Source organism: Coptis chinensis, chromosome 8 (assembly GCF_015680905.1).
Source record: "Coptis chinensis isolate HL-2020 chromosome 8, ASM1568090v1, whole genome shotgun sequence".
Taxonomy (NCBI): Eukaryota; Viridiplantae; Streptophyta; class Magnoliopsida; order Ranunculales; family Ranunculaceae; genus Coptis; species Coptis chinensis.
Window position 1 is genome coordinate 92,035,220 of NC_141463.1, and position 140,405 is coordinate 92,175,624.

Below are 140,405 nucleotides of genomic sequence, written 5' to 3' on the forward strand. Positions count from 1 at the left end.
TTTGTATGTGTAGTGATTCTCCGGCGTATGCGGGTTTTAAACAAGTGAACCTAGTGATGTTTGAGATAATTATATTTCAAATATTCATTTTGTTATTGTTTAGAAATTCGGGCTGTGACACTCTGGGACCTAATATTGGTCATCACTCAAATCTACCACCACCACCACCACCACTGCCACCTCACAGCTCGATGCCTCAATAATCATTACCATTCAAAATTATTGCGGACTGGACTACATTATAATAGTGTGTCGATCAGTAAGCAAGAACCGAAATCAGATTTTTGTTCAAGTGTTGTTCAGACCATTTTTTTATTTATCATGTTGAATTTGGCTTGTATAATATGGTGGAGCAACGGAGCGTTGAATTGGGGGTTGGATCCCCTGACCCTTGTATCACTGGAACTTGAACCAATATGGGATAGACCGTAGACGTCATGTCAGTTCATCGAAAAATGTCTCTTTCTTGTACTCACTCTCCTTTTTATCGGTTTATGCTAATTTGTTTAGTGTTTTGTAATTGTGTGGTGACGCTATTACTTATACTGGAGCAGTAAAATTTAAACATTTGCGGGATAAGTTTGTTTCCATGGGAATTTTTCTCATATGAATCAAACACAACGTCTTGACTAGGCAAAGGAACTGAACTTCATAGTGATGAGTGTGAAGCAAGTACATTTGCACAAACTCGCATCAGCTGCTAACCATGTTATAGCTAATTACATGGAAGCTTGATGCTCCGTGACAATGCTACACAAGCGCACATACTGGAAATACCCCCACGTCCCCCACCATGCTCCTAATATAGCTGTACCACTTGTGATGGATTATTTCTGAAGCTCGATTACCCCCGTTCGTAGCAACTGGATATCCAACCATTCCTTTCTTCAGGTGTATGCAATACCTATAAATGAAGCTCAACTACAACTGCGCTGAAAGAGAGAATGGTTCAGACCCTAGAGGATAAGTAGTATGTCCAAGTATTTCAGATCCTGTTATCCTGGTCCTGCAGATAAAGTGTACCAAGTGCATGAGTCCCTGATCTGCTACAAAAACAACATTAATTACAGGAAACATCTTTTCCAGAATGAAAGATCCATCATCCATGTCGAACCGAATGATTTTGACTTTAAGGTGACTATTTAGTTAGTTCACCTTCGTTGGATCTTCATCTGTTCTTTTGAGTCCTACAGAGTCTTGTTACTTACTATAGCTTAATTCTACATTGATCAGAGGGGCAAGAAAGATAAGAAAAGTATCAGAACATAAAAAGATTAATTAGATTGCTGAACGAACAAGGAATCCAGAACTGGTTGCTCTTGTTGCCCTGTTGGTGAAATGACCCAAGAACAAACCCTTCAAACAGACTTAACTAAAGATGTGCTTGTAGAAATACATGCTTTCTCTAACAGATTTTAGCTAATAAATCTTTACAATCATCAGCTAAAATCGTACTTGCTATGCAAATAACATACCTGAATATTGATGGAATGATCAGCCCACATGAAAAGTACCAACATCACCATTCCTAATTGCAAGAGATATTTCATGAGCAACAGTCAAACATGAAGAAATCCAACCACAGAGAGCCACCCACACCATCTTACTCATCCAAAGTCTCATTCCCCATGGCATTACCATGTCCAGATTTAGCAAACTCTCACTCTCTTCTTGATCAAATCAGAAAAAATAAATAAGGCCAACACCAGAACTTCCTTGAAATTTGTTCCTTGTCAACAAAAGTTGGATAAAACTCAATGGTTATTTCAGAGTTTTCTTTTGGGAGGGACCACACATTCTAGATAGGATCAAAGTGGGACAGCAGCTGTAATTGGAACCTCAGAGAATTTAAGAAAGAATAGGGGTCAGAGGAGCAGCAGGTCTTTATATGGTATCAGACACACGAATAAAAGCAGATTCTGTACTGTTCCCTGTTTAAGCTTAAATCTGTTTAAGATTAAACAAGAATTTTTTTTTTTTAATCTGTTTTATATGAGATCAGTAAATCGCTAGGAGAGATCGATTTCTGATATCATCACCCAAAAATTTTACTGACTTTGCTAAACAATTTATTAAGCGTGCTTTGATTTTTCTATAAAAGAAATATCCCTTGTGTTAATATAAGGCGATAAATTGAAATTTGAAAGAATAGTCAAGAATTTTGAGATTACTAAAATGTTGACAAAGCCATAAGCTCACCAAGATTTCAAAACTTTCAACAAAATATCACTAGGTGAGAGTGTCCATCCCGACGAAAAAAACTAATCCCAATGCAAACGTGAATGACTGGGCCCGTGAAAACAAAGTGAATACTTTCTACTGCCACTTTATTTATATAAAAAATACTACTATTATTTTTTTTTTCTTCTACACCAGCAAAATTTTATTATACTAGCATTAAAAAGACACAAATCACAACTATCGTCCATCCATGGTAGGAGAAAACTATTATACTATCGTGGTGATTTCAAAAAACAATTAGTCCACACAAATCACAATTATTAGATATGTGATGAGAGATGCAAATGATCATTTCAAAAAACTAATTCATCCATCCATGGTAGGAGAAAACTATCGTCAGTTGCTAAAAAACTACTCCGTTTATGCAATGTGTGCTTGTATATATATTTTCTTTTGGGTTACTTTGGATTTGTTTAAACTATCTCACTAAATCACTAATCTAAAACACAAATCAACTAATGGAATATTGTACAATTAAATTTAACAATTACATATATACTAATTAGTTTTTAACAATTGATTTGAGATGCTAAAAGAAGCAAGAAAACGTAGGTGAATAATGGAAAAAATGGTTTAGCGGCAAAAAAAATGGAAAAGATGTGACTAATTCATTTTGGGGATCATAACTTGATTGCATATCTAAAGTTATTTTCGTCATTTCAAATTAAAATGAAAGAGAATTATAACCAAAGGTGAAATGGATATCCACGTATGTGTTGGTGTAATTTGTTGGTGGAGTCCTTGGTACGTATAGTGTTACTCCTCTAGTAGTCCCATGACTCCATCAATCCCATACCCAAAAGGGTGGCTCATTTTCCTCTCAATTTGTTTGTGGACAACCATTTAGAAGAGTACATGACTCGTATGGTTTTATGCCTGTTATCCATCTTTAAACATCCGTATGAAACATGAAATCTGCCTGAGTGACTGCCTATGGAATGGACTGTTTCTCTCTGTTCGCCCTTATATATTTTTACTTTCATTTTTTTAGTGCCTAGTTATACCTACTTTCATCTTTTGTACAAATTTTTGTGTTTGGGTGGAATCCGACTATTTCCGAACCATGGTAAATCTACACCTCCACACATGCTCTATGTATATGTCTTTAGGATTTTAGTCATTTTAGAACAAGTCTAATGGAGAGCTGTTAAATTGGGCTGTTAAAAGTGCTACATAGCGCCTAGTCAATTTTGGCTCCCCAAAATAAAAAAACCAATCTAATCGCGTTGTCTGTTTTGAAGTGCTAAACGATACGAGACGATATAGTTTTTACTGTCCGTTTATTATTTTTTGAATTTTTTTTTGGATGGATGGCACAGTTTCTGCCGTCCGTCGAAATTTAACACACGGATGACAAAAACTATATCGTCTGTCTCTCGAACTTATTATATAACAACGGTTACCAAAAGTCTTAATTTTGACTCTTTCCAAATTTAAGACCTTTTTAGTAACTCCATTAGATTGGCATTTTTATGGCCCATATAGCTCCCAATTGGACTTGCTCTTACACCCATAGCTCTTCCAAACCAATGAGTAAACAAATGACATTATCGCAAGTTTGAAAAAATAAAATTTGGTTGAGAACCCATGTCATTTTAACTCACGTGTTTAAAAAAATATATGGAAACAATAATAGCGACTGTGATAGCCCAGATAAACGAATGTCTTACAGCTTTTAGACATAGACATGTTGTCAACTTATCATATCATTCCCATTTACAACTTTCAATTATTTAGAGGTCAGCACGTGTGCAGTGTCCCAATCATACCTACCGGTGGCTGAATATATCCAAAATTGAAAGTAGGTCCCATTACCCACCTAGACGTTGACCCAAATTGACCGACTTTTCAAAAACATTCAAATCCTCAATTTTCCCGCCATATTTATTTCTCCAACCTTGAATCAATTTTCAGTCCACTCCTCATTTCTCTCTTTCTCTCTCTCTCTCGATGGCTCCCCCTTTCATTTTCCCGCCCAATCTCCAAACCCTAGAACAAGATCAAGAAGAAGAAAACAGTCATCATCTCCACGTCCAATCTCCCACCAACATCACATCTCTCCGATCTTCTCAACTCGACGATTTCGTCAAAAAAAAAAAAAAATTACTTCACTCCATTCAAATTTTATTTTTTTTTTTTTTTTATTCATTTATTTTGTTTGATTTTCAGGTGTTTCGTTTGAGTTATCAAACAAGGAATTTTCTACTGCATAGAAGACCAAGATATATTTGACCGTGTATATTCACTTACTAAAGATTTTACTAAACTACCAAAATCTTGTAAGTTTAATTTAGTCGAATGTTTACGGTCTAATTTCAGTGTTTTATTACCTAATGTTGATTCACTCGCTCGAGTTGCGTATGATAATGAGGATGAGGATGATGATGATGATGATTCTTCAATTATTGATCGAATTGCTTCATATCGTAATGCTTTCAAGATTTACACTTATTTTCTACTCACTATTGTTGTTGCCGAGGAATCTAATGGGCAAAGTGGGAATATTACAAAAGTTACTGGTACTACTACTAAGGTAATTGTTTTATTGGGATTTGTTTTCGTTTGTTTAAGATAGATTATGGTTTGGTTGAGATTGAGTTTTTTTTTGTGTGTTGTTAGGTGGGAAAGAGTAGAAAGAAGAATTCTATGAATTTATGGAATTGGGAGTTGCAAAGAGGGAGGATAGTTAATTTAGTGGCGAATTCACTTGATATTAATCTTTCATTGCTGTTTGGATCTTCTAAACCGGATGAGAATTATATGTCTTACATCTCAAAGTAAGTTTGTTTTTGCTTGTGCTATTTTGTTGTGTGTTTAGACTTTAGAGTGTAATGTATGGGATATGGTGTTTTGTAGGACTGCGTTTTCTATGTTTGAGAATCCAACAGTGTTGAAAGATTCCGATACGAAAGATGCTCTTTCTCGTATGATTGGTGCTTGTGCTACTAAGTACCATTGTTTGGAACAGTCTTGTGCTTCAGTTCTGCATTTGATTTACAAATTTGATTTTGTTGTTACCCATCTTGCTGAGGCTGTTGCCAAGGCGGAGGACAAGTATGCAGATGGTAGCTTGGCTATTGCCCTTATCAGACAAATTGGTCGGGCTAACCCGAAAGACTATGTTAAGGACACTGTTGGAGCAGAGAACGTGGGGCGTTTTCTTGTGGAGTTAGCTGACCGACTTCCGAAGGTAATGTCGACAAATGTAGGGGTCTTGATCGATCATTTTGGTGGAGAATCTTACAAGATAAGGAATGCTCTTGTTGGTGTGTTGGGGAAGTTGGTCTCTAAGGCTTTCAAGGACATTGAGGGCGATGTCAGTTCAAAATCTGTTCGGTTGCGGAACAAGCAAGCCATGTTGGAGATTTTGCTTGAGCGGTGCCGTGATGTTTCAGCATACACAAGGAGTCGAGTGCTTCAGGTGTGGGGTGAACTGTGTGAAGAACATGCCATTTCTATTGGCTTGTGGAATGAGGTTGCAAAGATAGCAGCTGGTAGGTTGGAGGATAAGAGTGCAATGGTGAGGAAATCTGCCTTGAATTTACTCATTGCAATGTTGCAGCATAATCCTTTTGGGCCACAGCTTCGCATTTCTTCTTTCAAGGCTACCTTGGAGAAATATCGGGAGAAGTTAAGTGAGCAGGAGCCGGCTGCATGTGTGGATGGCCACTTTGATGCAATGCTCCCTGACATTGTTACGTCTGAAGAAAACGGTAAAGGTGATCATAGAAGATCTGAAGGTGAGGTTGTGGAGGATCACGACATCAGTGATAGTTATTTGCCTCATGTGGAAGATGGAGCTACACAGAAAGATTCTTTAGTTGCAAACATTGGAAATTCTGAACAGAATAGGGCCTTGGTAGCATCACTTGAGGCAGGTCTGAGGTTCTCAGAGTGTTTATCAGACACGATGCCAACACTTGTTCAATTGATGGCTTCATCTTCTGCCACTGATGTTGAAAACACTATTCTCTTACTAATGAGGTGCAGACAGTTTGAAGTGGATGGCTCAGAAGCCTGTCTCCGTAAAATGTTGCCATTGGTATTGCTCCTGATTTTGGACCTTTCAACACTTTCTAAAAAACTGACATTTTCCAAAGATGAATGAATTTGTATATTTTAACTTTAATTGGCTGTCTGCAGTGACAGTATGAATGTTTGATTTGCACAGGTATTTTCACAGGACAAATCTGTTTCTGATGCTGTGGAGGATGCGTTCATCACAATATATATTAGGAAAAACGCTAATGATACAGCTAAAAAATTATTGGATCTAGCAATAGATTCAAATATTGGTGATCTTGCAGCTCTGGAGGTTATAGTTTCTGCTTTGGTATCCAAAGGCAACATTTCTACAAGCACGGTATGCTTATTTTTCTATTTATTTAATGAACATTTTTCTTCATACAAGTTACTTTTATTTATTTGCTTGGTAATTCATGTTGATTTAGGGAGTCAAATTTGCTAAGTTTGATAGTGTGGCCCTGTTATTAATTTGTGTAATGCCTATGCGCCGCTGGTTGAGTGTGTTCTAGTAAGCTGCCTTCTGCAGGTTGCCATCTGATCTTTAATGTTTCTTTATCTCTTTTCTATTTTCCTTTAATTCTTTTCTTGAGTTTTCTAGTGTATCGTCATTTTTATGTTTTTCTGTAGAGCCCTTGCCACAATCATTGTTTTGATTTAGTTATTATCCCCGCAATTTAGTGGTGTAAATGTGTAACACTTTTATGTTACCTGTGCATTTTACATTATACCTTTATAAGTAACCCATTTATGTTCGTAAAGATTGTATGCTTCTACTCACTGGTTGGTGCAATATCAAGATTTTTTAGAAATTATAAAAGTTGGAAGAAACATTCAAGCTAGTTCCGACTGTTTAATTTTGATGATGTGCTTTACGCCTTTACCTAGTCAAAATTTATAGTACGTCTCGCCATTTGCAGATATCAGCCTTGTGGGATTTCTTTACCTTTAAAGTCAATGGGGTGACGGCAGAGCAAAGCCGTGGGGCTTTGTCAGTCCTCTGCATGGCAGCAAAATCATCTACAGGGGTTTTCATTCTCACTTGCAGGACGTTATTGATATTGGTTTTGGTCATTGGGCAAAAGAGGAGCCACTCCTTGCTAGAACAGCTTGTATTGCCCTTCAAAACTTGTCTAAAGAAGAGAAGGATAATCTGATGGTTAGTTGCGGCAATCGGGTGTTTGGGATTTTACAAGATTTAATAACTGGTCTTTGGTTGCCGGGAAACATATGGTACGCTGCTGCTGAAAAAGCCATAAGTGTTGTATATGCGATACATCCAACTCCTGAATCCTTTGCTGCTGATGTTGTGAAAAGGTGTTTTGGATCTGTTTTTGAATGTATTGGAGGAGATGAGTTACCAAATGACATTGAGAGTGCTAGCACTAGCAGCAATTCCTCTCTGCAAATAGCGAAACTAAGTAGATATCTATTTGTTGTAAGCCATGTAGCACTTAACCAGTTGGTCTACATTGAATCATGTGTTAGAAAAATTAGAAAACAAAAAGAGAAGGAAGAGAAACCCGATGCTGATTCTGAGACTGTCCAAGATGATTGTGTGACAAAAGTTGACTCAACGATTAAGGTTAGACTGGGATGTTTCATGTGGTTTTGTTGATTGAACAAAGTGCTTTCACTTGAAATTTTTTGTGTGGTTCCATGTCTTTTGGTGAGGATATTGAGGCTTTAATGCTTTATGGTAGTCCAATCATTTCTTCTTCTTTGGAGGTTGCTTGCAGGAGGATGGAATAAATTCTGAGTTAGGTCTAGACGCATCTAAGGACGCAATACTTGATACTCTCTCTGAAAGATCAGAAAAAGAAATCGTTTCCGGTGCATCATCTGACAAGAACTTAATTGGGTTATGCACACCTTTTCTGTCAAAGCTTTGTAGCAATTTTGGTATTATGCAAAAGGTGATTCGTTTGTTCTCTTTTATTACCTTACACTGCTTTTGTGCCATATCAAATCCTTATCTTGTAGTAGGATAAACTTTGAGATTAGTTATTTCAACCAGAGATTTGTAACTGCAAACTGAACTGTTCTTATGTCTTTCTTTACCAGCATCCAGAACTACATGCTTCTGCTATGCTTGCATTATGTCGGTTTATGATTATTGATGCCGACTTTTGGTATGTCCATATCACATCTTTAGTAAGTAACTTCACAAACAGATGAGAGTACCTGAATACTAACTGAATGAGTTCTCAGTGAAGCAAACCTCCAGCTTCTTTTCACGATCGCTGAGAATGCAACATCAGAGACTGTCCGTTCCAACTGCACCATAGCTCTGGGTGACTTGGCTGTTCGGTTTCCTAATTTGTTAGAGCCCTGGACTGAAAACATGTACGCTCGATTGCGAGATCCTTCGATATCTGTCCGAAGAAATGCAGTTTTGGTGCTTTCTCATCTCATATTGAATGACATGATGAAGGTCTGACAGACAATTTGATCATTCTTTTTCTCTTCCTTTAAAGGATAATCTAGACTGAATTCTCAAAGTATTTCTTAATCAGGTGAAAGGCTATATAAATGAAATGGCTGTGCGGTTAGAAGATGAAGATGAGAGAATTTCGAGTCTTGCCAAACTCTTTTTCCACGAGTCGTCAAAGAGAGGTAATATATGACCATTTTTCATGTGGATTAGTTCTGATCATGGTACAAAACGCCGTGATATTGCAAAGTACTGAGTACTCTATTTTAGAACAGAAACAGAAAACACAAGCGTTGTAGTTTCATTGGACATTATTCAGGTCACAATTTGTATCAACTTTTCCAGGGATGAAATTTTAAAAAATTTGGCATTTTGTACTATGGTATTAATACATTGGTATGAGTGCATCCTAATGGGAGTCCGACAACTTTTTGCAGGTAGCAACCGGATTTATAATCTACTTCCAGATATTCTTAGTAGATTATCCAACCAAAACTTGAAGGAGGAGGTTTTCTGCAACATTATGCAGTTCTTGATAGGTTCAATCAAGAAGGTGGATATAGATCAATTAAGTTAAAGAAGCAAGAAAGTGATTTCTATAAAAAGCTGACCATGTGTTTTAATTTTGATCCAGGACAAACAAATGGAATCTTTGGTTGAAAAACTTTGCAATAGGTTTAGCGGAGTCTCAGGTATGTCTCTTTGGAGTTAATTATTGGTCCCTGATATCACCAATGTCCTCTTTCCTTTCGGGTTTTTGTGCGAGGCCAGACATATTTTGTTTTTAGAAAGTACAAGACCAAGCTTGTTAAGAAAGTTATTTCATTTGAGCATTACTCCTTAATTTTTGCCTTTGAACTCATTGCAGATATTAAACAGTGGCAAGATATATCCTATTGTCTGTCTTTACTGACATTCACTGAGAAGGGAATGAGAAAGCTTATGGATTCTTTCAAAATCTATGAGCATGTTCTGTGTGAGGTTTCTGTGATGGACAATTTCAAAAACATAATTAGCAAGGTACTAAAGTAGACTATTCATATTGTCAATGTTGCTTGTCACTGTGATTTACATCACATAGTTTATGTGAGGCTGCTTACTCAATTTTACTTTTTGATATAAATCAGGCTAAAAAGTTTGCAAAACCAGATTTGAAAGCTTGCATTGAGGAATTTGAGGAGAAGTTGAACAAGTTTCACATGGAGAAGAAAGAACAGGAGGCGACTGCTAGAAATGCTCAAGTGCACCAACAGAAAGTCAGTAGCTTGGAAGGGATTATGGAGAGCAAGGAAGACTGTGGAGAAGAAGATGCAGAAGCGCAGGCAGCTGAAGGTTGGTTTCTCAATTATGACATAAATAATAAATTACTTCTCGATATGACTTTTACTTATGATTTGATCCAAGCTGTGGGGTTTGCTTGAGTTGTGGCTAGTGTCATGACTTGTTTATGCCTCACAACCAACATTCTCTTCTTCCATTTCGCTTCTACTGTTGCTCTATGAGATGGTCTCCTATTCAGGAGAAACTGAGTAACGACGACTAATATTTTTGGTCTGGACGCTGTTCCCAGTACTGTCTTGATTTAGTATCTACTGATTTATTAGTTGATAGAAGGCCTTGTTCATATCTTCAATTCTTGTATTTGATGATATGGCAATTACCAAAACTGGGTGAGAAATTACACCAGGAAGGATGAGGGTGAATGTGTGGAAGGCTGGAAGGGCTTCCCTTATATCTGGATATTTTAAATGAATTACTACCACCTTAATGTCTGTGTAAGTTGATTGATCATAGTGTGATCATTCTTTTCGTTTTCTCAGAATTACGTTCTCCATTCATGTTTATGTTAATTTATTTTGTTCTGGTGTGGGTGGTAGGACGGGTTGCCTGTTGCTGTTACAAAAGCCGGCAATAGTGTTTAACCTTAGTATTTCATATGGAACAGTTGGTGAAGTAATTAACCCATCAATAGAGGTGGATACCTCCCAAGCTCGGAATTGTGAATCAGATGCAAGGTTCCTAGAGTCAGCAGAAAAATCTGGTGTTTCCAGTGTTTTGACAGAGTCGGATGATTTAGAGGTTCAATCACCGAAAACTTCTATGACAGGTGATTTTAAATCTTGTAGTTGGTAAAAAGCCACACTGTTCCCATTAATCATGATTTTGTTTGCAGGTGCATCTAAATCCAAATCCAAGATAATCTCTTCGACTGTCTCAACAGGTGGAAAGAAGAATGCTTCAACTAGAAGCAAAACCAAGGCAAATCAAAGGTAATTCTTTATTTTCAAGCCACCTTTGGATTTTCTTGATGGTTATACTTATACCTATTGCATGTTAAACTATTACATTATCACCTCACATACAATTTAGTGATGGTATGACGTTTGTTTTACAACTTTATCTGTTCTTATTTGAAGACCATTCTGTTTGATCGGTTGCAGTACTTATAAAACTATTAGCCACCCACAAAAGATGCCTCGACGCAGCTTTGCCTTTTCAACTGCAAATTTTACTGTGGGCTTTACTCACCTATTTTTGTGTTTACTACTTTTTCTGCTGATCTTACAAATTAAATGTCATAATGCAGAAAACAGTGGGGTTGAAGTCATGGAGTGATTCTCTGCCAATCTGTTTGGTGGTGCTAGAAGAAAGGGAAGACTTCTGTACTTTGGTTATGCAACAAGGTGTTGTGAAGTAAAGTGCTACCTACAATTATATTAAAATATATGATACAGCGTCATTATTTATATTTCTGAAAAAAAAAAAAAAAAATCACTCAAAATCAATTCGCTGAAGTGTGTTTTTCTTTTTCTTTTGCATGATTTTGAAGATTCCTTTACTTGGTTTGGTTATGTAACAGATGTTGATGAAGTAAAAGGGTTTGTGAGCGAGTGGGTGATGCGTGGCCCTCACCATGATTTGGGCCCGCGGTAGTGGGCAATATAGATAGTAGGCTCATAGGGAATTTTACTTCAACTTTGCAAGGCACAACACTCTGGACAAAAAAGGCTCCTTACTACCCTTTCATGTATTAAGAATCTCTACAGTTAAGCTAGACTGTTTTGAGCAGACAACCATCAATAAACTTCATACAGGAATCATTGATAAGTTTACTTAAAGAAAAATAATCACCAAAATGTAAGTTATTGCAGTATGTTGAAAAAAAATAGCTCTGTATATTTTACATCAAATATATTATAACTATTTAGTACTATGAATTTTTATTTTTTAAAAAAAATGGTATTTGATTTTTTTTTCTTGTCTATTACTCTATTAGTACTATGAACTTTCAATTTTTACGATTTGATATATTTATACATTTATCTTATCAAAATGTTCCTATCTATTTTTTATTTTTTTTATAATTTGTAACTAAATGTATTTTTTTTATCTACTTTTGCCACCACCTCCACCTGTGCCACTACTAACCAAAATTGTTTTTTTTATCTAAAAGGTGGGGTGGTAGGTGAAGAAGGTATATTATCACCATTGGATTTAGGAATTTATTTTATTGGAACGGGTTAAATGGCTATAGTAACTTACTTAAGTGATGGAGTAACAATTTGGAAATTAAAGATATAAGGACAATTTGGTTATCAGAAAATAGAAATTGAACATTGAGTACTAAATCGTAAGAAATTGGAAGTTTGTGGTATTGAGAAAAAAAAATAATTTGGATACAATTTAAGAAAAATAAAATAAAAGTTTGTGATACTAAATAATTAAAAACGCTATCTCCACTATCCTCTATCATGGATTTGCAATTAAAATAAACCTAAAGCAAAGTAGTTCAACAAGTTAGGCATTAAGTTAGTGGTCAAGGCAAACAGAGAGAGAGAGAAGGTCCACATCAATTTGGAAATTTGTATTGACTAATTTGTTCCATGGTTTAACTGTTTAAGGACTTCCAACTTCTACGGTTCTACCACAGCCATTATAACCACTGGTAGCTACCAGTTGCTATCAACTTCAGAGCTTTCAGGTGTTCCCACCCCATCTCCGTGCATTCCCTCCCCAGGATACTGTTGCACTACCAATACTGACACTGTTGCTAAAAAATCTGAAGATGCCAATAGGTCTCCTATTGCTCCCAACTCTGGACACTCACTCCAGTCAGTGAGGCCTTTAGTGAGCGGAGATACTGTGCCCTGCCCTCTGCCAACAATGTACAGATTGTGGATACTGTCCATGGTTCGAATTGCGGACACTGTTTCCTCTGCATGATTGACTACAATTTCTTTGTACACCACAGCCTCTTTACTCACATTCTTTAACCTAAACTCATTTATGAACTCATCATCTAGTTGCTTCTCTCTGTTATTATTGGTGTTCACAGTCAGATGGTTCGGTTCATTGGAATTTACAAGTGGTTCCACCACATCTTCTCCTGGTACAAATCGGATAACTGTTAAGTTTACACCTGAATGCCCTGCCATTCTCCACGCATATGATAGTGCTTCTCGGTCGTCTGGGCCTCCGAAATAGAGCATTGCAATATGATGGGTGATATGGCTCGATGCCACCCGGGAGGAGCCACCAAAGCCTCTGTCAATGAGAATGCCAACTGAGCAGGGTGCATTGGCCAAGACATTTTGGTTGACGGTGCGTAGGGATGGGTTAGTAACCTCCATGCCACCGTCGATAGTTTGCTGCTTGTGAAAGGGGACAACAATTAAGCTTATGGTCTTGTTGTCGGCAAGATTGCAGATATCCTCGTGCATGGTGGAGTAGGGGGAGACGGCAGTTAAGGGTTGAACGATGACATTTCCTGTATGTTGTGCATAGTTCTGGAAGGCGTTAATAATGTGCTCGGATTGGGCTTGAGTACGGTTGATAGCAGGATGACCAGATCTGTGGGCATTGTGGACTATGAGCATGGCGGAGGCACGACCGGTAAGTTCCACTAAGTGGAGTGTATATACGCAGATGGGGGACTTCTTGGTGGGATGTGAAGCCTCTAGGAGGTTGATTATGGTTGGTACATTGCGAGGAGTATGAACACACACCAATATCATTAGTTCTTTATCCTTCTTTGATCTTTGAATTGTTCTGTGCTTCTTTCCTGTGTAAGGCCTGGCAGGCCTGTAAATTGTTTTTAGGACGGGTACGGTGATGCCTGTCAGCACCACTGCAGTAATCACCATGATTGCAAACGCTTGTTCGTCAAGAACCTGCACTCGATCCATTGAAAAGGTAGGTATATATCTATGTGTTCTTACACAAACATACTTGTGCATGCGTACATCAGTGTTTTGCGGGTACACATCTATTAGCACATCCTTTTAGGCTATCACCTTGAGGTTCTAGCCTCAGGTATATTCTGAGGCTTACAAGTTACATCTTTTCTGGGTGAAATTGTAGCCTGAGCTAGCACCGAGGTGTAGTAAAAGTCCAATGTTTTAAAACGCTTGACCAGCTCATGACGGCGACTCCGTAAGCCTCAAGGTGTAAGGCGTAAACCTCAAGCATATTGAATTTTCTTAATTCTAAAAATTTCCTAATATGTAAGTATAAAGTTCTAAGTCGTACAAATTAAAAGTGAACAAACAAAAATCAATTAAGTGAAGTAAACTTTGTGATACATCATTATATACAACTATTTATTCATGAACTTGAGATTTATTTAGAGTTTCATATCATTAAGAGTTACCAATTATACTTTTTGCAAGACAAGGGGGAATACATAGATTGATTAAAGAAGGTTTACAAGTTAAAGTGCTTACAAAATGTTAAGGATGGGTTAGTTTGGACGTTTGGAATATCAATACTATTTATAGTATTTAAAGTTGATGTCTACTCACACTAAAAGTAAAATCCCCAAAAAAAAAAAATGATGGTCTAATTTTTTTTTACTAAGGCGTACGCTTCCATTGCATAAACGCCTTTAGGGCATTTTAGGCGCCTCGAGGCGTACACCTCAAAGACCTTTTAAAACAATGAGTAAAACTAAAAAATGGTTATAGGAGATTCAATTTTTTATTGTCTTCTTCCCTAAAATCCCGTCACACATCATAAGAAAGGTTACTTAAACAATCATCCACTAGTAAATTTTCTTTTCATGATCTTTTAGTATTCTCAAGTAGTTAGATAATTGGAATGCTTAAAGAATTTTCCCTGGGAGAGAGAGTAAGAGAGATACCTTCTGTTCCCTCCCCACATTAAGTATGATCACCTCGACTAGGCCTTTGGTGTTCATCAACATTCCCAGAGCGAGCCCTTCATGAAATGGCATCTCATAATAGAGGGCAACAAGGAGAGTGCCACCTATTTTGCCAACACAAGCTAGAAAGATAATTATCAATAGAATGACACAGGTTTTGGCATTCTTGATAGCTCGAAGATCAGTTCTGAGTCCATTTATGGCAAAGAACAGAGGGAGAAGCATCGTAGTTACAAAGTCCTCGAGCTTCTCTATAAGAGCAGTTCCAAGTGGTCCGTTGGGTATGATAAGGCCAAAGACAAAGGCACCAAAGACAGAATGTGTACCGATGGCATCAGTGAAGAAGGCACATATCATGACGCCAGTGAGGATGAGACAAATGTGGAAGTCATTAAAATTCTCTCCCTCTGGTGTGTTGCTTATCATCCATTGAATACCAGGACGGAGCACAAAGATGCAAAAACAGACAAAAGCACCGGCAGAGAGGACCATATAAATAGCAGACGAGGGGCTGGCTTTGGTTTCAGACAACGCTATCGCTAGAGCCAGGAGTACCCACGCACATAAGTCATTTATGATTGCAGCAGACATGGATATTCTCCCAACGTTGGTGTTTAATAGCTTGAGGTCAGCAAGGATGCGTGCAAGCACAGGGAAGGCTGTAACAGAAACAGCGATACCCAAGAAGAGGAGAAAGGAGTATTCGGTTATGGCTGCTGCATTTTTGAGAATGAAGCCAGTGAGGATACCTGTAAGGAACGGCAGAGCCATGCCCGCCAAAGCAACGACCATGGCTTCTCGACCCGTACGTTTAATCACATTAAGATCCATTTCTACTCCAACTAAGAACAAGAAGTAAAGGAGGCCAATATGTGCCACTGTCTCTAGCACCATGACACTCCTCATGGGAAATACTGCATTTGCAAACATCGTACTATAACCGATTCCAGATGGACCTAACAGCACTCCCCCCTGTCATGCATACACATCATTCTTTTAGAAACACAAACATGGATAGTGAAATCGCAACAACTAACAAAAGTACCTTGTTCCAAGAAAAATATCTAAGTTATAATCATGGATGTCTTTTGATCAAATTTCTCACTTCCTCCTACTTGATAAACATGTACCTTTTGTTCTGCTAAAAGTAATCAACATGCTCACTAGAACTAGAGTGACTGAAGATATGTCAACTTGTCCATGGAAGAAAAAATTAAAGTTGATTACCCCTCTTCGAACACTTGAATTTATTGTTTTTTCTGTTATATTATTATTGGTTTCAACTTTCAAGTTACCTACCTCTTCGATCTGTTCAGTGTTCTATTACACATCTCTGATCAAAATGGCTTAAGTGTCGCCATTGGAACAGATTAGAGTTTCAAATTTAATCATTAATCCAACAAGAAAAGTAAATTAAATCCATTTTAGTGGAAGTGCATAGCTTAACAAGAATAATAGGTTTAGATTCTTCTAACATAAGTTGTCGTCAAATCATTTGATAGTTGTGACACTCATTTTGAAAATAAATGAGACCAATTCACCCAAACCTATCCCGTGTTTCCATTTGTCTTTATAGACAGAGAAATTATCCAAATCATTTTGCCTCATTTTAGAACATAATACATGTAAACTGTTACTTACCAGGATCTCAGAGACGACTCTGGGTTGTTGCAACGGTTTGAGGATGAAAACTAGACTTCTGGTGGTAACAACGATAAGCATTGTTTGTACAATGAAGAGGGGTAGAGAGTAATCCAAGGGATTATCACCGTCCCACAATCCACTTGCAGTGATCATTCTAGGTGCATAACATACCACTGCACCATCCGATGCATTTGGGTGAAGACCAACTGCCTGCACCGAAGTCATATTTACACCTCTTTATTTGTTGCTATCTTTTCTTCTTTAACACTGTACGTAACCAATCTTACATTTAACTCTGTACGCAATCACTCTTACATGCATAAAGCCATCACCATGAACACCTTGAAATCTTTCACGTTCCCTAACAAACATAGTAGGAGAGAAAATTCAAATGGAGAAGTAGAAAGAACTACATAAGAAGAAAATAAAAAAAACAAAAACAAAAACAAAAAGAAGAAGATGGTACTTGCATTGCAAAAGGTAAAATGAGAGAGGAAGAATGGTTCAACGCACACTGTGGTTTTAGGTGGCCTAAAGATAAGGCAATGGAGCATAATAAGAGTCTCTTTTCTTCCGTTTCAGGTGGAGAGAAATAGATGAGATAATTCCTCATGGCAGTTAGACGTCTCATTTCCTTCGACCATTTCCTATAATTTGGCATTTTGACCCCTAAAATTGTACATTATCCAATTTCACTAGGAACTTCTATTATTTGTTTTCTCTAAAGGGTGAGCTTGTGCTTGTGCGATTTGGTGGTGTTGATATTTATAATTTGAAATTACAATTTACGTTCTTTTCATTTCAGAACATAGAAATTCCACACTGGACAGCAGTGCAAATACAGAAGAGCAGCATCTGATCCCAAGAAGAAAGAATGCACACCTTTAATAGTATATCATATATTGGTCTCAGTATCTGAGTCGTGTTGCATATTTTGTTACGAACATTCAAAAAGAATGCATCCTGAGACAACGCATCTCCTTAAGTTTAATGTCAAATCATTTACAGCCACATAAGTGGTGGGAATAAGGTTTTGTGCAGTTTCTTCATTAATTCTAGTGCTAAAGAAAAAGAAGTATAATTTGTAAAGAGCATAATTATCTGGAGACAATACAAATTATTGATAAGTCACAATCACAAACAAATGTAAAACAAATGTCTTCCATGAGATAAGTTGAGCCTTCAGATTGTTATATTGTGACAAAACATTCTCACCAAACTAAAGGAAAACTAATTGTATCTACCAAATTCATGACCATGGGGATGACATGTCCCAAAGACCGAGGTAACTTAAGAAACCAGAGAGTGAGAGTACAGGATATAGGCCGCGGTACTTGAGGCAGTAGTGGACGGTTAGCGGTTATGAACTGGAGAGGTGGAGATCGTGGAATCAGGAAGCGGTTAGCGGTTAAGGAGTATAAGAGACAGAGGATGAGAAGAGAAGAAGAAAAAAAAAAAAAAGAAACTGAGAGAGAGAGAAGAAAGAGGCTGTAAGATCAGAGGTTACATAGGGATTTCAAAGGTTGTAAAATCTGATTATATATTTTTAGCGGCCGTCGTGGGAAACACGAAAGTGACCTACGGTTTAGAGACAAGAAGAAAAGGGTTATAGGATGGCAACGATGACTAAGAAAGGGAGAGGGAGACCAAAAAAAGTGAGAGAGGGAATCGATGAGAGGAGAGGCTCGAGTGTGGAGTTGGAAGAAACACCGAGGAGGAAGTTCAAGACGCGGCACAGAGGCAACCGAGACTCTTGCAGGGAAGAAGTAGCGAGATTGAGGGAGGAGAATGAAGATCTTAGAAGAGAAAGGGAAACTACACAAAGAGGGGGGAGGGACTAGAGAGCCGAGAGAATAGCGAGATGGGGAACAGAGTGAGGAAGCCTCAAAGGCCAAGAGGTGATGATCACGGAGGGGGAGGGTCACGTTGGAGGTGATCCAGGCGATGATTGAAAAGGATAGAGAAATAAGCCGGACGGCGAAAAAGAAAGCCAAGGGGTGGTGAAGAAGGTAGTAGTCGGACTTAAAAACCGCTACCGGATTTCATTTGGAATTCGAGAGGTACCGCAGAAGAGGTTTCGCGAACCGGAGGTTCGAGCGATATGGCGGGAAAGGTGATCCCGCGGACCACTTTACACCATTTTAGGCGCCAGATGTGGCAAGAGAGTAAGTATGACGGAACTGCATGATGTTTCCCGCAAACGAAAGGGGAGCTTCGATTGGTATTACCGATTGACGCCCTAAATATAAAAAAGTTCGAGGATTTGGAGCGGGCATTTGTGGACCATTTCATTCATCGAAAGCGGAGAGTAGTGGACATCGCGGACCTCTTCAATGTCAAACAGAAACCGGCGAGAGGCCGAGGGAATTTTTGTAGGTTCAAGGAGGAGGCGTGAGGGTCGAGAATTTGGATGAGCACACCGCAGTAATAGCATTCCAAAGATGGGTTGAAGCAGGTACTAGAGTCCATGAATCATTGTCCAAAATCGAAGTCACGACGTTACATGCGTTGTATCCAAAGGTCGAGAAATACATACGATATGAGGATATCTGCGCAGAACCGCTAAGGAGCCTAGGAAGACGGAGAAATCGATGCATAGTGTAGACGTAACGACCCGAAAGACAGAGAGGAAAGGCTACGGCCCGTGAAGGGGATCTTACAGGAAGAGACACACACAAAGAGAGAGGTCGAGACATGGCGAGGAGAGACACTTTCGAGAGAAAACCATACCGCCGATATAGCGACAACTCCTTTGAACAAAACTTTAGAGGAGATATTGCCGTTAATCAAAGGGATGCATATTTTGAAGGTCCAGAAGCACGCCTAGAGAATTGGAAAGAAGCTTTTTTTGCGTATTACCACGGATCGAAACCACGGAACCAATGAGTGTTTAAAGCTTTGCGATGGGTGGTAGAGAATGATAGAAAAGGGGTTCCGAGAGAGTTCATCGTGGAGGCATAACGTCCGGTCAAAGAAGCGCCAGCCGTAAGCGAGGATCCTAGGAACCATTAATGTCATCTTGATTGGGAAACAGAGGGGAAGGAATGCTCACGGGACAAAGTCGGGAGGGCGTCAAACTTACAGCCAGATAAATGAGGTCTCGAAGCATTCGACCCGGTGCGCCAGGGGCCACGAGGAGGGGATGGTAGGATAGAATTCTCACCAAAGGATCTGGAAGCGGTAATCTCTCCCCACGAGGATGCGCTGGTGATAACAATTGCAGTGGGTAATTACATGGTGAAGAGGGTGTTAATAGATTGCGGAAGCTCAGTTGATTTGTTGTTTAGCGGTGCTATGGAGGAAATGAATATTGAGAAGAAACAATTGAAGCCTCCCCGGACCAATCTGTTTGGATTCAACGGTAGCATGACCGAACCCATAGGGGAACTGGAGCTACCAGTAACTGCAGGTCCGGTAACGGTGTTCACCCGTTTCATGGTCGTGGACTCCACATCGCAATTCAATGCCATCTTGGGAAGAAGATGGATTCACGAGATGAAGGCAATTCCATCCACCTACTATCAAGTGATCTGTTTCCCGACTAAGGGAGGAATGTACGAGATAAGAGGAGACCAAGCCGCGGCTCAAAGAATACACCAGGTGGTGGTTCGAGAGTTGATCCGCGCACCAGACAAGGGGGCGCGGAAAGAGGGCGGACACGAGGCGTAGCAATCACAGATCGCGGTAACGGTCCCAGAGTTGCCAGTGGGGGCAAAGACAATGGATGAGGTGGAGACGGTGGAGCGTAAAGTACTAGAGAGAGGGGCGGTGTCTATTGGGGCGATTTATCGGAGAGTTGGAAAGCAAAGTTGACCGCCTTGTTGATTGAGAACAACGATGTGTTCGCATGGTCCGTGGAGGATCTGGTGGGACTGGATCCAGAATTTGCTTGTCACAGGTTGTATATGAGAGAAGGGCCAAGCCCATCCGCCCAAAAAATGAGAGGCTTAAAGCCGCGGTATCTGCTTGAGGGATACAGGAGATACATAGGTTGAAAGCGGCGGGGATTATTCGTGAATGCAAATTCACGGAATGGCTCTCCAACATTGTCGCGGTTCCAAAAAAGAATGGGAAAGTAAGAATGTGTGTCGACTTCACGGATGTCAATTTACAATGTCCAAAAAGATTGTTACCCAATGCCGCGGATAAAGTTGGTGGATCGGTTCGGAGTTTAAGTTCTTCTCTTTCATGGACGATCTATGGGATACAATCGGTGTTCATGTATGAGTCGGACCAAGACAAAACCGCGTTTATAGTAGAGGGGGGAGTTTACTGTTATACCCGAATGCCTTTCGGCTTGAAGAACGCCGGGGCTACCTTTCAGAGGATAGGTGAGAAGATGTTTGAGAGCAAAATCAGAAGGGGAATAGAAATCTACATAGATGACATGGTAGAAAAGAGTATGACCGAGGAGGAACATCTGGAGGGATTGAAGGAGACGTTTGCAATATTACGGACATACAAGCTGATGTTGAACCCTGACAAATGCACCTTTGGGGTGACGTCGGGAAAGTTCTTGGGTTACATCGTCACATACCGCGGAATAGAAGCAAATCCGGACTAGATCAGGGCTTTGGTAGAGATGCAATCACCCCAGGATGTGAAAGAGGTCCAGAGGTTGGCAGGAAGAATCGCGGCTCTCAACAGATTCATTTCAAAATCCTCGGACAAGTGTAGACCCTGTACCTACTCTTGCGGAAAAACAACGGACTCCAATGGACCGAGGCGTGTGAAAAAGCTTTCCGAAGTTAAAGGTTTATTTGGGAAGAGTTCTATCTTGTCGCGACGGGGCAAGGAGAAAAACGTATCGTACTTGGGGTGTCGAGATGCACTAATCAACTCCGTGTTGATAAGGGTGGTGGACAAGCCGAGAGGCGGTGTATTTTGTGAGCAAAACCATGTTAGAGATGAGAAACCGGATATAGCGAGGAACGAAATTCGGCTTTCTGGCGTTGGTTTTCTCGGCTTTGAAACTAAAACCGTGCCGATGCTCACTTTCGGTAGTGGTGGTGACAAATTTACCACTCAAACAGCCCCAAAGCGGAAAAGTCGGGGAAGAATGTTGAAGTGGGGCGGTAGTCTTTGAGTTCATCGACATAAAGTACCCACGAGAAGCCTGAGCTATGGCAGAATTCTGGCAGAATTCCCAGCCGAGGAATACATGGGGAGAAGAAATGGTTATGGAAGCGAGAGGGCGATCCTAGTCATGACCCCATTCGACCCGCGGGATATGAAAGCGGGTGGAGGGTCTTTGTAGATGGATCCCAACCGACACGGAAGCGGGATCGGGGGTGGTGTTGGTTACACCGGAGAACAACCGATTAGAATTATCGATGAAGTTGGGGTTCGCGGCGAACAATGAATCGAGTATGAGGCGGTGATAGCGGGGTTGGAAATGGCGATCGATCGGGGTGAATGAATTGCGGTGTATTCAGATTCCAATTTGGTAATATGTCAAATGAAGCGGAGAGTTTGCGGCCGGTGCCCCGGGATGGCAAAATATTTAGAGGTATTACGGAGAAAGGCTAACAAGTTTACTCAGATCAAGTTAAGCCCACTGGGCGCGGTGAGAACCGACCGCCCGATCGTTAGCATATGTTCGCGGCGGTGCTACCGAAGAACCGAGGCCGGCCCGTCGAAATTAAGTCTTTCACGTCGAGGGTGAAACTATTTTGGGAGTCACCGAGAAAAGAGGCGGTGGGAGGAACCCATAAAAGAGTTTCCTTTGCGGGTCGAGATCGAGGACAAGCGGGAGAGAAAAGAATGGAACAGTGTCTCAAAGATACACTCGATAGATGGTGACTTATCTGACGCAATGTCGTGGACCGTTATTGAAATGTATTGGGCTTAAAAGCAAGTGAAGAGGTCTTGAGTGAGATTCATGAGGGGATTGTTGCGGTGGGGCGACGGCACATCGATTATTATCTCAAGGGTATTTTTGACCGCGCACATGGCGGGGCCTTGGCGGAGTATGCAAAAGAGGTGAGAAATGCCAAAGATTCTCGGCCGATACATGCTCCCGCCGAAGTCTTTGCATAAGGTATTCAGCCTTGGCCTTTCGCCATGTAAAATTTCGATATCGTTGGACCGGTCCCGCGGCGATGGCAAAGCGAAGGTTCGTGTTGGCGCGACGGATTATTTCACCAAATGGGTTGGGGTGGCGCCGCGGCGAGGTTAAGGAGGAGCAAGTCAAGAAATTCTGTGGGAAAATATAATTTGCCGATTTGGGCCCGCATACCATAATCCAGACAACGGTACTCAATTCATTGGGGGCAAAGTGCAGCGAATTCCTCCAAGCATTCAAGGTGAAGCAGGATTCTCAACTCCTTACAATCGGAGGGAATGGTCGGCGAGAATCCTCAACAAGACTATAATGGATAATTTGAAGAAGAAGTTAGAAGATCGAAGGGGCGTGGGCGGGGCGAGTTGAATCGGGTGCTATGGGCGTGCGAACAACACCACGAACTTCCACTCAAGAGTCGCCATTTGCCATGGCCTATGGAGTGGAGGCGGTGATTCCGTAGAGATGGTGGAGGCGACAACGAGAAACCGAGGCCGTAGAGGGAGGAGTCAATGAAGTTATTTTAGGCTGCCCGGACTGAACCTTCAGGAGGAGAAAAAGGAGGATATGGCGCATCAAGTTGGAAGAGTACCACGGAGATTGCGGAGGCAATATGACAAGAGGGTGAAACCACGGCAGTTCGGTGGGGGGACGCGTTACGAGAAGAAAAGTAACTTGACCACGAGAGAAAAGAAGAAGGACGGAAAGTTGGGGCCCAACTGGGAGGGCCATACACCGTAAGTGGTGAGAAGGAGGCGGGCCGGGACCTATCGATTCTGAGACTCACGAAGGGGGAGGACATCGTGAGACCTTGGAACATAAGAATGTTGAAGAAATTTTATGAGTGATGCTTTATGCAGTTTTATTTTAATTAAAGACAACCTCACGGAATGCGGAGATTCTCATCTAAGTGTATGATGATGTTATGTGTCGCCCATCTTTGTCATCGAATCGAGTGCAATCGAGACCAAAGAATTTGGCGGTGTAATGGCCGTGAACACTCAAACCAATGGGGGCAAACGAAGGCTGCCCCAAGCGGCCTCTGCGGCTGTAGAGGCGGCCGAGGGGCCGAGCCGCCCGTGGACGATGAGGTCAAAACCAACGGGGGCAAAGCGAAAGTGCCCCCAAAGAACCTCACACGGTGAGAGAGATAACGGAGGGACGAGCCGCCGTGGACGATGTCCGAAAACCAAGCTGGGGGGGCAAAACCGAGCCGCCCAAAGAGCCTCACTGGTGAGAGATAACGAGGGGACGAGCCGCTTGCGGGGACGAATAGGTCGAAACCAAGCTGAGGGGGCAAACTAAAAGGCGCCCCAAATAGCCCTACGGTGCCGAGAGGCGGTGAGATGGGAAGCCATCTGCGGATGCGGTGGTCCAGAAACAAATTTTGGGCGGACTGTGCGGCCCCAAAAATAAATTGTCACAGACAGCTAAGCATAATATAGTTGAGCAACTTGGAAAAACATTTTCCCACAAAAAATATCTGTAATACATCGAGATTGGCAAAGGTTTGAGCCCGCTGGGAACACCCAGAAATACGGGGCACGCATAATATCCAGAACACCAAGTAAAGAACAAGTATATTACAAAAGATATTGAGATATAAAACAAAGGGTTGAACTCCGATCACTGCTCCTCGGCGGGTGCGGGAGTAGAGGTGTCCTCGGGCATCTCTTTACAGGGTGAGCGCCCGGATATGTTCACTACCTCATCGGTGGCCACCGGGGCGATCTTAGGGCTCCTTTCGGATACCGGAGGAGGTAGCGGTGGATCGGGCGGCTTGGTCAAAGGCGAGGAGGCGGCGAGGGAAGAAGTCTCCCGGCGGTAAGCTTCGGCCATCGGCGCTTTCAGTTTTCTAGCGATTTTCTTTTACGCTAGAATCGCGGAAGCGGTCGAATTTACCGAGGGGACCCGGTCAAAAGGTGGTTTCGCTTGGCGGCCTCCATTCTTTGCCTTCTCACTAGTCGGTTTGCTGAAGGTCCGCTATTTCGACGGAGAGCCCCACGTGACCTTATTGTCGTTGTGTGTGCCTTTCGAGAGTCATCGCGTTCTTTCTCGGCTTGGCATATTTTGCCTTCGGTAGATCCGCCGCCCATGGATCTCCTGCTTCACCGTCTCCAGGGTGTCCAAGGTGTTAGTCAATCCCCGGATGACGTAGCCTATGTCCAGGCTCAGCTGAACACAGAGAGGAGTTAGAGGTGACACAAAGTAATGATGCAAGGTAAGAGAATCAAGATGAGACTCACCTTCTCCCACCCAGTGTAGATGGCAGCGCGGTGGGCAGCAAACGTTCCCGAGTCACCGTAGGCTTGATCTCGTGGAAGATGGGATGAGAAGAAACGAGAGGCGACCACGCGGCATTGTCTAAAAGCGGAGTCTCTAGTGGTGGTGAGGCGATCCCGGCCTTGAACTTCGGGATGCAGATTTCAGCCCAGCAGACGCGGGATCCTTACCATGGCGATGATGGGACCGGCGGCCGTGGGGCGCGGGCTCAAGGCGGCGGGGGGGCGAGGTGGGAGGTGTTTTGGTTCTACACCTCTTGGCGGGTGGCCTGCGGCGCGGTCGGTCTGCTCATCTTGTGGTCATTTGTCCCACAATTTGAGTTTGTTGACATCCATGTTGTTGCGGGTGGGCGGAGGGAGTCGGAGGCGCAAAAAAAAATCCTCCCCAATCGGCAAAAGGAAGAATATGAGCGGGGACACTTTGGGGTGGATTGTGCGGAGCGGCGGTAGAGGGTTTTTGGTCCGTCGGCTGGCCCGGCTCTAAGGGCCTCGGCTTGTGAATGAGAGATCTTTTGGTGTAGCCTCTTCTTAGTCTTGGGGGAGAAGGTTTGGGCAATCTCTCTTTAGGTGGAAGCGGACGATAGAAAGGGCCTTGATCACGGGCGAAGTCTTTGAGGGTTGGGTCGAGAAGGGCCGGAGTGGCTTTTTCGGGATCAATGCCTAGAAGGCATGGCGGTGGTCGTTTCCCGGATCGCGGAGTTCGAAAAGATTGCGGAGTAGACACCATTGTAAAGTTGTGAATGAGAATCGGGCCTCCAAACTGTGACAAAGAAAGTTAGCGGCAAGGTCAAAGGCGGAAGAAGAATGGATTTTGCTCGGATACACTTACGCTCCCGAGAAAGTGTAAGTGCCTTAGAAACCCTCGGAAGGGATGTCCCCGCCGAGAAAGTTCAGGACACATACAAAGGGTAATGGTGCCACACTTTATCGAGGTGGTGATGTGAAGAATGAAAGATTTCTTTAGGTGGACGACTACAAAAGGATTGATAGCCTACTGCCAAACTTGGTACTCTTTTTGATGAAGTAATGGGCAATGACATGTGAGGAGTTTGATCCGGGGAGAGTTGGTTTTGTTGTAAAAGTTGGCGTACATGACCGCCAAAATTGCCAATGCCTTGACATGGCGGAATGTTGAAGTGATTGCATACTTCTATGTCAAGCAAAGGCAAAGGGAACCTTAAGCCGGCGGCTACTATTTGCCCATCCGGAACGACCGAGGCCCCGGCGCGCGGTTCTACAAGATGGGGAAAATGAGTTATGCCACATGCTCTAACAAACACATCATGGGATGCCATAAAAGCGGCTTTGGCTGCGTCTAGGTTAGTCTGCGGTAGGATGATGAGGGGTGGGGAAGCTTAAACGATCTCCCAGAGGTAGAAGGGATAAGCGGTAGGGCTTGTCGGCGGAGGAGGTGGGAGAATCGATCCGTCGGCGATGGTGTTACTAGATATAGAGGGGTGGGGTCTCCGTCGTCGGATCGGACGGCGGAGGAGTTCGAGGACTCGAAGCGGACTCGAAAGTGGAACGAAAAGCTTTGATTTCCAAAATTCGATCAAGATAAAGATATCCACGGCTGGAGGGCGGGGAAAAAGATGAACGATGATCGAAACTAAATAAAAACCAAGAATGGAAAAAGGGAAGAGGAAGGAGAGCAAACCCGACCTTCAATTGCAAGCAAAGGAAAGAAAGCACAAAATGACGGAGACGGATGAGGTCGGAGAACATTTTGGAGGAAGATGCTAACAACAAGAAGCCGGAACAATTAGAAAAGGGAAGAGGAAGAAGAAGAAACGAGGTTAGAGAATGAAAGATGGAAGAATAATGGGAAAGATGAAGGGTTTGAGGGTTTGGCGGGGATTGAAGCATCGGGGGGTAACAAAGTAATTTTCCGGAGGGTACTATCAAAGGCCAAGAGAAATGGTCCGGAGGATGGGCCACGTGGATATCGAAGAAACGAGGGTCGAGGTTACGCGAGGTAATCATGGCGCGTCGCGAGGCATTGTCCGTTGAGAGATATGCGTGCCCGTTGAGAAGAAAGCAACGATATCATTAAGCAAAAGAAGGAGGGCCGCGGATCGATAAATTTGAGGATATCTCCGGACCCCAAACGAAGTTCTTCACGAGGTTCGGGGGCGAGAGGGCATTTGTATCTACCAAATTCATGACCATGGGGATGACATGTCCCAAAGACCGAGGTAACTTAAGAAACCGAAGAGAGTGAAGTCGGGATATAGGCAGCGGTACTTGAGGCGATGAGTGGGCGGTTAGCGGTTATGAACTGGAGAGGTGGAGATCGTGGATCGGGGAAGCGGTTAGCGGTTAAAAGTATAAGAGGCGAGGAGGAGATGAGAAGAAGAAAAAAAAAAAAAAAAGAAACCGAGAGAGAGAAGAAAAGAGGTAAGATCGAGGGAGGTTACATAGGGATTTCAAAGGTTGTAAAATCTGATTATACACTAATCGACTTCCCACAATGTATTAAGTTCCCAGCTCCCAAGAAAAGGCCAAAAACAGCGGCAGTTGCAACTGTGGTCAGCCCGATGCCTCTAATCTTCAGCAATCCTGGAAACTGCAGAATTTCAAACCAACAATTAACAGAAATACCTTTCTGCTGATTATAGAAACTGAATTGACCGCAAATAAAACGAATTATAAATGATGCAGATTCTAATAGGTTATTTTGTAGTATGTATTAAACTTAATATCAATATGCTACCAATTAGAAATGGGTGCAAAACAGTTATTTCCTTGTTCTTATTATTATTATTTTTTTATGAAGGAGCTTAACGGATGCAGCTATTTATGTTAAATACAGAAAGAGGTAAAACTAATATTTTCTACATGCCTATCTAAGAAGAGCAGTAATATCAAGCATAGTATAAAATATCAGGATATAACAAAATATCGATCTTTGATTTATGGATATGTATAGTAATATATCTTTTTTTTTTTGGGATATTTGACATTGTTTCATATGCAAATATCGTTGATATATCTAAAATATTGTAGATATTTCTTGATATATCATGATATATAATTTATATTTATTTGAAATATAATGATAAATATTAAATAAAATTATTATCTACACAAAATATCACCAAATATCTTCAAATATCACAATATATAATAAAATATTGATAATATCATAAATATCGTTGAAATATCATCGATATTTGCAGTTGTATATATTTTAAACATATCACAATATTTATGTATCTTTTGCTAAAATCTCAATATTTATCACGATATATCACGATATTTTGTATTATCCAATATATTCAACTAATTACACACTCCAACCAGTTACAAGCTCTTATTAAGCTTCAATTAGCCAAACAAACCAAACTATTACATCTCAACACATAAACCATGCATAAAACATCGTCATCATGTGATAATATATATATTGATTGAAGTATGTATTCAGTTACGGTGCAATATAAATTTTACAAAAAAATAAAATAAAATACCTTAATTTTAATAGCTTCATAAGTCCCAAAAACAGCACCTGCAAACAACACCAACAAAACAATGTTTCACACAAAAACAGAGATCTATATTAGTATTTGACCCCAGAAAAATAAAATTATACCTACAGCAGCACCACATGCAACATGTGTACCTACATGTTTCAAGTAATCATCCTCCATTACTCTTTCTTCTTCTTCTCCTTATTCTATTTAATTTACACGGGCCCCGTTTCTTTATAAATTTTAGGGAACTTGTTGCCCAACCCAAGGCCCAAAAATCTATCCATATTGTCAGTGGGTCCCACCTCAAAATCCTCTCTTTTTTGCCCGAATCTAAAAACTTGGATCACATGAAACCCTAAAAAAATTCCCAATTATGCAAAAAGAAGAATCTTTACAGCAAAACCACAAGCTATGTGGATTCTTACGCATCATTCTCTCATCAAATTCTCTTCATAATAACAACAATGTTTCACAATCTCTACCCTTTTCTACTTTATGTTACTTAAACAACACTGATGATGAATTAGCTTTTCGAACACAAGAAAATGTAGTCCTCTTTATGATTCATAATAACAGAAATGATCATTTGGAATTGGAAGAATTTGAGGAAGGTACTACTAGTGGTACAAATTTAGGGAAGAGGAAGGTTTTGGAAAGTGGGGTTTCGAAGAAGAAGAAGAAGAGAGGGAGATATGGAGTGGTTGATGAGAAAATGAGTGTGGTGCAACAACTATGGGATTTGAAAATCAACAAGTGTATTGAGATTGTTGCTAGACTTGTTTCTGTTTCGAGTCGTGGGAATGGGAATGGGAATGGGAATGGGAATGGGAATGTGAGAGTTGTTTTGTTGGTTGATGTTTATTTGCCGCTTGCTTTGTGGAGTGGGTGGCAGTTTCCTAAATCCAAGGCAATGGCTGCTTCTTCGTTGTTTAGGCATTTGAGGTATTGTGTGTGTGTTTTTTTCATTCTATAGTTGCATTTATTTAAGAGTATGAATGTGTTGGAAGATTACATTTGATGGATTTTAGGTAGTATGACAATGTCCCAATGTTTTGATAGTTGTATTGTTACGTTTATGCTGAATCTTATGATGAGGTAGTACTTCAATATGACGTATACAGAGATTTTGCTTTCACAATTCATGTCAGAGGACTTTTGAATCCTTGTGCTGCAATCTCATTTGGAGAACCTTTTGTTATCCAAAACATGGACGAGGTCACATGAAACTAGTGTTTTATAATGGAAAACCAAATAGACAACTAGTTTACCATTATACTGTTAACACCTTAAAAAAATGAAAAGATGATTTGGTTTTCTGTTACATTATACAATAGTGGTTTAAATTGTGTACATATTTGAGGACTTAGGATATGAGAAGGTTTCAAATCATCTTATATGGTATCCTAAGTGACATTGACACGGATACTGGGTGTCTGACATGGGACCTATATGTTGTAGGACACGGCTAATGAAAAAAGAAAACTATTACTTTTCTTTAGTTACACAACTAATTCTTGGGCTCAAGACCTTACTGAGTGGCTCCTCACAAATAAATAAATATGAAGGTGGCATATCATGGAATTGTAATTGTGTTAATAAATATTTTCTTAGTCTTTTTGGGTATAGAAGAAACCCTAATTTGAAATGGTATGCACAAGGCGACTCAGATTTTTTTAACAATATGCAGTGTCCATCAGGTCCATGTTACTTAGATGGTATCTTAAGGCGTGGAGACCATCAATTTAAGTACCATAAGTACGTGTATGCAAGTTTATAAAGCAGTAAGATCTCACATCTTGATGTTTTGAAATGTTAAAAATGGATCAGCCGATCAAATTATTTTTCTTTGTTATTTTCTTTTCAATATCCAAATTTGACACATTATCCAACATAGAGAACCTCCCACCCCACCCCCTTCCTTATGGTGTGAGACTGTAGTATTATGTCCCCTCATTAGATACTTGGTCACGTCTGCCCTCCTTACACCAGTGAGTAATGTGTTTCTGCAGTTGCAACTGGGATCAGAGAAAAGTGATACTGTCTAACAGTGAACAGTATTTTAAATTGATGCATGAAGATGATCAGAGCATATGGAACCATTCTGATTGTCACGTTCTTGAATGTAAAATTACATCACAATGTGACTGGATCTTGTAAGAAGAGGCTATTTGAACTTCATGAAATTTTTAAGAGTTTACCTGGTGTTGCGAAGGAGGGGAAATTCCTTTCGACAAGAATAAGACAAGAGGGCGTCTCTCTTAGTTCTGGCATTTGGGACCTTACAGATGATACACTGATGAATGTTCTAACTGCACTTGGCCCAATGGATTTATTTAGATTATCAGCCACTTGCCGCCATCTAAGGTCTTTGTCTGAATCTATCATGCCGTGCATGAAGCTTAAGCTATTTCCTCACCAGCAGGGAGCAGTTGACTGGATGATGAGACGGGAGCGAAATGCTGAAGTATTGGCACATCCTCTTTATATGGATTTTTCAACTGAGGACGGATTCAATTTTTTTATACACGCTGTTTCTGGTGAAGTAGTGACTGGGATTGCTCCAACCATTGTAGACTTTCAAGGGGGAATGTTCTGTGATGAACCTGGTTTAGGGAAGACTATTACAGCTCTTTCACTTATTCTGAAAACGCAAGGTGTGTTGGCTGACCCACCAGATGGAGTTGAAGTAATTTGGTGTACACATAATAATGATCAAAGATGTGGTTATTATGAGCTTAGTGCTGATAACTTCAACCCTGGTGATGTTATGCCGTCGTGGAAAAGATTCATGGCTCAGAATGAGAGGAGGGGACAACTTTGTTCTGATGAGTGTACTCCTGTTGCGAACCCAAACTCTCCTTCTTCAAACAGAGTAAGTTCATTGCGTAATAATTCATGTCCTAGTAAATTAGGAACTACTTCATCTACAACATCAGCATCACATGCCGCGAAACTTGTAACTCGATGCACAGGTAGCTTAAGTTGTGTTCCAAGAAATCTTCTTGGCTCTTATGAAGGAACTTCTGGATTTGCAATTGGAAAGAAGTTGAGAAAAAATGTGGGCAACAGGAGAAAAGGAAAAAAAGTGGTGAAATTTTCTTCAATATTTCCAAAAAGTTGCAAGAGGCCTAATAAGCGCGGTAGTGTTCAAGTTGAGTTAAATGAGAATTGGGTTCAATGTGATTCTTGTGGGAAGTGGCGAAAGCTTTTGGAGGGAACTGTACCTGATACCTCCACAGCTTGGTTTTGCACCATGAACACTGATCCATTTTGTCAGAGTTGTGCTGACCCCGAGGAATCTTGGGACTACAGAGGATCCATAACCAACTTACCAGGCTTCTATACCAAAGGAACACCTGAGGGTAATGAGAAGAATGTGTTGTTTTTCACAGGTGTGCTCAAAGAGAAGTACTTGTTAATGAACATGGAAACGATAAAGGCCTTAACTTGGTTGTCTAAACTGTCAGAGGACAAACTTCTGGAAATGGAAACAGTTGGTTTGACGCGTCCAGTCTTGGACATGTATTCCATTTCTTCTGGTCACACCCATCCATATCATAAGATATTTCAAGCATTCGGTCTCGTTAGGAAGGTTGAAAAGGGCACTGTGAGATGGTATTACCCACATACCCTTAAAGATCTGGCCTTTGACACCACTGCTCTTCAAATTGCTCTCACTAAGCCTATAGACTTATTCAGGTTATATTTATCGAGAGCAACTCTCATTGTTGTCCCAGCAAATCTAGTTGATCACTGGAGGACCCAGATTTTAAAGCACGTCAGACCTGGTCAGTTGCGTGTCTACGTCTGGACCGATCACAAAAAGCCCTCTGCTCACAGCCTGGCATGGGATTATGATATTGTGATAACCACCTTTAGCCGTTTGAGCGCAGAATGGGCACCTCGTAAGAGAAGTGTCTTCATGCAAGTGCACTGGCTAAGAATAATGCTAGATGAAGGACACACACTTGGTTCAAGTCTTAACTTGACAAATAAATTCCAAATGGCAACCTCCTTGACAGCATCAAATCGGTGGCTGTTAACTGGGACACCAGCACCCAATATTCCAAACAGTCAAGTTTCACATCTTCAGCCCTTACTCAAATTTCTTCATGAAGAAGCCTATGGGCAGAATCAGAAATCGTGGGAGGCTGGGATTCTCCGGCCCTTTGAGGCAGAGACTGAGGAAGGCCGTTCCCGGTTGTTACAGCTTCTTCAAAGGTGCATGATTAATGCTAGAAAGTCCGATCTGCAAACTATTCCTCCTTGCATCAGGAAGGTGGTCTTTGTTGATTTTATGGAAGAGCATGCTAGGAGTTACAATGAGTTAGTAGTTACTGTCCGGCGGAACATTTTAATGGCTGACTGGAACGATCCTTCGCATGTTGAGAGTATACTGAACCCTAAGCAGTGGAAGTTCCGAAGTACCTTAATTAGAAATGTAAGGTTATCATGTTGTGTGGCTGGACATATTAAAGTAGCTGAAGCTGGTGATGATATTCAGGAAACAATGGATGTTCTAGTGGAACAAGGTCTGGATCGTTTTTCTGAGGAGTATGTCTTCATAAAAATCTCTCTTCAGGATGGTGGGAATTGCTTCAGGTAAGAGTTGGCTCTAAGGTTTCTTCTATGGTATGCAAATTTATCCAGATCATGACTCTTTCTTTTTTTCTAGGTGCAAAGAGTGGTGTCGTTTGCCAGTCATAACACCATGCAGGCATCTTCTTTGTCTTGATTGTGTTGCGATGGATAGCGAGAAATGTGTTTTACCTGGCTGTGGGAACTTGTATGAAATGCAGTCTCCTGAAACTCTAGCTCGACCAGAAAATCCTAATCCAAAATGGCCTGTGCCCAAGGATCTTATTGAGTTACAACCCTCATATAAACAGGTTTGTCTGGTTTTTGGCGTTTTTTTTTATAAAAATAATGGCAAAGTTATCTGTTATTATTTCTCATATTACTTTCCTTTATTTGCAATAAATTCTATACAGGATGACTGGGATCCTGATTGGCATGCAACATCGAGCAGCAAGGTTGCTTATCTGGTTGAAAGATTGAAAAATATACAGGAGGCTAATACGAAGATGGATAGCTCGTTGAATGAAGTTGATGTTCTTGAACCTAGTGAAAAACTTATCTTACCTTCCCAAAATTATAAAACCACTCCGGAGAAAGTGATAATCTTTTCTCAGTTTCTTGAGCACATACATGTCATTGAGCAGCAGGTTGCTATTAAGTTTGGTGTTAAAGCTTATTATGAACTTTCCGTTACTGTTATGAGGTGAAGGTTATAATTTCTGTTTCTGTCGATCTAGTTAACAGGCTCTGGTATCAAATTTACTGGAATGTACAGTCCAATGCATTCTAGCAACAAGGTATGCATATAAATTCTCTACTTTTATTCCAATGTTTATTACACTGTGCTAATTGATCTCGCCTTTTTCAGATGAAGTCATTAATGACTTTCCAGCATGATGAAAACTGTATGGCCCTTTTGATGGATGGAAGTGCAGCACTGGGTCTGGATTTGAGTTTTGTTACCCATGTATTCCTGATGGAGCCTATATGGGATGGAAGGTACTCTTCAGAATGTATTTAGATAATTGCCTATGCCTCATCTCTGTGTTTTGTTTGGCTTTTGGAATCCTGCTTCTAGCGTTTTACCCCTTATCTGTGTGTGAGTGGTGCCAGAGGTGTGGGTGTAAATATTCCATTGCCATTATAGACTATTCTAGTAATCTCAGTCATTTGGTTGACAAGCCAGTGTTTTCTCGTAGTCTATACCATACTTCTGCTCAAATACTTCGCGCTACAACAAGTCAACAACCTAACTTGAGATTCTTCTAGTCTGCTCTCACTTCGATCTCCCATTTGTTTTTTGGACTATGAAACCTCTAGATATATTAAAGTAAGGTTGATAGCGTGTATGCTGCTCATTTTTCAGGGATAAAGTATGTGTTTTATTCACTTTTTGAAATAAATATCAGTTTCCCATCAGAACTAAAAATATCACTTTTTTTGAATTGCTTTTGTTGGTCAAACCTTTGATTGTCGTTGTGTACTATCCACTTTGCACATTCTGAAACCCTTTATTCAATTAGCACATACATTTTTTTTTCCTCGGTACCTGTTTTAGAAGCTAAGTTAATGATTAATGTTGAGATTATTCCACCACAATTTCTAGGTGTGTCCCACCTATGTTCTCTTCCCGAGTCTCCTCTCATATTCATAGAATTTGACCCTCTACATAAGTTTGAGCTTATGAAGAATTTTGCAATTTGTCAATTAACTAATATGTTCTGTTTGGTATAAATCAGCATGGAGGAACAAGTGATTAGTCGTGCTCATCGTATGGGTGCTACTCGTCCTGTTAATGTGGAAACTTTGGCAATGCGTGGTACCATTGAAGAGCAAATGTTAAAATTCTTAAAGGTAATGGTCTCCAACTCTCCAACTCTCCACTCTCCAGTAATTTAATTTTTCAACGCATTGTGGCAAAGTATTGGAAATTGTCGATCTTCATGTAGCAGATATGTTCATGAAACTCAAGTTGTTCACAAACAAACCAGAATAAACAATCAAATAATTTCATTTGGCATACTTAATTCATAATTTTGTACCTGTTGAAACTCTTGCTCAAAATCATTTCACCTGCTAATTCTAACATGGGCGTCTCAGTTCCAGAGTTATCTTCTTCAAGATGTAAATATTAGTCTGAATTGGAAGATGGATGAAATGTTAATATTATAAACCCCTCATATGCCCTAGTGACTGAAAAACATCTCGTTTTGGTGGTGGTTGTGATTATTCTGGATGTTTATACTTTCACTTTAACTACCGTGCTTTAGGATGCGGATGGGTGTAGACAAACCTTGAAAGAAGAGTTTAAAAAGATTGATCGTGAAGGGGCTCGGCCACATCGCACGTTGCATGATTTTTCTGAAAGCAATTATTTGGCTCAGCTTGGCTTTGTACGGACAAATTCGTTGCCATAATGGTACTTTTGTTAGTTGATTAACAATTTGGTAAGTACGTAAGGACTATTGCTTAACAATTTCACATAATCTTAGAATTCAGCTTTTGAATTGACAGTACATTGGTTTTTATCCCAAACTTCCTGGTTTCTGCAGATTAGGGTGTCATGTTTTGCTTCGGGCCTCCCAAGTATGTATTGGATCCGGCAAATGGAAGACAGAAACATACATTGTTACGTATTTTTTTTTTTCCCCCCCCTGCAAATAATTTATCAGCCACGCCGCTTGTATGAAATCGTCCTAGCCGAACCAATGTCACGTGAATAACTTGTTATTTTGTCACGACATTCATTTTTGTAACTAACTTTCACGTGTACTCAACTACTCACGTTATATAATATATATAATATTTTTTCCATTTTTTGTTTCACTCTTTAATTCATTATTACTTGTTAAAAATCAAATGTCAGGGTGGTGGGTGGTGATAGTATACTCTTCAAATTTGAAGAATTTGGTTCTAATCAATAGTATTGTATAACTCATAAATATCCATTAAATGGAAAAAAAAACCCAGATTTTAAATATTATCAATGTCGCGACGACAGAAAAAATAAAGCTTGGCGTGTGTGTGGCGTGTTTTAAGTTCCGTTAAAACAATGGCGTCAGGGCTTTTATTAACTAATAGCGAGTGGCGATTCAAACTCATTAATGATTACGGTAAAAGTTTTTTGATAAAATAAAAAATAAAATCCACGGTTTACACCCCCATATTAGTAGTGATGGTGGTAGTATACTCTTTAAATTTGTATGGTGTTGCAACATTACCAAATTCCATTAGCAAAAAAACAATCCGCGATATTACCAAATTACGCGAATTTAGAGTGTCATGTATAATTCAAAACAAACAAGCGACATTGTGGCGATTAAACGATTTAAAATAAATCGATTCTAAAAAAAAATGAAAAAAATTCACATAAAAATACTACTACCTAGAGATGCTCTAACAATACAAGCAATGATGTGGTTGAATTGGAAAGATTTCCAATAGTTTCGGAAGTTTAGACAAGTCTCCTATTGCCACGCTTCTCTACAATCAGGCAAACAGAAGAAAAATTTCCAAGATCTGAACACGTAGCAGAAGTCGTATAGTAAACCGACTCCGGTGTGCATCCGATTCGTCAAAATAACTACCACCTGTATTGTCCTTTTTCTTCTCCTTGAACGTTCAACCTTCAATACATACAACGCTACTCTCTCTCTCTCTCTCTCTGTGCAACAATGCAAGGTGGCCACTGTTTAATGGAAGAGCCCATCAGGCTCAATTCTGTTCTCACTTCTCCTAAACCTGTGAGCCACCTTTTTTTTTTTTTTTTCTTCTTCCTATTTTTAATAACTTGGATCAAATAAGACATTATAATGAAAAATGAGTTACACCATTTTTTTTTTGTTTACTAATGAGTTTTAAAACGTGCAGAGCTTTTTACCATCTTTGACTAAAATAGTTGGAACACTTGGGCCCAAATCACGATCTGTGGAAGTCCTTGAATCGTGTTTAAAGGCTGGGTTATCTGGTAATAATGTTATGTTTATTTCAATGTTGTAAATGTACAAGTTTTTAACGTGTTTAGCTGATATGTGGTGATGTTTTACTGGCCCAGTTGCAAGATTTGATTTTTCTTCATTGAATGACGATTACCACCAGGAGACTCTTGATAATTTGAGGAAAGCTTCTCAAAATGTTAACAAATTATGCGCTGTAAGTTCAGTCTAAAGCCATTCTAGTTAGTTAGGAATAACCTTGAAATGAGCTCTGCATGGTTTATGGTCTGACATACATGCGATTGTTTGTCATAATATATTACCAAGAGAAGTCATTAAATTGATGTCAAAGGGATTTAACGTTTACATTTTCAGGTTATGTTAGACACCAAGGGGCCAGAGCTTCAAGTTCTTAATAAGACTGGGCACCCAATTGAGCTGAAGGTTGATGATCATGTTACTATTACTTCAGATGTCTCTAAAGAACCATCGCCTGAGATCTTACCAGTTAATTATACTGGTCTTTCTGAGGTACATGTCATGTTCAACCCAACAGATTCTTGGGATAGGTCAAGTCTACTATTGTTGACATCCATCTTGTTTCTTTTTTGTATAGGATGCATTTTTTTTTCCAGTCAAAAACAGTTCTATTTAATGCATGCGAACTGTGAATTTATGTTCCCATTAGTTCATTGAATCTTTTCATCGGACGACTAAATTGTGGTAATCTAATGAGAAAACAAAGAAAATACAGTTAGATGACAACATATGCTAAGCATATTAAGTCCTATGCTATGTGTGCTCTGATATTTGTAGTTTATAGTTTACAAAACTTTTATCTCCAGTGAGAATGAAAGTGAGACGCTGGAGAGTTGATAAATAATATTATTTGTTTGCGTCCTTTGCTTCTTGTCTCTGGAGAAAACAAGAAACTTGGGCACTACAATTTGGGAAAACAAATATATAGAAATGAAAATATGGGAATTAAAGTCCTAGTTTCTTGAATGAGATGATGCTATTGCTAAAAGCGCATGGGTGTCTGCTTAGGAGGGGAATGTGTATTTATTCGTTGACATGTTGGAAATAGATAGATTGAAAGTCCAAGACTGCTTGATGGAGGTTGATAAGCCCTTGGATCTTTAAAGAGGATGGATTCTGTTGTTACCCACTTGGAAGTGTTTTAGGAGCTTTCCGACAAGTACCTTCTCTTAATGGTACCTTAAATCCATAATTGGTTGCTTGCAGCTTGTTTTGCTCAGGAACTGTATATCCACACTTCTAAGGGGGAACATTGCAACATGTACACTTTGCAAAGCTCTACGCGATTAAAACTTGTCAAAGATTGACTCATGGACCTAAGGACCTTACTTATAGATCATAAATTACATTACCATTGTGCCATTGTGGTTTGTATCTTGAAGTTTGAATGCATGTATGACAAAAATGAAACTACTGAATATTTGACATAGGGTGTCCATGTTTTCTGTATTCTTCACACTTCAGGCATGTCTAAGAGTTTTTTGTAAAATCCTTTGATTACTTTATATTTATATCAGTATTTTAGTTACACGCTTTTAGTATTCAATTCACCAACATGGTTATATGAAAAGCCAATTACATGTGAATTTAATCCACCTCTCCTTAATGTTTTTTCCCATTTAAGTAAAAGTTATTCTTTCTGCGGATATTAGGTAGTTAAAAGGGGTGATACAATTTTTCTTGGACAATATCTTTTCACGGGAAGTGAGACAACATCAGTATGGCTTGAGGTGAGGAGTCTTCATGATTTAGATATTGTCCTTATTCTTGTTTGTAAATTTTGTATGTTCATTGATTTGGTGATTCCCTTTTCTAGGTATTGGAGACGAATGGTTCAGATGTTAAATGTCTTGTGAAGAATAGTGCCACTCTTGCAGGCTTTATCTTCACCATGCATGTATCACAAGTCCACATAAATTTGCCAACTCTTACTGAATTTGACAAACAAGTAAGCTTTGATCCCATATATTTCTTGCTCATAAAATAATCTTATGGACTATTGAGATGAATATGAAAAGGAAACTAAGGCGCTTATGGCTTATCAAATTTCTTGCACATTGGCCTTTTGGTCAACACCGAAATAGCATGTCTTCGTACCTTCTTAACTTTGGAGCATCCAACTCAAAACCTATTGGCATTGAGTGAACATCCCTAGGAGCTGGTATACATTTGTGCAGGGCTTTAAATTCCCCATGTCGGATTATACTATATATCTTACCAATTATATCGCACGCCTCACGTTCCTATGTTTTGGTTGAGATTGAGTTCTAAGTTGAAATGGTTGTAATTTGAGCTTGAATATTGGTGAATCTTGGCTAGTATGGCATCTTCTGTTAAGATCTTACCTTCTTTAATTCCCTCCCCTCCCCCTTCTGTCTTGGTATAGAGAAAAAATCAGAAAACCGAAAGCCATCCCATTGAGGAAAGTTGAAGATTTGATATTGATGATATGGTTTCTTCAATTCTTCCTCTATATTTATTATTACATTTTCTGATATAGCAAACCAAGTTTGACTTCTTATGGTGTTTTTAAAGTACTAGTTTGACTCGAGAAAATCAGGGTAACTAGAAATGCTATATTTCTCATAGGTAGTTGGTGCTTTACACTTGTTTATCATGTTTTTTTAACGAGAGATATTGTCATGACAAACATCAATTTATTTCTTGGTTTCCCAAACTGTTGTAGGTGATTTCTACTTGGGGCTCACGTAACTACGTTGACTTTGTTTCCCTTTCATATACGCGCCATGTAGAAGATGTTCGAGAGGTGAGTTTATGTAAAGAATGCATATAATTCTAAAAATATTATATCAAATCCTGAGGTACTGCCTGCAAACTTAACCGTTTCGTGAAGTTCTGTGTATATATGTGATTACCTCCAACTATTAAGCCAGTCGTTTTCTTCCTTGCAGCTTAGAGCTTTCCTCAAAGAACAGAATCTTCATGAAACTCAAATATTTGCCAAGATTGAAAATGTAGAGGTGGGAAATGGATTTGATACGGACATATTAGTAGATGTTAACACATTCTAATAGTTTTTCATCATAGTACATCAGAAAACTACTATCTGATATTGTTTATATTTCACCAGGGGTGGAAGCATTTTGATGAGATCCTCCAAGAAGTGGATGGCGTTATCCTTTCTCGTGGGAATCTAGGGATAGACCTACCTCCAGAAAAGGTTATAGTGTTTGTATTAGAAAATAAATACCTTGTGTTCTCCAATTTTGGACAATCGATGCTAAATCTTTTAGTAAGGAAGTAGCCTGCTTAGATGGAAATAGCATTTCTCACAGTATTTATACCAATAGAACAAGTAATAGACTAATAACCATAGAAAAAAATATGTCGTGGATTTTCGCCAAGTATCGTGATGTCTGCCCATATTTCAGAAACTGATATCTGCTGAATTTTGATGAAATTTTGCAAGATACCACTATTGCGGCGACTCTGTACCAAAATTTGGGCTTGAAGGGTACTGGTTTTTGCCCTGATACGGATTTTGTAAGATGGAGTAATAGTATTATGAACCACCATAAAACAAGGAAAACTTTATCACTTGCTTTGCCATAGCCCAAAAACTGTGTTATAGGTCAATTTCAATTTGCTGTAATTTATCTACACAAATGATTAAGAGCTCCAAAAAAATGAATAAATAAATAAATAAAAGAGACTCAACAATAATATTCTCTGTGCGGCTTGAGTTCTAGTCACCAGTTTGTTTCTGATGATTGTGCCCCAATGGACCTCCATCTATTGCAGGTGTTTTTATTTCAGAAGGCTGCTGTTCATAGGTGCAACATGGCAGGGAAACCTGCCATCATTACTCGCGTAGTGGATAGTATGACCGACAACCTACGTCCAACTCGTGCAGAAGCTACTGATGTTGCAAATGCTGTCCTCGATGGTATGAAAAACTTCCACGTGAATTTCCAGTTGAATATATTTCTCTCTTTCCATTTGACTATATGTATCTGTATATTGCAGGGACGGACGGTATTTTATTAGGTGCGGAGACACTTCGGGGCCTCTATCCTGTTGAAGCAATAAAAACTGTGGGAAGAATTTGTGCTGAAGTGAGTAGTTCAAGTCTTCTGCTCAGACAAATTTAACATCTTTGCATTTTGATCTTAAGTAAAATCAGTTTCACTAATATCAAGAAAATGCAAAGATTTAGAAAATTTGATGTTCTGACTAATTGCTTGATATTTTCCTCCCATATTGTAGGCTGAACGGGTTTACAACCAACCTCTTCATTACAAGAGAGCTGTTAAGCACGTTATAGAACCAGACTCACGTGAAGAACCTGTTGCTGCATCAGCGGTAACAAGAACTTTAGCTAACATGGTTACAGGTCTATACTCTTTTAACATGTCTAATTGCTGTTTGTTTCTTTCTTTTACTTCCAAAGGTGCATGCTGCAAGTAAAGTGAAGGCAGCCGTCATAGTTGTGTTCACATCATCCGGGAGAGCAGCAAGGTATTCTTTTATGTGATGTCCCTTATTTAGTATTTGTTTCAGCAATTTTAAATGTGTGTTACTGCTAAGAGATTCAGGATGAATGTTTTAAATTTTGTATATTTTCTTTTCATAGATGGATTGCGAGATATCGACCTTCAGTGCCTGTAATCGCTATTGTTATACCGCGTCCTGGTTCGAAACTATCTGGTACTTCACAGGTATTAGTTTGTGTCTCCACTGAATGTTTCAATTAAGAACGTGAGGGAAATAAAATTGGAATTGATATTGATATGTTCTGAAAGCAAGAGCTCTACATCTTAAGCATCTCATCTGTTTTATAATATAATTCATCTGTTTGATTATAACAATAACTATGTATTTTTCATTTATTTGGATGGGTCAGGCTAGGCAATGCCTTGGTTTAAGAGGAATATACCCTATTTTGGCCGGTCCCAATGTGGTAAGCATCAATCTGTTCTTTGCCTTTTGTATTACACAGTGTTAGTTTATAATGGATCTCTTTACATCTCTTTTCAGGCCACTAGTGCAGATGGCTCCATTGAAGAAGCTGATTTGACATTTGCATTGGATCACAGTAAAGCAGTTGGTCTGGTTAAGCCTAATGATCGAATCGTTGTCTTTCAGAAGATAGGAGATTCAGCACTCGTTAAGATTGTTAACGTCGAAGACTGACTTCGAAATAGTTCATATTTTTGGTATTAAAATTTGCAGACTATCGGGGGAGACATTTAGAAGTTAATCCTTGAAGTTTATACGCAGCAGATTCTTCGGCACCACGATTTTGTGATGTAATTCTTATCTTACCACAGGACAGATCTATACTCCACGGAATTTTTTATATTTTTTATACGGATGCTCCTTGTTTTAAATGTAGGAAGAGAAGTCTCGTATCTGTTGATTGACTATGAGTTTTATGCGAGTTATGAAACTAAATAAGAATTGACCTGATGGCTCGCACTGTCTCAGGAGTCAGGATCAGTGTTACGAAACTTTAAGTATTGTTGCAATTTCATAGCTGTATTTCATCCTGAACTCAATACTTGAAAGAATAAAACTCAAGTTTTCTCTGCACTCTTCTGCTTCCTGCCGAGCTGATTCTGAATTTATAATGCTTATCCCTCAAATCTTGTGAGCAATGGGCAAGACATTTTTTTTTTTTTGTGTTTTATTTATTGGAGAATGTTTTTCCAGAAACCATTTTAATTTTTGGGCATCTTAGCCAGAAGCTCTTTTGTTTCCTGTTTTATAGATGGGAAAATATTGGGATATAAAATACTCGAGCATCCAAGTTCAATTGGACGAGTGAGAAGAATATTTAATATTTTCAGTGGATGAAAACAAAGATGTCTTGTGGAATGATTTTAGGAAATGGTCGTGTGCTTAAGATTCATGGGTAGAATGAAAGAACACAAAACTCATTCAGCATAACAAGTAGCAAGAAATAAGATGTCTTCTTGACTAATGCAAGTTCCTGAGCTGCATCCCCGTTTATTAAATGGTTTGCTCGTGCTGACCATTCCTCTTGAATGAAATTGTTTTCCCAGCCTAAACTAAACTTTTTTTCCTCGTGAGTTGAGATGAGTTAATCTTCAATATATCAATCCAACATATTGGGGAAACAAACTCTAGTCACTTGTGTTTCAGACATGCAGCAACCTAGTTACAAAGGAACTTTCCCACATTGAATATGATCAGACCTTTTTCTCCCTGAGCTCGGGAGAAAAGAGTGGGAACACACATGCAAACATCTGAACTCACTCAATGCAGGTTCATATCTCTTCATCCTGAAGATATGGAAGTACATGCTGGAACAAAATAGCGGGGAAACACACGCAAGCATCTACCTCACTTCCCAAGATTGCTTCATATCTCTTCATCCTCAAAGAGGTCTCGCTCAGGGTAGTCCCCAACCTGAAAGATAATTAAGCATGAGTTCATGACCAGCCTTCTAATATATGAAAGGTAATCAAAACAATATACCCTGACAGATACTAATAGTAGGCCAAATATCTATTTTGATATATTACGTAGGTAGGACAGCATAGGCAACATTTCAACCTCTTAACAAAGAGAAGTGCATAGCAACTCTTTCAGAAAAATTTACTAATGGAATTTAGAAAGAACAAAGTAATATACCAACCTTTATTTTGTCGGGTCTGACCATTGCACCATGAAGTGAAGGGCATTCAAAGTAGCGTTTTCCTTTCACCCTGTGACATATCGAGACAGTTCCACACCACCAAAAAAAGTATAATCCATGTCAGTAGCCAAGCAAATCTCAGTATGCAAACGTAGAACTTGAATAATGATACCAAAACCCTCACATTTGTAAATGAACACTGTCCTAAATCAAGGAATATGAAGCATGAAAAAGAAATAATATGTAGAAGCAGAGGCTGAATTATATGCTCTACAAATTTTCAGTGTTAGTATTTCTATTATTAATGAAAAAAAAAAACTATATTAAAGGAAAACCGCAGTATAAAAGACAAACAGAATATTATGTATTGACAATAACAGATAATGTTATCAAGGAAGCCGTACACCATAATCAAGTTGAAAGGAGAACCATCAAGAACAAATGAGAGAATAGTTCCTTAAAAAAGATATTAACAAATTTAAATCGAAAGGTTGCTTACAGGCCGTCGTGTTTCCCCATGGGTTCATCATATTGAACTCCAACCCAGAAACCAGGTGCAATGGTTTCTGCCTCACCAACATATCTAACGACACCCCTTTTCTCTCCCGGATCAACTTCACATCTATCTCCTACCTACATCAAGAAAGAGTGTCACTAAAAGTTGATTTATTTCCACATTACACGAAAAAAACATAAGGAGGTTCTCTTTTTCTGCGCATAATCAATACCTCCTTGAACATGATGAGAACTTTTGCATCAGTTGATATAATGGGAAAAAAACACATGGAGGGGGCAGAGGGCAGAGAGATGAGCAAAAATCAAGTTACCTTGATATTAGCACAGAGGTCTTCCACGTACTTGTCTGGTATCTGTATGAAAAGTTTCAGTCAACTTAAAGCACAGGTATTGCATCCCCACTAAACACACGCACGCGCATGACAAAAACATAAACAGATGCAGTCTCTCTGCATGCACTATAATGGGTAGTAGGATACAATTTAGTTCCACATAAGTTCAGAGTTGGGTTAATTCTAAAAAGGGAATGAACAAGTCTTGAAATGCTTACTTTGTTTTCAAGGACAGAAGGATTCTGAGATGCCATTTTTTCCTTGAACTTTCTGAAAGTACCTGAAACGTTCAGAATCAATTAGTTGCGGACATAAATTTCCAATGTAAATCTAGCCAAGAACCAAGCATATTAGTAGAAGTTATGCACACCTTCCTAATTAGGCTTAGACCGTTTCTAAATATTTGTTTTCAGAAGAGAATTCTAAAAAGATATACATTGTTGAGAAAATGTCTTACCACCTAGTTTATCATAAGCTTCTTCAGATATTGAATATTTCTCCACTAATGAAGTGTCTTCCAACCACCCACCAGAAGTTACTGATGAAGGGTCCAGATCGATGATATGCACTCGATACCTTCATCATATAAAAGAAAGGTCAACCAATGAATATGAATGCAAACTAGTTCATGAAGACTGACTCTGAAAACGAAGATGCCCCCATGTAACATTTAAATGAAAAGACAAAATTGTAAATGCAATAGCAAGATGATCTCAGTATAAAAAAGGCAGGCATAAAATCAACTACTAAACTGACCCGTCATGGGGTGAATAAAATCCAAGTGGTTTGAGATTGTCACTCAAATCCGAAACTTTAGCCCCGGCATCATCATAGAGCTCAAGGCACATTGAGTCGACAGAAGTACCAGTTTTTTTCCAAAGCTTGTCTTTTATAGATTCCACGGGCGCCTGGAAAGCAACATTCATAGTAATTCAAATGGTCTATGTCCAAAAGATAATTAGATAACATTGTATATATTGTACATAGAAAAGCATAGAAAGAAGGATGACCTGAAGTGAGAAGCGAACATCAGCAGAGAAAGTTTTGAGATTTGAATGAGTTACGCGGAGAAGAACTGAGTCGTCCACTGGAACGTTCTGTAAACGATTCGCCATTACTCACTCACCTTGAAGAAATTAAATTGTCTCTGGGCCAAGACTCGGGATTATATAGTAATAATAAGCCCAATGAATAAATGGGTATTGGGCCTTAACTTGGGAAAAGACTTGAGTTCATGGACCAGATTTGTTTGATCTAAGACACATTTGGTATTTTTGGTTTTTTAGATTTTTTGAAGACTTTTTGGGTAAAAATATTGATGTGGATACCAAACCCCCTCACCGCTGATAACTTTGGCCCTAAGCCAAGCCCCAAGTCCTTTTTCTCCTTAACTTGAATGAGTTTATGGTCCGATTTGTTTGATCTAACAACAGCTCCCCAACACTTTAGTGAGGGGGAAATTATTTGGAAAATCATAAACAAATTAACAATCTATGCGAATGATCTTGGATTTTAATTATGACTAACATTTCTGTACGCTCGATCGATGAGTGTTGAATTAAGCATAGCATTAAGAAATTAAATATCTCAACTATTTAATAGAAAAAGTTATTTCTTCAACTAAATATGTATGAATAAGATACCACAAGCCCACAACAAATCTAGTGTCCAAAACATTAATGATTGGGTTCCACTTTTAACTTTTATTGTTTCATTTGTGATGGAGGATAAACACGTAATTTCAGTAAGGACAATAAAGAAAACAAAATTAATGATACAATGAATTTACTGTTACACCTTCCTCTGTAATATTTAAATAAGGTAAATAAACACTCTGAAAATTATTAGATAAATAAGTTAGATAAATACTTGGAAAATTATTAGATAACATACGCTCGGAATTCCCCTCCTCTATAACAATGGTTCTCCTCCAATATCTAACCTTCTGGTCTCCTCTATGACCATGGTTCTCCTCCAATATCTAACGTTCTGGTTTGGTATGGTACGATAGTGTTTCTTCCAATTAACCAACCTCTTACTCTGTAATTCATATGAATGATGATAAGTGTTTCTTGTGAAATATTAATATGCAAAATATAGCCTACACCTGTTGTACCCGTACTCCAGTATCTGGCCCTTCTAATAACCAAGGGACTGAGGGTATATTGCCCCACAAAGTCTATAACTAAGGGACAAAATGACTGCGCACCTATACATCCCGTGTACACTAATATTAATAAACCTTGTTTGTCACAAAATGTACATTTCACATGAAAATTTTCAGTGGCTTAATCACATACAAGTGACAGCCTGAAATTCATTTGCTGAGCATGTGCCTCACGATGAATCCATGCTTAACTTTAGAAAGTGGCTGAAATCTGCAACTGCGAGTCCCACCTCGTGATGGGTGCAATTTGCAAACTTTACATGGGCCTAAGACAAGCCCAATAGGCTTTATGTACATGAATGCATTTCTTGTTGAGAAACTTGGACTGGAGCCCAATAAAGAAGTTTGCTTTATAGGAAAACCAATGACCAAAATGAAGTACTCAGATAGTCAGATCACCGTATTTATTGCAGATTTGTTTTTGTTCTGTCTTTACCTTAATAATCTAGGCCTTCTTCATTGTAATTCTATCTTGACCCTTAGGGTTAGTATCAATCACGTGAAATAGATCAATGAAATCTAATACCGATTCCGAACTCATGGTAAATTAGTAATGATCTAGGCCTTCTTCATTGTAATTCTATCTTGACCCTTAGGGTTAGTATCAATCACGTGAAATAGATCAATGAAATCTAATACCGATTCCGAACTCATGGTAAATTAGTAATGATGGCATGCGATTGGATAATGAAATAATTGATTCAATCCAGTAATGCGACCAAAACTCGTCCTAGCCAATGAACTTCAACTCCAAGTTAGGTTGGGTGCGGATTGAATATACAGTGCGAGTAGGTTGATATTTTGGTTGGAACTTAATCAGTCATAAACTCAACCCCCATCAGCTCTAGTAGCAGCTTGGGGCTCTTCATATTGATATCTTCTTTTGAAATGGACTGGCCATGCCAAAGTGAGCTTTAATCAATAAGGTATTCCAAAGAAGACATAGACCCGTTATCCCTTTTTCTATATACAATCAGACTTTTGACAAACGACATAGCAACTATTTTATTTCTCAGCCACTACTGTTTCCATTGGTAACGAACACGCAGGCACTCAACTAAAAGAGAAATAAGCACGCCTACAAGAAAAAGAGGGAACACAGAAGCAGATTGTTCCAACTGAACGTATGCTGAAAAACTTGCTCCCTAAAATAAGGAAAAACCACAGAAATGACGTCTCCAATCCTAAACACTGCAACACGCACAGCCCACTATCTCCTACATCTTTACTCCGTATATAACCATAAGCCCTCCAGTGTTCGAAGCTTCCTGCATTGCACCCAGCAGCATACAGTTGGGAAGCATGAGAAACTACAAGGACCAAATAAAAGGCAAGTAAGAGCATCTAAGAATTATAACATGATCCACAAAAGAAAATGTGGAAACAAATAGACAGACATTGAATATAGAAAACCTTCTACAATAAGACAGCATGATGAACCACAATCACAACAATAATAAGTGTGCAAATAAGCTAAGATATATGCAAGAGTTGTTTCCAGATACTGATACCATCAATACTGAAATACAAGGGAAATATAATATGCATAAACGTTACCCATTGTATCAAAAGATAGATAGTCATTCGCAACGTGCTAACTAAAATAATGGTCGCAGAAGCCAAAGATGTCAGATTGACATTGCTCAGACAGTTTGAATTTCTGCATCAACTTCTTGAATGATTCAACACGAGATGGAACCTCAGACAAACATAGCCAACTCCGGCCTGCTGAATACGTTGTCCACCTCATCCTCCAGAACAGGATAAGCAGCTACAAGTGCATCTTGTGCGCCAATATATAGTGAGTTGTAAATCTTCCAGTATACCTCCCTGACCTTTCTCGCTGGATGGAAAAGGCCCTGAAGACAGTAGTTCAAGATAGCAGCAGCACCCAAGGCCACCCTCATTCCTTCTATGGCTTCCATGACAGCATTAATAACGTGAGGTGATGTCTCGAATATGTTAGGCCAGACATAATTCAGCAAATGAACCAAGGCATCCTCACAGCCTAACCCAGCTACACCTAGGGCCATGTGCTTGACGGCAGAAGCTGCAGTCTGCCTATGAACCAAATCCCTATCCATCAAAGCGTCTTCGAGTAGAGGAGTAACAGCATAGATGTAGTCCTTTCCCATCTCACCTATGTACTCAAACAGAAAAGAGAGAGACTTCAAAACACCATTCTGAACATTAAGCTCTGGCACACGATACTCGTTCATCAAAGCTGGAAGCACTGTGAAAGGAGAGCATGTTTCTGCAACTATAGCAATGGCCACGGTTGTGCATACACGGTTCTGACGCTCTTGGACTTTAAGATTGTTCAACAAAGTTGCCAAAACATCCTGTGGCCCAATGGCCTTTGCAATGTATCCAAATGTGTTCACAGTTGCACGCCTGATTCCCTTTTTGTGGGCTTTCAGCATCTCTAGAAGCTCAAAACAGATTCTCATCCACTCCCTTGCAGGAACAAACTCAGCTCCTCGATCAGCAATTCTACCAACGAGATCAATACAGTTCTCCTGGACCTTCTCATGCCTGTTCTTAAGAATAGGTGTCAAGCGAGGAAGTAGATCCTTAATCGGCGGAGTCATTTTCGTCATACCAATGACATTAACAATCGCCTTCAAAGCTCCCAGAATGGAACCCAAGACCTCAGGATACTCTTCTCCCAAGTACTCATACAAGACAACTCCCAGATGACCCATCAGCTGTTCCTCTTGGCACTGCTTCATAACACCAGCAATCCTAGATATGAGATCGGCTGCTTGCTGCCTAACCTTTGCACTCTTATTGTTCAAGCGCCACTTGATGGTACCACAAATCTGTGGGAGATAAGGTTTAACTCTCTGCCCCAGAGCATTCACAACAGCACCAAACCCATTTAACATCACATTGGCATCATCACTGGTCTGCTCTTGGAAGGCATATAGAATTCCATCAACCAAAAGCTCTTCCAAACGGGAATCAATATCAGAGGCACCTAAGTTTACGACAACTTTCTCAATTGTTTCCATTACCATTCGTCTGTATGGTTCACTCTCATCTTTAAGATCCTCAACTATTCTATTCACAATATCAGCAACACCGGTTTTGTTTGCAATCTCCACAGTTGTTTCCACAAGCTGCTTATAGTTCCTTCGGTCCAACGCCATCCTTCTGACCCAGAAATTTTTGAAGAATTCCGGAAGAATATCGCTTCGAATGTAGCCAGCCTCAACTCCTTCTGTACTTACACATTGCTTCACCACCTTCAGTACAATCTTCTTCATTTCTTCATCTGGAGACTGAAACTCACGAATCAGAATGACCATCACTTCCTTAGTGTAATAACTGGCGTACATTGGTTCCATGAGAGGAATAATGAAACCAATCGCTTTCAAAAAGGCAGCCAAAACTTTCCCACGGTGCGACCTGATACCTTTCCACAGAGGCTTCAGTACAGAATCAAAACTCTCAATACCATAAGGAGCAGAGGCCTCAGCCAGGGCAGCCAAAGACAGGGCTGTGATGGTCCTCACCTTCTGGTTCTCATCATTGAGACCTTGTTCTATGATTTCAACTAGAGACCTCAGATGTGGAAGCACTGCACAACCAATTAAGATAGCAATCTGTTGCACGATCTTTATCCCAGTATGCCGAGCTTGCCAAGACTTCTTACTCTGACACACAGCTTTCAAGAATGGCAATAGTGCTGGAATACCCAAAGCAGAAGCAACTACACTAAATGCTCTTGCAGTTGTATTCCTGACATACTCATCAATGTTATCGATATCTGGTCGCATGGCAGCAATCATAGTAGCCAAGCCAGCAGCTTTACTAAGATTCGAGATAATCTCTCTTCCTTCAACACGAGCATAGTAATCTTCATCAATCAGCAAAGGCTCAATCACAACCAAAATCTTATGAACAAAGGGACGAACAAGTTCATCCAACTTATAAAGCACCCTATCAATCACCTTAACCAGAAGATGTCTCTCTTGATCTTCCAATGTAGGCTGCATGAGCAATGGCAAGATACAGTTGAAAAGTGGACCTGCACCGAACTCCCGAGCTTTATCAGTGAGCTGCCTCAATGCCGTTTTTCTCTGTGGAGGTGTCCCATTCTTAACCTTGAGCAGAAGTTTCATGATCTTCCTCTCTTTCTGTTTTTCTGGAGGCAACTCTTCCTCATCCTCTTCGTTCAATAAAGACCCAAAGTACTGATAATCTTCTGGCTTCATGAATGGCAAACCTCCAGGAGCTTCTTTTGGCACGTCAAACTGCTGGCCACGATTTTCTTCAGGGATCTGATACAGTGGGGTAGCCCCTGGAGTTGGGGTAGTAAGAAGTTTCCTTGCCGGAGTTCTGATTGGTTGGTAAGATGCCGGTGGATCCAAAATCTTGTACCCCTCCTGTGGAAACATCACATCCAGCTCTTCATCAGTCAATGGGCGGTTCCTATCTTCGATATCTTTCTCCCATCTCAATAAATTATACTGTTCAGGAGTCATTGCACCTCGAAGATTTATAGCTCCAGGAGTCGGAGTGGCAAGCTCTACCCCTCCAACTGGAGTCACACCAGGAGTGTATGATCCAGCAGGTGTGGCCCCAGGCATTGGAGTTGCACTCCCCATAGTAGCCGGTGTCTCATCCCACCTTGACCTCTGGCGTTTGGGAGTTGGAGTTGCGAGCCCCCCAAGCTTGGGTGTAGCATCCCATGTCATACCAGCAGGTGTATCCCCAGGAGTTGCCCCGGCAGCTGGAGTAGCATCTGCATCAACAACCCTTCCAGGGGTAGGTGTCTCATCCCATCTATTCCTTCTAGAAATTGAAGGAGTCGCATCAGCCACCCTACCAGGTGTAGGAGTCGCATCCCATCTGCCGATACCCGGTGTAGAATCAGGCATATCCCAATCAGAAGCCGGTGCAGAACTACTCTTTGCTTTCTTAGCACCACCATCATCAGCTTCCTGACTCTGATCCCATCTATTCCTTCTTTTCTGACCAGCTGGCACAGCACCATCATCCTTAACTCTCTCAGCACCACCACCACCTTCCTTCCTCTTCTCCTCTTCCTCTTTCTTCTTCTTCGCAACCTCTCTCAACAACTCTTCCTTCTCCCTCCTCAATGCCTCCTCTCTCATAACATCCACATAAGTCCTAACTGAAACATCCGGCGTCTTATCCCCCATAGCAAAAGCATCATTCCTATCAGGCGAAATAACCCTATTAAGTCTCCTCCGTCTATAATCATCTTCCCTGTCAATAATCTTCCCCGGTTTCCTAAACCCCAACTCAGCATCCTCATCCACACCATCACCACCACCTCTAGGTATTTCCTTCAAAACAGACTTGGGCGCAGTATACGAAGCCAATTTCCTAGCCACTTCAGATTCACCAGGATCAACAACCTCATCATCTTCATTAACAGGTATCGATTGCTCATACCCATCGTATCGATTATCCCCACGGCCATATAAATCAGTGTCGAATGTAACAGATGTAAGTGATGCTAATTGTTGTTCCATTTTCTTTCTCTCTTCTTGGGTCTTAGCTATTTCTGGGTCCATTTTTTTTTTTTTTTTTCACCCTACACTTAAAATTTCCAAAACAAAATAAAACACGGGAAAAAAAAAAATTTTAAAAAAAAAAGAAGCCCTAGATGTGAAATAGAGATGAAGTGAAAGGAGGTTTTAGTTAGAGAGTTACCTGGTGTTGGAAAGAGTTTGACTTTTTGTCTTGTGCGAAACGGGGCGTTTGCAGGTTGACTCCTTTTTTTTTTTTTTTTTTTTGAGTTTTGTGGAGAGAGAGTGAAATTGAGATGAAGGAAAAGAAAGGGTTTGTTTCTTTTGTATGCCGAAGAGAAAGGAGAGGGTTGGGGTAAAACCGACTTTATCATGGATACACTGTTCTCATTTTTGTACTATTTTCCTTTTTCTTTGGTGATATTGGGCACACCCATAAAAACACTCCCCACCCCCATAACTAACTTAAGTTTTACACAACATTTTTGTTCTTTGTTGGAACAATCGATAAAGGTTCTAACAAAAATAATGCATCCTAATCACAATTTTAGAAATAGAATTTTATTTATTATCAAAAACAAACAAAATAAACAAATAAACAAAGCCTTGTTAGCAATTCGCCGAATCATTCGCGAATCGAATTTTTGAAGAGCAAAACGTATAATACTTCCGAATGTTTGAAAGATTCGTAATAATTCGCGATTTTTTGTCTTGAAATGAATAATATGGATTTTGCCGAATTTTTCAAAAAAAATATATATCGGTTGTGTTTTTGTTATTTTTATGTACTTTAAGTTCTTCACTCTTACATTTTTTGTGATAAATTAATTCAAAAGCTTTGTTTTTATATTTTTTGGGCAATATTTAAATTGTCATGTCATATAGTGTGTATGTATTTTGAAATTTGAACGGTAATTTCAATCCAATAACAAATAAATTAAGGTACCTATGTGGACCATTCAATTGGTTTCAATATTTTTGTAGCTAAATTGTTTAGATATATTTGTTATGTTGTAAATAATGATAACTATTATTAATATTTTTTTTTGACTTCCAAATTTTTGCAACTAAACATTTAAAACACGTGTTAATTAAACACCGCATAATTGTCGTATTGTGAATTTTTGACCGAATATTTAACCGTACCATTTTTTTGAATCATTAAATAATTCTCAAATTATTCCCGTACCGAATTTTTGTCGTATCCCGAATTGCTAATAAGGAAACAAACAGGCTTGCCAATAATATATATATATATATATATATACGGTTTGTCTAGAGTGCCACCCTTATCTCACTCTCCTCTTGAACCGTCGGATCCACCTCAAGATCTCATGATCTAACACTTCAAATTCTAACCAATCAAGTGGGGGTAAAAACGTCTTTTCTTTCTCATTTTCTCAAAAAAAGAAAAAAAAAAACAGATCTACCAAAAAAACAGAGGGATCGACTAATCTGAGGGATCTACAAAAACAACCAACCTGACTTTGCTTTTGGAGTGTCGTTACACATCTCATCTTCTCAAAAACAAAAGAAAAAAAAACCAGATCTACAAATATAAATCAGTTCCTTAAGCTTTCCACCCCGGAATTGTTATTAAGGTTTGGTCGTGGATTTGTTTAGTACCGGTTATTAATCTTTGGTGTTGTGGTGGTATTCAAGCAAGAATACATATATTGCTTTGTCAGATTTGATTTCCATCTCGTGCGACTCTTCTTTTGCTGCATGCCTTCACTGGGTATGTGAACTTACTGGTCTAATTCACCACATCTAATTTAAGAAATGTTTTCCGTTTATGTTGTTAGGTTCTAAAAAGGTTATTTTTTGTTGCAGCGGTATATTTGGTGGCTCAGTACGCTCGCGTTGAAATCAAAAGGATAGAAGCGGTACTGATACTTCCTTTTTCTGATAGCATTTCATATATCTTTAACTTATATTAAACTGAACCTTATTCGTAATAAAATTAAACCAGTAATATTCTTTTTTGTTTTAAGAATGAAAATTTGCTTATGAAGTGGATGTGATTTAACTTGCATCTATGTCATATGACTAGAAGCAACAACTAATAACTGATAGAAATATTGGATTCGAGCATTTTGCTTACTGTATTATTTGGAAGATCCAAATGCAATATGACTAGAAGCAACAACTAACCTATCCAATATCCTTGAATACTCGACACCACCCCTATTTGTATTAGCTTTAGAGTCGTTTTAACTGCTGCAACTGTGCAGCTACTCTTATGCTTAGCAGTTCAAGGAGCTAAATGTGTTTAATTAGGTGTTGGTGCAAGTCCAGTTCAAGGAGCTAAATGTGTTTAATTAGGTGTTAGCATATTTGATGAACTCGCCGTGAAGTTCGGTGAAGTAGCACATTCGTGAACTCGCCGAAGTTCGTGAAGTAGCATATCCGGTGAACTCGGCCGGAGTTCGTAAAATTGAACTGAAAGCGTTAACTGCCGCGTTTTTAAACCTTATAGTGAGCTTGGTTAACGCTTGGTTCAACTATTTATGAACTTAGACAAGTAAACAAGTATGAATTGGGTATGAAACAAGTTTTGAACTCTGTCGCCGAGTTCTAAATTCTGTCGAGTTCGTGAACTCGCCGAAGTTTTGAATTCGGTCGAGTTCTAAATTCGTCGAGTTCGGTGAACTCGCCGAGTTTTAAATTTCGACGAGTTTTGAATTGTCGAGTTTTGAACTCTGCCGAAGTTCGGTGAATTTCGTCGAGTTTTGAACTCGTCGAGTTTTAAATTTCGTCGAAAGTTCTAAATTCTCGTCGAGTTCGTGAATTCTGTCGCCGAGTTTTGAACTCTGTCGAAGTTCTAAATTCTGTCGAGTTCGTGAAGTAGCATATTTGGTTAACTCGTCGAGTTTTTTGAACTCGTCATAGGAGTTGGTGAACTCGCCGAAGTTTCATGTTTAAGTTATTTACATTTTTTTAAGTACATTGGGATTTTTGATTTGTTTAAGTTATTTATATTTTTAATTTTTTCGATTTATAGAAATGGAGACAGAGACATCAATGTTATGTTTATCCAAGTTCAAAATAAATAAATCATTAAATCAAACAATGAAGTTATGAACTTATTGTCTCTCCTGTTGATATCACTAGATTTTTATTTGAGGCCATATCGACCGAGTATCGATTGCTTGATTCAAAATAAATATATAGCTCTGTTTCAGGTAACTGTTCTATCTTTCTATATATTTTTTTTATATATATGTTATGTTTGATTCAATTCTTTTGAATTCTAGACACCCATTTTGTACTTTCCCTCGTTGATATCACCCATTCTCGTTGATATCACCCATTCTTAAAATGAAGTTAAGAATGCATGAAAACCAAAATAAAGTCTGAACCTAGCTAGTGGTCATCCATCTAACACAAGTTTCACAAGATTTTCGAAAGTATAACAAAATTTATATTTTCGCAAGTATAGCAGATATATATAGATATCGTTCAGTAAGATCCACATCAAATGATATCAAGTTTTGCATTCACCAAACTCGGGAAGGATAAATCAGTTGATAATCAGAGAAGTGAAGTTAGACAAGCTTTTGTGACACCATTTAGAATGGTGTAATAGGAAGTTAATACAAGCACAAACTAAGAGAAAACAAAGAACTCACGCCCTATGGAAATCCACCAAAGGGATAAGAGTTGTGTTACTAGAACTCACCACTCTATAGAATCCACCAAAGAGATAAGAGTTGTTTCACCAAGAAGAACCACTTCTTCTCAATAAAAGTCCTATATCTTCATTCAAATACTGCTCTACTTCCATTACAAGTCTTAGAGAATTTATAGCTAAATACAAACTTAGGATCTTTAAGAGACAAGCATTAAAACTATTCCTGATTTTCTTCTAAGTTCAAAGTCAAACTTGAATCTGAACAGGACGTTTCTCCATACATAACACACACCACTAGAAAGCTCATGAAGTCTAGTTTCCAACCAAATTTACGGTTCGCAAAACAAAGGTTTCTAGAGAAAGTTATGATCATTTTGTCGTGATGTTGTCAAACCGATCGCCAATCCAAATTAGACTTATTTGGGCTATATCTTGGACTTTCGATTGAATGTTTCGTCATCACTTTGGCTTATCGCGAGGAGTCAATCCTGCTACTTGGGCGTACTTCCTTCTCAGGAACGGTGAATAAAGCTAGGTACTACGAGTACAACAAACCCTTATGTGAACTAATGACCAATTCATTGTGTCTGAATCAAGCCAAAGCGCCTCGCGGCTTTATATACAACCAATATACTTAGATGCTTATTGTGTTTCAGTTAACCGATCGGCACCAATACATAGTAAATCGAACACTTCAATGTCAGATAAACTCTCAAAGGTAACTAATAAGAAGTTACTACTCTTCAAATTCTCATCAGATTACTAGTTTATGGTACCGATCTCAGTCAACTAAATTAAATCTTTAAGTTGTACAAAGTCACAAACCTTATTCCAAAATATTTCTCAAAAAGCTAACCGAATCCAAAGTCTAAATCTTCCAACAAAGATGTGATCAAGAGAAATGTAGAAACGATACCAAATTCAACATAGAGTTCATACAGATCGGTCAAAGGTGAAAAGATGACAAGACACCACTTGAGCACTAATTCGACATCACATATATTATTTATTTGGGATATTTTCAGTAATGTAGGGTAGCATTCTAGCAAAGACCGACAGTTATATAGGTGGCATTCATGGCAGAGGAAGGATATCATAGAACAAAGATCCTTTTCACACACCAAATGTAAACACTCATTCTTTTATGTTAGTACATTATTAGTAAAGAAAACGTTTGTTAAGCAAAGTAGATTTAGGTAACTCACACATAGAGAACAAGAGAAATCCAATAGCAGATCCAACTAAGCAAACACCCCAAAAAATCTTATCCACACAATACAATCTTGATACATAATATCCCACTATTTAGCAACAAAGTGCAGAAAATTGAGTTTTCCAAAGTCGTAGCTAAATACACTAATTAATAGAAGAGTTATCCAGTTTCCTTTTTTTTCTCTTTTTTGTGTGTGTATGTGTATCACTAGATTTTTATTTGAGGCCATATCGACCGAGTATCGCTTGCTTGATTCAAAATAAATATATAGCTCGTTTCGTAACCGTTTCTATCTTTCTATCTTTTTTTTTTTTTTTTATATATATAATGTTATGTTTGATTCAATTTAGTTTTTGAGTTAGAGACTTAAGATCGAAAGTATCGACAGTTGTTCCCCTTTGATTAGGGGTGGTCATCGAATGAAAGCGAGCCAGTATTTGCATGCTCGATTCGATTCGCTCGTGAGTTTTCGAAGTCGAAGTTCGAGCGAGGTCAAACTCGACTTCGATTTGAATTATAATTAGCTCGAGCTCGACTCGACTCGACTCGCTTTTACAAAACGAAGCTCGAAAGTGAAGCTTCGACCGCCGAGCTCGAGACTCGTAGGTCATGAGCTTGCATCCGGAAACAAAGGGCATATATACTCAAAATTGTTGAATAAACCCCATTTTTGTATGATTTAAGTACAAAAATTCCAAAAACGTAACCAAGGTATGATTCTAAGTCACGTTAGAACTGGTGCTTACACCGGCAGCTTGTCGTTGCCTTTAAAGTTACTTAACTACAAGTAAAGAGAGAGTCCCGTGGAACTTGATGAGGATTATATTCGCTTTAGCTGGGTCTTGCGGAGACATACCAAAGATGCGGGATGAAAACAAAAGAGGGAAAGAGCTATCTTACTCGGTCGAAGCGCCAAGCCTTAGTAAAACAGTATGTGATTTGATCTCAACCTCGATCTCTATAGTTACTCATCACACTACAAAAGACCAATCTTTTGTTACTAATATTCGTAATCCGGGGACCACATCATTTATGTACGCCTCGCCAAGAAGGGGTACTACCGCTCACAACATCCCTCGCCGAGGGTAGGTGGTAGTTTGGCTTAGTTTTTTACCCCCAACCCGCACGAACTTATATCTAATTTAGGCAGGGGCGGGTAGGTGCGTAAAGTCGTCTTCGGGGACATGCTTTGTTGAAGACATCTCTATACCCATTCGGGGAGTGAAGGGCCTAGTAGGCTCCTCCTTGGAGAGATAAGTACTGATTGAGATAGGGCAGTCCTTGTAGAATTGGTTGGGCGCGAGGTCCTCGTAGCTAGGCGCATGAAGGATCGAATCTCTTCTTGTTGATGACTTCTTCCCCGCTTCCTCACCCTAGAGAGAGCAAGATCTTCCTCCTACAGGGTAGGTTTATAGGAAGTTAGGATAGATTCTAACCTAATAGATGTAGCCATCTGGTTCTTCCTGTAATCCAAGATTGCAACTATCAAGAGCGTAAGAAAGGAAAAGAAGTAAGAAAGGGTATGCAAGCAAGGAGAATCTCTATCTTCCCTATAGTCCGTGGTAGTCTCAGAGCTTCATTTCCTTCTTGCATCTATTCTAGAAGGAGATGCAAGCTATCTTCCTATGGATTTTTTCTTCTTTCCCTGTTAGTTATTGCCCAGAAGCTCTCTAAGGTGGTTATTCCTTCTTAAATGGATGTTCCTAGTGAGTTGTAGTACTTAGATTAACTTCCTTGAGTTTTTGTAGTTTCTCTTTTTAAGTTTATAAAACAGATAAGGAAAGACAAGAATGTATTAGATTGGGCTTTCCCTTTTGGGAAGTAGGATGTAGCCTCACTTCCGTGAACTAGCTTAGCTTGAGTTCTCTGGGGGGAGTGAAGCGAGGTCCCTCCTCTATCTAGAGGGAGGAGTGTAACGTCTAAGAGTATGATCTACTTTTTCTTTTGATAGCTCGATAGTGAAACCCGAGGCAAGTAGCTAATCGCGAAAGTGCTTTCGTGATTCAAATAGCCCCGGTTTCTCATTCAAGAAGTATCTTAAGCGAAGTTCCGTTAAAGCGGCGAGGCCAGGTTGTTCGTGTTGAGAGAGCGCCAACCGCCGCCATGCTTCTTAGATCGAGTCAACGCCTATTTATTGCGGGCTTTTATGTTATCTAGGAATCTGAGATTCCGCTTTTAACATTTATCACTTTAAACATGAGTCCGGGTAGACAAATGTTCCATCCATCCGATTTTGTACGGCAATGACCAAGTATAGTCCCATTCGAATTAAGAGGAATGACGATGTTGGCCGACCCTATTTCTTATCTTGTCTTGGAAGGTCATTTTGCTCTGGCGGATGGAAGTTGCCAAGAGTTACATTCACCATGGCGGAGTGATCCTCTTCCTATTGATCAAAAGCGCCACTTATTTGGTTTAGAATTCTATTCTAAGGGCACCCCCAAAGATCTCAAGTGATTAGGCAGGCTTTCAAAGAAATAATCGAACTTCGCCGCAGCTTTCAAAGTTGGTTTATTGATGCTTGATGACATACCTTGATTGCTAGCAAAGAAGTATACCACAAAGCTTTTAAAGGCTTTGAAAAAGTCCCACCCCTTAATAAAAGCTTATGGCCTAAGAAATTCTTTTTAAGTTTAGATGTTGTAAAATTTCAACTCACACAGCGCACAAACTAAAAGAGGTTACCCGACTTGCTAGTTTTCCGAATCACGATGTCTTATATTGTCTTTTCTCTTATGCCGCGTCGACTATTTTCGCTTTTACAAATGTGCTTCTTTTTTCGATGTTCATTATCTCCATGGCGGCTTTAAAGTTTTTTACATGAGTCGTTCTCGCAAAGTTTTCCTAGTCGATTTCAAGATGCTTGAATTAGATTGGGTTTTTTTGTTAGTGTGTGGAGGAGGATTTAATAGAGGAGTATAGTTTGCCTAGATACATGCACACCTTAGATATAGATTGGCATGCACACCACCTTATTTCGTTCTTTGTTTTTCACGTTGGTATTGCAACAATTTGAATTAGTTGAATGTCTTATTTTTAACTCCTATTTATTTTGTAGCAATGCCTCGAACAAAGAATCTGAATGTGAAGAATGCAAGCAAAAGTGTTTTCACGGGTGCTAAGAAGTTGTTAGTGGGGGAGTAGTAGTTCGGTCGCGATGAGGAGCCCGAGAAAAAGAGAGGAAGGAGAACAACCACTTCGCATCGGGTTAAGTAGAGGGATCGGAAAGCGGATGATCCCAGTAATGTTGTAAGTGGGGTAGAGTTAGGAAATCAAAAGAGAAGAAAGGGGACAGAGATGAGTGATGTAGATGTAGATGTAGATGTAGATGACCATGACGTAAATATGGATCGTGGGAAGAGTGTAGTTCTAAGTCATGCTGATAGTGAAGAAGAAGGTGTTGATGATGCAGAAGAGGAGACTGACGAGGAGGAAGAGGACGCGGAGGACGCGGAGGAGGAGGAGGATGACGAGGATGACAAGGAAGTCCATGTACCTGTACCTCCAGTGAATATTGTGAGAAAGTCTAACAATGACTTGGAGTTCAAGAGAGGTGTTTATGGAGGTGGCCCTTGTGTGTCACATATGTTGTATGACTATGCAGTGCACGTGGCTCGCGATGTTTGGGAGGGGCAGGTAATATTATCATATAGTGTCTATTAGTATTTAAATTTTGTATTACTTAAACTTGTGCATACATTAATACTAAGTTTTTGTTGTTTTAGGCGAGGCGAGGGGGTGTTGAAGTGCCATGGGCACCTCAACAAGTTGGTACAATGGGATATCAGAGGAGAGTGTTCAGACTATTCTACTTTTCATGTGGAGCTTCAAAGGACCGGCTTATGTGCTCTGGTCTTAGGTGTATACAGGCATCGGGGATCCCGTGGTTGGTCTCGCGTTTGTGGAGAGGTGACATCCGAGACCAACACGCTTCATATGCCGTGGGGCGAGATGACAATCACGTTGGACGATGTTTCCCAACTCTTAGGAGTTCCGATCAGAGGCAAAGCAGTGACTGGGGACACTGATTTGACCTTGGAACAAACAAAAAGACTCCTCCACAAAAATCTTGGCATACCCATGGATAAGATAGATGCGGAGATGAAATCCAATAAGTTCACTTCCAAAGTTAGGATGGATTTCTTGATGAAGCAGTTTGCTGGGAAGGTAACAGATGAAGATTTACGTGATGAAAATGGGGTTGTTGTGAAGAAGGCATCAACCCAAAAAGAGGTGCAGTTTGCTGTGATAGCTTATCTGTTATTTTTCTTTGGATGTACCGCCTTCACCGACACGCGCCCGAACCTAGGTCCCCGTTTGTTATCCGAGACCGCTTTTCGAAATTTGCCGAGATCGAGACTACGCGGGGGTGCAGCCTTTACGGGCTTACTTGTATGCAGGGGTCTTGGGACTGCCACAAGTGCCAAGGTGAAGGGTGTTTCAGGCTATTTCACTCTCCTACAGGTATTAGTTTTTTTGTTTTTCTTTTCAATGTCAATTTTATCTATCTATTACAATATTAACTCGGTGTCTATATTAATGTAGGCATGGATTTATGAGTACTTCCTAAGGTGTTCGGGCCATACCCAAATGAGGACTATCATTTGAGCATGTCCCGTATGCTAATAGGTACTCGCGATTTATTCGGTCTTTTATGCTAGCACTGTGGTGCATTGAAGTATACCCGAGCCACCATTGATAATATGACTTGTACCAATGTAAGCATTTTTTGTATGTAAATAGTTTTATTTATTAATTAATATTATTAGTATGTGATTAATGATTAATTTCCTCGATCATATGCTATTTGACAGTTGAATGGTATCCCTATGTTGAAGTCCGAGCTACACGGCCGGTGGATGAAATAGCATTTTTCGAAGGATTTATATGCTTTCTTGATAATGTCGAAAGCAAGCATAAATGGAGGGTTGTCGTCAGTTGGGTCATATGCGGTTTCTACCCTCGGATCCCCCAAAACCAAAGACTTCGACGCTTTAACTACTTCGAACGCTGGTATGATGTGAAATTTAATATTGCGCCTTCCCATGGAGTAATTGGCGTAATCACTTGATTCAACTTGAACAACGCCGGACCCATTCCGCCTTATCCATGGGAGTGTGTTAGTAGATACATGAGTTGGTACTAAAACAATAGTCATATTCGAATGATAAACCCCGATCATCTTAGTCACTACTCCCTACGAGTCTTCCATATCATAATCGGTGAGTTAATATCTTACAACGTTAATTTTGTTTTGTTTTGTTTTGGTATTTTATAAATGTAAATGTATATACTAATGTAGTTTTGTGTTTTAATTTTGACAAAGACCGTCGTCGATGAAATTTCTCGCTTGCTCAATCAAGGCCTGCAATTGGGTGGGACTGCGATTCCAGAGGATGCACAGAACGAGTTCATGGAGGCATACAATTTGACCCGGTGCAAGTTCATTGGCGGACGATATCGTGAAGGAGCATAGGATTTAGGTATGTTGAGTTTGGTTAGTTTAGGGTTTAGTGGTTAGTTTGGTTAGTTTACCTCCTTTTATCTTGTGTTGGGACGAGTGTTGGAAATGGAAATGGTTTGTTTGTGTTAGTTGAGATGATGCGGGGAGTGTTTATTGGCATTTGAGATGATGCTGGTTTTGCTTTACTTTTCAGTTTGTGTTAGTTGAGATGATGCGGGGAGTGTTTATTGGCATTTGAGATGATGCGGGTTTTGCTTTACTTTTCAGTTTGTGTTAGTTGAGATGATGCAGGGAGTGTTTATTGGCATTTGTCTTTCTTTGTTCTTTTGAGAGTTAATCATGACTTAAGTTCAAAAGTTTTCCAGTCAATGAGGTTTCTAGATTTGGTGTTGGATTTGACATATGTGGTACTATTTATACTGATTCATGTGTTTTTATTGGGGGGTAATTAGGCAAATGGTGGTGGCGGAAGATGGTGAACATGAGGAAGCAAGTGGAGAGGTTAGTTTTTCTGTCATACCTTAATAAAGCAGTTTGATTTAACTTTGCTTGACTGATCTGTTTATTCAATTTTTTTTGTTTTGCAGGAAGGAGATAAAGTCAGAAAGTTAGATTGGAAATCTCTTTGTAGTAAAAAAATGTTATGTTAGGACTCTTTTGTAAGTGCAAGTTGTTGATATGTAGCAACTTAGCTTTATGTTCAGTAATTCAGACAATGTATTTCACATGGCAATGTATAGCTTTATGTTCGTTCAGAATTGCACAATGTAATTCGACAATGTATTTCACATTGTTGAAATATGAAATGATAGTGATCTTGCTTTGGACTTGTCATTCTTTTCATGTTCACTTAAGATCCTAGGGTTTCATGTATTTCATGTCACATTGCCTTTGGTTATGTTTCTGCTATTAGCAAGCATTGATTTTAATAGGACGTCTGCCGTCGATTGAGTAAACAGGTTATACTACTTACCAGTGGCGGCGTAGATGTGCTTTGCTTAGATCTCAGTTTATATCCATTCAATGGCTCTTCTTGTGCTCTCCGACAATTTGCGCATTTTAATTTGTCACATCGAAGTATCTCTATTAATAATCTAATGCAGAACATTGTCCCAATATTATCTCTAATGTCCCAATGTTATCTCTATTAGTATCTCTAATGCAGAACACAAAAATCCCAATGTTATTTGCAAAAATCCCAATGTTATTTACCAAAACACAAAAATCTAATGCAGTACGCAATGTTTTTGCCAAAACACAAAAGATCTGTTTTTTTGCCTCTTGAACGGTGTGGTCACACCAAACGGTGTGGCCATATCGTTTGGATTTGAACTTGCAAAAAAAATGGCGTGTCTGTTCAGACTTTGTCCCAAACGGCATGGCGTGTCTGTTTGGACTTTGAACTTGCAAAAAAAATGGCGTGTCTGTTTGGACTTAGTCCCAAACGGCATGGCCACACCGTTTGGTACTAAGGCCAAACGGTGTAATATGCCGTTTGGGGACTAAGTCCAAACGGTGTGGCCATGCCGTTGGGACAAAGTCCAAAACGCGCCATTTTTTCAAGTTCCAATGGCGGCGACATGTTTGACTGTTTGGCCTTAGTCTCAAACGGCATGGCCACACCGTTTGGAACTAAGGCCAAACGGTCTGGCCATGCCGTTTGACTTTGAACTAAGAAAAAAAAAATGGCGGTTCGGACTTTGGACTTTGTCCCCAAACGGCATGGCCGCACCGTTTGGACTTAGTCCCAAACGGTGTGGCCATGCCGTTTGAACTAAGGCCAAACGGTCCGCCATGCCGTTTGGACTTTGAACTTGCAAAAAATGGCGTGTCTGTTTTGGACTTAGTCCCCAAAACGGCATGGCCACACCGTTTGGACTTAGTCCCAAACGGGTGGCCATGCCGTTGGAACTAAGGCCAAACGGTTCCGCCATGCCGTTTGGGACAAAGTCCAAACGACACGCCATTTTAGGACAAAGTTCAAAGTCAAAAACGCATGGCCGACCGTTTGGCCTTAGTTCCAAACGGTGTGGCCATGCCATTTGAGACTAAGGCCAAACGGTTCCGCGCCATGCCGTTGGACTTTGAACTTGCAAAAAATGGCGGTGTCTGTTTGGACTTTGTCCCCCAAACGGCATGGTTATTACACCGTTTTGGACTTAGTACCAAACGGTGTGGCCATGCCGTTTGGGACTAAGTCCAAACGGTGTGGCCATGCCATTTGGGACAAAGTCCAAACAGACACGCCATTTTTTTTATCCAAATTCAAATCCAAACGATATGGCCGTACTAAGTCCATATCGTTGATGTTGATGTTTTGGCAATTTATCAGTTTGGTTTGTTTGTGTTGATGTTCATTGATGATCATATGAGTTGAGGTAAATTTGTTGTTGACAAACGTTGGCATTATACTGGTGGTATAGTATCTGCATCAATACATCATATCAACTTACGGAACAAAATTGCAAGTGGGCACGCTTTGTGTAACAAATGATAACATTTATAATAAGCACATCAAAATGCTTTATGCAATCCCAAATATTATTGTTCAGATTACAACATTTAAGCACATCGAATGAATTAGCAACAAGTATATAGCTCAAGACCTAGCTTTGGCTTGTTCAAGCCTTTCACTCCAAGTTTCAAACTCTCTTCAACTTCTCCACCTTCTTTCAACACTTCGCTTCTTCTCGCTCTTTTCACGACAATTTCTCCCGCCAGAAGCTAATAACTCAATTTTGACGACTTTCTTGAATGGTGCATAGTCAAGGTGGTAGTGATATCTTGTGGCATCTTGTGGAACTCAGAGCAATCTAAAACATAACCGCAAAGAATGATGAAAAGATGAAGATCGACCGATGCAAAGTCGAGGGGCTGGAAACGAAACGGATGAGTAGGCGATATTTTTACCTAAAGCAAAGCTTTGCCTCCAGATTCTCCATTTCTCCTTGAGCCATACTTCTCTTTTCTACAACATCAATGAGATTAGAACATCGCCTAATTAAACTCCCTAAATGTAACCTAAACCAGCAATATTGAACTTTGAAAATAAAAAGGAGAAAGAAGTTATCAAAAAAGCACCGGTCTATCATTATGATGTTTCCTATCTAGAGCCTAGCTAGCGGACAACATTAGATACTATCCAATGGACATAATGATGCAATGGAACACAACCCTCGAATATAGTTCAACTTAACAACACTTGATAAAACTCTAACAAGGCTGCCATATCTAAACCACTCTTAACAAGTCCGACATCAATGAAGTCCATGACGCCTTGCAGATAAAATATCATTAGAACTAGTGAACATTTAGAATCAAAGAGTTTTGAATAAAGCTATACTTACAATCGACATGACACGATTATTTTTCTCGGACAATTTCTCGAAGTCATGGTTAGCAATCTGTCCACATCTGTGACACTTTCTTCCCTGAATTGTTTAGGGCTATCTCTTTGGGGATTTCCATCTATCCCTTTCTTCTTCCCCTCCCTTTTGTTTGAGAAATGTTGGGATTCAAAATCAATAGCTGAAATAAAGACCGAATTAAAATAAATATTTATATCAAATTAAACACCGAATTAAACACTAAATTTATATCAAATTAAACATTCAAATAAAAAAACCTGTGGATGTATTAACCGAAGGTATCGAAAGGCTCTCAAGAATCGAGGCTCAAGAACTTCGTCTCCTTTGTAGGAAGTCTCATTAAACTTTGAAATTTCAATAGCCATTTCACCAATCTTTTCAATAAAATATGAATAACCCTCAAAAGTATGCGACGCATCGTAAGCCACTTGAGAAGCAACCTTGATAGAATGAGCCACTCTCAAAGGTTCATTTGAGACATTCCCACCACAAATCCCAGTATCAAACTCCGCTCTATAAGTGTTAGACTTTTGCATCCACCGCGTCAATCTAAAATGGTTTGGAATCTCTTCAATCTCAGAATAAGCATAAAACCTTTTTAAGATATGACCACAAAGCAAACCCATAAACTGAAAGTACTTGCATTCGCAGTCTCCCTCTAAGGTTCCTCTATCGAAACTCACTCTCCAAACAGAATTCTTCAGCGGGTCTCTCCATTTCACCATGTAGCTTCCGGTTCCATACCTGTCAATTTGTTCCCCATCAATTTTGTACTCCATCTTTGCCTTTTCTAGTTGCTCTTTAAATTTATTGAATATTGAGATCGTATAGACCTTCGCGGCATGCATAAGGATGAAAGCATCGTTAGGCACAATCCGTGAACTATGCTCGGTGCGGTAATCAGAATCTCTTTCTTTCCTAGCAAGCAAAGCCAAAGACTTCTCATTACCATGTACAAACTGCATAAGCGTAGTCGTCGAATTGACAAACTGGTCATAATGAGCATTCATCGATTCACTTCGACCAGTCGTGTGCATACCAGCAAAAAAGGTGCCACTGAGATAACAAGGAACCCATTTCTCCGCATTGAATATATCTCGTCAACCAAGGATTTTCAGACAACTCATACTTCTCAATGATTGTACACCATCTTCTCTCAAAATCAACAATCCTATACGAAAAAGAAATAGTGTTCTTCAACTCAGTTACCAATGTCTCAAATTTGGTAAATGACATCTTCTCTTGGAATTTCTGCATAATATGCCAAAGACAGTAACGATGACGAGTATTAGGAAACACTTTGGCAATGGCTGCTGTCATCGCTCTATCCTGGTCAGTGATGATTGCAGTTGGCGCACGACCACCCATGGCTGCAAGCCAGGCCTTAAATAGCCATATGAATGTATCTTCTGTCTCATCAAGCAACAATGCGCAACCAAACTGAATCGACTGATAATGATGGTTGACTCCAGTAAAAGGGGCAAAAGGCATGGAATATGCATTGGTACGATATGTGGTATCAAAAGACACAACATCCCCGAAATATTCATACTGGCATCGAGACCTCCCATGAACCCAGAAAAAGTTCACCGCAGTCCCATTTTCATCTAAATCAATAGCGTAATAGAACCGGGGATCCTCAAAGACTCTTTCAAGATAAAATATTGCAACACGGCGGTTGCATCACCTTCTTTAGGCATCTTTTCCGGTCAAACCATAATAATGGTTCCAACAATCTTTCGCGGTAAACCCAACTTCCTCTCCATGGAAAACAGATGCCACTTTCCCAACAGATAAACCTGTTATCACTAAATATCTCGGTCAAGCACTTCACCGCTTCGGCATATGTTTGTTAGTTTTCATGCAAATTCTCTTCGATGGGTCACGGACCGTGACTATGGTCATTATGAGCAACGCCGACCTCATATATCTCTTCATGCATTCTTTTCTTAATCTGAATTCTATCTTGGCAACCACATCGGATAGTTGATGTATTTCTTGATCGGACTTCTTCATCTCTTGTTAACCCCTTCACGGAGCAAACCCGGTAAACAACCACTAACCAAATCCACCTGATTTTGTTGCTTGGAAGTCGTCCAACACGAAGTCTCAAATCCCTCTTGTTGACCATACTCTTTGTAATAAGTCTTTGCCTCGTCAACACTTATAAAAGTCATTCCTATATAAGGAGCAGCTAATGTTTTGCGTGCCTTGAGCGGGGTTTTAGTAGGCGAAGACCCAACCACGCCTTCTTCGATATTGATTGATGTCTCGTCTCCATTTCTATAAATCGAAAAATTAAAAATATAAATAACTTAAACAAATAAAAATCCCAATGTACATAAACGGTGTAAATAACTTAAATATCAAAACTCGACAGAGTTAACCAAAATATGCTATTTCACCAACTCGCCGAGTTCAAAACTCGACAGAGTTCACCGAATATGCTAGTTCACCGAACTCGTTAGGTTCAATCGAACTCGACAGAGTTCAAAACTCTGACAAAGTTCACCGAATATGTTAGTTCACCGAACTCTGACAGAGTTCAAAACTCTGATAGAGTTCACCGAACTCTGACAGAGTTCAAAACTCTGACAAAGTTCACCGAATATGTTAGTTCACCGAATATGTTAGTTCACCGAACTCTGACAGAGTTCAAAACTCTGATAGAGTTCACCGAACTCTGACAGAGTTCAAAACTCTGAAAGAGTTCAAAACTCTGACAGAGTTCAAAACTCGATGTATACAAAGATGAAGAATACGACAGAGTTCAAAACTCTGACAGAGTTCACCGAATATGCTACTTTGGTGAACTCTGACAGAGTTTAAAACTCTGACAGAATACAGCATGAAGAATACGACAGAGTTTAAAACTCGACGAGTTCACCGATATGCTACTGCCGGTGAACTCGCCGAGTTCAAATATGCTTCATCGAACTCGACAGAGTTCAAAACTCTGACGAATCACGGCATGAAGAATACGAGTTCACCGAACTCGAAAGAATTCAAAACTCGACGTAGAACGACAGAGTTCAAAACTCGGCGAGTTCACCGAATATGCTACTTCATCGAACTCTGACAGAGTTCAAAACTCTGACAGAATACGGCATGAAGAATACGACAGAGTTCACCGAACTCTGAAAGAATTCAAAACTCTGACAGAATACGACAGAGTTCAAAACTCTGATAAAGTTCACCGAACTCTGACAGAGTTCAAAACTCTGATAAAGTTCATCGAACTCGACAGAGTTCAAAACTCGACGTAATCACGGCATGAAGAATACGAGAGTTCACCGAACTCGAAAAGAGTTCAAAACTCGACGAATCGATTGAGTTCACCGAACTCGGCAGAGTTTACCGAATATGCTACTTCAACTAACTCGACAGAGTTCAAAACTCGATAGAGTTCACCTAACTTCGGAGTTCAAAACTCGACGTATCACGGCATGAAGAATAATGACGAGTTCACCGAAATTGTCGCCGTCTTTAAACGAGGGTATTAATCATAACTATAATCATAGCAACCTAAATTAAATCAAAATTCAAAAGTGCACTATAGTTGAAGTGCCAAATAATACCTGTCAGAGAAGAAAAAACCAAATGAAGAAACCGAATTGCCAAATGATGAGAAGAAGAAGCCGAGAGAGCCGTAGAGACAGAGAACCCAATTTCGGTTTTTTTTTTTGGTTAGATCGGTTGGTTTTTTTTGTTAGATCGGTTTTTTTTTTTTGGTTTTTTTGAGAAGATGATGAGGAAAATACATTTTTACCCTCATTGAGATCTTCAGATCTTGAGGTCGGATCCGACGGCTCAAGAGGAGAGTGAGATAAGGGTGGCACTCTAAGAGTGACACTCTAGACAAACCGATATATATATATATATATATATATATATATATATAACACCATAACCAAAATAACCAAAGCAGTAGTGATACACTGATTCTACTTAACCGACCTACTAATGATAACTCGAGAAATTGGGCTGAAAGCCCAATTTTGCGTCAAAATAACTCTGTAGGACAAGATTTTTTCTAAATTACTCACAAAACCAGATCTCAAGATTTAATAACCCACGAACCCAATCTTTAAATAAAAATAACCCCCAAGGACAAAATTAATTGGTTCGGTTTTCTTATTTTATTTAAATCCCACTTTTACCCTTCTGTATTATAAACAAGACTTCGCTATCTTTGAAAGAAGAAAATGAACGGTGGAAGTAGAAACTTGGAAACACGATCATTGTTCTGCGAGGCTTCGAATCTTAAGGGCGGATATTTCAATTTGGATCTATCAAGCTTGTTTTCAAAAAGGTTTAATGAAGCATTCTCATGTTTGTCTATTGGTTCAATATAAGTAGTGAATCAGTGTTTTTTTAAGATTTTGAGAGATTGATTTCGCCTTGATTGCTTCTTGAATATGAACATTCTCAAATTCAGCCTCGTTTTTCATTCTCAAACATACCTATTCATGCCTTCATCACATACATAGAAACTAGATATACAATGAGAAACAATAGTGAATAAAATACTTTTTTGTGATGTTAATTGAAATGGGTATTTGGTTTTTTATGTAAGGTGGAAGTTTGGGTATTGAATGTTCGGACCTTTGATTAAGTGATTGGCTTTGTTGAGACTTGAGTCTGAACTTGAGAATAGAGTTAGTTAGCCAGTGAAGGAGGTCTACCATCCGTCAGTTTAAAACTGCACACCATGGTGTCATGGCGCAATAATAATGAATGACATAATAGAAGGTGTCCTTTATGCTCTAAAAGAGGTAGACCCTATCTTCCAATCATAGTCGCAACTGGTCGCCCAATTACCTCAAATAGTGCATGAGCTATGAACAATTACCTCAAATCAGTAAAGGAGTCTTTGATATGATAATCAACCGATCAACCAAACTCTAAAACAATTGGACTATGAACAATGATTGTTCATAGTCATGAATTATGAACATTATTTGTTCATAGCACAATTGGACTATAAATAGTGATTGTTCATAGTTCGGTAGCTATGAACAATGAGTTATGAAAAATGAGTGTTCATAATCCATACTATACTTACTATGAACAATCAATGCTCATAGTCATGAGCTATGAATATTCTTTGTTCATACCACAATTAGACTATGAACATTTTTTTGTTTATATCACAATTGGACTATGAATAGTGATTGTTCATAGTCCAGAATAGTCCATCTAGACTATGAACACACTCATTGTTCATAGTCATGAGCTATGAATATTCTTTGTTCATACCACGATTGGACTATGAACAATGATTGTTTATAATCATGAGCTATGAATATTCTTTGTTCATATCACAATTGGACTATGAACAGTGATTGTTCATAATTCGATAGCTATGAACACTCATTGTTCATAGCTCATGAGTGTTCATAGTCTCATTGTTCATAGTCATGAGCTATGAACATTCTTTGTTCATATCACAATTGGACAATGAATAGTGAATGTTCATAGTTCGGTAGCTATGAACAATCAATGTTCATGGCTATAGTCCTTACTGTACTATGAACAATCAATGTTCATAGTCGTGAACTATGGATATTATTTGTTCATACTGATGTTCATAGTCGTGAACTATGAATATTATTTGTTCATACTACAATTGAACTATGAACAATGATTGTTCATAGTCACGAGCTATGAATATCCATTGTTTATAGCTTCAATATGAATGCACACCCTTTGTTCATACTCTAGTAGGTATGAACAATCATTGCTCATACTTTATAATATGTATGAACAATAAGCTTGCATGTTTTGTATGTGAACAATGATTGTTCATACTATATACAATGGGTCAGGGGTATATTTGCCTTTTCATTTATCCGACCCGTTTTTTATTTTGCTTCAAGGGTATACTTGAACTTTCATCCACCCATTCCTTCTGAGGGATTAAAAAAAAAATGTCTTCTACCGTTACTTTTTCGAGTCTGAATTTTTTCACCAGCGCTAATGTTGCACCACGTTGCACACTAACAACTAACAATCACAATTAACATAAAAAACCAATATATTTTTAAAAAATTATTTTAATAATAAATATAGAAACGGATTATATATTTTCTCAGGAAGCAAACGGACTCTGAGTCTATAACTAGTGAGAAACTCCACTTCTTTAAGGCGTAAGCTTAACAACGCTTAAAAACTTAACAATCCAACTCCAAATGAATTATATATATTGAGACCAAGGTGTTTATTGATGCTGAATGTATAAACAAACATTTATCAAGAAGTTTTTTTTAAAAAAAACATAATGATTAGCGGAAAAAAGGAAGAAGAAGAAGTTTTTAAAGAAAATCGGAGTTGGGCAAAAGATTAAGTGGCTTTTTATGAAGTACTTTTGTTACCATCCCATTAATGAGTTTGAGCCTTTTTGTTAGAGGCATGAGTTTGATAGGCTTTGAACTTGATTCAATCTTCCTTGGGATTTGTTGTTTTCGAAATATGATGATTTGTTACTTGAAAATATATAGAGAAGCTAAGGAAGTTTTCAGGTATAATTACTAAGATTGACTAGTGTTATTATGGTAGTGATTTCAAGCTCTTCTTTTGATTGGGGGTGTTGGATTGTTAAGTTTATAAGTCATTGATAAGTTTACGTCTTAAAGAAGAAGAAAAGGAATATTAAGATTTAAGAGTTCATTTGTTTCACGAGAAAATATATAATATGAATATTTTCTCTGTTCATATCATAATTGAACTATGAATAATCATTGTTCATAGTTCCAATAAAGATCAACACGTTTTTTGTTATATTTTAGTAGGTATGAACAATCATTGCTCATAATTTACAATAGGTATGAATAATGAGCTTTTTCAAGATCATTTTATATATGAACAATGATTATCTTTCATACAAGGATATATTTACACCGGTCCTTAAAGTATACTTGAATTTTTATCTATCCGTCATTATTAGTGAATAAAAAAACCATACCTTTTTTTGTCAAGGATATACTTGAATTTTTATCTACCCGATCTTTATTTTGTCAGAAAAGGTATACTTTATCAACCCGATCTTTATTAGTGAATAAAAAAAGCAGGTGTCTTCTCTGCAGTTATTTTTTCTCGGACGATTTCTCCTGGAGAGTCGTTCGCCTGAAGGATATTTGTCCTTGAGAGTCGCTCGTCCTGGAGGATAACTATTGATTTATATAAAAAAGTGTCCGTTTGTAAACCATCCTTATCCAAACAGTAAGTCGCAAAATAGGCCTACAGAGTAGGTCAGTGTAGCACTACTATAACCAAAGTATATAAAACTTAGCAAACATGTGTTTAGAATTCCACCACCAAAATCTACCAAATAGTGAGAATACATAATATTTATCCCGGAATAATAAGTTAAAAAAAATTCCCGGGGCTTTTTGGATTGTGGTGAAGCAAAAAAACAAACAGTTCCTAGGCAAAGATACTGAAAAAACCTGGTAACAGAATCTTTCTCATAAACCCTAAACCCTAAACCCCTTAAAATTCCTACTTCAAACGATGGCTTCCACCATCTTCAATCCTTGTCTCTCATTTCTTCCATCAGACCTCAACAACAATCAGGTTTACTATACCCCAAATTACTATCTCTTCAATTCAACTCACTATTTTTATTTTTATTTTTTTGTTGGGAAGTTTTAGGAAATGTATTTGATTGAATTGGGTTATGTTTAGGGTCTGATTCGTGGAATTGATGTGGGAAGAATTGGGTTTAACAGGGCAAGTATAATTTATAAGAAATTTGAATTGAATTGCATTAAAGAAAGAGATATGGATGTCACCACGTCTGCATTGCTCGCGAATTGCTCCTTGAATGGTTTGTTTTGTTTTGTTTATATTGTTAGTTAATTTCCTCCTTTGTTTTTCCTTAATTTTGTAATCTATTGTTTGTAGATATGGAAAAGGAGGAGGAGAATAGAGAGCTAAGTGTTTCAACAATTTTGATGAATTTCGATACTTCGTTTGATCCTTATGGTGCTCTTAGTACTCCTCTTTACCAAACAGCTACATTTAAGCAGGTAACAACATATATTGATGTTGTGGAATTATGTCGTGATTAGGCAGGTCTGGGGTTGTAGACAGCCTTCAGGTATTACTTCGTGTGATGAAATAAAATGTTTATTGATACTATGTTTTTCTGCATACTCTGTGCATTTCAGCCTTCTGCAACAGTAAATGGCCCTTATGACTATACTAGAAGTGGGAATCCAACACGAGATGTTTTAGAAGGGTAAAACTGAATCTACAGTTGGTGTTTGTAATGGCATTTGTTAAATTTTATGCATCTTTTTCGATACATGTAAATGTTTTTGGTGTTTATCATTTAACAGGCTCCTTGCCAAGCTTGATAAGGCAGACCGTGCATTTTGCTTTACTAGTGGAATGGCTGCTTTAACTGCTGTGACCCATCTTCTTGAACCTGGTGTTTATCCATTCTCAGACTTGTCTGATTTCAGTGTTGTTTAATGAGGTTGCGTCCTGATAAGTGCTTCAATATTCCTAGTTACTAGTTTGTTTCTATTACAGGACAGGAAATCGTTGCTGGAGATGACATATATGGTGGCTCTGACCGCTTGCTTTCACAAGTAATTCCAAGGAAAGGAATTGTGGTGAGGTTAGTTTGATGCTTTCTCTTGCTATGTTCTTCAATTACCTTTCTAAGAGTACTTGTTGATAGAACTATGTGTACAACAAACAGACGAGTGAATATGACTGATCTAAATGAAGTTGCATCTTCAATTGGTCCGTTGACAAAGCTAGTGTGGCTTGAGAGTCCAACCAATCCTCGTCAACAAATTTCAGACATTCGTGTAAGAATTATTATTTTCTTCTTAACTGTATCTTTATTATTATTGCTTGGACTGTTTTTAGTTGTAGTTGTAGTTGTAGTTGGTAGTTGGTAGTTGGTAGTTGGTAGTTGGTAGTTGTAGTTGTAGTTGTCTATCAAAGTTCCCACCATGCTTACTGCCTTAGCTGTGGGTCACCTTCATGAAATCGTTCACGTGTGTTTGTTACCAGGCGCTTAGTTGCTCAAGGAAGCTTCACAAAGCGACTTTGAACTCGGTAGCTTCGCAAGGTGACTTTGAACTCAGTAGCTTTCAGGGTAGCTATGGCTACTGAGAAAGTCACCAAGTTGGAGACACGGACGAAACAAATAGTGCGGTTGGAATCATTATCTTTTTTTTTTTTTTTTACCTCTTAACACAAGAACCAGACGGATTGAGACTTCCTGTCCCAATTAAACTATTTATCGTTTTTAGAACCATATAGAGCTTGACGGAATGAAGATCTCGTCTGAGAAATCAAATCACCCAGTGCATTGGAATGATTTACCAGGTACTCTATCCACGACACCCAACTGGGTGACTCTGTCGTTAGTGGCACCTGTGGATATAACTCTACTCACCTTAGATAACAAAGGACTCAAGTTGGCACATTTCAGTTGTATTTTAGAATGCCCAAACCAATTTTATAATCCAAATTTTCCCTTGTTGTGCACTCGTGTATTGTTTCACGATAGATGACTAGCAAGGTTGCACTACCTACCATCATATTACTGCTTTAGGTTTTTCCTGTATAGTACATCTTTTTCGTAAAAATCTCATTAGTAAAATTTGTTTAGCAGAAAAATTGTAGGCATTATTTATGTAGAAATAGTGCTATTGTGCTAACCTTCCCACTGTTTTTCTATATCGTCAGAAAATATCAGAGATAGCTCATGCACATGGTGCTCTTTTTTTAGTGGATAATAGCATAATGTCTCCTGTATTGTCACAACCATTGGAACTTGGAGCAGGTATTTGCACTTTGGGCCATTTGATTTAACTGTTAGTTATTTATTTTGACTTGCCTATATCATTTTGCAGACATTGTGATGCACTCAGCTACTAAATTCATAGCTGGACATAGTGATGTGATGGCAGGCGTCCTTGCTATAAAAGGGGAAAGGTTTGCATCTTTCACTTTTAGCTCTTTTCATTGTCAATCTCATATGTTTATTTTCTTGTTTTAGGTTGCATATTTTAATTATATTTCTAATGTTCAATGATTTTGTGGTTAGTATTATATACTATATACTATATTAATGTTGTTTTTTCTTGCTACTGAGCAGCTTGGCAAAAAAGATAGCTTTCATACAAAATGCTGAAGGGTCTGGATTGGCTCCATTTGATGTTTGGATATGTTTACGAGGCATTAAGACCATGGCGTTGCGTATCGAGAAGCAGCAGGTATGACTGCATCTTTGTTTGTTAGTTCATTAGTGTCTGATGGTTTTATAACAATGTCCTTCTGTTCACTGTAATTTATATTTTCTATTCTGATTTTTCATGTTTATATTTAGTTGTAAAGAACATCAATTTATAGCCGAATAAGGTAGTTTTATGCAAGTAATTGCACAACTATAGAGCATGCATGGAATTTTGCGAAATATTAAGAGGCTTTCCCCCTCGTGTGAACTGAATAGAGTGATTGGATGATCATAGGACTTGACATTGTTGGATACTGAACTTCCATTTACAGTAATGTTGTAAGCAACACCTTCTGGCCGTAACTTTAGTCCTCCAATATTATCACTTTCGCTATAAGATTGTGTGTTTGCAATCTCATAACAAGTGTGCCCAGGTAGTAGACGACAAAAAGAACTATGCATGTTTGGAAATAGGAACCAATACATGGAGAAGACTTAATTAGACGTTCTAATATGATTTCTATGTCTAAGCTTGTTCGGAACAATATGCAAACATTAACCCTGTCCACAAGATGTCGATAAAATCTTTTGACTAATTGGTGTAGAAGTTAGTTCATTCAGTGAGCAATGATTGGATTTTAATCCTGGAGCTGGGGAAAGGGAGGGAGAAGTCTTCTAGCTATTGAGAATTCTTGTGCCTTCAAATTTAACTTAGTTTGTATCTTTTCATCTCTCTGGGCAGGAAAATGCTCAGAAAATTGCCGAATTTCTTTCCTCTCATCCTCGAGTGAAGAAAGTTAATTATGCTGGTCTTCCTGGCCATCCTGGACGCTCCTTACACTATTCTCAGGTACACGGGTGTTGCATAACAAGGTGCATTTGATATTGATTCTGCAGCAGGATTCAGCTTTTTATGTGTTTATTCTCTTGCAGGCAAAGGGTGCAGGTTCTGTACTTAGCTTTTTGACAGGGTCTCTGGCTCTCTCCAAGCACATAGTCGAAACTACCAAGTATTTCAGCATAGCCGTCAGTTTTGGTAAACGTTTTATTTTATTTAATATTTGTTCCAGCACAACTGTTAACTTTATGTTGTTGCGAATGGTTTTTGTTATTCTCGTTGCTTTCTTACATAAGCTCTCTCTCGTAATTTTTTAGGGAGTGTGAAGTCACTCATAAGCATGCCCTGCTTTATGTCTCATGCTAGCATACCTGCTTCGGTTCGTGAGTCCAGGGGTTTAACTGAAGATCTCGTTCGGATCTCTGTGGGTATTGAGGATATAAATGATCTGATTGCTGACTTGGATGATGCAATTGGATCTGGGCCTTTGTAATATCTCATTGCTCCAAAGTCTTTTTCTTTTGCTTAGTCAATGGAGCTTCGGTTACTGCTTTTTATTTTTTATTTTTTATCAGAAAACAGGGTTTTTGAGAGGTCCCTGGCTCCTATTTTATTATTAATTAATAATAAATGAACTTAGTTTCCATTACATTCTCTCACATACTCTATCACTCATATACCATTTTCTTTACATTCTCTGCAAAGGAACTAGGAATTAACTCAATACAACTCCTATCTGGGATATTAGAAGCTAGAGCATCTGTTAACTTATTACATTCTCTAAAAAATATGAACAATGGAAAAAAAATCTATAGTAGGTTCCATCTTTTTTAATTCCCATGGTTATTTTGTGAATCTGTTTGGCCCTTCAGTCTTGTAACACCATTCATAGTCATAGCCAATCGTACTCCTTGCTCTACTGCTTCCAGCTCTATCATTGCAATACTTTTGTATTCTGACCTTCGCAACAGCTATCATATCACCTCCCCATTGTCATTCCCCATTGTCATTGCGTACTGCAGCAGTCCATCCCCCTTCATTTCTTTTTAGAGTACCATCCGAATTCAAATTATAGATTCCTGCTGGGGCTCTTTCCCACTTGCATTTGAGTCTTCGGTTCGTCTCTCCTTCACATCCATATTCCAGCTATTCATGAATTCTTCTCTTTCGGCCCTCTATCCATTTTGATATTCAAGGAATTCCTCTCTTTCGGCCTTCTATCCATTTTGATATTCAAGGAGATGAGTTTTGTTCTAACATCTTTAATAACAAGTGTAGCAACAGTTGCTGCTAATAAACATTTGTTATTAAAAATTCCGTTATTTCTTTCCCGCCAAACCCAATAATGAAATCATGTGTTAACAGTAATCTAATCGCATCTGGTTTACCTCCTTGACTTGTTCCAGCCTTGACCACCCATTGTATCTCATCATTCCACGTTCCTGATTGTCTCCTCGCATATCCAGCTTTCGTTAACAGTTCTGCCCAAACATATTGAGCAAATGTACATTCGAAAAACAGGTGACATTCTGTCTCTATCTCCCTCCAACAGAGCACGCAAGTGTCATCTTGTATTGTCTTCCACTCTCTCAATTTCTGTAAGGTTTTCATTCCTTCCTTGATTGCCATCCATGTTATAAAGGAGTGTCTTGGTTTGCGGTTTGCAAACCACACAATGCCATGCCATCCTAGTGGCACTTTTGTACCTCTCACACTATCGTATGTGTCCTTCATTGTATAGCTTCCTTTTAGTGACTGTGTCCATACTATCTGATCTTCCTCTCCTGTAATCTTGACTTTGTTTAACAGCTATGTGATGATTCCAGGTAAATGAATATTGCTTGGTACCCTCCATCTCCCATTCTCTATTATAGATGATACTGTTGCACTCATGTTGCAGTTGGAACTGTATAATAACTCCTGTGGAAAGTATTCCTCCAGCAGGGTGCCAAGGATCTAACCAAAGGCTTGCGTCGTGTCCATTCCCTATTAGATGCATAGTAAAGAAAGACGCATCCTTTCGAAGCTTCAGAATATTCCTCCATAACCAGAGCATCACTTGGTATCGTGATTTGCCAGAAATTCCTCCCCTTGATTAGATTCTTCTTCACTCATTGTACCCAGAGATTGTTTTTATCACTTACTATGCTCCATATATGTTTCATAGCTGCTGTTTGATTAACCTTGATAAATCTCGAATTGCCAGCCCTCCTTCATCATATGGGAAGCATATTTCCTCCCATCCAATCAGTGCATGTGAGAGAGAGCAATCTGTGCCGTTCCATAGAAAATTTCTACATATGTTATTGCTTCACCAAGTGAAGACATTTCAGCTGTGGCTTCTTCTTGAAGTGGCCATGATATGGATTTTATGATGACAATATGGATTCTAGATATCGAATCCAGTGGCCATGATAAAACTTTCTTCAACTTGTATGATAACCTCCCCTTATAGTATTCACGGCAGGCAGTTATGTAGTGTTAGGATGTCAGATCAAGCGTCCGAAATCGTATATTTTAAATGTATCCGCAAACCTTAAATATCTAATAAATGTTGCTGTGTCCACAGGGCGTTCAGCGTTTTGTAGGTCCGCGTCCGCGTCCGGTTCTGGCTACTGGTGAATGCATCTCTATTATGCTGTTTTGAGTGAAAGAGACCCATGTTTGTATGTTAAAAGCAGTTGAAGCTACAGTTTCTGTGCTGGTCTAAACAGTAAAGATAAAATGATCAGAATTAAGCTCAATATTTTGATGTACTCAAATTTGGAACTTATTGATTTGATTTCTATCAGGGCATATCAAATCTAAGTTTAACGTAAATCTACAGGGTTTTTTAGGAAGAAAACAAACTCAAAATATTGGTAAAGGAATAGCATCTGCTTCATTGACGATAATGAGTTTTTTCTCGAGTGGCCGTGATATTGGTATTCCAAGCTCACTGAACTACTGAGTTGAAAAGTAGACCCACTGTACTCCAATTGTGGTGAACTTTGTTTGACTGCCCGCTAGATTATATTCAGCAAATTTATGCCAGGATTAAGTTACGAACTGAGGGATTAAGTGTTACGAACTGAGGTCAAGCTCAGAAACCGTACATTTGTACATACTTCGTAAATGTTCGCAAACCTTAAATCTTTGGTATGTGAATCTCTGATACTACGAAGCATGGAATATTACGTTAGGTTTCTCCAGTGCATGCTGGTGAAATCATTTTTGATGTATAATTGCACATAACAATCAAAACTTCAGACTAATAAATAGGTTTAACTATATAATGCAAGCTCGTTCGTTCTTCTCCCGGCTTTCTCTGGCTCCCTCAAACTCCTTCGTTTAACCACACGAGCCGAATCTACACAAATTTTAAAACTCCCATATGTACACCAAGGCCACATGGATGAATTTTAGAGGTGTGATACGAAAGAATTGAAGCATTTATGTAAAAAGAAAATTTTGATAATGCATTTGCTTATGACTTTACAAGGTAGCCGCCTCTAATAAAACCAAGCAACCTACCAAGAATTTACATTTCTTCCACTCTAACTATTACCTTCACACAAACTCAAACTCAAAAGAAAATCATGAAAATCACAATAAACTCGCTCTGTATCTCCCCCGCCAACACTTGCTTTCCTCGACCTTCAATAAAATGGAAGTCACGTAAACATTGCTTAAATGAGCTTCCACATGATTGAGCCTTGAACTTTGAGGTCCAATTTAATTCACGAATTTTTTATGTATTAATGGGCCATGTCTTCACTCCCAACCCGAACACTAGACTTGTCAGCGATGCGCACATTGTACAGCTCGTATACCCTCGCCCTGTTCTCTGCCCACCACTGTTCAGCTTGTTTCTCACTAAATCGCTTCCGACTGCAGTCAATATACACCATGGTTATAATCACATTCAGATAAAAGGCAACAATACCTTTGATCTATTGATTCAGTAGTGATTCAAGAGAATACTGCAATAGTAAACAACAATTGATGATTTCCATAACCAAGTGATTTTACACTAACTGATAATTTTCCAAACTAGTGCTGGACAAACCCAGATACCAGACGTGAAGTAAAATGCACCACAGGCAGAATATATATACCTGAAGCGGACTCGTTTGAGATCCTTAATACCTCCAGGTAAAGCTGTAAGTGTAATATAAACACCAGGTTCATCCTGTTCAACCCATTCGGCCTCTTGATGGGCTTCCCCTTCTGTTGCTCTGCTCCCATTCTTTGTTGGGTCGGGAAGGCTGACTCTGTTATGATTTGAATTGCGGTTTACTGTAGTGGTTGCTCCATTGGGAAGAACATGGTTGTTAGATCCATTTGTATCCAAATCACTGGAAGTCATTGGGCTAGTTAGTCGTTCCATGGCTGCAGCAGAAAGATCACTAGAAGCAGGACTTGAACTGAAGGAAACATAGGATGTTGTTTTGTTGTTCCGCACCATTCCCACAGGTAGCCTTTCGGCCATGTCTTTTAACTACCACAAGTTCAAGGGAAATATAATCAGTAAATATATACCAAAAAAATGAGTTGTGGTCATTAGATACGAGTTAGCAGTTATGATTGTTGCTCTACCATATATTTCCAGAACAACTCACTGCTATTTACAAGGAAGACTGTAGTTTGATAGGTATTATGATTTTCATTTACTTTTGGAGTAGATCATATAACACATATACGTACATCAGTATATATGAAAACATACAAGTTATCTTTAATTATACACACATACATATGAATATGTAAACAATCAGGGAAACAGACTAAAAACATCAAACAACAGTCAGAATGTATGATTAGGTGGCCTATAGCAAAACATGAAAAAGAAGGCAGTGGCATGGAGCGAGTGCGTAGAGGTCAAGAAGATTGTTTCCAACTTTAGTGACTGCTAACAAATATAATTCCCTGAATGTATAGTATTATTTTCCAAATGCACTTTGACAGAGGCTCAAAATCTCCAATGATCTATTCTAGCCATTACACACCAAAAAATAACAAAGGGCATAATGCTCAACATCCTCCTCTTGGCCCAAAATGGCACTAGAAGGAAGGACTTACATGTAGAAGAGTTTGCATCGACCCTGGAATGACCAAGACAACAAAGCGGAATCAAGGAAAACTAGAGAATCACAACGGAGTAATTCATGATCTACTGACTCCTAAAAGAAAAATATAACGAACAAAAGCACCTGATGATTTTCCTATTTTTACAATAATTATCTAAGGTGAGAATCAGTCCAAGAATAAAACTACTAAGGCATTATTCTTTTACAAATTGCAGTATTATAATTTGTTCATAAAATGCACTTCGAGATGAAGTAACATGCTCAATTAGAATGAATAAACCAAAGAGTATTAGGAGAACTAAAGGATATGACGCACTATACATAATTTTCAGGTGAGTAGTTTAAAAACCACTTCCAGTAAGAAAAGAAATCCATTAAAAAATAAAAAATCAAACGGTAACTAAAGAAAGATCTTCACACAAAATTATCACATAACCATTCATCTTACTTGGGCTGTGAGTGACTTGATTACTTCCTTTGCAGCTTTGCATTTTGCAGTCTCTTCCCCTGCAATTACAATTGCCTCTTTGAGCTGTTTTGATGTTCTTTCCAGTTCAACTTCTTGAAGTTGAGCTTTACGAGTGAGATTTTCCACCTACATTGTACAGAAACTATAAGAAAGCATATACATGCACCAAAATGAACAAAGATCCGAAAGTAAATAATTCAACAAAAAAGAGGAAAGCAGATGCTCACCTGTGCTCTTAATTGAAGAACCTCCTGGCTCAGGCTATCGTTTGTTCTTTTACCATCATCGACAACACATTTCGGAGATGTCAGTCCCCCCAGTGTTGGTGTTGGTGTGGTTGAACGAGGTGGACTGGCTCTTCTAGAAATGGGTGATGTAGCTCGAGATGCGATCCTTGACCCAGGAACAGAAGCTGAGAAGAATTTTTTGGATGAGCCAAATACTGGATTGAGAGATTTAGAGATGTTAAGAGCTCCCCATTGAGAGCCTCCATTTGGAACAGGTGATACACGGCTGCTATTAAATTCTAATTTCTTGTTCTTCTTGGAAGATCGGGTATCCACATGCTTAAAGGACTCCATTGCAGAGAGTCTTGAAAGTTGCACATGAGATCTAGACTCAAACTTATCATCCTTTTCAACGGGTTCATTTATCCCATGGCTCATGCCTCCTCTTCTATTGACAGAAAACTGGGACAAGGAATCAGTCTCAATGGCTTTCATTAGTTTACCAAAACAATTATCACATACTCGATGTGGTTTGCTTGGATTACCCGCCATAGAAGCCTTAAGAGACTTTTTACTACTGCAAGAATGACAGAACACAAACCCACAATTATAGCAAGTATGCCTTTTTCTTTTGAAATTAAAAGGCATACGGCAACCAGAGCACATTGATTGATCAACACCTGACACCCCCTTATGAAGACAGACGGCAGCAGTAAAATTAGTGCCACAGGCAATACTTTTGACTTGTTTGTCTTTCAAAGCTTCAACTAACGACGGCACATTTCTATCATCTATATCTCCATGGCCTAATCGACCATTTGCTCCCTTACCCCAAGTGTAAACTTCAGTTCGTGAGGTTAAAACTGCAACATGATAAGCACCACATGCTATTTCCTCTACAAAATTCTTTAAGAGCTTTCCTTCAACACGGGTAGGAAGCTTACCATCACCTTGAGAATTTCCTAGCTGTCCATAAACGGGACTACCCATAGTGTAGACATGGCCTGATGTCGTAAGTGCAACTGTTAGGCTGTGCCCGCATACAACTTGGCAGAAGTTTGGATCAATCAAAGCAACACAAGTAGGAACAAGCTTTGGTTCCTTGTCACCATGACCAAGGCGACCTTTATCTCCATCCCCCCAGGTGAAAAGCTTCCCTGACGAACAGTTACTGGAGCTGGAGGTCCCAGCCATGACTTCTACAACTGCGGCAGTGTGCCATACACCACAAGAAGCCCGCACAGTGCGAAGCCCCTTAAGAGATTCTACTTCCCTGGGTATAGAGACACTCCTCCGATCCCCGTGACCTAGAACCCCAAAAGTTCCATCACCAAAAGTGAACAGTTGGCCAGCAGAAGTCACAACAGCCGTATGCCAAGGTCCGCATGAAATAGATGAGACATGAATACCATCCAAAGGCCCATTCACCCTTTTTGGAACCCAGTGACTCACTTGATTGCCATGTCCAAGGAGACCAAAGTTGTAAGTACCATCACCCCATGAGTATAGATCTCCAGAAAGTGTTACTGCACAAGTGTGGTACTCCCCACATGCTAGAAGTTCAATGTTAGTATTTCCAAGAGCATCAATAAGCTTTGGGTGTGAGACATCAGAATCTACTCCATGCCCAAGCCTCCCCCCTGATTCCTCTCCCCAAGAGAAAATCTCCCCTTGCTTGGTTACTAAAACAGCATGCCGCCCACCACATGCAATATTTTGGACATCGAGCACAACTGCAGATTCTAAAGCTTTAGGCACAAAGGAATCCAATTTGACACCTGAAGAACCGCCAACTCTATGGGTGCCACCACCAAGAACACCGTCCCCAGTTCCTTCCCCCCAAATGAAAACATCTCCTAAAGCGTCACCATCATCATGACCAGAACCTTGACTTGATGAGCTGACAGCACTTGATAAACTTACTCTAAAAGCATCCATTGCCATGCCCCTCATGTGCCCATTGATGCTATCAGAGCCTCCTGATGACACAGAATGGACTGAAGCACTTGCAGAATCTGACGGGAAGAAAGCCTTAGGAGGTACAGCATATAATATCAACGCTTTATCCAAACCATTCTTAGGGGGGCTTTCATATGGACTATGAAGACGAAGGGGTTCTCCACCATCCTGGAAAAATGTAAGGCAAATTTTGTTCTTGATGTGCTTCAATGCAATAGCAAACACACTAAAGCAAGAAAAACGTAAATTAGAAAAAAAAATAGTTAGAAACCTTTTGCAAGCTGTCTCCACTACTGAATGGAGAACTCAAAGGAGAACTTCTTCGAGTGTAGGTTCTAGGACTATTTGCTTCTGATGAAATTCCGTCACTTCTTGATTCTGTTCTCCATTTCCGGTGATGACCACGTGAAATTAATGCTTTTAGACCAACGAACCAAACCTCTGCTTCATCTTTGTCTTTGCAAATCTGGTACAAGAAATAGAGACAAACGCGTAAGCAAGATTTTCAAATTTCACAGAATCTGGGAATAATTCTCGCACTGAAAAGAGATGAGGTTCATTAGACAAGAAACACCTCCGAAAGTCAGATGAAGCAGTTCATTGTATAAATTGAGTAGGCACGACGCTTACCAAATCTAGTGACCTATCACTATATATAAGAGAAAATGACTGGTACTCCTTCTCGGGGCGAGGATATCTCTGAAAAATTGGCTGAAGAAACATAGGTGCATATGGTAAGTTAGAATCTAAATTATAGATAAAATAGACACAATAAATGAAAAGACCACATAAAGGATACAAGAGTTAAGTAGCTAACTATGCAAAAGAAGTTGGAGGGTGACACTGAGAAACTTACAGTGCGCTGCCCAGGTATAATTCTTGACACATGACTTAGTTTAAGGTGTTTCTCCTCTTTCCCCGAGAACCATATTAGAACAGATTCATCCTGAAAGGGAAACACAGTGACTTCTTCATTAAAAAACAACATTGCACTATTATTCACTTGCCTGACATCAAGAAACCAATTTCTGAACATGGCCACAAATAAGTTGTGACTTCAAAATTGAATCAGATTTTAATCATTAGTTTTTCAAGACACTAAATAATACAAATAATGAGAAGATAATTAACCGGCTAATCCTTATTAATGGATAACTACTAAAAGAATGCAGTTTTTCTTGATAGTAACAATATATGAAAGCACGTTGGTATAAGAGCTTGAACTAGGGAAGGTCTCTTCCCAACACCTTGTAACTTTATATATATTCATTCTTACCTAGCAAAAAAAAAAATAATAATAATGAAAGCACGTTGGTCTACTACTTGACCTCATAGATATAAATGATGATATGTTTTCTTAGAAAGAGGAAAGGCAGGAAAAAAAATTGTGATGACAGCTGGCTCGAATAAATATGTGTTTGGGAGGGTGGGCTTTCCTATTCAGAAAGGGCTTGTGGCGCAATTTGTAGCGTGCTTGACCTCTAAAATCTTTGTATGATTTAGTTTGGATATCATATAAAATATATTCTAGTGAAAACATGCATGTGTGGATGTCATAGGGGTATCTCCTTTTGTTGGTTTTGGTAATAGAGTTTTTGAAGCCGGACAAGCAGCTAGTAATGCAGTTGCAGCGAAGGTGGAGAAACATGAAAGAGCGTGCATGGCTAACCAACACTGCTTCTTCCTGTTTGCGTTTGATACATTTGGTTTTTTGGCTCCAGATGCGGTTGAGTTGCTTAGGATGATGTAGAAAGTGTTAGACAACAATGTTATAACAACTGATTCCCATGAATATGTGTTTAGGAGGATTGGTTTTGCTATTTTGAAAGGGCTAGCGGCGCAATTTGTAACACGTTTGACCTCTAAATCATTTGTTTGATTTATTTTTCATATCAATAAATATATTTTGGATTAATAAAAATAAAATCATTTCTCTTAAAAAAAACATTTTAATATCTAGGTGGACAGAAGAAGAAGACGTAGACCCAAATTCCCAATAACACAAGGTTTTAATAAATCATAAATATTAATATCTTGGTATTAGACTTTCAATAGTGCATATGGAGGAATATGCATCACGCATTTCTGTAATATTTTGTCAGGTAACTAATGAAGGGTATAAAAAAATACATATATTAAATAAAGAAATGAGTAAGTAGGCATCACTGTTTCAAACAAAAAGGTTTACAAACACTGGTTTATTGAGAACCCAACAAAAATAAAGGTACTCCAACTTAATAAATTATGAAAATAATGCACCAAGAAATAGCATATACTTCAAAAAACTTACATTAGCCAGCCTGAAGGGACAGACCTTTGGCTTCCCTCTGCGTCCATACTTGAGCAAATTTGCTCCTTTTTTAAGAGCGGTGATGGCCTGTGGTACATATCAGTCCAAGAACCTAAATTAAAACAACATTTAGCATGTACAGTGCTATACAAAAGGGATGAAAACAAGTACTTCAGCTCAAGCATACTTGCATCAAACTATAGAACGTGAATGCTGACACAAAATTAAAAGAATGAAGGCAAAGAGCAGCATTGTTGAAGACCAAGGCTCTTGTTCACAAAGTGAACTTTTTATAACTTTGACAAATATACTTCATTTCTTCCAGTTTGCTTTTCTTTTCCCTTCTAATTTTATTTTCCCGAACAGCGATAATCTAATCTATTAATCTTATTAATCTTAGGAAGAGAGGGATCAAATCCCTATATTTTCTTTGCTTTGTTATTTGCCCCTTTGTAGAGAGTATGGATGTTGATCCCAAGCTACAATAACGTGACAACAGTTCCCTTTGGCCAACATATTTAGAGACTAAAATTACTTGTGGTCATAATCTTAAACTTCCCTTTGCAAGGGTTGGTTTGAAGATTGGTTTGTCTATTGCCATGCAGTGATGAAACGTTATTAACACAAGAATATTATAGCACCATACTAATGTAGTACCACAATACTTGTTCAAGCTTCTAATGTAACTACATTCTAAACATCAAAATAAAAAAAATAAAAAAATAAAAACAATTATTATTATAATAATTATTACCTGCTCAATGTCCCTTTCCACAGGCCCAGTTCTGTTAAAATCCGCCGTCATCCTCTCCGTTCGCGACATCAAGAAAAAAAAAAAAAAAAAAAACTAAATCCAATACACACTCTCAATCAACCAATCTCAAATTCCATCAAACCAGTAATAAAACACAACTGAAAATCACCGACAAATACGGAAATAACCACTGAAATGAGTTCAAAGTATCAGTGAATATAAAAGTAAACAGTTTTTTGAGTGGAAAGTGGACAGTTTTCGATGTTTTTTAACTCGATAAGCTCGAGATTTTTGTCTCTGACTGAAAAAATTGGATTGAAAAAACAGTGAATTGAATAAAAACAGTGATCGATGATGATGATGATGATGATGATGATCAGCTGTTGAAGAAGAAGAAGAGAGAGAAAGTGATCGATCTATAAAAAATAATAACGAAAAACAGGAAACAAAAAAAATTTTATATTATTAATAATAATAATAAAACTTTCAAGCTCAGAAAGAAGAAGAAATGAAAAAGTGAAGTTAACTGACTGGAAACAAGACATGGGTTTGTTGATTATTTCGTTTTTGCCACTGTGTATAGTAAGTGTAAATGAGATCAGTTTACTAAACTACCCAATCTAGTCCTACTAATTAATTTGTGTCTAATATCTACTCAATCTAGTCTACTCTTTGGTCACTTACTCACTTAGTCACTATCAAGGCATGAAAGACGTTTATAGAAAGAAATTAATAAATGATCCATTGTCTGGTGAAGGCTACCTTAAAGAGTCTTGGGGCAATTTTTATTTTTTGGTACTATTATAATTTTAGATGTATGTGATTTAATGTATTTTTTACAAAGTCGAGATTATAATATAATAGATTAAATGATACTTGAAGGCTAGACTATTGTCCAAAACAATACACAACTTTAACAATGAAACATGGAAAAAAATATAAGTGGTTTGTATGACATATTAAAATTTCTGAAAAGCCACAAGATTGGACTCTGATAGCGAAATAAAAAATCTGTATAAGACTATTGGAATTTTACAGGTAATAAAAAACAAAAATTCTTTAAAACAAAAACACAGAATGTTATGTTATGGCATTTCCGAAGTTTATCACAAGTATAACCCTTCTTTTTGCATGTTAAAGCACAAAAACTGGCAAAAAATGTGAAGCACTGTAGTGTCTTTACTATTCAGAAAGACTCTCTATCCAAATTTAAAGAGCAGCTGTCGAACACACAGCCAACACGAGCGGATTGCATTCCATGTCGCACGTGCGGCCCACTCAGTAGTCCCACTCCCAACATTTCGCTATCAGAGTCCAATCTCCTTCATTGTTGCCTTTGTTAAAGCAGTTATGTGGGGATAGTGATACTGATACGTGTCGCTCGTCATTGCAAAGGCCTGGTCCTATATAGTTTGAGCCCAACCTGATGAGTCCTTGACCCAACCCATCTGGGCCTCTAAATAGGCCTTGTCCAAAAAGTTATGGACCAATGACCAGTATGCCTTGTGTTAACACATGCATGCTACTTTTTCAATAATATATATATAATTAATGGCATGCATTAGATTTGAGTGTACACATGGTTTTGCACATGAGGATTTTCCAACTTATACTGTGGAATGTGGATTCACTTGGGTTTCCAACTGAATAATTTCAAAGCCATTGGTTAAGTTGAAGGTACATTACATATATACAAAGGGGCGATTGGCCTCATGTTGGAAATTGATTTTATAGTGGCTGAGCTGATTACATCAAATTCATGGATTCACTTTTGGACCACTTTGACCCTGTTGCCACTTTGGAAAAGATAGATGATACTTTTTTTTAGGGGCACATACAATATGGAGGTCATCCTTACAATAGGTACGGTTCTTATTGGTTGTCATGAGCTTACGAGAATTGAGAATGAAGTATACTGAGTCACATTACAAAGCAGTCTATATATCTTTACGCTTTTGCTTGCTACAAGTAGTCATCATTTCTCTTAGAACAAAGTAGGTCGAATTGCTACCCGATTGAGCTGTTGAGAAGTAAGATTTGCACTAATGGAGGAAATCATGTGATTCCGTAAACCATCTGACCTGATGCTTTAGAAAGGTGCATGTTCCATTCAATTCGTTTTTCACTTACGTACGTTCACATGACATGCTGCACAATAATGAATATTTATTTTAATATGATGGACATTGCTAGCTCATTGATATTTTTTTGGCAAAAAGTATATCATATCATCTGTGGTTAGGAGAAGAAGAGAAAAAGCAAGCTGAATTTCAGATTGTGGATATCTCCTTCGCATGACAGAAACTACACCCCCCATGTTGGTCGACGTCTTAGTTTGCTTATATTCTAATTAAATGTAGACGTTGTGAAAATGATAGACGTTGATAGCTAGTGACACGTTCTGCTGCTGTTTTTCATTAAGTCAATTGTGTGATTTTTGTTTCCATAAGATAGCTTCGACTTAAAATGAATACAAGATAGTGGATTTGAAGCTAAGATGAGAAAGTATGGACGTTTGGTTATGTAAGTAATGTAAGTAACAGAAGATTTTGTGCCCCATTCATGTATTACGAAAGTGTCTTGTACTACTGAAGATTAAAAATTGTCCCTATGTTTTAAATAAATAAATAAATAAATATAAAAAGTGTAGGAAAAGTATAATTATATTAGTATATCGAGCAGGTTCGTTTACCACATTTTTTATACCATAATTTATATCACACCTCTCTACATAACGAGTGAAGAGCTAATAATTTGTGGATATAATATACTAATCATAAATAACATCTGCACAAAAATTCATCTCATTTGGAAATCTCTAACCTACTTAAAAATCATTATCAACTTTGATTTTTTTTTAACGGCTCAAATTATACGATTTTGTAATCATCTTTTGACATAGTTAAATATTATCAAATTAATTGAAATTTTATAGAGATAATTTTCATGGTTAGTTGAACACATCTACAAAAAATTAGGTTACAATTAGTGTTAACTTTGTACATAAAGTTGTGGGGGCATGGTATAAACTTTTGTATAAAAAGTATGGTAAACGGAACCTGCTCGATATATGCAGATTCCGTTTACCACACTTTTTATACCATAGTTTATACCACACCCCCCTATAAAATGAGTTAAGGGCTAATAATTTGTGGATATGATCTACTAATCATAGATAACATCTACACACAAATTCATCTAATTTGGAAATCTCTAACCTACTTAAAAATCATTATCAACTTTGAATTTTGTTTAATGGCTCAAATTATACGATTTTACAATCATCTTTTGACATAGTTAAACATTATCAAATTAGTTAAAATTTTGTAGAGATGATCTTCATGGTTAGTTAAACACATCTACAAAAAATTAGATTACAATTAGCGTTGTACATAAAGTTGTAGGGCATGGTATAAACTTTGGTATAAAAAGTATGGTCAACGAAATCTGCTCATATATATATATATATATATCACTAGGTATTATCCGTGCCTACGACATGGTTGGTTATGAGGTGTTTATTATTATGTTGTTTGTGGCATTAATCGGTACACCCTAATATGTTCATATGTATGGCCTATGTAGACATTTTACTTTGAATTAAAACTACACGTTGGATGACATACTTCTCTACTGTTGTTTATTTTGTGGATTCCATTATGTCGTAACGAATACCCAATTCTCGAAATAGTGTAGATCTTGCTTTATTTATAAAACCCTATTTGAAGTCATGAAATGAATGCAATTTCATCCACTGTACTCTAGTTAATGGATAGTTGTTCACAATTAATCTCTTTTTTTATGAACCATATAAAGACAATCTCTACTACTTGTAAAGGGCGTGGGTGAGTTAGGCGATTGAGCTGTCTCTCGGTTCTGTTATTTGACACCTGTTTATTTGAGCCAGTTTTTTTTTTTTGGCCCACCAGAAACAAAGAAGGGAGAGAGAGAGATCAAAAAAAAAAAATGTATGAGAGAGAGAAAGAGGCGACATGGGAACCACGTGACATAAGCTAGTAAGATTAATGTTAATTATTACTGTGGGCTTGAAATTGTCGACAACACATTTTATTATTGTCTTACTAATCTTCTGAATTTCAAAAACCGTTTAATCTATACTCTCCATGCACTGTGAATTGTTAGAAGACTCAAATTAGTTTGGTTGGCCTGAACCACACATGCATTATAGTTCTATTAAGACATTTTCTTTTTTTGTTTTTTCTCATTGTGACAGTCGGCTTTAGGTGAACTTTGTAAAGTCGTACAAAGTCGTATATTATACGGTTTGATGACCTGAAGTGCGAGTATCATTGTTCATGACCATAAGAAATGACATGGAAAAGAAAACCACAAAACAAACATCTAAAGAACTCTGGAAGCTAGGCTCCTTAACATTATTAGGGATTCAATTTAGTGTAATAGTAACTGTTTCTCCAAAGTTAAATTTGTGAAAGAAGTAGCAAATGTGCTTATGAAAAAAGTACTAATTAGCATAGAGAATACAATATATAACAAAGTGTAACACTGTATATGATAATAATTTCAACCACCCCAATAGGTACCTTAAGATATGCCACAATACCAATCGATAATTAAAGACATAAATTAAATTGTTCCCTTCTCGCTAACATTCCCACGTGAAAAAAAACTCCCCACTGGAAGGATCTGCCGTACTGGATCTGCCTCACCAGTGTTAATCTCAATGGGGCTAAAAAATTTCTTTTGGATGCCATAATAACCAAGATTTTGCCCCTCACCAAGCAATATAAGCTCACTGTTCTTTGCTTGCATCACTTCAAGACCTCCAAGTCCAAAGCAACAACTATCAAACGCTTATCTATTTATAACACGTTCCTTAGCCCAAAAGCTTTCCACCCCATACTCTTTCATCAACCAAACAATCAAATTGCCAAAATCAAAATCAGAAGCAGACACCAATTAATAGGGTCATTGACACATACACTCATTTCATTTGTTCAATCAATCAGGCCTTAAGTTTTCAACGAAAAGTAGTTCTACTTCCAAAAGTCTTCAGCACTCCATTTGCATAACCTATTTTGATGCTCTTTAGTTGTATCCCAATTTCCTTATACAATGCAATCTAACCATTCTATAGTGCTAATAATCACAACCACAAAAAAATAAAATAAAATAAAAAAATAAAAAGTATAAAATAAAATAAAATTGTACATAACGTACATGTGACTTCAAACATGAGTTTATGGTCTTTTTGGGTGTTGAAAGTCCTTGGAGAACAATTTGATTATCTGCAAACAAACATACACCATTTATACACAAGCATAATGTGGCCACTATTACCTGATCCCCTGGCCACAATGCGATAGGATAATATATGATCCGTTAAATAATTGCCTTTTTTTTTAAGCTTTAAATGCACTCACCATATTTCCCCCCTTGGAATTACATTAACTTGCAACAAAATTGATATGATATACAAATTACATTTTACCACATAAATAAGGTTATGCAAATTAGATTTAAAGCAGTAGCATGCTCATCTCTGCTGCAATGAAATTACCATCATACCTCACTTGCAATTATAAGCAGTAACACCTTAGCTTCCACCGTATGTTGAGGATGTACTCAACTTCTTCCCCAATAGAAATTCTTATAGTAGAGAGCTACAAAACTTGAAGCCATAATCTTCATTAGTCAAAAGTCAAAGTTGAATTGTATCAATATAAGACATGCTTGCCAAATCTCAAATCATGGTGAATGCTCAAAAATTGTTTACCACTCATAACATTCAATGTTCAGCTACAAAGGTTGGTCTTAGACGTTTGATCACATTGATAGTAGTTTATAAGATCTATTCATATAAATTAATAATGCATTTTGCCAGTGTAAGGGGTTTGAATAATCTAAAAGCAAAAATATGCTAGTATAACACTCAATAGTTTATACACAGTGAGCAACTTACTACAAAGGAACTGGGTATAACTGGCTAGAGTAGAAGTCCTCACGATTTTGTATAAACCCTAACTTTCTCGGCAAGACTGTGTTTAATTGTTCTCAAGTTTGTGCTTTGTAATGAACCACTTCTCCAGCTTTGTTTCATGAAAGTGGTTCCTTCAAAATCCCAATAAACAAACAGTCGCATAGGTGTCGCGGATGTGGAAGCATTGCCAACGATTGCAGCGACATTTTTAACCTGCCAACGATGCATTTGTCACTCCACCTTCGCCAACAACTTTTCTAACAACCATAATTATCATGAAATCCTTTTGGTGAAAACTTTTAGCCATCGAGTTATCTCGAATTTCTTGTGGTGAATGAAACAACCAACAAATATAAGTGTCACGAAGGTTGTTTGAGTCCATGGGCTAAGGTCATAAAAGAGCGCATAACAAATAGATATGAACTAACTTAAAGTCTGAAAGTAAAATTGAAAGAACTCCATGGTACCTGTAGATTGAAGTTTCCCAATAACAAATATGGCATTCCAATCATTTGCTTAAATTTGTAGCGCTTCTTTATATTACTTGAGGAAGCGTAGCCGAGCAATCCTCCTTCGACTAAGTGAGTCCTATAAAGCCAATTGACATTATGATTAAAGAAAAAAATAATAATGATTTTGATACACAGATACATGCATATAATGGTTATAGTGTCAATGGATGAACCAAATGATGATACATTAGTAATATGGAGAGCACTAATAATAAAGTCATAGACCACAACTTTCACAGATACATATGAATGTTACACACACATACACATGCACAAAATATTCTCAATGCTTGCCAGTAATTATAAGGCGATGTCAGCTTTTACATATTAAAAATTCATATCCATTTCTTGCTAACCCTACATTTACATTTTCTTGGCATTTCATTTTAATTTATTATTATTATTTCTTTTATAATTCCTTAACCATGTAATAGGAAACAAAAAGAAAAAGAGGACCTCAACTTTCACAACTACCATTCACAAATACATATGAACTTTACATACACATACACACGCACAAAATATTCTCAATGGTTGCCAATAATTATAAGGCGATGTTAGCTTTTACATATTAAAAATTCATATCCATTTCTTGCCAGCCCTACATTTACATTTTCTTGGCATTTCATTTCATTTTAATTTATTATTATTATTTCTTTTCTAATTCCTTGACCATTTAATGGGAAACAAAAAAAAAGGAGAGTGAATTTGTCGATAGGCTACAAACAGCAGCTTCTCATTGGTCCAAATTATTTTCGGGCACATAAATAGTTTTTTCGGGTACCAGCTCCACCAATCAGCATTTGTTGTCTTGTGGACAGTAAATAGTAGCCTGTCTACAAAGTTATTCTGAAAAAAAAAAAAGAGGCATAAAATTCCAATTGCATGTAAAAAAGAATGCCAAAATATTGCACACCCTTGTAAGTCAAATAAACTAACCTGGACAATAGATCCAACCTCAATAAAAATATTATAACACAATTAGAATGTAAGAATTGCAATGTAAGAAATACGTAGATACTAAACCTAAAAATGAAATGAAGCCAAAAAAGGGCAAAACTGATTTTTAGAACTTATAGCAACTTATGATAGATATGAATATACTGTAAACTAAGCGGCTAAGAGCGAGATAAATACTTATTGCTCAGTAATAGCTTGAACTCTATCTTCATGAAGGCACTTATAATCCCCAAAAAACTTCAAAATCCCCCCCCCCCCCTATAACAAATAATCAGTCACATTATCTAACATATTAATCGACAAATTACCTGTTCGAATTCATGGACAAAGAAAAGTTCTTGAGGGGTTTCAAAGGAATCAAGCATTTCCATTGTGTTCTTGTGTTTCAGCTTCCTTGAAGTTTGTCCACATTTCAACCAAGATTAATAAATCAAATTTCTAAACATTGAATTTTGTCTATAAAGAAACAACCAAATGCTTGGGGAGAAATAAGCCACAACGGAATTGAGGAAAAAAGTGGGATGATTAAAATTCAGGAGAAAAAAAAATGGGAAGAACTAAGAGACAGAGAAAGAGATCAAAGCAAAAAGGGAGTTACGCATACTCTTGAAAATCCGAAACAGTTTTTCAACTATTTAGTAAAGCCCACAGTTGAAGCCCGTCTCTTTAGGCTTTATTTTGGAAACTACTTAATTACCATACTTAATTTTCTCCATTGTAAAACTAAAACCCCCAAACTCCCACTTTAAAAGTTATTAGGAAACGTATATCACTATATCAGTAATAAATTAGATTATAAACCGCAGCCCATCTAGGCCCAAGGCCCTCTCTCCTTTTACTTTCTTATTATTTTGGTAGAAACTATTTAAACGCATATTGTTTGTCCTGCCGCTAGTTTGATCCCAGTGCTAGGTTCTCTTGAAATGAAGAGAAAAAAAATTCATTTAGAATTAAGAGTTCAAGCGTAAATGACAATAAAATTAATAATACAAATTCTACGTTAAATTTAAGTCCTGGATTAAAAAGGTGGTTTGCAAGTCTAGAAAGTAATAATATAAAGCAGACTTTGTCAAGCAAAAATTAAAGTTATCCAAGTCTGACAGTAGTTATAGCATTCTAGCAAGTATACACATCTATTATATAGGACATGGTTATATAGGACATGGTAAAACTCTTAAAGTAGTTATGATATCCAATGTCAATTAAAACAATAACACCAATGTTTACCATTTAAGTATGATAATCAATCAAATCAAAGATATATCGTGCATTAAGCTAATGGTACACACTACTAAGTGATCATTAGACAAACGCATCGGTATGAGTGTATGACCACTAAAAGACATAAGAAATTTTTTGGTGATGAATTTCATCAGTCATAGTACGTACAACATAAAGAATATACATACCAGAAACTTCTCAAATCGAGACTAAAACTTCTCCCGCACCTTCATCCTTTTACAAAGCGCACTTTGAATATATTAGTGGCTATGAAATCAATGTGCACCAAAAAAAATAAAGATTTGAAATTAAAACAACAAAACCCATATTGAGGTACACGTACCTCAAAGAGGAGTGCTTATTAGTAGTGTTTTTTTATTTGCACTTGTGCTGTAATAAAGCAAAGAAGATCTACATGTTTATATCGACTTCAGTTAGTCAATAAGTATATATAAAGACACTTTGAAGATTTATGTCAGACCGAACTTGAGCAGAGTGCGATCTAGAGCAATAACCGATGTTGGCATGCCTAATGAAATTCAAGCACATTCATTTTTTGTTCCTTGTATTCATCGATCCCAATCTTACATTTAGAAAAGTAACAATTCAAAAACAAAAACAAAGTAAGAGATATTTATTCAATCATATATCTATTTAGTATTGTATTGTCTATCTTGTTTTGTAAGCGGCTTATTTTCAAAGTGAACTTTATAAAGTGATCAGCTAGGTACTTTTAAAGTATAGAAATTTTCATTTTTGAAGTTGGGGAGGGGGGACTATGGTGGCATGATGAGTATGTGTCGGCAGAGTGTTCATACTAAATCCACACCAGTGTAACATTTATTATTCTTATTTCTGCTATGTAGAAAGAGGAAAGAAAAATTTGTAACGCATATCTGTGCAAAACACATTTTAACCTCTCTTTGGAAAGCTTCCTGGAACTCAAGAATCACATATGGATTTTTGTTGTGCTAAGAAGTTCAGTCTTATGATGGACTTTCTAGGTGGGGAACAATGAGCTAGATGGAAGTGATACACTACTCTTTTTGTTTGATGGTGTTTGACTTAACATCAACAATCACTAAGTTAACATTGAAATACAGATAAGGTAAGTGATATACAACTCTATTTTAATTAAATTTTATTCTGTAGAATGAACACCTAACTTATATAGTTCTCCTTTGTACATATACTAAGTTGCACAAAAAAATATAAGAGCACGTTTTATACCAAAAAGGAAGCACCAATACAGACAAAGAGCGAAAAATCAATAAGAATTTTTTGCACACAGAGTGGGAGGAAGAGTGGAAGACGACAATACATACCCGGAAATTTATCGCTGTTGGAACATAGAACAATTAAACTCAGTACACCTACAAAGTAATTGCATGTGTTAAGGACATAAATAAGAAGTATAAAATAATTCGAGTTCTTGCCGAAAAGGAAACATGGAGATCATAAAAGGAAAAATAAATTTAAAGGGAACACAGAATAAGAGAGAGTTGAACTGATGAAAAAAACCATACCTGAAAAATGCAAAAGAGATGCATCGGCTATAAAAGACCCAAAAGATGCAGAGGGAGAGAATGCCTTTAGGGAGAGGGAGTCAAAGCGTTAGAAGTAATCAAGTAAATGCATTTATGAATCAATTAGTTAAGAATTCAGTTTTTTAAGATGATCCAGACGTATTAATTGAAAAGGTTGTTTTAATTGATGTCATTAAGGCATAAAGAGGGGAGACAAATAGGCTCCAAGCCTCCAACTAATGAGAGAATTTGAGAACCTTTAAGTTTGCATGTGTAAAAGGCTAAAATAATTAAATAAGACGTTTTTCTAAGTTGCCAAAAAAAAAACGTTTGGGTACGTTTTTCTAGAAAGATATATATGCCCAAGTACAGTACGTTCATACCTAACATTTCTATTATCAAAAAAAAACAAACACCTAACATTTCTCAAACTCAATTAATTTATTTGCAAAACATTTAATTTATTAAATAAACCTTTTAAGTGTCATTTAGAATTAGCCTCAAAGTGGTTTCAAAACTATATCTACCAAACACGTGTCTCCATCAAACTCGGATCCCCACACGATCCCGACTACTTTTTGTCTACCTATTTTGTGACACATCCGTATTTTCAAAAAAAAAAAAAAAACACTTTTGGGTGTCGTATGGTGACCCGTTTTTTTTTGCTTTCTACGACACTTGACATGTATCGTTTTTCATTATTTCAATTTATTTTTAAAAAAAAGCTGAGTCAAGGCCAAAAATAATCCCTATTCTAAAATCTACTAAATCATGGCCAAAAGAAGCCCACCGAGTACAGGGTAATTGGATCCATTCTTCCCTCGTCCAAAATCTCTTTAGAAGCATAGCCATATCCAAATATACCTTCCATAATAATAATAATAATAATCTTATATATAATGGGAAAACTTGCCGCCGTTTATTAGTCCCGTATTTTCTGTTTTAGACCAAACTTTTTAATCTAAAGGGTACCCAAAAGTTTCACCCACTCAATTTTTGGAGAGCTTTAAACAAAAGGGTATATTGGTCATTGTACGTACCAAATTATTGTGCAACCGTTTAATCGAAATAGTGCGTCTCTTACAAGTTACAACCGTACAAACTCTATAACTCAACCTCTGTCATTTTCTTCGGTTGCTATCCTAATTTATTTATTCACCATTTTAGGGTTATCCTAATTGGAGAGAGAGAAAAAAAAGGTTTGTCTTCTCCATTCTTGACCTTACCCTGAGTGATTGATTGTAAATGCATGGATATGGTTTTCGTTTAGTTGACTAAATATTTATTTTATCTTATATATAATGCCAAGACCTGATTTCCTCAACAATCATATTTTCGACTTTTGTATGGTGTTTTTAACGTTTATTTCTATTTTGACTTGGATTAAGGAAGCTCATCAGGGTCCAAAATTGTGATGATGTCTACAAAATGACTGGAGAAACTGGAAGCTGTGAGTAATATCTATAACATTCTCGTGAAGGAAATAGTTTTTTTTGCATGTTTGAAATCTTATCCTATTTCTTTTTCATGCCTCCTGAGGTCTTCAAACATCAAAAGTATGACAAGAAGGTCGATGTTTTGCGATGATTTTATACGAGGTAGTGTTGTTTTCCACATTTAGTTTGCCTTCTGGGAAAAAGCAGCATAGGTTTTCCATTAATTTTATGGCTTCCTGAACCTCTCTGTAGATGCTTGAAGGTGATCCACCAATGTCAAATTATGAACCTTATGAAGCAGCGAAGTATGTTCAAAAGGCTACATCCCTAAACTCAGAACGTAAGTCAACTTGCAGAATATATTGCATTTTTGAAGGGCAAAGCAAATTTTTTGTTCTCACTATAAATTCACATGGACATCTTATGAATTAATTAGGACCTGCTTAATCAGTGGTCACCAACAGAGATCACAACTGTCGAGTCAGCTTAAGAGATGTCACAGTTGTTGACTTAGTTGGTTTGACGTGCAAGTGACCACTAACAACTGATTTAGGAATGTACCAGTCACGTCCATAGAAGTGTTTCATCTCACATACATAAACTTAAAGGACTACTAAATTTTAGGATGGCGCTCATACCGTCGGGCCAAGCATCCCCAACAACTCCAGGCATACACACTGCTTGACTTATTACAGCAAGTCCGTGCGGGTAGGGATACACACTACCAAATGGCGACAACACACGAGAACATTCACCAGTGACACTTCCATTGTGGAAAACTTTGGGTTTTTTCCCCTCAGAAACTCAACAGATACAGAAAGGAAAAAAATGCAAAATGCCCTCCAAGTAGGCCCAGCCCCAATCCCTAAGTAACCATTTCCTGATATCAAAGTTGCCGCCACAGAATGATTCATGCACAAGTTTAATACTGCTAACATCAAGACACGCCCTTACAAAAGGGAAGTATAGCAATTAGTGCAATCACCTTCAACATGACTTAACAACGTGAACTGTGGACGAAACAAGATTCTACTTGAATTGATAAAAACACAGAAAATTTTTTAGGTGTATAAAGCATTATTATATGCACATATCTTTGCAAGTTTCTTTTACCTCCTTTACACTCTTCCACTACGGCACACATGACCTTTAAAATTTCAACAGATTTTGAATGTTATGGAAAAACAAAATGTCGTCATGCTATGTATTAACAACATATATATCACCTTATGAACATACTCTTAGTTGAGTCCAGCGTACTACAAAATATATAGGCTTTTCAAATAATAACAATATTCATTTTCGGAAATTTTTTGTAGTTTATAAAAATGTTGATAGAGTATGTTACATAAATTTATTTCCAGCATTTGATTTCTACTATAAATTGTACCATATCTATGCAAAATGATATTTGCATTTATTGCTTATTATGTAGTAAATATTATTATCTTCGTCAAATGTCGCTAATATCTGACGACTTCGTGATATACTGCATAGTTGTAAGCTGATGAGCACAAGTCTATGGTATGTTGAACGTGACAGAGATTGCAAAGTGAAAAGGATTCATGGCATGATGACTGAAGTTAGTTTTTTGCCAAAAATATTAATTGAGGAGTAGTAATGACAGATGGTGGATTGTATAGTTAATAGAATAACATTGTATTTAAAACTGGGTTGATAATGCAATTGCAATATACTTTTTATGTTGTTATTACCTATTACCTTTGATTTGCATATAATTATCAATTTATTATATGGCAAGCCTTCCATTTTAGAGTAGCAACTTCAAATTTACCACCCCCTGCAAAGTTTAGAAGTGGGCATTTGCCGCCGGAGTTTATTCCTATAACTCGTGTTGTACCTGAGGATTTAAATGATAGTGAGTTTGGGAGTGATGTAGATGAGACTACAGACTCAGAGGAGGAAGTTTATGGTGGTCAGTATTCTTTGGATTCTTCGCCGCAGAATGATACACTACGTATAACTACTAATGGTTTAGCTAAGAAGAATATGAATTCAATATCGAAAAAGCCACATTTTGTTAGTGACATTGTTTATTCATATTTTAGCTCGTAGAGGGAGACAATAGGGAATGGTAATGAGAGAAATGGACAAGGAGGGGGAGTTGGAAATAGGTATCAGCAAGAGTATACGAGCAAGAGTATACGGATGAAGAATCGTCGGGTTCGGCGGTATATAAGATTAGGATTTAAGAATTTAAATCTGTACAAGTCTATTTTGTTTTTGGATTTGATTTATGCATTTTCCCTACGATCTGTTGACGGACATCTTTTGAAATTCAAGTGAGTATAGTTCTATTGCCCCATCATCTTACCAGTTTTCCTGATATTATCATGTGCTTACCTCTTTCTTTTAAACTTCGCGCAGTTTGTTGAAGATATACAAGCTCATAGGGGCTCGGTCCTTTAGCAAAATCTGGGGGTATAAACATATCCAAGGACTTTGATTATGACTCGCCAAGAGACTTTGAAGGCTATGGAATGCACACATCCTCAACAATTGTAGGTAAATCTGTAATGAGTGCAGCATATGCCAAGGGAACATTAAGAGGAGTGACCCACATACATTCAAGTTATATTTGTGCTAAGTTATATTTGTGCTGGTTGTTGGGGCTTCACATAACATTTTTTTATTTAATGGAGTACTGTTTTTGTGTTATTACTTGGATGCATTTTTAAAAATCTTTAGATTGGACAGTGAAAATAAAGTTCTGAAGCGAACTGAGTAGTGAGAGTTCTGTTGGAAATACCAATAGCTTGACTGTGCATCTCTGGACCCTCCCATATTCCAAGCTCTGGTGAACTTAGCGTGAAAAGTTACTTGGTGCTCATATATATTGTTGATTCAATAATGTGTGTGGTTATGCAAACTTCTTATTGTTGCTAAATTATACTTTGTGGCAAGGAGCCATGTGGCTTTGGTTTTGTACAATATGTGGATCCTGATGATGCTTCAGAAGTGAAATATCAAATGGATGGACAAGTTCTTCATGGCCAGGAGCTGACAGTTGTGTTTGCTGCGGAGAACAGAAAGAAACTTGGTGAGACAGGGCAAGGGAACGACAGAGGTAAACTAGGGATTTATGCTTCTTTCTTTTTTTTTTTTTATCTTTGATTATGTATTTTCCAAGGTGTGTTGCTTTGGTTCATGATTTGTTTGATAAGTTTGTTGTGCAAGAGTTGTGATGTACGAGCATATATAGCCCATTAGGTATATCATAGAACAACTGTTTTGCTTAAGGTGCAAAACCTTAGCCATTTGGTTTTGCAAAATAAAAAAAGCAAATTTGGCTAAAAGAAATGATAGAGAAGAGATATTTAAGAGAAATTTCAAAGAAAAAACAACTCTGGAACACAATGTTTAAAAAGGATCAAATATGGATGTCACTTAAGTTGATCTCCAAGTAACCGAAGCTTTTTGTTCCAGGTTGGTCAGATAGTGGCGCCCCTTGGTTCGCCACAGAACAGCCCGATTTAGCTCCAGTGGGAGCTTACTCATTGTAGATGTCCACTGACTTCAGCAGATGTTTAGCTTATTAGTTCTGATTCACTTTCAGTTTAAAAAGGATCTGACGTCAACTGCTATTAATCACTACAAGGATCCAGAATCCGGGCCTGAAAACAGAAGAGCAGTACATTTGTATTTTGTTGATAAGCTATACTGAAGTGCATTACTTTATTTCTCTAACATACCCTGCATCTCTTTAGAAAACAGTAGATGGAAGAGAATGGACTCTAGCAGAGTTGACCCGCCAGAAGAAGAAAAGTTCCTCGGTGGTACAGTGAAAGCATTGCAAGAGCATAAGACTCCATCTTTCAGAAACACCACATCAAATTGTGAAGGGGATTTATGATCAATCTCCACCAACAAGCATTCCTCATAAAGCTATTTCTTCAAATGAAGCTTCTGAACACTCCGAGATTCCAAGCAAAGTAAGAAAAATAAATTTTGAATCTAGAGCTAAGAATACGTATGAATTTCTATTAAAATCCCTTGCATCTCTACAGAATGAAACAGATAAAACTAAAGCGACGCCTGTACTTTCTCAAGAGCTGAACACGCTCTATCATAAAGAAGCAGCTCATAAAATACATGAAGAACTTGATGCTCAGTTACCATCAAGTGATGTTATCACAAGGTGTAATTCTTCGTAGAACAAAACAGATGGGACTGAAGAAGAACATGTACCATCAGAACAGCTCAAAGCCCTCCATCTTAAAGAAGTAAAGCAGAACAAACCTGAAGAGCTTCATACTTGGTCCCCACCAACTGATGTAGCAACAAGGCTTAATTTTTCACCTGATATTTGCATTTAGTGCTTATTATGTAGTAAATATTATTATCTTCGTCATATGTCGCTAATATCTGACGACTTCGTGATACACTGCATAGTTCTTAGTTGATGAGCACAAGTCTATGGTATGTTCAACGTGACAGAGATTGCAAAGTGAAAAGGATTCATGGCACAATGACTGAAGTGAGTTTTTTGCCAAAAATATTAATTGAGGAGTAGTAATGACAGATGGTGAATTGTATAGTTAATGGAATAACATTGTATTTAAAACTGGGTTGATAATGCAATTGCAATATACTTTTTATGTTGTTATTACCTATTACTTTTGATTGCATCTTATTATCAATTTATTATAAGGCAGGCCTTCCATTTTAGAATAGCAACTTCAAACTTATTCATGCTTTAATCTACCTTGGTTTTCTGCCCACTCGATCATTTTTTCCAGAGCCCACTCGACGAGAATACACTGACATAGAAGTCATTATGCACATGCAACCATCTCAAATAACATTATGGGAAAACTGTGTCACGCTATGTGGACTATGGAACAGGTGTACATGTTCATAGTTTCTTGATTTATTTCTCTTTGAATAATAGGGACTGCGTAATTATTAACGACATAATAATAACCTTATAAGCATGTTTCAAACTCTCTACCTGACTGACAGATTGTAAAAGTCTTTATTGTACTTATTTTTTCTTTTAGTAAATACCCACTACCAGCTGCCCTCAATATTTGGATACATTATAGACCTCCGCCAATCACGTGCGAAACCGTACAAACTTCAGACACGACTTTCTCATCTAAGAGAATCCGCAAACTTTACCGGGTAAGACACTTTAGTTATGGTCAAAAGAATGTTACACTTCCATCTATTGTGATATTTAGTTTTAATCAAAGTTTGACCAAAGAATATGTGGTTATAGGACTGAAGTCTGGAGATGGATTGGAACATGTCAACGAACCTCATTATAAACAATGTAAAAGACATTAGAAAGGTCTGCAAAAATTAGTAGGTATAGGTTCTTTTGCCTTTATCAATCTCTGAGCAAGAACTCGAATTAGTTCTCAAGTGATGAGGGCCCTAGCAGTATGTGTTTTAAAGTTCTTTTTTCACTTTGGTTAATTGTGCATTATTAATTACGGTGATGGCAGCAACTCAATTGGAATCAAACTTTATGACTATATTTGGTTATTAGATAATTTTTTTTGGATGAAGCAGTATTTTAGTTCATTCTAAATATTTCAAATTTGGTCCAACTGTTTTTATTGATTTTGTTCATTTTGAAAGCTGCACTAACAGTCCTGAGTCCTGATTGATGAATTTTTTTATCCTCTTCATTATTTTTTTTGGGACTGCCTTCAGTGTAAATTTGTAGTCGCCCTCCCTAACTTATAGCCTAGAGGTGCCAAGGCACGAGCTTTCTCAAATCCTCACGCTTACACAGGGCCTTCCTCTTCAGCAAGAGCTTCTACTGAAATGGTCTCGTCGTGCAAGAACTTCTAATGGTGGCGCCTAACTATATTAGGCAGTAAGTTTTAGTTGTCAGAGCATAACTCCTCTGGTCTCCTCATTTGACAGTATGAGTTCAGATTGAGGAGATTGTTTGAGTCTCAGTTGGCCTATTCTGTTTTTGTTCCATGAAGGGCAAACCCAGATTCTAAAAAAAGAGGCATTGAAACAAGAAACGTCCACTCGACTCCGTCTGTACAATTTGCTTTCCACTATTGTACTAACCCATAGGTCCAAACACCCTTTTAGATCCCTGTTCTCTTTCCTCCCTACAAACTAAAAGGCATGCTATATTTATGCTATCGATTATGTACTTGACACTCAAGAGCGTATTTCCAATCCTGACACACCACCTTGACGAAAAGTTAATCATGACCAGAGCCAGTTGCAAATGTTTCTCCTACAGGTAGTGTATATGAAGCCCTTTGTTGGTGTCTTTATTTGACATTATGATCTTAGTTACACCAAGTCACCAACTGAAATGGAAATGAGAATGTATAGCCTGTATCACACATTCCAATTTCTATTGAGAAAGAAAGGAAATATTTGATAGTAATTGACTCTAATAGACAATTTCAAAGTTCTTAAGACCAACCAAAAATGTAATCAAGAACATAGACAAACATCAAAGAGAATTTATAAAGAAGGTATGCTATGAAGCATGTCCAAACTGGAAACGTGGTCCGCAAGCTACTAATGAAACCCATTATGAGGACCAATATGCTAAGCATGGTCAAAGGAACTCGATCTAGATTTGTAAGGTGTAGATAACGAAGTTAGACGATCTGCATTATTGCCACAGGGGATGGAAGCCTTTGTTAATCTCTTAAACGCCTTGATCTCCAACATACAAAACTGAGAGAAATTGTCGTTGGATTAATATCAAAGTTACCATTACTCCAAGAGTTACAACTTTTCTGTGTGGATGATGTACATATTTCTAGAGGAGAAATTGGAACAAGCTTTGTTGATGAATTGCTAAGTCTAACACATTTGGGAAATCTTTCCATCAGTTTATGTTACTTGGCTGAATTCACTAGATATGTCGGATTTGTCAAGTTTAAAGGCTTGAACAATTTCTTTTTTGATGTAGAAAATGTAAACAAAGTTTTCCAACCATTTAAGAAGAGAGGTGTATTTATGAGCAACTACTCCTGCCGCATGCCTTCCCATGCTCTTTTACTCCCTCAAAACACCAAGTTCCTTTATGTTTTCATGTTATATGATCTCACAAGGTTGTCGAAAATGGTGTGCTTAAACAATGTAAGGGATCTTAGAGAGTGTCATATCGGTTATAGCTCAAGCACAAAGTCGTGACTGTAACAGGAAGGCAAGCGGTTAGGTAATATGCTACTCCCTTTGTTGATCCAAATCATTAACACTAAAAAAATTGACCTGATAAATTATGCCCACTTTTGCAGCTCCACCAAACAAAACATAAAAAAAACCTATATACCACAAGGAACAAACTATTAATAATTTGTCCTAGCAAATGTATTTTATTTTTTCATCTTAACCATCTCTAATCACAATTTTTTTTCTCCCAAACTCTCAAACATCTTGCAACGCTTTTGTTGGTTAGGTGAGATTCGTTTGGCATTCTTAATCGTGAAACCAATGGATTTGATTGATCATTTCAAATACAATAAGGTAAAAGTGGTTCTTATGATTCATCATATACATCTTTTACAATGTACATCAAAAAAATATGAATTTATTACAAACAAACAACTATTAACATTTTTTCAGGACTTTGATTCATTAGAATCTAATGAATTTGCTCAGTTCAATGCATAACTTCAAGAACCAAGTTATAATAGCAGCATCATCAAGGTCAATTCGAGTAATTTATTCTCATTCCCAGCTTATTTATATATTAAGTTTTTTTTAATTAAATATAGTTCCTTTCACAAGTACTAAAAAATTGCTAATAATTAAAAACAGGCAGCTAGATACCTTTCCAAATATATTTTTTCAGCACATGAAAAGACAAAAATGCATTTGACTAAAGATGAAGCTGCAGTTGAGAAAAACAATTAGCTTCTCCAAATTCTGATCCAAAACAATAATGCTGAGAATTATTGTACTTATAATTATCATATTATTTGGTCATATTAAATTCTATATGAATAAATCAACTATATGACTTACACATGCAACACAAGTGCCCATTTACTAAGAGTTCCTTCAACACAATGAAACCTTTCAAGCCGTAAAGAAAGTGTAACCTCTCTCACTATCGTTCCAATCTCTGTAACTCCCATAAAAAACTTGGGGTCTCTTATCACGAGTTAAAGTTCGTATAAATTGGTTTACTAGCTAGACTGTTTATCTTTATTTGTTATGTGTGATGGTTGTTTTGTTTTCAACATCTTCAAGTTGTATGTAAAAGCCACATATTGGTTGAGTATTATTTGTTTATTTATTTTTTGCTTTTGAGATAGTTATGTAGGAAATCATAATATGGAACATAAACAATAGAAAATATATATCGTTTACTTCTTTGTTGAAGTCCGAAACCTGTAAAAAAGACGTACTGCATTTGGAATTAAGTGCTAATAACATTTTCGGAATGAGGACCAATAACCAATGCAAGAATTGATCAAAGAATTGTGCGACTAACAACACGGTGAAACATAAGTAATTCAGTGATGCGACTAGCATCCATAATTTCTTCCTTTAATTTTGATGTCATCTCCAAACAACTGGTTTGAAAAAATCATCACACCATCATTTGAATCATTGAATCTCCATACACATGAAATAAGATCCACATTATATTGAAACCTTTTAAATAGTAGTCTTGCCACATAGACATCTTCCAGAAAGCTTCAATTTACACATTCAATTCACTCCACATATTATATAACAAATATAACAGTTTCCAATGTATTTTTTCTCATTGTTTCTCAATGTGATCTATCTAAATATTAAAAAAAAATAGCATTTGTTAGCTATCTACAATTTATTTCTCTGTCCAAACTACCTGCTTATTTAATCACATTAAAAAAAAAGCTTATGGATTCTCTAGATCTTTTTGAAGACAATAATAATAAAAAAAATGTTATTCTTTTTGTATTTTTTTTTTTGAGAAATTTTATTCTCCAATGTAAAATAGTAATTATGTTGCACACTATGATATAATATTATTATATCTTACAGTTAGTACACTCATATGAATCCAACAACGTTCCTCAATCACATGTAAGTGCTCGACAAGATCTATTTACAACATGGCAGAGAGCAGCAAAAATCGAATCGAACAAAGAACACAATTAGCATATTGAACTTTTTTTTTTTTTTTCTTATTAAAGTGTTTTTAATCTAAAACATGTTACATATTGATTTTCTCCACCCCAATTTTCTCACCTAACACGTGCAACGCACGTGCCCGTTTATTAGTAATAATAATAATAAAACACTTCACAGAGTGAATAATGAGCCCATGCTGCCACAACCAAGCCCAAACCGAAAATAAAATTGATGCAGTAAATAACGCATCGCAGTTTCGGCCTTTTTTTGCAGGTGGAGCATATTCAGCGGTGCCCGGTTCAGCAAAGTTGTTCACATATTGAGCCATACCTAAAACACACACCCAAAAAGGTGGGCATTTCTTTTTCTCAGTAGAAGCTTTATATTCCAATGGAGCCCAAGGTCCAAATAGTTTCAAAAGACTAGACGTAAGCCCTGTTGGATAACTTTGCCCAATCTGCAATCATATTTCCCGTTAAAAAACTTTACGTAATATAATATAATATTATTATAGAAAGGGTAATTCAAAATTTCAAAGAACTTGCCACTGAATCCAGGGTCATCTTGCAAAATGACCATTTACTACTAACAAAATGATCTTTCCTCCAAAAGAGAACAGTACCTAATTCCACTGAATAGCAATTAGCAACACAAAAGGTTTTCTTTTATCCAGAAAAATACTAATATGGATGTCTGTCCAGATAATATAACATGAGATGCACTTAACTTGCTATTAAAATTATATGCAGGACAAGTGTATCCTGTGGGGACGTATGACACTGGCTTTGCTCTTATTTTTGTATTACCAGGCTATGCTTGAAAAAAAAAAGCAAAAAATGGCAATTCCATGTCCTTTGTAAGGGCATCTCCAATGGAGAGTGGAAAAATCCACCTCTACATAGGCGCCATTAGGATTATACACTCTAGAGAAATCCCAAATATATAAAGTGTATATTTACTATTTGTGGCTATTCCAATGGTAGGTAGAGGCAAATGTGTAAAAATAGATAGCAACGGACTTAAACTGTCACAGCCCATTCAAAATAATGTAAAATAACGGATTTGGTCCGTCGCAAAAGCTTAAAACAAATAGTGGTCCACTTTCAAACGTCATTCAAAGCAACGTCCGTGTTTTTAAAAGTTATAAATCATTGAGCGACAGACTTAGACCGTCGCAAATAGAAAAATAAAGCTTCAAACGTGTATTGAAGTGACGTCCGAGTTTTTAAGTTAAACAGACGTTATTTTAAGTGACGTCCGGGCTTTTTATTAACTAATCCCCCACCCTCTCTATTAGCTAATACACTATTACCTACGGTATAGCACCCCCATTAGAAAGAGTTTTTTGATATTTGGGGTGTAAAATATCCACTCTATACAGTTTACACCCCCATATATTGGAGATGCCCTAACACGTGTTTAAACTATATATGGTCATGCAATACTTTGGTCGATAGCTAGCAAAGCCATCAATGCATGGTCACCAAGTTACAGTACTATCAAAAGTTAAAACATACATATATGAAGTTCTCAAATCAAACTGGTGGATCATACTATGTACACACACTCTGTACACTGTTACATAACGAGGACTACTAAAGCCAAAACTAATACCTGTATCCACTAGGTTCCCCAATACACATGTACACGAATAACATAATCCTATATGTCAGGTATTGAGGCCGACGATTTTAAAGCATCACATGACTCCATTATGCTATTCCAATAGATCAATTAATTTTCACATTCTTCTTTGCAAATGTATAAAAATCCAAACTACTGCAATAAAGTTTACCTGCAGTTTTGGATGAATCTAGGCTATTGGAGTAACAAAACTGACCTATTAGCAAGTTGAAGCTGCAAACCTTCTAGGTGTATGCTCTCCTTCCCAGGAATATCAACCTCTCCTACAGCTTAACAGGAAAGAATACTAAGATCAAAATGGAGACTCCTGATTGTTATTCACTGACATGGTTTCACATTGTCGCAAAAATGGAGCACAAGGAAGAACAGTGAAGCATCATTTCCAGCTATGTAGCATTAGTTACTTCTATGATCATATAGTAACACGGACCATAAAGTTGTAGTAAGAACTGAGCAGTGACGTTTCTATAAAACTAATTTCTTTGATAACTTGCATAATTTGGTTACAGATTTAATTTACAAGAATGGTGGTTTATATAGGCTTTCACCAATCAATACATCACTAACACAAGTACACATTGTGTAAATGTCTACATATTACAGCTTATAAGTGACCAGATCCCATGATTTAACGAAAATTAAACCATAGATCTTATGATTGTGTATTAGGTTCTCTCACATATACTCTAACAAGCACACGTACTGGTAGTCAGTTATATTAAAGGAATTGTCTATTATTCCACAGAAGCACTCCATGCGTCATGTACATTAAGAAGTTAAATTTACCATATTTCAAGTCGCCAGGAAAGTTGATTATAAATGGTGGTGCTCGCAGCAATTGAAAATTGATGGCCTGTTCTGAGCTCTGCTACAAACAAAATGATCAGTGACTAAAGGAGGCGGGATCAGCTCTTGTGATAGTAAACTCATTGAAGGACCATACCAGTGGGGTAATCAGAGAAAATTTTGACAGCATCAACGAAATCAAGGGTAGAGCTAGTGGCTGTGACCAAAGTTTGAAAGATCTGAAAGAAATCCGGGCATTTAACAAAGCCAGCACGATCTGAGCATAACTTGCAAGGATGAAAACAAATACAATTATCGATCACCAAAAAAAGAGATGAAAGGAGAGAGTCAACAATCCAAATGCACAGATCAAACGAAAACCAACTGGAATGATTTTTATTTACCAAAGGATCTAAAGGTAATATGCTTATACGGAGGACAGGAACGAGGCCGAGGAGGAGGTGGGGGGAGTGGACTATGCTAAGTATTACAAACTTATGGTAATCTAATATCATGAAAGCAGCATACTGATAAATACTCAAAAAGTATCCTCTGCTTTAAAGCTCTATTGACTAAAAAGTGATAAATTGTTTCTGTCGCTGAAATAGAGAAAGTGAATTCTAAAGGAAAAATATCTGCCCACATTCAGGTTATCCTCAATTTCAAATTCAACATAAAGGCACAAATTATTATTGCGATATTCACTTACGCCTTTTCTTGAGGCACCCAATATGAGATTTGGCCAGAGCTCACTTTCCAAAAGCACGACCACATTTGGAATCCAATATTTAAGGAAAGCATCGACTGCAGCAGGAGCATCAAGAGGTGCAAACTGCCATTTAAACAAAATGATCATAAAAAGTAAAAAACGGAAAAAGTCAAGAAAGCTTAGTTTTCCGATTAAGTTCACTATGAAGGCTTCCTGAAAATTTACGAGAAGGATTGAATATAGAGAAGAAAAATTCAATCAATGAAACATCAAAATACCTAACCAGAATAGATATAAGACTTCCTAAGGACTACAGAGAAACTAGTTACACTTGTAGAGCACCAAAAAACTACTAGTAGGCCTTAAATACTACTACCATATCTTTATACTACAGGAAGCTACAAACCACTAAAGCAGCTTTCCTCTTCAAATAAGAGATCCCTGTTAAATTCTGAGATTTCCTCATTCCTTGGAAAATAGGTATACTGGTCTAGTTAAAGCTGTGGTAACAGTAACCTCTAATCAAGGGGTCCAATCAAAGAAAAATCTAGTGAAAGTGCAATGTACGTAAGATATGTGTGTATATGGATGTGAAACTAGGAAGAGCATAAGATATGTGCATTTCACAGTAGAAAAAAAAAAAAAAAAAAATAAAACCCAATGACATCTCAAGGTTCTGCATAAGATATGTGCTATTGGAGTTAACTCTCTCCTCTCAAGGTTCTGCACTATAGTCCCAGCCACCTTGAAGCTGCTACCCATTACACCAACCACCATTTCACGACTACTTATTTGTCACCAACCACTTTGGAAAGTGATTTCATTGAATTCATTCGTCCAATTTAATTAATTTCGAATGTCATATGATTAAAACAACAACCAATTTAATTAATTTCGAATGTTTACTTACTTACTGATAATATGATTATGCATTTTAGTAAGCAAGGTTTGTTTACTTACTGATAATATGATTATGCATTTTAGTAAGCAGCTACTTATTTGAGTGAGTGAGTGATTTGAGAGTGAGTTTCAAATCTTTGGAAAGTGATTTGAGAGAGAGAGTGATTTGAGAGAGGGAGTTTTTTGTTTTTTGTTTTTTTAGTTTAGTTTTTAGTTTTTTTTTTGGGTAAAATTTAGTTTTTTTTTTTATAGGCTGTTTGCCTAGAGAAAGAAAACAAATGACACAATTGGTTATCAAATCCCAACATTGGTTATTATGTTGTTTGTGAATCAGTCCAAATTCAACAATTAAATGTAACTATACCGATGTACAACGTTTTACCATTAACATAGTACAAAATACGAGGATATGTTGTTTGACAAATTCAAAAATTAAATGTAAATATCGATATTTAATATATTTACGATTTAGTACAAAATGGATATGACGAAATATATCGAGATTTTATGGATATGTACGCCCTTCTTTGGAGACATTTGACATTGTTTCATATGCAAATATCATGGATATATCTAAAATATCGATAAATATCGTGGATATTTATTGATATATTATGATATATAATTTATATTTATTTGGAATATAATGGTAAATATTAAATAAAATTGTTACATATACAAAATATCGCCAAATATCGCAATATATCCTAAAATATCAAAAATATCATCAAAATATCACCGATATTTGCAGTTGTAAATATCTCTAAGCATATCACGATATTTACTTATCTTTTGTTGAAATCTCGATATATATCGCGATATTTTGTACTATGACAATGACTATATCCCAATCGTTATATTGATTTTATGTAATTCTTTTCTCAACCAAATAGGAACTCGGGATAGGTTATGAGACATGCATTTCCCTGGATACATTTTTGGTTAATACATGTTGATAAGTATATATACTTCTAACAGTAGTACTACATCAGTAAAAAACTAAAAAATAGTAAGGAATTGAAGGAGTTCTTTGAAAAGAGTAGGTACCTCTATTATAACCAAATTAGAACGGCTTTCTACTTTTGCTTTAAGAAGCTTAAACATTCATGGTTTTTCCAGAAAACTTTAAGAAATTTGTCTTGAAACTCACTTAGTGGGCAACACTTCATGGGCACTTTTTCATGCAAGAAAGGACACAAACCAAAACGGCCTTAGGGCATCTCTAGGTGGTGGTAGCATACTCTTCATATTTGAAGAATGCGAATGAAGAAGTTGGTCGCAAATTTCGACCAACTCTAGGTGGTCGCAAATTCGATTATCAAAAAACAACCCACGCGACATTAAGCACCGCCGCGCTGATGTTGTTGTAATGTGCCCATGTATAATTTGAAAACAACCCACACGACATTAGGAGTGGCGTAAGTGAAAAAAAAAAACCCTACGCGACATTAGATGGGTGGCGACGACAAAGGTAACAACCGCGTGTGGTCCGGGTCAAAGTCAAAAAAGACATTTGTGGGGGCGACATTGGTAATGTCGCGCCACATCCGCATCCAAATTGCCAAATTTGCGAACAAGAATGCGAATAAGAATGCGAACAAGCAGGTGATGCGACCACGAATGCGTTCACCTAGAGTTGGAATTCCGGAAAATTCCGACGCATTTCTTCAAATTTGAAGAATGCAACCACGAATGCGTCCACCTAGAAATGCTCTTAAAGCCCTTTTACACATATAAGGTGTGGGCAATTGTTTAACAACCCCTTAATTTTAATTTGTTAATAAGATTTCATCAAATTCATTCATTATATACTTAAATTTGGTATCGAGGAGAACCTTCAAAGCTTTTCGATACCCACATTGGAACATATTAACCTATAACACCCGACTATTTATATTTATTATTTTTACAATATATAATTAATTTTAATAATAAGAATAAATAAAACAAAAAATAAGATACATATTAGTTAAACCTTCATTTGGGGGGGGGGGGTAGATTTTAATTGACACACAGTATGATAGTCTATTTAAAATTTGCGTATTATGTCCAAACCATAAGTTTATGTATAATTTACTACTTCTGTCGAAATCATGAGGTTATGTTTTTACTCTTGAGTAACAGTTGAAACAATTATTTAATTATGAAAATAAAAAGAATTCGAATATTAACAGACTCAAATTGTGTATATACATATTGTTGATTACTGTTGATTGGGGGGGTTTAAAAGTTTGAATTGGTTGATTTTTATTGGATTGTATTGTATTGGATTATGTTGAGTGTAAGGTGTTAAGTGTTTTGTGGATACTGTCGAGTGGTGCCGAGTGGTACTGTTGAAGCTCTGAAGACGTAGAACTCGATTTTGGGAAAGTGAGGGAAAGCAAGTTTTGATAATATCAGAGTGTGGGGTTTTTGTTAGTAACCAAACCCGAACTATTTCAGTGGTGTGTAGAGGTGCTGTTGAAGCTCCTAAGGGTTGTTAATGGGTCGAGGTCATTTTTTTTGAAGTGATGGAATTGGGTTTTGAAGATGGCCGAAAGTTGGGTTTTTGAGGGGGACCAAAACCGAATGGTTTTGGTGTGGTGGTGAGTGAGAGGGATGGTGGTTGATTCGGTGGAGGAGAGCAGCTGGTGAGGAAGATGAAGGAGGTGGCGATTCTGTTTTTTTTCTTTTGTTGGGCTTGGGCCGAAAAAAAAATAGAATTTGTGGGCTTAAGTTTGTTTAAATTTTTGGGCTTGGGCCGGAGTAAAAGTCTTTTGTTTCTTTGGGCCGGTTTTAAGTTTTTGTGGGCTGGGTATTTTCTATTTTAAGTGGACCAGATTCTATTAATTTAGGTGGGCTTTGGGTTAGAGTTTGTTTTTGGGCCGAATCGGTGCCTGGTTTGGAATCGAGTTTTCACCTAGTTAGGGTCAGATTCAAACTCTCTCCAAAACATTAAAAAGCGAGTTTTCTGAGTCTTCTTTCCAACCCAGTTGGCCTGGTCACATTCCGAGGTCTGTGGTGGTTGATATGATGTCTGGAAGTTTGGTTGACAGAAAATAGTGCGTCAGAAATTAGTTTCTGTGCACTGTGTTCAAGTCCAGTTTTAATTTAGTTAGAGTTTGAACTAGATTTTTATGAAAACATGAAAAGTAAGATTTGGAAGTCTGCTTTCTATTCCAACTGGCCTCATCGCATTCCGAGACCTGTGGAATTAATTATGGTGTCTGGAAGTTTGACTGGCAGAAAACAGTGCGTCAGAAATCAGTTTCTATGCACTGTATTTGAGCCTAGTTTTTGAACATTTAGAATGAGATTGAGTATTTTTGTAAAACATAAGAAAGTAAGTTCTGTGTGTTAACTTTTCAAATCAAAAAGCCTCGATGTATTTGGACACCTGTGGAAAGTGTTGTGTTATTCAGAAGATAGTCCATCAGAAATATAGTTTGCTGAAAATTAGGATTTTTACCAATTTTGAACTATTTTTACGCCGAGATAGAATGATATTAGGAGTTCGAGTTCTACATGAAAAAGTAAATATACCTATCCTAGTCTTCAAATAATCAAGTGGGGTATCATTTGGATGGCTATAGGAAATGTTATTGTTTTGGCAAGTTACCTAGATAATCTACCATGTTTTCTTTTTGGGGAGCTCTAGTTAACTTTTCTTATTGTAATGAGATAAATGATTTTACTTAGACATACGAGTGTCTTGAATCTTGATTGATTAATTTCACATTTGTATTATATTCCAAGTACAATTGTTGCATATACACTAAATGTTAGTATAGATTTATGTTATATCACGTGACATGTTATATTAAAGTTTGTGTTTAATATATATATAATTGAGGAATGAAAGGGAAATGAAGTGTGCAATCTTAAAACATGAATTCTTATTGTTCTTTGACTTTGAATATGTGGCTGATAAGAACTACAAAGACTTGATTCCAATCTTGAAAGATTTGGATACGTAGGCAGCTTTGAGCAAAAGTGCAACCACTATATTATATATTATATATTAGTTATTAGTTATTGTGATAACTATATGTATACAATGTTAGTACTTAATGGTGTACGTGATTGTGATTATTTAAAATGTATTCACGAGACATTTAACTAATACATTATTCCTGATTGAACATTTTCATATCTATGATTTATATAATTGATAATGAGGTGAGTTGATTAGCTATTGTGTCTGGAATCTTTAATAATGATTCTATTGTTTGAGACGATGTTTGTTTTGTAATGAAAATATTATAATAAATGAGAACTCTTGAGTATTAAAATCCGATATAAAAGTGTCTAGTGAAAATTTAATGTGTCGCCCACATCTTTAGAACTCTCCACGCCTCTTTGATGAAAAGAAATGAAAGGAAATGTTTATGACTACTGATGTCATGTGAAAAGCCGCCTTAGAGAGAAACTAAGGTGTTCGCTTTGCGGGTGGGCTGTATTCCTTGAGTGTATGGGAATATAGGTATGTATTCCTTGAATGTGGCAGGAATTACCTAAGGTATTCATTGAATGTGCCAAGAATGACTTGTTAGTATTATGATGGGTATTCCTTGAATGTGGCGGGAATGACCCAAAGTATTCATTGAATGTGCCATGAATGACATGTTAGTATTATGATGGGTATTTCTTGAATGTGGCGGGAATGACCCAAGGTATTCATTGAATGTGCCATGAATGACCTGATATTTTGTTATGCCCAAAAGAGGCTTTGTGATTATGTGTATGGAAAGCCCAGAGATGGCTGTGACTCACAAGTTACGAGTTTACAAGATAAAAATATGTTTCCTGGAGGTGATATCCCCGCTTGGGACATAAGTAAATCGATGCCCTCAATGTGGTATTATGGTAGCAGAATTACCTGTGAAAACCGACTAAAAGTTGATGCTCTTGCTGTGCTTATTTTCCATTTGACTCAATTACAACAGTAGCAACTTAGTGAACTGGAATTATGACTCACTGAATCATGTTTGTTGCTCTCAGAACTCTTATGTACCTATAAGTATATAGTTGTAAGAATGATGGTCAGAGATAATATTCTATGAGGCTTTTTGACAAACATTCGAAACAATTCTATTCAAAATTTCCACTCATATGTTCAACTAAGAAACAACAAAGTATAACGCAAACAAATTTTCTTAACGAAGTAAAATAAATTTTGGATTTAAAAATTGAAACATACGATGGCAAAAGTGGGTAAGAAAAATTAGGATCACTTGTCCTAGATATTACCTGTGCCTACGGCATGGTTTGTTTTGAAGTGCTTATTATGTTGTTTGTGGCATTAATCTTGGAACACTCTAATATTTTCAAATGTGTGGCGTATGTGGGAATTTGTAGATATTTTATTTTGAATCGATACTACACATTAACTTCTCTGTCGTTGTTTATTTTGTGGAAGCCAGTATGTGGTAACCAATGCAATTCTTGAAAATAGTGTATATCTAGTTTTATTTATAAAACTCAATTTAAAGTCGTGAATTGAACACAATTTCATACACTGTACTCTTAGATGTTCACATTTAATCCTTTTTTTTTTTTTTTAAATTTTTTATTTATGAATAATATAAAGACAATAAGATTAATGTCACTCACTTAAAGCAAATTTTTTTCACAAATGAACTGTCGACAAAGCGAGAAAAAATTATTTCAGCTGAACATTGATCTTTCTGTAAAACAGCGGTCGGGTTTGTCATTTCGTTCGCATTTCAATAAAATTGCAAATATTTATTTATAAGCAAAAACTAATTCGATCACATGATGTTTGTGAAAATGGATTTAGTGAGAAATTGATGAAAATTAAATAAAATAGACTTTGATTTCGGAGATAGAAAATTCGTTTGAGCGAATCATATCTCCAATAAAAGAGTTAGTCTCGATTTTTTATCCCTAATAACGACTCTTCATCTCTGAACGAGCGTTATTAGCACGTGGAATCGATTCAGAACCCCATCTCTGGGTGAACTTACTCGGTTCCTAATCGTTATAATTATCGAAACACCCTCTCTAACGGATATAATCCTCACTAGGGCAGAGTTTCTGCTCCGAGATCACATAACTAAAGTGTTATTCTAATTAACAGAAAATAAAACTGAATTAAAAAACATTTTAATTAAAAACTGGAAATTAAATTCTTCATTATATTAGGAAAATATTAAACTACTTTACTCCTACTGATGGAATGCTAACCATTTTATGAGAAAAACTAAAACTAGAACCTTCTATTTATAGTTTTTTTGACGGTCTAGATTCAATCCATCTAATCTAAATCTAATGGTTACAAATAAAATATAATATCCCAAGGAATATTCTAGAAATATTCTCTAGGGAATCTTCTAGGAATATTCTCTAGAATAGTAATGGACTTGGACTAAATAGTAACAGGCTTTGGCTTTATCTTCATATTCCAAACCGTACGACCATTTTTTGGAAGCTAGATACCATTTCATAGAGTTTTCTACGCTGATCATTTTAGCTAGTGGAATGCTTGAATCAGAATTAGGAGACGGAAGATATCGCCGTTTGAAGTTTTCTCCTAACTTTCGGGCTGATTTAGGTCAGTTTGACCAAAATCTCTTATTTAGCTGGCTTAGGGACTCAAGTTTGGATTCTTTAACTTGTTTCACAGTTCTCTGAGTCCATGAGCTTTGCTGGCAGTTTAGAGTTTTAAATAAGCTGATACTTAAGATTTCAAGTCCAAGCTTTATTCGGCTGTGTTTCATGCTAAAACGCAGGTTCTGTGTGTATTTTATTGTTGTCTGTTAAAACCTGTGAAAACATGAAAATACAATTAATTTACATTTATTAAACACATAATTGGCCCAAATGTAATGTCTCTACTGGGTTTAAAACACAATTTTGGGTACTTATCAACTACCCCCAAACAGCACTTTGTTTGTCCTCAAGCAAAGAAGAGACACTAAAACAGATAAGTGGCCAAAATGTGTAGTCCTAAGCTAATTCTCGTATCGCAGAGTGCGATTGCATTAACCGTGTGCAATAAGGCTTTAAACCACTAGGAATTCCCTAGTGGACGAGTTATAGCATCGTGAGAGTTTTTCCAGAGAAGATACCCACAAACTTCATCTATTCTACAACGACTCAATAACAAAGGCTTGTTCCCTTAGTTGATCTCAGATATCTATACATCTCATTAACAGAGAACAAGAACTAATTCCATTGAAACCTACGTTAATAAATGTACAATAATCAAAACATCTACATATGAATATGCATGTAGTGAACTTTACAATGAAATGTACAAGTAGGGTTGTTTCTGGATCCTTTGGTGAGCGTCCTTAAGTAGGTTCTCACAGGTATGTGTCGAAACACAAATTCTCTCATAATTTTTCCACTCAAGTTTCGCTAACTTCAATGTGCAGTGGGCACACGTTTCCTCACATTCTTAATGTTGTCCAAGGAAGCCGAGGTCGATCAATCACGTCTACCACTTACTATCACACTAATCTATCCTAATTGAGTTAGATGACTTTTATTAGGTATTACGGGGCTTAGAAAATGGTTTAGAAGGAATGGAATGGAATGGATAACAAAACAATGAGTTAGAAAAAATATGGTCTTCAAATATATAATTACTGGAGAAAACCTAGTGTTCTTATGTTTCAAAACTGTTCTATACTTTGCCCTTTTTGGCTATTTACTCCATTTGATTTTATTTTTGGATTTTATAACTTTGATTTTTTTTTTCTTTCATGAAATTTACTTTTTCTTGGTTTTGACACAGCTAACTGGATTCATCAATCGGCGCCAACTAATGGAACAAATTTTTGTATTTGTATATGTCTTTTTCTCTTTTATGTTCTTCATCATATTTCTCAAACTCATTAGATATGGATATGGGTAAATAAATATTGGTTGAAAGATGAAATGGCTAATATAAAGGCTCAACGGGGAAAACTAGGGGAAATACATTTTTTTTGGGTTTGTATATTTTTTATTTGGCTATATCGATCGGTCCAAAGAATGCCTAAATTCTCGCCTAGGATATGGTATAGTGATCAAGCAAGTAGACTTGTGATTTCTTTCTACTCGGAATTGCTTCATCCTTGGGTCATTACTCAGATACACTTATGTTAAGGCTTTTTGGCTAGATTCTCACTGGATTTGGAATTTAAGTATTCTAACCGTGGGTCCCAAAAACTTACTGCTATGTACAGTCATCGACACTCATGTGGAGATTAGTCCTAACGTAAGCACTGTCCAATAACCACCAGTTACGCCACTAACACAAAATCTGAAGCAAAATATTATACAATCTTTGACACAGAATAATTTTGCAAGTCTTGTATTCTATTAACTCTGCTCATAAAATGGGAAGAAACGTGAAAGTACTATAGCAAATCTCAAGTCATTATCAAACAATAAAAAGTCCAGATGAATTTATTCAAATTCCTTTAGGCTATGTTTGGTTTGAGGAATCGAAATTTCTGAAAAAATGGTGAAGAATACAAAAATGAAGAGTGAAGAGGAGAGATGCAGCTTATTACAAAAAGAGAGTATAAGTTGAAAAAAAAGGACTAATCAAACAATTACACCAGTAGTACTTAAAATATGAACACTATGCATTGTTTTTAAATAATTACAAAAAATTAATTACAAAGTTTTAATTAGAGAGTTGTATACCCTCTCTAATTGCTTTACAAATTTCAAGTATGTTGTATATGGCACTTCCCTCCTAGTAAGCCAAGTGGGTTTACCAACTGTAATCTCATGATTTTGCTAGCCAAGTGTGGCAGCCGTAAAGTTTGTTTTAGGCCAAGTACTTGACAGAAAAGAGAATTCTAGCCATTTTCAACACTTTAACCATTTAGGCTTCACTAACTACAGTAGCTCCGAAGATCCATATGCCCTCACAGCAGCCATAGAGTCTTATTCCACCCATAGTCTCCTCAACCCTTTGATGACGCCCTCCTCGATGCACTTCAAAATCGCCAAACACTCAACAACAAAGCTTGTGTTAAAACCAATATTCATACATAGCGCTTGAAGAATGGCAGTCACAATATCTATATATCACTCCAAAACCTGCTACGCCAGGATTGCCATTTGATGACCCTGTTTACATTGATTGGTCAGGTAGTTCCCATTTAATCTCCTTGACCCTAACTTTAGCACCATGTCCTGCAACCCCCACTTCTTAATGTCATAGTGTCAATTACAATGTTAAACATACAACCCTTGAGAACCAAAAAAAAAATTATATATTCACTTGCTTTTTTTGAATTCCTTTCATTCTAAAAAAATAAATAAATAATCCTTTCTACATAAAACTTGCCTCCATTTTCTTGCCTTCTAACACCGTCTGATTTTTGCATTTCGAAAGTGATACCATTCTAGAAATAATTGCAGCTACCTAAAGATGTTTCATGTTTGTGTTATCCCCCTCACAATGTATTAGTGTCTCTTCTTTCATGTTCATTCATAAAGTCGGTCCATGAAGCCAAAGATCTTTGCAACCCATTTCTACAACCAACAACCACCTCGAGATGAATATATTTATTATCAGCCACCTTTTCATGCCAAGATTAATGTCTTTCATGTGTTTGAACGTAATCAAATACTACTTTGAATTGGTCAGCAAATATCACGTCTCAATCTGAATGGTAAGAGATAAAAAAAAAAAAAAAAAAAAAAAAAAAAAAAAAAAAACAGGGATTTGATAGTTAGGTAAGACTTAATAGGCTTCTAAAGAATAAATGAAAACATGAAATTGTAAAAGGCATTTTCCTTGATACATCGCACCTTGCATATCGAAAGTTCAAAACACCAAAATCACAAAGAAAAACAATAGTTCGAACTAAGAAGACACTCGACTACTAATAGAGTTTAATTATCTATCACTGCTAGAATTCAAAGGTTGTAATCATTAAGACATGCTTCGTGAGGTTGAAAGCCTCAAAATCCAATTTGATTAGAAACTATTCCCTGAAAAGAAATCTTCGTGTCGTATTTCATATAAATTAGTGCGTCTAATAGTGACACACATTTGCAGTAAACAAATCTATCCTTGGCAAACTCTTCACAGAATATATAAAGGAAAAAAAAAAAGAGAAGTGAGGGAGATTTAGCATAGCATAGCAACGCAATCATTGCTCAGTTGATGTCGTCAATTTGGTGATATCCCAACCAAGGCCTGAGATGGCATTCTAAAGTTAAAAGCTAGATGATGTCATTGCCATATCAGGAAATGGTTTTCAAAGAGGTTTTATAATTTTATGTTAGTCTATTAAACTCAAAAAGTTTATAACTTTACTAGAACTCAAACTGACATTAACAATAGTAGCCATTCTCCATGAATTTCCAATAACAACCATTTAAAAAAGTTCCACTAAAATTTCAATATCCTGTTGAAAGTTTAGCCACACATTCTTTAACCATAATCGACAATAAGATATTGCAGCTCGCCATGTTAAGCCAATAATATATGCAATGCTTATATTACAACCAAAAATAGTAAATAAAAATATTACAATCCCCTATTCTGATCATACTTAAGGCACTTAATAACACCAAAATTTGTTTAATGTGTATAACCAACAATTAAAGATGAAATAACCAACAAAATTTCGAGATTTACATACCATCCAATATCCAAAAGGGACACAACCACATTCCAATAATAGCCTAAGTTCTCATCCATTTCAAATAAAGAATTAATAGAAAAAATATATTCATGATTGATAAATGAGGGGTTTCAAAGTCGTACCTGAAACCTGATGCTTAAATAATTTTGTACCTTGAAATTTATAAGAACCCCAATACTCGACCAATCATCTCGATGCAAGAAACAATAGTTATTATAGAATACATACGAAAGAAATTATCTAACCAATAATCAGAATATAAAAGAATCCCTAACATGGTTTTGTCTGTGAAAAGATAGAAAACCCAAAAACAAAAATGATTAAATATATAAATCAAATGACGCTATCACGCAAAGGCAGTGCCATGCCACTGGAAGGCGGCAAACACTGACGGACTTAGACAGCACAAAAGACCACCAAAATCCATTAAAAAGGGGAAACAATATTAAATCTACATAATAATGCTAGAAAAATAGAAAAGAATCCCTAACATGGTTTTGTCCGTGAAAAGATAGAAAACCCAAAAAACAAAAATTATTAAATATATAAATCAAATGATGCTATCAAGCAAAGGCAGTGGCATGCCACTAGAAGGCAGCAAACACTGATGAACTTGGACAACACCAAAGACCACCAAAAATCCATTAAAAGGGGGAAACAATATTAAATCTACATAATAATGCTAGAAAAATCTGATGGAATATGAAATTACTTGATCCAAAAGTAAGATTCCATTATGAATAACAAAAAAAAAAACAATTTTAAATTGAAAAACAATATATACCATAACACCTGAAATTGTCGGATTCTCAAATGCAAAGAATAAACCTTTTTTCTTATCGTTCAAAGAAAGAGCTCTTCATAGGAATACCATTCGTTTAAATAACATAACATTAAAAAAAAAAAAAAAAAAAAACTGTATTAGAAACTATAATACCGACTGTCTAATTCAGTTCAATGTTTGATCACACATAATTTCTTATTAATCGTATAAGATTTTCAATGTAATGGAAATGAAAGAGAGCTTATAGTAACCTGAATCTTCTGAACCAATTGTCAATGATGCAAATCCAGTAGCAATTGTCTGTGAAGCAACCCGAGGGAGAAAATATATCATGAGGGAGTATTCTTATGGGGTATTTAAGAGATTATTAACCTATAAAATATTCTTAGAACCCTAAATGAAAAGCAGAAGACATACCTAGAAGAAGATGGAGTCTTCCTTGCAATTTCTAAAAAAATGAAGTATTCAGAAATTGAGTAATTCATAATTGTTACAAATTTCATTAAGCAAATTGGGATTTGCTTCATTAAGCAAATTGGGGAGGGATACTCCATGTTGTTAATGGTGAAATTGGGATCGAAAAAAAAAGAAATTGGGATGGATTTGGGAGAGAGGAGTTGTGGGAAGTGAAAGACGTTTCTTTCCTTTCAATTGTGAATTTAAGGACGTTTTAGAAGGTTTAATACTTTAAACCGGACATACTACTTATTAATCTTCACTAACAGTAAGCACTTAATTAGCAGGACTCTAGGATGGGCGGGTCCTTTCATTTCTAAATTATCCAAATCCCAAGCCACATAAACATAAACTTGAGAGAACACATTGAGGTTTCAAAACTCCATAAATGTTTACACATTTTTTTTGCCCAAAGAAAAAAAAAACGCCTCATAATAATAATAAAAAAAATGTAATTGTTTCAAATGAAACCTCTCAAGTCATTAAGTGTGAAAATAAAGAAACCATTTAATCCATAACATTTAATTCATTCAAAACGATCCCAACCGCACACATGTCCTCAATATTAATTACCGTTTTAAATAGTTGAGCTTTAAAAGTGGGCTTAATCCCTAAGACTCTCCATGACCATCAAACCTAACCGTTAAAATTATTATAAAGCAATACCATGCATGTAGAAAATTGAATACAACTCTTTAAAACCATACTATTTATTAGTAAGCATGCTTTTAGTATGAAAATTAAATAATAAATGAATTAACCGTTATAAATTAATACAGTCCATTGAAAAGGTTTATGCAAATCCTCATGCACATCTAACTCAGATCCCCACGCGATCTCCACCACCCTTTGTCTATCCATTGTGTTTTATTATAATACTAGGTATTGCTCGTGCCTACGGCACAGTTGGTTATTAGATGCTTATTATGTTGTTTTTGACATTAATCTTGGTACACCCTAGTATTTTAATGTGTGGCCTATGTGAAAATTTGTAGAGATTTTATTTTGCATTAGAACTGCACGTTGGATGACATAGTTATGGTGTTGTTTATTTTGTAGATGTCAATATGTAGTAACAAATACCAAAACCCAATTTGAAGTCATGAATTGAACACAGTTTCATCCATGTATTGTACTCTCAACAATGGATAGATGTTCACATTTAATGTTAAAGGACTTTCTTCATTCCTTTTCGAAATGAATGGAATGTAATAATATCTTTTCTTTAGCTGATGAATATGTAAACCAAAGTTTCACATTTGAAACTCTACCAGTGTCGAAGAATAGGTGGTATGGAAAAGTGTTTTCAAATTTATTAGTCACTGCCTATAGTTTCCCTAGAGACTACAATTAAGGTGGAAGGAGATAGAAAGACATTGCAGGAAGGAGTATTACACTTTTACATAGATGTCGTGAAACACCTATTGTTGCCTGCTTAAGATTAATGTCAATCATTCATTATTGTGTAACATCAAGCCAAAAATTGTCGACAACACCTTTTATTATTATCTTACTAAACTTCTGAATTTCAAAGAGCACTTAAATCTATGCTTTGCATGCATTGTGAATTGTTGGAAGACTCAAATTGGTTTGGTTTGCCAAAACCACACAGGAATTCTGGTTTTGTTGAGACATTTTTATCATTGTTTTTTCCAATCGCGAGAGTCGGCTTTAGGTGAGCTTTGTAAATGTAGTCGTGCATTGTTAAAATTGTTTGATGACCTGAAATGTCGAGGCTACGCATGGGCTTATAAACTTGGTATTTGTCTTCACTGGAAGTAAGAACGTTATTGATTGTCTCATTGGGTGCTTTGGAAAGATTAGAGCTAAACTTCAAACACAAAAATCACAGAGAACTTGAGAAGTTTAGAGCATATGACATGCATCATTGCTTTACATTGCTAAGTAATTTGAATCTCAAATGTTCTTTTGGGTCTAGTAAGCCTAAGACTCCAAAGAATATTATCAGATAATGTTTAGATCAAATGCAATAGAGTGATTGATCAAACTATAACTGAGATTGAGAGGATCAAACTATGCATGTAGTTCAAAGAAAGGCAACAAACTAACTTGTTTGTTACTTGCATCTTGGTGTAAACCTGGAAGTCCAAGAATTAGAAGAGTACATATTTGTTTGAGGGTTTAATAGTACAAACATCCTTCAAATATAAGATATTTTATTAGCTTGTTGCTTTGATACTTTTGATATGTGGCCACACCAGAAATTATAGGTGACGTAATGACATCTAAACTTTGGCATTTGACTTTCCCCAACGCACAAATGTGAGATTGAACTTAGTGTGCCTTCAAAAGCATAGCCTTCACATGTAACAAACTACATACGGAACAACCATAACCCATTAACAATTTATTCACCTCTACATTTCTCCTTTCCACTACTTAAAACTATCTTTTGCCTTCTCAGCAAATCCCACATGAATAGATTGACGCCCTGATTTCTTGCTCTGTAGGGCTATACCAACATACGATGAAAAGAATTTGACTAAATGCAATAAGAAAGTGGGCATCAGGCACCAAGTCATGGTTTCTTGCTCTATAACACCTAGAAAACTACATAATAAGATCGAGAACCCACACAATTGACTTAAATAAAGCACGGAATTAAATTATATTGCTAAGTTGATTTAAACCAATTCACACTTTCGAGCTTGAGTTCAAAAACTTAGGTTTAAAACTTTAGTTCAGTAGACCACACACCTAATATTATCTCTTGTTGAAGCAACTGAATTGAGTTCTGAATATATACACCAAGTACCTTAATATCCATCAGACGTCATTAAGTCTTCCATTGAAGGTACTTGAAGTCTCACCACCACCTGTGTAGATGAACTGCAACATGCTGAAAGTAGAAGCAGATCATAAACTGTGGCATAATGTAACAATGGTTCTAGGTCCCCACTTGGCATGCCTAAAGTTCTCAGGAATTCATTAGCAATGGTTCTTGGTTGAACACTTTGCTTGCTTTGTAAGAGAGCATAATGGTTTGTCACAACTCATTAAACTAAAACAGTTATGGAAGCCATATGTGATATTCAATTTTTTCTTGAATTAGCAAAAATCTTATAAACGAAGCGAAAGAATCACTAAGGAGCAAGTAGTGAAGTACATGCACTACACCATGATCAATCAAACACTTAAAAGTCAAGCCTAAGTGGGAGCTCCATTTTTTACATCCATATGGGCATACATACAATGTTATGTACATTTTGTTGTCTTAATCAAGCTGCACGTTTAGTTATTTCGTGATTGGTCTACTACAAAGTTCGTTCCCCTCTAGTCTCCTTGCAGTTCTCCCATCCTTGATTGAAGTTCCATGGGAGTTGAGTAGTCCAATGAACAGAGTAGTGTTGCTACTGAGCCAGACTATCTTTAGTACTTCTTCATTACTTTTTGAGATCCCACAACATTTAGTTTTGAAACAGGTGTTCCTGCAGCTAACCAAGATGAATTCACAATTGTAATTTCTAAAATCAACTACATGAACTCACACCCACTAAAGGCCTGAAGCCACCCATAACTTTTTCTTTATTTAAATGTTAATAGTTTAATAAAGTGATAAATAAAATTAGGGAAACAGCTTAAACCTTTTCCAACAAATATACTTATAGAATGAAAGCACTGGATAATACATATACTTCAAAAAAAAAAAGAAATACTGGATAATGGGTTGCTGCAATTTTCAATCCATGAACTTCACAAAATATTCTTAGCATGGATTGAATGTTATAATTACTTCAACTTAAATGTTTGTTTGTTGCACATGTGCCCTTAACAATTAACCCAAGTCTATTTCAATAAAAAGTAAAATACATATTAATGAGTACACAGATTGTACCAATCTCAGCGAGTAAACTTTTAGATCATATTTATATGTACTCCCTGCCATCTATTCGCATTGGCATTTCCCGTTTTTTGCTCTTGATGCCCAACCAATTAAATGCAGCATTCTTTGTGCAACATCATGAGCCCTTCATATTGGTTAAAAATCAACTTTTATTAAATGTATCAATACATTTATTCCACTATAATGAAGCTAGTATCCAAATTCACTCACCTTTTCAATGAGATTAATGGAGGGTAAAATATTTGCATTGTCAGGGGGATGTAAGTTACATTTCTTTCATGCCAGAAAACAATCTTTAGGGTTTATGGCATAAAAAAGACTGAGACAAACAATCTCAATGTGAATAGACATCACAGCCGAAGAAAAATCAAGTCATAGCCTAGTGACAAGCTAAGAAACTAATTGACCAAATGGGTCACTAAATTAAAACTGGTACTTAAAATCACTTTCTAGCTATCCAAAAAAAACAATAGAAGAAAATGTATTTCGATAGAAAGAGACCACACACACATAAGTAAAGTAAGATAGATCAAGCAAAAACAAAATCTAGAAAAAACATAGAGCGAGATAGAAAGTAGTTTCGTGTAAGTCTTGGAAATTACACATGTTATGGGTCCTTCCCCCTTTTCAATTCCATGAAGGTAGTAGAAGGCAAAGAAATGAAAAGATAAGAATATTCACTAACACATAGCAAGTTAATAGGAAGTTACCCACGTGTATATAGGTTATTTTTGCCACAAACAGGTGCAATGAGCTGATGTTTGATCATTTGCCTTGTAATGTGGCGTTGCACAAAACAAAATTGAAAGAACTGAAAATAAGAAGGAAAAGAATAAGCAAAACATATATATTGCTACTATCACCAAAAAAAGGGCAACAAAAGAAAGCAAGAACAACTAATAATGTGTCACTTGGATGACTTGGTAAACAATCTTGGAAAATAACCAAAGAACAAAAGAACAAAAACAATGTTGTGGGGGTACCCTTTAGACACAACAAAAAACTGACAATTGAAGACCACACTACGGGAACAAAAAATGGACTTTCATACAGTGTTGATCTTCAAGAGTACAAAGTTTATACTCATCATAAATATAAACATTAAGAAGAAAACAAATACCAGATGTATTCATGAAATGTAGTAACAACCTTTACATTGAACAACAGTAACAAATTTTTATACCATCTAAATCTCTGCAAATGTCAAATTACATAAGGAGAAGATTTGAACTTTAATAGGAAATTATACATATTCATATTGGCGCGCTGGAAGCAAACATATGATGGGGATGGTTCCAACCAATGCCCAAGCTAGGTTCTATTCCATTGGGGGATATTCTTAGACACCACAACACAACACTGCATTGTGGATCCAAATCACGTCGCCACTACACAAAATCACAATCATATTGAGAACAATAATGAACCTCAAACTACCCAAATAAAAGTGCATTCATACATTAGCATGTGAGATTGCAAGAATATAGGGAAAACTGTGAATTGCAGCGTCTATTGTGTATGAAATATTGGTCCAAAATGCCTACCCCTGTCCAGCAGGTCCTCTTCCATAGAATTTATCACAGACAGCAAAATAAGGGCCTTTGATTCACCTTTTTTCTTTTTGTTGGAAATTGATTGCTTAAGAAGGTAATGAAGTTTGATTTGTCATGGATAAGGTACGGTGGACGTCCGTAATCAAATCAGTGGTTGTACCCTATTACCAATATTTTTATATTACGAAGAACTAATTTAAAATACTATCAATATAAAATTGGCTCTGATGGTTGTAAGCAAATTTAATTAGAAAACATGTGAATATCAAAGAAAAAAAAAGAAAACAAAAATGGTACGATGGAAAATATGGAAATGCAATTCACGGATTCAAAGAAAATGGCCAGCATGTCTTACACATAGAAACAACACTCACCAAATTACTGCAAGAGAGGGATTTTTCAAACCCCCGTACCAACAACAACCTTTGCGACTGACTTCATCACACAAACTGATAACTACCAAATGTTTAAGTAAGGCGTTTTCAATAATCATTTATTCAAGAGGAAAGATAAATCAAACTCTATTAAAAGAAAAATTTGGATATAGCACAAAGAAACCGAAAAAACTCGGTATAAGAAATTTAAAATAGTTACCTCTGGTGGAGATTCTTTCTAAGTTTCACGGTGAAGCTCTAGAAAGAGAAGTCACTAAAGTGCCAATGAAGATAATATGATGGATCCTTTCTTCCAAGATAGCTCGTTCATTTTCCTTTTAAGGCTATTAATGAGGCAAATGTTTGGAGCATGACTAATTGGCTATTCGGATGCAAACCGTTTTTTTTTCATTATTACTGAAGAGTGCCGATTCAATGGCCATTCAATACGTACAGTGAAAGATCAAAAGTGTATCCGCCCATAGAGACCTCATGTTTTAAACGCTATTTGTCATTTATACTTTTACTAAAGCCGTCGTCTAAAGCCCAATTTTTGCATAGTTTTACGTTATAATTTGACTAAATTGGAAGTATCATTAATTGGAGAGTTTTTTTTGGGTACATTTTTTTTTTTGTTTGTTTAAGTGGCTAGGGAAAATTTTAAACAAATTGGATAAAACGGAAATGAGCCAAATAGGAAAGATGGCATCTAATGTCTAATTAAAACCAATAAATTCGTTAACCCAAATATGTAAGATGGCATCCAAACTATAATTATAATCAAAATTCATTTACTTTACCTCTATCGAAACGTTTGATTATTAAATGTGTATTAAATCCTATTTAAAGCTCAAAAAAGATATATGCAAATCCCTACGCACAGCTAACTCAGATCCCCACGCGATCTCGACCACTCTTTGTCTATTCATTTTGTTTTATTATAATATATATATATATATATATATATATATTGTTGTTGTAAGATTATTGGTGAGATCTCGTAGCAAGGTTATTTGTTGTTGTGTTCTTCCGTTGTGGATCTTATTAATTAATTCCTGTACGTCCAACTTGTAAGCCTAGCATAAAATGGTCAATAAAACTAAATAAACCAGCTGAATGATTTATAAAAGTATGATAAATATAATTAAAGTTTTGCCTCTTTCACTTTTAGTCAACTTTCAGTCCTCTTATTATACTAAATGTATTTTTGTCTAAAATTAACATGGCGAGAAAGCTTATGGAGCTCTAGAGCTCTACTAGACCCCTCTTCATCACCAATATAGAAAATCCTCACAGGACTTACTATATATTTGATTAGGTTGTTCTATAGCCCCTTTGTTTTAACTATTATATAATGCTATCACTCTGGTAGTCTGGTGGTAACATTCAATTCTTTGATGATTATTAATAATATCCCTACTTGCGTAAAAACAAAAGTAGGTAGCAAAACCTGACTTACACAAACTTATATATAAATAGAGCACTTATAAGTACTAAAAAAGTAAACAAGCCTTAAGCTCGAACTTATTCCTAGAATCATTCTCATATCCCATCACAAAGCTGCACGTACTGTACATGTTTATGAACTTCTTCATGTGTGTCGAATTGCAAATTCGGCACATGATCCCAGGTTCATTTAAAGCAAAATTAATACAAATGAGAAGGGAGTCTTGGGGTGATTACAACTTGTAATGGAGTGGCTTTCATATTGGTTACCCCAACACCCGCCTCAGTCATGTCCACAGGTGCACCAGATGGAGTTTCAAATATGAATCCTTGCAACAAAGATGCAAGGGTCAAGGGGATAACTTGAAGAGCAAATGTGAGACCTGGGCATGATCTTCGACCAGACCCAAATGGAATGAGTTCGAAATGAGTACCCCTAACGTCCATATTTGTCCCTTCTGTCAGAAACCTTTCTGGCCAAAACTCAGAGGGTTTGGCCCATATAAGTGGATCACGTTGTATCTTGGAAATATTTGTAATTACTTGCGTGCCAGCTGGAACATGGTAACCGGCTATAGTGCAATCCTCTATGGCCTCATGTAGGAAGGACAATGGTACTGCTGGGTACAAGCGCAATGTCTCCTTAACAATGGCTTGGAGGTACACAAGGTTTTTTATATCCGTTTCTTCAACACGTTTATCTTTCCCCACTTGAACATCAATCTCATCTTGTGCCTTCTTCAAAACGTGCTTATTGTTAAGCAATAAAGAGAGTGCCCATGTTAGAGTTACCATAGTGGTATCCGATGCAGCAATGATCATAGTCTGCATCACAAGGGAGAGTGGTGAGTAGAAAAACAAGACACGTACGAGTCTAGTTTCCTCATAGAAGTTCATTTACAACGACTCAAAAGAGGACTAAAATATCAGAATGGGCGTACTTCAATCATTTGTCATACTATCAAAATGGGCGTAAATATCTATGATTTGTATTACCAATAAACTAAATATCTATGATGGCCGGATCTATCAAAACAAATCAGAATTTCACTCACCTAATATAGCAGTATTCGAAAATGTCAAATTACCAATCTATCAATATTATTAGTCTTTAATTGTGGGCAAGTATAACCATTAGCATACCAGACAAGTACCCTTGGTAACAACATCAGCCTCGTGACCAAATAGCTTTTCATCGTCAAGCAGTGCCAACATCACATCCATGAAGTCTCTCTCCACCTTTGTCTTACGATTCAACTTATCTTGTTTATGTTCCTTCAACCATCTCCCCATTATACTGTCCATTACTTTAAAAACTCTTCTCATAGCTTTTTCATGTCCTTGAAAGTCCAACCATCTGAGAAATGGAACTGCATCAGCTAGCATAAACACCCCGAATAATCTGAACATCTCTCTATTCACCCATTGTAACTGTCTTGCCTCACCATCATCCAACTCAGCACTAGCGCCGAAGTATCGCTTTCCAGCAACCAACCTCGCAGTCACATTCAGTACCAAGTCACCGAACCATCCTTTCATATCCATCAAAAGTGGTGTTTTGCCGTTGTTACTATTCGTTGTCCATGCTTGGTACAATTCTTTAGTACAAGTGCTAACCTCCGAGATTCTAACATGTTTTAACAACTCAAGCCGATGGACTGAAAGAAGCTCAACCATTACTATTTTGCGTACTTCACGCCAATATGATCCGTAAGGACCCAGACCAAACATCCCATAATTATAGCCCATGATCTCCACAGCAACGGAGCTTGGGCGACTGGCAAGGACCCTGTCATTAGTAGTAAAACACTCCTTGGCTACCTCCCAGTTACTCACCACAAGAGCTTTTCTATAACCAAGTCGAACACCGAAAATTGGTCCATACTTGTCAGCCATGGAGCCCAAAGTTATATGAAGTTTAGGTCCACTTAACATATACAAGTGACCGAGGAGCGGCCATGCACCAACTGGTTCAGGAGCGAACCTGGACTTGGCGCTTGTTCTTCTCTTCCATGACAGAAGAAAATAAAGGAAGAGTATTGGCAAGACACAACTAAAGATAGTTGCAAGATTTTGGTGAAAGGAATACATGGATTAGTTGTTTCAAGTGATGAATTTTTATCGCTAATTTATAAAAGAATGAACGTAGAAATAGTCAGGCACACTTCCGGACGGACTTGAATCCGTGACCCCGTCACCCCGTGACCCTGTCAGTGTTTTTGTCTTCATAGTACGAACTTAAAATCTTATCTTCTAATCCTACCTATATTGATATCCGTTTCTCCCAATATGATCACAGAAAGCCACATCAGCAATATTTTTAAAAAAGTCCCTACTTAAAAAATAATTACTATGTTGATTACCAAACTAGTCTTATTATTGGTGTGTTTAGCAAATTATAAAAAAATGTTTTGGTCTTTTATCATGTGTAGGAAAACAAAAACCAAATATACGCTCATATTTGAATTATACGTCGGGGTAATTAAGTAATTAACCACCGAAAACAGAAACAAAACCTCACCCTACTCCAAACTCTCTCAAAATATCAACATATCTCTAATCTCTCTCTCTATACAATTTCCATCAGACAGAAACCAATAAGAAAAGAGAGATATAATAGTAAGCCTGGCCATAGGACAGGCAGATTAGCTAGTTTGTAACTATGATTGTTCTTGCAACGACAAACGACTAAAAGGGTATCAAACTTTATTTTTTTTACAATATGGGGACTAAATTTTTTTTTCCTGACAGTTTGGGGACTGTTTGATTTTTGTAAAGCAAGAAGACTAAGAACAAATTACTTATTCCGTCAAATTTCTCACAAACTGTTTCCTAATTTGTATTAATTTTCAATTTTTTTCTTCCCAAAATAAAAAGCATGCTGACGTGGTGCAACTTTAAGTACGTGGCTTACAAAACACACGTACACACTTTCTTAAGTGATAACAAAGAGTCTTCCCCAAATTAGAGTTTCAGTGATTGAAAAAAAGAACCCTAGCAAAGTTATTCCAAAAAAAAAGAAACCTAGCTAGCTTGGAGTCCCAAAATTGGAACCCCTAAATGGTGGAGTGTGAGACAAAGTTGTTTCCTAGATAATATTGAAGTGAATTCCATTTATTTTGTTGAAGTTTGGTATATCGACGATTCTACTCTTACCAAGTGAATTCCATGCTTTTATCTCTTGATATGGTTTTCAGTTTTAGTTCTAAATATTGTTTTCAGTGTTGAACTACAACTCATTCATGTGTCTTTTTGGGTTTTGCTTGTAGTTTAATCAAGTATTGTATTTGCACCCGCCATCTATATATATCCAACCTTGATATATGTTATATGTTGGAGCATGGTATTGTTGGCGACATGTTTGAAATGTTTATGTTAGGCACTATAGAGTCGAACAGATCCAAATGAAAAATATGATGCTGTTGGCGACATACTTGCACCATATCAGCATGTCTTTTATTTTGAGATAAAAAAAATTGACAATTAATATGAATTAGGAAATGGCGTGTGAAAAATTTGACGGAATAAGTAATTATTTCCTCCATGGCAAAAATTAGAAATTAGGGGTCCCATATTGTCAACAAGGTGTAAAGTATGGTACCATTTTAGTTGTTTTTTGTTCTTTGTGGCAAAGTTATTTGTTGTTGTGTTCTTCCGTGGGTCTTGTCCATAAAACCAGCTGAATGATTGATATACATATGCTTCTCAAATTTTGAACCAAATAAAAAGAAAATCTTACAGCTAGAATTGTAAGATGCATGTGAGGTAGGGTCGATGCGGTGATGTTGACAGCATCACACTAGAGTTTTCTTTATCTTAAACCTATTCCGTCAAATTTCTCAAACATCGTTTCCTAATTCGTATTAATTTTCAATTTTTTTCTTCTAAAAATAGAAGGCATGCTGACGTAGTGCAACTTTCAGCACATGTCTTACAAAACACACACACGCACTTTCTCACGTGATAACAAAGAGTCTGCTTCCCTAAATTAGAGTTTCAGTGATTGAAAAAAAGAACCCTAGCAAAGTTATTCCAAAAAAAAGAAACCTAGCTAGCTTGGAGTCCCAAAATTGGAACCCCTAAATGGTGGAGTGCGAGACAAAGTTGTTTCCTAGATAATATTGAAGTGAATTCCATTTATTTTGTTGAAGTTTGGTATATCGACGATTCTACTCTTACCAAGTGAATTCCATGCTTTTATCTCTTGATATGGTTTTCAGTTTTAGTTCTAAATATTGTTTTCAGTGTTGAACTACAACTCATTCATGTGTCTTTTTGGGTTTTGCTTGTAGTTTAATCAAGTATTTTACACCCACCAACTATATCTAGCAACCTTGATATATGTTATATGTTGGAATATGCTATTGTTGGCGACATACGTTTGAAATGTTTTTGTTAGGCACTACAGAGCCGAACATATCCAAATGTAAAATTTAATGTACTGTTGGCGACATACTTGTACCACATCAGCATGCCTTTTATTTTGAGAAGAAAAAAATTGACAATTAATATGAATTAGGAAATGGCGTGTGAGAAATTCGACGGAATAGGTAATTAGTTCCTCCATTGCAAAAATTAGACATTAGTGGTCCCATATTGTCAAAAAGGTGTAAAGTATGGTCCCTTTTTAGTCGTTTTTCGTTCTTTGTCACAAAGTTATTTGTTGTTGTGTTCTTCCGTTGTGGGTCTTAATTTGTGTTCGGCCATAAAACTAGCTGAATGATTGATATACGTATGCTTCTTGAATTTTCGACCAAATAAAAAGAAAATCTTACAACTAGAATTATAAGATGCATGTGAGGTAGGGTCGAAGCGATGATGTTGACATTATAACACTAGTTTTTTTTTTTTTTTTTTTTAAATCTATTCCATCAAATTTCTCACACACCGTTTCCTAATTCGTATTAATTTTCTTCTCAAAATAAAAAGCATGCTGACGTGGTGCAACTTTAAGTACATGGCTTACAAAACACAAGCACACACTTTCTCACGTGATAACAAAGAGTCTTCCCCAAATTAGAGTTTTAGTGATTGAAAAAAGAAACCCTAGCTAAGTTATTCCAAAAAAATAAACCTAGCTTGGAGTCCCAAATTTGGCCGGAACCCTTAAATGGTGGAGTGCGAGACAAAGTTGTTTCCTGGCCAATATTGAAGTGAATTCCATTTATTTTGTTAAAGTTTGGTATATCGACGATTGTACTCTGACCAAGTGAATTCCATGCTTTTATCTTTTGATATGGTTTTCAGTTTTGGTTCTAAATATTGTTTTTAGTTTTGAACTGCAACTCATTCGTGTGTCGTTTTGGGTTTTGCTTGTAGTTTAATCAAGTATTGTATTTGCACCCGCCAGTTATATCAAACTTTGATATATGTTATATGTTGGAGTATGCTATTGTTGACGACATATGTTTGAAATGTTTATGTTCGGGAGCCGAATAGATCCAAATGAAAAATATGACACTGTTGGCGGCATACTTGCACCACATCAGTGTGCCTTTTATTTTGAGAAAAAAAAAATTGACAATTAATATGAATTAGGAAATGGCATGTGAGAAATTTGACGGAATAGGTAATTAGTTCCTCCATTGCAAAAATTAGACATTAGGGGTCTCATATTGTCAAAAACTTGTAAAGTATGGTACCCTTTTTAGTCGTTTTTTGTCCTTTGTCGTCGCAAAGTTATTTGTTGTTGTGTATTCTTCCGTTGTGGGTCTAAATTCGTGTCCATAAAACCAGCTGAATGATTGATATACTTATGTTTCTCGAATTTTCAACAAAAAAAAAAGAAAATCTTACCGCTAGAATTGTAAGATGTATGTGAGGTAGGGTCGATGCGGTGATGTTGACATTATCACACTTAGTTTTCTTTATCTTAAACCTATTCCGTCAAATTTTTCACACACTGTTTCCTAATTCGTATTAATTTTCAATTTTTTTCTTCTCAAAATAAAAGGCATGTTGACGTGGTGCAACTTTAAGTACATGGCTTACAAAACACACGCACACACTTTCTCACGTGATAACAAATCCCCAAATTAGAGTTTTAGTGATTGAAAAAAAAAACCCTAGCTTAGTTATTCCAAAAAATATAAACCTAGCTTGGAGTCCCAAAATTGGAACCCCTAAATGGTGGAGTGCGAGACAAAGTTGTTTCCTGGCTAATATTGAAGTGAATTCCATTTATTTTGTTGAAGTTTGGTATATCGACGATTCTACTCGAACCAAGTGAATTCCATGCTTTTATCTCTTGATATGGTCTTCAGTTTTGGTTCGAAATATTGTTTTCAGTGTTGAATTGCAACTCATTCGTGTGTCTTTTTGGGTTTTGCTTGTAGTTTAATCAAATATTGTATTTGCACCCGCCAGTTATATCCAACCTTGATATATGGTATATGTTGGAGTATGTATAATATGTTATTGTTGGCGACATATTTTTGAAATGTTTCTGTTCGACACTATAGAGCCGAACAGATCCAAATGAAAAATATGACACTATTGGCGACATAGTTGCACCACATCAGCATGCCTTTTATTTTGAGAAGATAAAAATTGACAATTAATATGAATTAGGAAATGTCGTGTGAGAAATTTGACGAAATAGGTAATTAGTTCCTCCATTGCAAAAACTATACATTAGGGGTCCCATATTGTAAAAAACGTGTAATTTGTGTCCATAAAACCAACTGGATGATTGATATATGTATGCTTCTCAAATTTTCAACCACAAAAAAAGAAAATCTTACAGCTAGAATTGTAAGATGTATGCATGTGAGGTAGGGTCGATGCGGTGATGTACTACTAAAGGACATTTTGAAGTGACGCAAGAAGTCACTTGTGTTACTTTTGAAATTAATTCTAAAGTGACTTGATAGCCCCCGACATATAAAGTTCAACCAAATAACACATAAAGTTCAAAGCCTTACTATATGTGTCACTTTTTGTTAATAAAATGACACTTAAGAATAGCCTCTTGTGTCACTTTTAAGAAAGAGTGTCACATGACTTGTCAAAAGTGACACTAGCACGTTGTATCCCTTTTGGACTAGAGTGGGACATAATTTGGTTCAAGGTGCATTACTACAGAAAAGCTCATATACTACTGTTATATACAATCGTAAAAAGCCTTTAACCACTGTTTTAAAACCGTGGTAACTGGCACAGTGACAAATACTTCTAACAAAACCGTGGTTAATAGTATCTCTTATATACCACGGTTATTGAACAAACCGTGGTTAATAGTCTTTGTGCTTTGCTATATTTGCTACTAACCGTGGGAAATAGTAACAATAATGACCATGATTCTTGAAAATCCGTAGTTTATATTAAAAAAAAAAAAAACACACATTCCGATTTTAATTTCAATATATTAATACAAAATGATTTGCAAATAACCTGTCCATCAAAATAGCCATGTCATACAACATTCCACACTGAATTCAAACATTGCCGATTATAAACAAAACATATTACAACTTGCAAAAAAAAAAAAAAAAAAAAAAAAACATCCAACAAACAACAATTCAGTGCATTACTAATTATTGTTTGAGTCAATAAAGAATAACGAAAGAACAATCATCAAAAGACTTTGACAACATCTAGATCCTTCGTGGCGAAGCCTTATAATTCATTGTAATCTCTCATATGATTGAGATGTCTCAACACATTGTAGCTTCATGTCCAAGTCCATGATTTTAAGTAGAGGGGCAGAAGTTTCCACACCATAATTCCTCAATTTTGACTTTGCAGCCTACAAAAAGAATAAAAAATTTCACACTTAACGACAGGGGAAAGAGATGCCATAGTTAATGATAAAAAAGGCTCACCTTCAACTCTAAACTCAAAGTTGTCAGACGCTGGTCAGCATATATATTCAATCTTTGATACATTTTCCTTGATTATTTCTTCTTGCAATTGTTTTGTGGAGGGAGATTAAGCTGCCTTGGCCTCTCGAGCAGCAAGATCAAACTTCCATCTCCACTCAGCTGCTTCCTCCTGAGCCGATTGAGCCCTGTTCTCGAGCAGCACCTAGCATAACTTCAGTAGCACTTGCTCTATAATTCAGAGTGTTTATTTCTCCATGAGATTGGCCTTCTTATGCTCTTTGCTTAGACAAGAATCTGGTCACATTTTCTTTTCCAGTCCAAAGACTCTTGCCGTGCAGAAATCGATCTCCATTAAGTTAGTGCACCTCTCCTCCAAAGAGTTGCATTTACTCTACAAGAGCCTTCTAGTCATTGATAGCATTCTCATAACGCCTCAAGTATTCTGTTTTATTCACTTCACTTGAATTGCTTCCAATTGCTTGTTAAGCAATCACATTCGATCCTCAATTGATCGGGATTTCAACATTAAGTAGAGAGAATAAGACTGAGAGAGAGAGAGAGTTGATACCTTTGTTGTAAGAAGGTGGTTAGCTATTTCCATTTACTAAGACCATGGGATGATGCTTCATACTCAGATGGCAAACCATCGGGAACCTAACAGGAACAATTTTTAGCATGATATATCAGTGTCACAGGAAAATAACTACATAAACGGTATGGTGACAACAATTTATGCCAAAATAAACCATAATTATTAAAAAAAAAACAGATGTATCAAACTGGTCTATATTAAACAAGGAATTCAGACACACCATATAGACTATCTCAAGTAAACAGGATCACTAATCTTTCTCAAAAGAGCATAACAAAATTAGTTAGAAAAATGAGGTACTGGAGTGTACATCAAACTATGCATTGAAAGTATATTGATGAGGGGGTAAGAATAAAAATCCACTCCCTACTTAAACATCACAGGAAGTTTATTTGTTTGATACATAAGATACTATCAATATACTCATAAAGAGGACAAAAGATGAGAAGAAACATGTCAAAGTATCTGACACAGTTGCTAGGAAAGCTTCTAGGTTGCATTTAAATGAGTGGATTTCCTATAATGGCAAACCCCCACGGAATGATAAATAGGAAGTGCCTTTTGGCCCATACTATAGGGGTGCATGAGTAATTCAAGGTACCTGTGCATGCACCTTGAACGTTTGTAATTCTTTTTATTTTATATTTCTCTTTTGATATAATTATTTAACTTATCCAGCA

General features: G+C 37.2%; 12 protein-coding genes and 5 long non-coding RNA genes across 56 annotated transcripts in view; 7 read left to right on the forward strand and 10 right to left on the reverse strand.

Moving 5' to 3' along the window:
* Nucleotides 1-625: 625 nt before the first annotated feature.
* On the reverse strand, nt 626-1,850 carry LOC147484394 (uncharacterized). Its single transcript, XR_015204083.1, has 2 exons — nt 1,476-1,850; nt 626-1,006 (listed from the first exon to the last, which is right to left on the reverse strand). It is a non-coding gene; the product is annotated as an uncharacterized LOC147484394 (long non-coding RNA).
* A 2,078-nt stretch (nt 1,851-3,928) lies between these two features.
* Nucleotides 3,929-11,849, forward strand: LOC147484395 (binding protein). The gene is given in 19 exon segments (XM_086579745.1): nt 3,929-3,980; nt 4,411-4,439; nt 4,442-4,774; nt 4,861-5,018; nt 5,098-6,283; nt 6,413-6,604; nt 7,185-7,296; nt 7,299-7,849; nt 8,004-8,180; nt 8,329-8,396; nt 8,476-8,698; nt 8,781-8,880; nt 9,136-9,251; nt 9,333-9,390; nt 9,567-9,718; nt 9,826-10,030; nt 10,644-10,805; nt 10,872-10,968; nt 11,286-11,849. Coding segments are annotated over 19 exon segments (3,987 nt in total). The 3' UTR covers nt 11,302-11,849.
* A 480-nt stretch (nt 11,850-12,329) lies between these two features.
* On the reverse strand, nt 12,330-16,879 carry CHX15 (cation/hydrogen exchanger 15). The gene is made up of 3 exons (XM_086581171.1): nt 16,500-16,879; nt 14,838-15,830; nt 12,330-13,869 (listed from the first exon to the last, which is right to left on the reverse strand). The coding sequence occupies exons 1-3, from the start codon at nt 16,725-16,727 to the stop codon at nt 12,649-12,651; spliced, it is 2,442 nt and encodes an 813-aa protein (XP_086437297.1). The 5' UTR covers nt 16,728-16,879; the 3' UTR covers nt 12,330-12,648.
* Nucleotides 16,880-27,303: 10,424 nt separating this feature from the next.
* Nucleotides 27,304-28,558, reverse strand: LOC147484397 (uncharacterized). The gene is made up of 3 exons (XR_015204628.1): nt 28,438-28,558; nt 28,316-28,353; nt 27,304-27,411 (listed from the first exon to the last, which is right to left on the reverse strand). It is a non-coding gene; the product is annotated as an uncharacterized LOC147484397 (long non-coding RNA).
* A 561-nt stretch (nt 28,559-29,119) lies between these two features.
* Nucleotides 29,120-35,722, forward strand: LOC147484398 (SNF2 domain-containing protein / helicase domain-containing protein / F-box family protein). Of its 2 annotated transcripts, XM_086577528.1 has the most exons (9): nt 29,120-29,260; nt 30,328-32,920; nt 32,994-33,207; nt 33,310-33,543; nt 33,634-33,693; nt 33,765-33,895; nt 34,636-34,750; nt 35,167-35,343; nt 35,449-35,722. In XM_086577528.1, the coding sequence occupies exons 2-8, from the start codon at nt 30,390-30,392 to the stop codon at nt 35,311-35,313; spliced, it is 3,432 nt and encodes a 1,143-aa protein (XP_086433654.1). In that variant the 5' UTR covers nt 29,120-29,260; nt 30,328-30,389; the 3' UTR covers nt 35,314-35,343; nt 35,449-35,722. The 2 variants fall into 2 exon arrangements, with proteins under 2 accessions (XP_086433654.1, XP_086433653.1); XM_086577527.1 differs by lacking the exon at nt 29,120-29,260 and having other exon boundaries at nt 30,430-32,920; nt 35,167-35,315.
* A 593-nt stretch (nt 35,723-36,315) lies between these two features.
* Nucleotides 36,316-42,423, forward strand: LOC147484399 (pyruvate kinase 1, cytosolic-like). The gene is made up of 16 exons (XM_086575785.1): nt 36,316-36,639; nt 36,767-36,863; nt 36,951-37,048; nt 37,207-37,362; nt 38,523-38,600; nt 38,687-38,818; nt 39,557-39,637; nt 39,783-39,851; nt 39,962-40,051; nt 40,633-40,777; nt 40,858-40,946; nt 41,098-41,193; nt 41,282-41,349; nt 41,465-41,549; nt 41,735-41,791; nt 41,869-42,423. The coding sequence occupies exons 1-16, from the start codon at nt 36,571-36,573 to the stop codon at nt 42,022-42,024; spliced, it is 1,566 nt and encodes a 521-aa protein (XP_086431911.1). The 5' UTR covers nt 36,316-36,570; the 3' UTR covers nt 42,025-42,423.
* Nucleotides 42,424-42,748: 325 nt separating this feature from the next.
* On the reverse strand, nt 42,749-45,600 carry EMB2804 (tubulin folding cofactor B). 2 transcript variants are annotated; one of them, XM_086575786.1, is made up of 8 exons: nt 45,351-45,600; nt 45,097-45,248; nt 44,798-44,916; nt 44,559-44,620; nt 44,320-44,361; nt 43,992-44,125; nt 43,493-43,562; nt 42,749-43,263 (listed from the first exon to the last, which is right to left on the reverse strand). In XM_086575786.1, exons 1-8 carry the CDS (start codon nt 45,453-45,455, stop codon nt 43,216-43,218), a joined length of 732 nt encoding a protein of 243 aa, XP_086431912.1. In that variant the 5' UTR covers nt 45,456-45,600; the 3' UTR covers nt 42,749-43,215. The 2 variants fall into 2 exon arrangements, with proteins under 2 accessions (XP_086431912.1, XP_086431913.1); XM_086575787.1 differs by having other exon boundaries at nt 44,801-44,916; nt 45,351-45,534.
* A 1,886-nt stretch (nt 45,601-47,486) lies between these two features.
* On the reverse strand, nt 47,487-52,354 carry LOC147484401 (splicing factor). Of its 4 annotated transcripts, none has more exons than XR_015203664.1 (3): nt 52,196-52,354; nt 48,065-52,081; nt 47,487-47,775 (listed from the first exon to the last, which is right to left on the reverse strand). XR_015203664.1 is itself a non-coding variant. In XM_086575726.1 (2 exons), the coding sequence occupies exon 2, from the start codon at nt 52,054-52,056 to the stop codon at nt 48,208-48,210; it is 3,849 nt and encodes a 1,282-aa protein (XP_086431852.1). In that variant the 5' UTR covers nt 52,057-52,081; nt 52,196-52,354; the 3' UTR covers nt 47,943-48,207. The 4 variants fall into 4 exon arrangements, 1 of the variants encoding a protein (XP_086431852.1); XR_015203666.1 differs by having other exon boundaries at nt 47,487-47,817; XR_015203665.1 differs by having other exon boundaries at nt 48,065-52,076; nt 52,196-52,349.
* A 9,837-nt stretch (nt 52,355-62,191) lies between these two features.
* LOC147484402 (uncharacterized) lies at nt 62,192-63,061 on the forward strand. Its single transcript, XR_015206437.1, has 3 exons — nt 62,192-62,341; nt 62,775-62,823; nt 62,910-63,061. It is a non-coding gene; the product is annotated as an uncharacterized LOC147484402 (long non-coding RNA).
* Nucleotides 63,062-72,724: 9,663 nt separating this feature from the next.
* Nucleotides 72,725-77,378, forward strand: CBL (cystathionine beta-lyase). The gene is made up of 13 exons (XM_086577136.1): nt 72,725-73,265; nt 73,377-73,518; nt 73,596-73,720; nt 73,862-73,932; nt 74,033-74,124; nt 74,229-74,316; nt 74,401-74,512; nt 75,402-75,498; nt 75,569-75,650; nt 75,814-75,931; nt 76,634-76,741; nt 76,825-76,927; nt 77,047-77,378. The coding sequence occupies exons 1-13, from the start codon at nt 73,203-73,205 to the stop codon at nt 77,220-77,222; spliced, it is 1,377 nt and encodes a 458-aa protein (XP_086433262.1). The 5' UTR covers nt 72,725-73,202; the 3' UTR covers nt 77,223-77,378.
* A 2,764-nt stretch (nt 77,379-80,142) lies between these two features.
* LOC147484404 (PH, RCC1 and FYVE domains-containing protein 1-like) lies at nt 80,143-87,973 on the reverse strand. Its single transcript, XM_086576685.1, has 9 exons — nt 87,498-87,973; nt 86,744-86,830; nt 85,310-85,399; nt 85,084-85,164; nt 84,725-84,919; nt 82,495-84,621; nt 82,247-82,393; nt 80,827-81,209; nt 80,143-80,599 (listed from the first exon to the last, which is right to left on the reverse strand). Exons 1-9 carry the CDS (start codon nt 87,564-87,566, stop codon nt 80,467-80,469), a joined length of 3,312 nt encoding a protein of 1,103 aa, XP_086432811.1. The 5' UTR covers nt 87,567-87,973; the 3' UTR covers nt 80,143-80,466.
* Nucleotides 87,974-91,966: 3,993 nt separating this feature from the next.
* Nucleotides 91,967-97,495, reverse strand: LOC147484405 (uncharacterized). 23 transcript variants are annotated; one of them, XR_015205923.1, is made up of 6 exons: nt 97,475-97,495; nt 96,493-96,539; nt 96,338-96,383; nt 95,237-95,321; nt 93,924-94,044; nt 92,007-93,147 (listed from the first exon to the last, which is right to left on the reverse strand). XR_015205923.1 is itself a non-coding variant. In XM_086580370.1 (6 exons), the coding sequence occupies exons 3-6, from the start codon at nt 95,248-95,250 to the stop codon at nt 93,056-93,058; spliced, it is 387 nt and encodes a 128-aa protein (XP_086436496.1). In that variant the 5' UTR covers nt 95,251-95,321; nt 96,338-96,383; nt 96,493-97,468; the 3' UTR covers nt 92,007-93,055. The 23 variants fall into 23 exon arrangements, 2 of the variants coding, with proteins under 2 accessions (XP_086436496.1, XP_086436495.1); XR_015205924.1 differs by having other exon boundaries at nt 96,493-96,560; XM_086580370.1 differs by lacking the exon at nt 97,475-97,495 and adding an exon at nt 93,502-93,669 and having other exon boundaries at nt 92,007-93,139; nt 96,493-97,468.
* A 1,170-nt stretch (nt 97,496-98,665) lies between these two features.
* Nucleotides 98,666-100,866, forward strand: LOC147484406 (uncharacterized). Of its 2 annotated transcripts, XR_015206668.1 has the most exons (5): nt 98,666-98,874; nt 99,064-99,125; nt 99,215-99,273; nt 99,364-99,451; nt 100,609-100,866. It is a non-coding gene; the product is annotated as an uncharacterized LOC147484406 (long non-coding RNA). The 2 variants fall into 2 exon arrangements; XR_015206667.1 differs by having other exon boundaries at nt 99,064-99,273.
* Nucleotides 100,867-101,520: 654 nt separating this feature from the next.
* LOC147484407 (uncharacterized) lies at nt 101,521-103,730 on the forward strand. Its single transcript, XR_015206669.1, has 3 exons — nt 101,521-102,199; nt 102,559-103,064; nt 103,140-103,730. It is a non-coding gene; the product is annotated as an uncharacterized LOC147484407 (long non-coding RNA).
* A 4,718-nt stretch (nt 103,731-108,448) lies between these two features.
* Nucleotides 108,449-112,436, reverse strand: LOC147484408 (putative 3-deoxy-D-manno-octulosonic acid transferase, mitochondrial). Of its 8 annotated transcripts, none has more exons than XM_086578083.1 (7): nt 112,292-112,436; nt 111,332-111,454; nt 110,780-110,899; nt 110,623-110,701; nt 110,033-110,105; nt 108,738-108,823; nt 108,454-108,649 (listed from the first exon to the last, which is right to left on the reverse strand). In XM_086578083.1, the coding sequence occupies exons 3-6, from the start codon at nt 110,810-110,812 to the stop codon at nt 108,778-108,780; spliced, it is 231 nt and encodes a 76-aa protein (XP_086434209.1). In that variant the 5' UTR covers nt 110,813-110,899; nt 111,332-111,454; nt 112,292-112,436; the 3' UTR covers nt 108,454-108,649; nt 108,738-108,777. The 8 variants fall into 8 exon arrangements, 6 of the variants coding, with proteins under 6 accessions (XP_086434206.1, XP_086434205.1, XP_086434209.1 ...); XM_086578077.1 differs by having other exon boundaries at nt 108,455-108,649; nt 110,780-110,909; XM_086578080.1 differs by lacking the exon at nt 108,738-108,823 and having other exon boundaries at nt 108,450-108,649; nt 110,033-110,099; nt 110,780-110,909.
* An 18,869-nt stretch (nt 112,437-131,305) lies between these two features.
* On the reverse strand, nt 131,306-133,501 carry LOC147484409 (cytochrome P450 CYP82D47-like). The gene is made up of 2 exons (XM_086580001.1): nt 132,454-133,501; nt 131,306-132,135 (listed from the first exon to the last, which is right to left on the reverse strand). Exons 1-2 carry the CDS (start codon nt 133,399-133,401, stop codon nt 131,512-131,514), a joined length of 1,572 nt encoding a protein of 523 aa, XP_086436127.1. The 5' UTR covers nt 133,402-133,501; the 3' UTR covers nt 131,306-131,511.
* A 5,189-nt stretch (nt 133,502-138,690) lies between these two features.
* Nucleotides 138,691-140,405, reverse strand: part of LOC147484410 (cytochrome b6-f complex iron-sulfur subunit, chloroplastic-like) — a 3,604-nt gene continuing 1,889 nt past the window's right edge. For 3 of the 5 annotated variants that reach the window (XM_086577359.1, XM_086577358.1, XM_086577357.1), the window contains 2 exons: nt 139,134-139,787; nt 138,691-139,057 (listed from right to left, as the gene is read on the reverse strand). In XM_086577359.1, the coding sequence (XP_086433485.1) occupies nt 139,725-139,787 (63 nt within the window). In that variant the 3' untranslated portion in view covers nt 138,691-139,057; nt 139,134-139,724. The remainder of the gene's footprint in view (nt 139,058-139,133; nt 139,788-140,405) is intronic. The other 2 variants (XM_086577361.1, XM_086577360.1) reach the window with 2 other exon arrangements.

What these genes read in the sequence shown, in the direction of transcription:
- CHX15 (XM_086581171.1), bottom strand. Translation starts at nt 16,727, where the DNA reads ATGACTTCGGTGCAGGCAGTTGGTCTTCACCCAAATGCATCGGATGGT. An exon ending in GAGTCGTCTCTGAGATCCTG is followed by an intron (nt 15,831 to 16,499) that starts GTAAGTAACAGT and finishes TATGCATGACAG; the next exon opens with GGGGGAGTGCTGTTAGGTCC. An exon ending in ATGTGGGGAGGGAACAGAAG is followed by an intron (nt 13,870 to 14,837) that starts GTATCTCTCTTA and finishes GATCGAGTGCAG; the next exon opens with GTTCTTGACGAACAAGCGTT.
- LOC147484398 (XM_086577528.1), top strand. Translation starts at nt 30,390, where the DNA reads ATGAAGATGATCAGAGCATATGGAACCATTCTGATTGTCACGTTCTTG. An exon ending in TACATGTCATTGAGCAGCAG is followed by an intron (nt 33,544 to 33,633) that starts GTTGCTATTAAG and finishes CTGTCGATCTAG; the next exon opens with TTAACAGGCTCTGGTATCAA. An exon ending in CAATGCATTCTAGCAACAAG is followed by an intron (nt 33,694 to 33,764) that starts GTATGCATATAA and finishes CGCCTTTTTCAG; the next exon opens with ATGAAGTCATTAATGACTTT.
- LOC147484399 (XM_086575785.1), top strand. Translation starts at nt 36,571, where the DNA reads ATGCAAGGTGGCCACTGTTTAATGGAAGAGCCCATCAGGCTCAATTCT. An exon ending in TTTAAAGGCTGGGTTATCTG is followed by an intron (nt 36,864 to 36,950) that starts GTAATAATGTTA and finishes TTACTGGCCCAG; the next exon opens with TTGCAAGATTTGATTTTTCT. An exon ending in CCAAGATTGAAAATGTAGAG is followed by an intron (nt 39,852 to 39,961) that starts GTGGGAAATGGA and finishes ATATTTCACCAG; the next exon opens with GGGTGGAAGCATTTTGATGA.
- EMB2804 (XM_086575786.1), bottom strand. Translation starts at nt 45,455, where the DNA reads ATGGCGAATCGTTTACAGAACGTTCCAGTGGACGACTCAGTTCTTCTC. An exon ending in ATGTTCGCTTCTCACTTCAG is followed by an intron (nt 45,249 to 45,350) that starts GTCATCCTTCTT and finishes GTTGCTTTCCAG; the next exon opens with GCGCCCGTGGAATCTATAAA. An exon ending in CTTCTGTCCTTGAAAACAAA is followed by an intron (nt 44,362 to 44,558) that starts GTAAGCATTTCA and finishes CTTTTCATACAG; the next exon opens with ATACCAGACAAGTACGTGGA.
- LOC147484401 (XM_086575726.1), bottom strand. Translation starts at nt 52,056, where the DNA reads ATGGACCCAGAAATAGCTAAGACCCAAGAAGAGAGAAAGAAAATGGAA.
- CBL (XM_086577136.1), top strand. Translation starts at nt 73,203, where the DNA reads ATGGCTTCCACCATCTTCAATCCTTGTCTCTCATTTCTTCCATCAGAC. An exon ending in GACCCATCTTCTTGAACCTG is followed by an intron (nt 74,125 to 74,228) that starts GTGTTTATCCAT and finishes TTTCTATTACAG; the next exon opens with GACAGGAAATCGTTGCTGGA. An exon ending in CAGCATAGCCGTCAGTTTTG is followed by an intron (nt 76,928 to 77,046) that starts GTAAACGTTTTA and finishes GTAATTTTTTAG; the next exon opens with GGAGTGTGAAGTCACTCATA.
- LOC147484404 (XM_086576685.1), bottom strand. Translation starts at nt 87,566, where the DNA reads ATGTCGCGAACGGAGAGGATGACGGCGGATTTTAACAGAACTGGGCCT. An exon ending in TGGAAAGGGACATTGAGCAG is followed by an intron (nt 86,831 to 87,497) that starts GTAATAATTATT and finishes TATGTACCACAG; the next exon opens with GCCATCACCGCTCTTAAAAA. An exon ending in TTATACCTGGGCAGCGCACT is followed by an intron (nt 85,165 to 85,309) that starts GTAAGTTTCTCA and finishes ATGTTTCTTCAG; the next exon opens with CCAATTTTTCAGAGATATCC.
- LOC147484405 (XM_086580370.1), bottom strand. An exon ending in TGGGAAACTTCAATCTACAG is followed by an intron (nt 93,670 to 93,923) that starts GTACCATGGAGT and finishes CATCGTTGGCAG; the next exon opens with GTTAAAAATGTCGCTGCAAT. An exon ending in AACACAGTCTTGCCGAGAAA is followed by an intron (nt 93,140 to 93,501) that starts GTTAGGGTTTAT and finishes CAAGTTTTGTAG; the next exon opens with CTCTCTACTATAAGAATTTC.
- LOC147484408 (XM_086578077.1), bottom strand. Translation starts at nt 111,441, where the DNA reads ATGCTCCTGCTGCAGTCGATGCTTTCCTTAAATATTGGATTCCAAATG. An exon ending in TGGGTGCCTCAAGAAAAGGC is followed by an intron (nt 110,910 to 111,331) that starts GTAAGTGAATAT and finishes CATCCTTGCAAG; the next exon opens with TTATGCTCAGATCGTGCTGG. An exon ending in CAGCTTCAACTTGCTAATAG is followed by an intron (nt 108,824 to 110,032) that starts GTCAGTTTTGTT and finishes ATTGCTATTCAG; the next exon opens with TGGAATTAGGTACTGTTCTC.
- LOC147484409 (XM_086580001.1), bottom strand. Translation starts at nt 133,401, where the DNA reads ATGTATTCCTTTCACCAAAATCTTGCAACTATCTTTAGTTGTGTCTTG. An exon ending in TTACCAAGGGTACTTGTCTG is followed by an intron (nt 132,136 to 132,453) that starts GTATGCTAATGG and finishes CTTGTGATGCAG; the next exon opens with ACTATGATCATTGCTGCATC.